Source organism: Dermacentor variabilis, chromosome 9, assembly GCF_050947875.1.
Source record: "Dermacentor variabilis isolate Ectoservices chromosome 9, ASM5094787v1, whole genome shotgun sequence".
NCBI lineage: Eukaryota > Metazoa > Arthropoda > Arachnida > Ixodida > Ixodidae > Dermacentor > Dermacentor variabilis.
Window position 1 is genome coordinate 97,717,372 of NC_134576.1, and position 144,179 is coordinate 97,861,550.

A 144,179-nucleotide genomic window follows, 5' to 3' on the forward strand; every position below is an offset into this window, starting at 1 on the left:
ACATACAGACCAGATCGAACACCAAGGATTAGCTCGTGCGCGTTCACGTGGGAGGGATGATGATGGTCATTATTATTGTTGTTATGACGATGATATCAATGATGACATCATGGTGCGTACACGCTAAGGATGACTGGCCAAGAATCAAGTGGCGTAGCCAAAGAAAGATAGAGAGAGAATGAAGGAAAGAAAGGCAGGGAGGTTACTAGACTTTGTTCAGTTTTCAACCCCACACGTGGGGAGGGCGAATGGGGGAGTGAAAGGGGGCGCAATAATTGGAGTGTACGACGTTGGTCAACGTGACGTCGACGATAGATAACGATGAACGCGCAGCACTTCCGCGTCCGAAAATGTTTCTGATCCACAATCCAAAAGCGTGACCTCGCACCAGCCCTTTCTTGTTCAGCTAAAACAACGGCAAAGTAACTGTTACCAATAAAGTGTGCTCGAGATCTAAGCGTGTCTTCTTCCGATAAAACGTCAACCTCGAAAGCATGACCCATTGTCTAGTCTCAGGAACGGCGGTAATTAGGTGACATGAGCATATCATACAGACACGACTTCATTCTCCGTTCTTGTCCCGAAAATCAGGCCACTGATTGCACTCTGCCTATAGAGGCTTTGAACTGGGCTGGTCCGAAGAGCACCAGTAGTTAGCCGAATGCCAATATGGTATATGGGGTCAAAAATCTTTGACGTTGTTTTAGAGGCAGACTGAAATACTACGCTGCCATAGTTTATTTGGGACCTTATAAGACTATTGAATAGTCGCAGCAGATACTACGTGTCAGCTCCCCAGGAATAATGGACAAGCATATTTGACATTGATCAAGTTTAGGCACTTTATTTTTAAATTCTTGGTGTGTGGAATAAATGTAGGTTTGCTATCGAAAATGAAGCCGCGAAACTTATCTTGGCTTTTGCTCGTACGTCACTTGGCGTCTATTTAATTCAATAGACGGATAAGGGCGCATACCTTTCTTTCTTGTAAATGGTATACATGTTCTTTTTTTTCATATTAAACCGGAAACCATTCTCATTTGCCCATTTCGACAGTTTATTTACAATAAGCTGAACTTGATGCTCACAAATGAATAAATTGCAAGGTTTAAAGCTCACTTGCAGATCACCTACATAGACCGAGTAGGCAATTGTTGCCAATAAAGAAGAGAATTCATTTACACAATAAACAGCATACTAAGTACACCTCCCGGGGAACACACTTTTCCTACAGAAAGGTTCGAGACAGATTGCTTCCTATTCTCATTCGGAACTTTAGATCGGAGAGGTAGCTCTGTATGACATGGTAGCTCTGTATGACATGTTTCCGCTTATTCCATATCCGGTCAAGCCTTGCACTGTGCCACACCGCCATGATGTGTTGTATGCGCTTTCGCGATCGAAGAATACAGAAAGGCCATACCGATCAAGGATAAATGCATCTTGTATGTGCGATTCAAGGAGGACCATGTTACCGGTTGGTATGAATGAATGTATGTTGTTTAGTGGCGCAAGGGCCAGGTATGGCCAAAGAGCTCCAAGACAGTGTTGGTGATATCGTGGTGGAATGATGAGTTCTGTGAAGATGTGACTTGGTTGTAAAGGGGCCTAAAAATAGTCGCTGTAAAGTGCGTAAAATCTACGTGCTATAAGATTATGGCGATGTCTAATGACGAATACTGTGAGCCTTACACTACATTGCGGAAGAATGATATGATATGCAGAACATGTAAGATGCAAAAATTAGCTACAGCACAACTCTCACCAGAGCAATTGAAACACAAGGGCTTTGAGGCATGTGCTATACAGTACAACTATCCCAGCGGCATCCTCTAAAGAGAGGCAGCGCTACGTACGAATGTATGCGACTAATAACATGTAAGACTACATCCCCGAGGAAGCCTAGGACTGTGTCTGTATTAAAAAGCGATTCTGGACTGAGAAACATTGCAGGATGAAAAGAAATGTGCTGCCGGTATGCTAAGGAAAAATGTCTCTTTCTCTCAGATTCGGCTTCCCGACACTCCAGGAGGACGTGGAGTACGGTCAGCCTCTTCCTGCATCTACCACAGGTTGGAGGCTCACTTCCGGTGAGTAGAAAATTATAGGTGCCAAATGTGTGTCCTGTTCTGAGAGGACAGAATATAGGACATCTGTTCGGCGTGATTTTGTTGCAGAGGGCCAGAATCCTAACCGTGGCTTTATCACGTGGAGCTTATTATTTGTTTGCGCGTCCCACGTGCACTGCCAGTGGTTCCGCAGTTTCTTTCGTAAGAAAATCCTCAGATCTGTGACAGGCACCTCAGCGGTAGGGTTAACAGCTAGCGATGCGAGTGACGTGGCCATGTCGTCCGCCAGAACGTTACCCTCGATGCTGTTATGGCCAGGCACCCAGCATATAATGATATGCTGGTTATATATGTACGCTTTACACAAGACGGAATAGAGTTCATAAAGTACTGGATTTTTGTGTGTATAGAGTGACATCAAGGCCTTCACGACGCTTAGGGAGTCTGTATATATTTTTTGAAGTTTTGATTTTCTTATATGCTTCGCAGCAGACAGTATTGCGTAGGCCTCGGCCGTAAAGATACTTGTTTCCGGATGCAGTACATCGGATTCTGAGAAGGATGGGCTAACGGCAGCATAGGACACGTCGGCATTTGACTTCGAAGCGTCTGTGTAGAACTCTGCGCAGGAGTGCTTGTGCTGGAGTTCTAGGAAATGCGTTCCGATTTCGATCTCTGGTGCGCGTTTTGTTACTCCTAAAAAGGATATGTCACATTCTACGACATGCCACTCCCAAGGTGGTAACAACTGGGTTTGATGCATTAGGCGAAGCTTGAGGAGCGGGACATGCATTTCATCGCTAAGCTCCCTCACACGAAGCGAGAAAGGCTGTCTTACAGAGGGACGATTATAGAAAACTGTAGTACACGTCATATCGTTAACGGTGCTAAAACATGGATGTTGATGATTGGAATGCATATTCAGGAAATATGTAAGGCTAATGCAAGTTCTCTGTAGACGGAGTGACCATTCGTTTGATTCCGCGTATAACCTTTCAATCGGGCTTGTTCTGAAAGCGCCAGTGGCTAAGCGGATACGTAGATGGTGAACAGGATCTAGCATCTTTAGCGCGCTCGGGGCGGCAGAGTTATATACTACAGCACCATAATCCAATCGAGACCGAATTAGGCTCTTGTATGGATTCATTAAACCCTTCCTGTCACTATACAATGTTGTCTGGAATAGAAGTTTCATTAAGTTCATTGTTTTTAGACATTTTTCTTTCAGATATTTAATGTGTGGAATGAAAGTGAGTCTATAGTCAAGTATAATACCAAGGAATTTGTGCTCTTTGTTAGTAGGTATTTGTTGTCCACACAGTTCTATGCAGGAATCCGGGACCAGCCCTCTCTTTCTTGTAAAAAGAACACAAGAACGTTTGTTAGGATTGATTTTAAATCAATTTTTCTCTGCCCATTTTGATACTTTGTTCAAGCCATGCTGTACCTTTCTCTCGCACACTGCGAGGTTACAGGATTTGAAAGCTATTTGAATGTCGTCCACATAGACAGAAAAAATGGCCGGTGGTAATGAGGCACGAAGCGTATTCATCTTCACGATAAAGAGCGTGCAGCTGAGCACGCCTCCCTGTGGTGCACCAGTTTCTTGTGTAAAAGGCCGTGACAGTACTTTGCCGACTTTTACCCGGAAGGTACGATTGGACAAATAGCTTTCTATTAGGTTTAGCATATTACCATGAATGCCCATTTCTGACATGTCTCTCAAGATTCCGTAGCGCCACGTTGTGTCGTGCGCCTTCTCCATATCGAGGAATATGGACAGGAAAAACTGTTTGTGCACAAATGTGTCACGGATGTTTGCTTCAACACGTACAAGATGATCAGTTGTGGAGCGCCCTTCCCTGAAGCCACGCTGATAAGGATCAAGCATTTTGCTCAGTTCAAGGAAATGAAAGAGTCGCCGATTAATCTTTTTTTTTTCAAATACCTTACAAAGGCAACTTGTGAGGGCTATCGGGCGGTAACTTGCCACTGAGGAAGGGTCTTTGCCTTGTTTCAAAACAGGGACCACAATGTCTTCTTTCCATGCGGTTGGAAGGTACCATCCCAGATGGTGTTGAAAAGTGCGAGCAGTGTAACTTGGGTGTCATTGTGTAAGTTTTTGATCATTTCATACACGATTCTGTCAGATCCCGATGCAGAGCTCTTGCATGCGCTCAAGGCAGCTTTCAACTCGGCAATACTTAAAGGACGGTTGTATGGTTCATTCTGTCAACATTTTCTGATGAATGGCTTACATTCTTCTATTTGTTTGTATTTGAGAAAGGATTGTGAATAATTTGTTGAACTTGGCACGCTCTGAAAATGCTCCCCAAGTGAGTCTGCCTGGTCTTGCAGGGTATCGCCTTGTGTATTTACCAAAGGGAGTGAATATGTTTGTCGCCCTCTTATCCTATTAACCCTGTTCCAGACTTCGGCCTCATCTGTATACGAGTTGATACTCGGTAAAAACTTCTGCCAACTCTCTCGTCTGGCCTGTCGGCGCGTGCTCCTCCCTTGGGACTTTACTTTCTTAAAGTTGATAAGATTATCTGCAGTGGGAGACGCACGTAGCAACCCCCACGCTTTATGTTTTTTACGAGCGATCCTACATTCGTCGTTCCACCACGAGACACGCAGTTTGCATGCCAAGCGATTTACTTCTGATATGCATTTAGATGCGGTATCTGTAATGAAGGCTGTAAAATACTGCACAACAGCATCAATTCCTAAAGAAGACACGTCATTCCATTAGATACTAGTGAGAGCTCGGAATTTCTCCCAGTCGGCTGTATCAACTTTCCACTTAGGACCCTGTGGTGGATACTCGTTTCCTTTATGTTCTTAGCCTTCTGGGGAAGCGGTCGCTCCCGTAAGGATAGCTGGTAACTTCCCATTCAAGTTCAGGCAGTATAGACGGGGAAACTATGCTGAGGTCAATTGAAGAAAATGTTCTGTTTGAAATACAGTAATATATGTGGGTTCCTTATTATTCAGAAGGGTGCACGCACCAGAAAAGGAACTGTTCAACAAGACGACCCCGCGCATCTATACGAGAGTCGCTCCACAGGCAGCTGTGCGCATTGAAATTGCCAAGAACAACATAACGTTCTGGCAATTCATCTATAAAGGACTGAAATTCATGTTTATTTAACTTGTAATGGGGAGGGGGTGTATGTAAAGCGAGCAAAGAGTGATAAGTTTGTTTTGAACAACTCGAACCGCCACTGCTTCAAGGGCCGTTCGTAGCTGTAAACGTTGACAGGCAATGCTTTTTTGTATTACAATGGCAACACCACCCGATGATGAGATAGCATCATCCCGATCTTTGCGAAAAGTAACATACTGTCGAAGAAAGTTTGTGTGTTTTGATTTTAAGTGTGTTTCCTGTAAACACAGCACTCTTGGATTGTTTGTGGATAAGTTCTTGCACATCATCAAGATTTCTAAGAAGACCTCTGACATTCCATTGAATGATTTTTGTATCCATATTTAAAGTAAATTGGTGCTGTGTGTACGAAAGCGGAAGTGATGCCTTAGATTACAGAGCTCTTTCCAGGCCCTGTAACGAGGATTTTGCCCTTTTTGGAGCGTTCGAGGGAGCCTCGCCGCCCCTTAGGCGTTTGGTGCGCCTTGAGGACAGGTGTAGTGTCCAGTGCCTCTTGTGAAGCGCCGGACACGCGCTCTTGCGAGCGAGAAGTTTCCTGAGAGAGTCCTGCCTCTGATGGCAAAGCCCCTGCGCCCACCAGCCCGGAGGTCGATGGGGCTTCCTGAGGGATTTGGCTGTGCCGGCTGTTGCCAGCGCTGGAAGGGGCCGGGGAGGTTGAGGCAGCCTTGGCTGCGCCCACCTTCGGGTCGGTGCTCCCCTCTGCTGGGTTGGCGGAGCAGCGCTAGCTGCAACCACCGCGGGGGCAGATGGCATAACTGCCGACTCACTGCTTGTGGGTCGGACAACCGCCGGAGGCTGTTGTGACGCTGCCCCCTGACGCGCCACATCGGCAAAGCTGCTCTTAGACAGGCATAACACCCGCCTACGTGCCTGCTTGAAAGATATGTTTTCTTTTACTTTGATTGTCCCAATTTATTTTTTTCTTTTCCAAGGCGGGCAAGACCGCGAGTATGCGGCATGCTCGCCATCACAGTTGACACAATGTGGAGTGTTCTGGCCCGTTTCGGAGGAATGTTCATTGTCACTGCACTTGGCGCATGTCAGCCGGCCTCGACAGTTCTGTGAACTGTGGCCGAACCTTTGGCACTTAAAGCATCTAAGAGGATTGGGCAGGTATAGCCTAACACGAAGTTTGATATAACCGGCCTCCATGAACTCGGGAAGGACACTTGAGCCGAAGGTGAGTATCACGTGCTTCGTCTTGATCTCTTTACCATGTCGCCTCATCTTAGTTCGTTTAACGTTTATGACATTCTGTTCACTGAAGCCCTCCAAGAGTTCAGCTTTAGTGAGCTCTAGCAAGTCATCGTCCGAGACAACGCCGCGGGTGGTACCCGCCGTGGTTGCTCAGTGGCTATGGTGTTGGGCTGCTGAGCACGAGGTCGCGGGATCGAATCCAGGCCACGGCGGCCGCATTTCGATGGGGGCGAAATGCGAAAACACCCGTGTGCTTAGATTTAGGTGCACATTAAAGAACCCCAGGTGGTCAAAATTTCCGGAGTCCTCCACTACAGCGTGCCTCATAATCAGAATGTGGTTGTGGCACGTAAAACCCCATAATTTATTTTTTTTTTATTTTTAACGCCGCGGGTGGTGTTCATAGTACGGTGCGGGGTTACTGTTACTTGGGTCTGCCCAAATGACACAAGTTTCGGCAGTTTCTCATACTGCTTCTGATTTTGGAGCTCCAAAAGGAGATCACCGCTTGACATTCTCGACACCTTATATCCTGTACCAAAAAATTCAGTCAAAGACTTGGAAACAAGGAACGGTGAAATGGTTCGCACTAGTTTGTCTGGTTTTTCTGAGTGTATTACGTGGAATCGAGGGAAGTTGTGGACTTGTCGTCCGAAAAACTGAAAGAGGTCTTCGGTGCGCCCTCGTTTCCGAGGGCGATCAGGTAGTTTAGGAAAAGCATTTTCCATAAGTATAGTTGGGTTTTCGGCCGCGATGCCAACCACCCACCATGGAGCCCAACAGGGCGACGTGACAGAAGTTCCTGCAAGAGAAACCCTGCCAACGCCAGCCGTACATCGCTGCTATAACCAAATACAGCATAACCAAAGCTGGCTAGCCACACTCGGTTAACTATTGCCGCCGGGAAACTAGGAAGTGAGGAGAAGACCGGAAAGACGGAAAAGTGGGAGAGAAAGACGAAGATTGGAGAGGAGGACAGGAAAAGGCGACTGCCGATTTCCTCCATGTGAGTCATTCTGGAGGTGCCGTCTATGTGAAGCCGAGGCCGAAGAGGTGTGTTGCCTCCGCCGAGGGGCCTTAAAGGTCCAAACACCCGGCATCGGCTCAACCCCGAGGATCCCCCTTTCCCCAGACACGGCTAAGCCACGCACGGCTACACGCGGGAGGGTCCAAGCCTCATGTGCTCGGGTACGTGGTGTCGCAACACACCAAACGTCCGCTGACGCAGACGCCCCTGCGGGGGTTACCGGTTGGTAATTTACCTGCAAGGTGCGTATATAGTGTACCACTGTTTTCCAGAACGTGTATAATGCGGCGATCCAGGATATCTTCAAACACTTTGTATAAGCAAATTTCTAAAGCTACCGGCCGATAACTTGTAACCATGGATAAATCTTTGCCTTGTTTGATGATTGGTATAATGATTGCCTCTTTCCAACTGTCAGGCAAACAGCCAGCATGAAAAACTTTATTTAAAAGGCCAACCAAGCATTCAGGCGTCTCCTTAGGCAGCTCCTTTGGCATGCCGCAACTGATCTGGTCCTTGCCCGGAGCTGAACTTCGCAACTGATTACAGCGATGTTTAGTTCGTGTATTGTTATAGAGCTGTTATAGCACTCGGTACTTCGTTTGTGGGAAAAAGTGATCTGCGTTCAGACTTTTCTTTTTGTGCGCTAAAATCTCATTCGTACAGTCAAGTGAAGTAGAGATGTTTTCAAGACGCTCACCTAGTGTGTCAGCTTGTTATATTGTGTCTCCTAGATTATTTACCGTAGGGAGTGGGCTAAGAGCTTGCCCCTTAAGCCTTCGCACCCTCGCATAGAGCTTTTTATCTTCATGAAGCTATGTCCGGCACACTTTCTCCAGCTCTCACTCTTGGCCTCACGTCGAGTGTGCCTTTCAATCTCCAATGTGCGCTCGAAAGCGAAAGCTTACCCCACGCTTTGTTTTGTCTTTCTTTAGCTAGCTCACATTCGCGGTTCCACCACTGCTTCATATTGACACAAGTGCGTCCCGTTTGCACGAGGGACTCAAGGGCCGCATTTAGTATATGTTTCGTGAGAAATGCATTCATTTCCCCTATATTTGTAGGTGTCTGATTGAATCATATGAGAGAAGAGAGAGTCGTCTAAATTTCTCCCAATCGGCAGTATTAAATTTCCATTTTCTTTTTTTCGGTAGGCAATAGGATCAAGCGTATCTGCAGTAGTCAGAACTAGCGGAAAATGGACACTTCCGTAAGGATTTTTTTACGACACTGCATCCCAGATATGGTAGTAGTGATGATGAACCTATAGCAAGATCAACTCAAGAAAGCTTATCGTGCGCTGGACTATAAAGTGTAGGTTATTTTTTGTTAGAAAGACACGCACCAGTTGAGATAAGAAAATTTTCTATGAGTCGTCCTCTCTAGTCGCAGCGTGGGTCGCCCCAAAGTGGACTGTGGGCGTTCAGGTCTCCGAGTATGATGTTATAAGTTCTTTAAATTGGTCTACTCAGGTTTTCAAACTCAAACCTGGTTAGATGATGATTAGGATTAATGTACGAAGAGCAAACCGTTACCGACTTGTTAAAGAGTATGGCACCGATTTCTACGGCTTCAAGAGATGCCTGAAGGTCTAGGTACTGGCAAGCAACTGATCTATCGGCAATTATAGCCACTCCACCTGAGGGGGCAAGACAGTTATCGTATTCTTTCGAAACACTGAGAGCTGTAGTGGAAAACCTTTTGTGGCATGGTCTTAAGCGTGTTTTCTGAACACAGAATACTTTTGGTTCGAATTCAGACAAGAGCTCTTTTACATCATCTAGGTTATGAATACATCCTCTGACATTCCATTGTAATATTTGCGCAGTTGCAGCAAGAATAAGTGGTTCTGTGTTCAAGATAGCACAGCTGTGCTACTCGGCCTTTCACAGTCGCAGTCACTCTTGCGAGTTTTCCTGTCCTGACACGCTCTAACGAGGCACGCCGATCCTTCGGCGCCGTTGACGCCGAAGGATTCGTGGTTGCCTCCATGGCCTCCTGCGAGGCGCTAGCCGCCCGCGCGGGCGGTAGTGGGACGGGCCTCGACTTGAGTTTGGGGAGTCACTCCCTCAGCAGCTAGCTTCCCACTTCTCGGGTTCTCTCGCTTAAACGCGAACTAAGCGGAGAGAACCCAACGCACACGAAGCTATCAGCTCTCGGTGCGCCTAGACTGTTCGCACCGCAGATTGCTTTCAAGATAGTGCCCACGTGGCCAAGCTCAGACTCGTCATTCGCAGCGCCGCCAGAGTAGAACGACCCCACTCCCCCTGCTGTCTTGCGTGCGATGGAAGACGGTGCGCTTCTTCCTCGCCTTCCTTCCTTGCGCGCGCAAGATCGATCCACCATCCCTCTCGACCCACCCTCGCAAGCTCTCTCGCCCCCACAGCAAAAGGCGCGCGGCCGCTATGTTATCACACTACGATTTTATGCGGACCATCACGGCGATGGCGGAAATAACACGCTCGAAAAAACACTTTTATTTAGCACGGATTGAGCAACAGAAAGCTGTATCGGAAGTTTATCATGTTGCTCTGCAATTTTCTCATTGATACTTTTCATCTAATTATAACTGTGAAGATCATTGAGTCATTAAGACTTGTTATATAATTAGGCAGAATATAAAAAATAATGTGCAAGCGACAGCAAACGTTACCTTGGTTCGGTCCAGCTACGTGACATGTGCATATTTTTAATGTTTCGCTTAAGTTACGTGTAACACTCTGTAGTCTGACCCTGACGAGTCTGTGGGGTGTCCCAGCCAACGTCAGCCAAGCTGTTCAGGGAAAGAACATATTTATATTTGAGAAATATTGTGCAATATACGATTTTAAGACCTACGGTGTTCGATCGTCATACCACTGACGACCTAACACCGCGTTTATATATATATATATATATATATATATATATATATATATATATATATATATGTGTGTGTGTGTGTGTGTGTGTGTGTGTGTGTGTTCTTTGAACGGCTTGGCCAACGTGAGCTGGGACACACGGTATATACTCGATAGGCAAATATACCAGTCAACCTCAAAAAGCACTGTGTGACGCTGCACAAGCAGACTGCCCAACCTTAAAACTTGAAAGGTACTAGTTGAAACCAAAAATGTGTTAAACATTGGCAAAAGATCTTAAACATCGCTTGATTGCTGAGCTATGTGCGGTTTATTAAAGATTTGCTGACTGTCTCGTATGACCACCCATGAGAAGACTCTGATATACACTACAAAAAAAATCGCGGTTGCGCCCGAAAGGCGAAGCATCGATTGCGATAGCAAATTAGTAGATCTATACGAAGCAAGGGTAGCAGTTTTATCAGCCGTATAAGCTTACTAACATTATTTTACTAACTAAATTAACAAGAATGGTGTCACGCGCGCACAAGCAAATATGCACACATCTCACCCGATGACCGCTGAAACTCCCTGTCAGAACGCTGGAGTGAGGAAGCGCGGCAGCAGCAGCGAGCGAACTGGCTTTCGAGCTGCCTCTCGCTTCAACGTGAACTAAGCGGCGAAAACACATCGCATACGAAGCTATCAGCACTCGGCGCTGTCCCCATCGCAGATCGCTTTCAAAACGGGCCGCACCATATGCCGCAGTCGCCAGAGTAGAATGCTCCACCCCCACCTCTCTCCTATGCCGCAGTCGCCATAGTATAACGCCCCACCCCCACGTTCTGCCGGAGCCTTACGCGCGACGGAAGGCGGCGCGTTTCCTCCCAGATTTCCTCCATTGCTCGCGCGAGGTTGAGCCACCATCGTCGGCTCACCATCCCACGCTTTCACTCGCACCACAGCCTACAGCGCGCGGCGAGGTTATTAACGCCCTTGGACTTTCTACAAATCAGGGCGGCGGCAGAAATGCGCCTGCAGCGTCCACATAATTGCTATCGCAATAAAAATTTTCGCAATGTACGCTCTTAAAATGTTCACGTAGCGGCACCAAAAATACCGGTTGCGGTTGTACGTACGAAGGTTCCACATGTTGATGCCGCTGCAGGATGGGTAGCTCTGACGTGTAAACTATGGTCCGAAAGACGTAGTTTCGCCCGAAAGGCGAATCATTAATAATGATAGCTAATTATTGGATACTTAAACGAAGGTTCGTGACTTCATTGGCGGCATACATTACAGAAAACATTTAATTGACAAGCGTGGTGCCCCGCGCGCGCACCCAACCATGAACACATCTCACTCGATGACCGCAAGTACTCGCTAGCTGTCGTAACACTGGCGTGAAGAGCGCCGGCAGCGGGGAGCAAACGCTTCGTGCAGCCGCTAGCTTCACCACCTCTCCCAAGACGTGGAGTGCGCCTATTACGCGACCTCCAACACTAGGCGCGGGGAAAGACGGCGCGCATGAAGCTATCGGCCGTCTCGGCTCACTCTTGCATTCTCGCCGTTGGCAGTGGCACCCGCCGCAGATTACCTACAGCATAAAGCACTCGGAATGCGTATGCGCTCAACCGCGCGTACAGCCATGCGCACTCACGAGTGGGCTAGAGGCGGAGATCCGTCTCTCACCTCCCCTAGCGCGCTCCTCATCTCGTAGACATCTAACATCGTAGACATTGGCGTGCAGGCACGCGGCGAGCGTTAAGCCACAGCCCTCGGCTCACATTCGCGCACTCTCACTCGCCGCCGCAGCATATGGTGCGAGCGCCGCTCATTCTTATTGCACTTGTGCTGCTTGTACTTTATACGACGACGACGAAAATTTGCCTGGTGTGGTCCATAAAAAGTTGCCATGGCAATAAAATGCGGGCTATGAAAAATCATTCGGCGACTGCATTGCTTTTTTTCTTTTTCAAGTGGTCCTGAAGCACCCCTCTGGCTTGGTGAAATAACTCAGTCCACGGATAGCAAACGTGCTGTGAACATATAAGCCAAGTTTTGCTGTCATAAGTGGTCCGTGAGGCTCGCAAGCAGAGCATGAAGTCACCTTTCTCACAGACTCTCGCTATTCAACAGAAGCCTGTGCCCCAGTTTTTTCTGGACATTTTATTCCGCAATAAAGAACATTTCATAATAAAGTGGCTGCTATTGATAGCTGCGGTCAGCTACGTAGTGTAGATACTGCGGCCGCCATGGGGTGCCGTAACGAGTCCACTGGCTAAGCGCACTCCGGCTCGCCAAGGACAACCGCGTTTGGCTTGCATTTAGCGCGTCGTGGACACCGAAATCGATAGTGCCGTCTCCATTAAAATCCAAAATTAAATTTGAACTGCACGCCACGGTGAAATTTAGAAGGCGAAGCGCTGTGGGCATGCCTCGCTCCGCCGTAGCCTTCACAGTGCAAGACATTGAAGGAGCGGAAGCACCGCGAAGGCAGTGTTTGATTGCCAATAACCCCTCTTCTGCTGGTGAGCACACTGAAGTACTTTTGTGCAGCAGAGTATTTCTGAAACAGCCTATTTTAAACTGAAACCCATTTCTTCTCTTCGATAAAAAGTGGCTCAGGGTGCCTTTAAATTAGTTTCTGCTCTTAAATTAAAAATAAAATATTTGGTGTCACTGCGACAATCATAAACAAACTCTATAAATTGGGCACTTTATAATTACGATAAAAACATAGAAGTTGGCAGGTATATGCGACAAGCATTCCGCCGCAGGCTCAACAAGAAAATAACGCTTCTGAGATTTGCTGTTGCAAACGGGAATGTATCAGTAGCCCTAACGTGAATTTATCCCCTAGCCCTTTGGGCATGCCTGTCTGCCATGAGCCAACTGTCCAAATAATGCGCTATCATTGAGACCTGCCACGAGATGCTTCATGCAACTTTGCAACATGTGCTAAGAATAGCATCTGTGATTTCGCTTTGAATCGTTTTTACACGGTGCTGTTTCCAAGTGAAATAATTGCCAAGATTTCCTACCAAGTTAGTTAGTAATAAAAGTAGAGATTAGTAATGACTTTTTGATGGGTTACTGCATCATGGATTAACTATTATAAGAGCAGCACGCCCACATATACCGTGTGTCCCAGCTACCATTAGCCAATATGTTCAACAAAAAGAAAATTATTTAATATGCATCACAGTGCAAGGTACAATTATGAAACTTGCGCTGTGCGGTCACCAGGTCTGATGACCAAACACCACCAGTCTTAAAATCGTATCTAGCAGTGTTTTTCTATTCTTTTTTTTCTGCTGTTGAACAGCTTGGCTAACGTTAGCTGGGACATGCTATATCAAGCTTTGCAGACAAATACTTCTACATTAAGGAATAACATTTCTATGGTTCCTTGCTTGGAAGACAATTTTAATGTTTTGTACATGCTTAAAGCTGCGAAAAATTATTTTGCAATTTTTTAAATGGAATGTTTTCCTTCAAAAGCGTTAAATTTCCTTCTAGCATTAACATGCCATACCTTACAAATTTCTACATCCCATAATACTTATATCTCATAAGTGTGCGGGCAATTACCTGTAAAAGACCAAACATGTGCAAAAGAACGAGGCTCTTTACAAGGCTACGTCGAGATAGCTTCAGAAAAAAGATGGTGTATTTCAATGATCCGAGGTCCATTGCATGCTGTCATAACCAAGAATTTAAATCAGCCTGAAAATTTCAAGAGGAAATCTTCATTGAGTGGCGCTGCAGAAGAAAAAAATTTATATTTTTAGAACAAAAAAGATTGAAGTTTCAATACACACGAAAATCCAGAATGTGGAGGGGATAAAATGCTTCAAACATGTAGTAGTGCCCTCTTGAGCTTTTTATGTGATTGGCATTCTTGGAATACATCATGCACTTTCTGGTGTCTGCCTATCTATCTATCTATCTATCTATCTATCTATCTATCTATCTATCTATCTATCTATCTATCTATCTATCTATCTATCTATCTGTCTATCTATCTATCTATCTATGTATCTATCTAAACGTTTCCCTCCAATTTCAGTCAATAGTAGTCCCAAGGTCTAATGGGCACAGCACATCTGGCAGAGTTCGAAACCCAACCGCTGGACCAACTTGGATCACGAGGAACATGACACTGGGTACGTACCGCTATTCAACGAGAAGAAAAGGTCCTATAAAGTTTTTCTGGTGTTGGGCCAAATCAAATTAGACCACATTTTGTAAACAATATCACACAGGCACCCCGAATTGGCTTCGTGGTGGCACCACCAGGTGGCAGGACATGTTCAGAGAGAAGCGTCAGGAGCCCCATTTGCATATGCGCTTCATTCCTGACATGCTTTGGTTGGTGTCAATACGGCCTCACAACATTGCTTCAGTGCTAATCGCATTAACGTCAACATTTATTGCGAGATATTTTTTTCTGTCTTCTACTTCTTCATACTGCTAATCGTTGATATACTAGAGCTGAGATTTCTGTGTCTACATGCACGCGCTTTCACTTGCCTTGCATTTGTGGCATGCTAACCATTGCTCCAGCCCCTTTTGCACGTGAAGCTGTGCCACGAGGCTGGTAGTAACGGAAAAGTGAATGTACGTAATAGCAAAGTTGACAGAAATGCATAACGAATAAAGCAAGGCGTTGCTCTTCGAGCGTTGATACTCAGTATAATATAGTTAAAGAATGCATCAGGCTATTTTGCTGCAGTGTTTGTGAGAATTTAGATAATTTATATCAGAACACAGTGTATTATATATGTATCAGAAATGCATTTATGCAAACAAAAGTCAAAGAGTAAATTGACGTATCACTAAAGTAGGAAATAAAATTTATGAGAATGTGAAAACAAAATTCTTAGCTTCGGTTTCATACAGCATGGCAAATGCTACAAATTATGAATTTTTTAATATGGCACAAAAGCATAATTACCCTTGCAATAAAGGACTACACGATGTTATCTCAGAAAATAAAAATGAAAAATGCCTTTTGAAGAAAATTTATATTTAAACCTAACATTCGGAAGCCACAAGCATTAAATTCTCTATTTATTAGCAATGAAACGATATTCAACTCATACAAAGTAGCAAATAATTGCATTACAATTACCTACTTGCATAAGGACTTATTCAAAGGAAAGTTATTGCATGAGACAACTGTTAGGTACACAGAAAAAGAAACATAATGGAGGGATAACACTTATGCAACATGGATTCCCAAATGTATTGTCTATGCCCTCTAGTGTTCTGCTTTCCCCCGAGTAGCGTGCCAGGCTGTCAACCAGGCAAACATCTCCAGCTTTTATTACAGACAGTGCCTCTCTCACATGAGTAGTAACACCGCAAAGTGTCCCTTCATTGACCAATGACAGCATGTAAAAATGGCAAAATTTAAATTTATTCGCTTAAAGAGGCTACAGCAGAGTAAAGAAATAAGGGGAGGGGGAGGGAAAGAAAGGACAGCATATATCTGTGTTAAGAAACAGATGTTATAGCTACAGTTTGGAAGAGGCAATGACTAGTCATTCATTGTTCACTACTTGAAGGTCAACCAGAAACCACTGCAGACAGGGCTCATACAGCTACATGTCCTGTTTGCGCGTAGGCTTGGGGAGTATACACAATATATTTATATATATATAGATACACATATTTGTATATATTTATATATACTATTGGTAGTATGTGACAAGCCTGTCCACTTGTCACTAATACCAGGATTTCACTTTGGGACGCAGACATACAGTTCAGAATGTGGGCGGCGGGGGAGAGTAGAGAAATTGTTTTTTGCATTTTTTTTCTTGTGCCACTACACGTCTCCTGTTCAGAATTGCGTCCGAAGAGACAGGAACTGGGCAAATGACACAAGGCATTGTGAATTCTCATTGATAGTGTCGTAATACCGTTCAGTCGTTAGCACCCTCGAACCTGGAACATTGCATGCTCCTAATTCCAACCAACACTTACTGGCACACCTCGACACAATACAATCTCAACAGCTTCACAGTGTCAAAACGTAAAGAAATGTTTACATTAGCACCACCGGGGGGGAATCTTTTATGATGTGTGCGGTTGTTGACAATGTCCATCAATAGTTTGCCCACAATCTCAAACATTGATCTGACAAGCAGAAAGCAATGTACTACACTGATTTATATTTGTGATGCAAGTCTAAAAAATACCAATTGACTTGCCAATGAAACTAAGTAGGAGACTCTCAAGGTAAAAAAGAAAAGGAAATATTCTGCAAGACAACAAAATATTTAGTGAAGCACTTTATAATAATGAAATAATGGCAAATATAAACCTCTTAGAGCACAATAATTACGTGAGAAGAGAGGAAATGCTTTAGGAAAATTTGGATAAGTCGCTACCTTCACTCTGGCACAAGCAAACATGGTCACAGAGAATTTGGTAGACACCATGTGATAATATTGTTATACTGAAATTACATCAAAACAGAATATTTTTTTTTTACTAACAGAATAGGAAGCTAAAAATCAAGCAAATTATGGCTTTTCATTGCCCTTTCTCCCACAATTTCTCTACTTAAAGCTTGTCCCTTATCCTGACCTATTTTACGCAATGCTGCGTGGGAATCTTGGAACCTCATTTATCGTCGAACTGTTTCGAAACACCTTTAGCATTAAGCACTCTAGTATTTTCCTACATGATCAATGTAGGTGAGCTTTCAACCTTTGGCATGTGAGAATTAATTTTCAAATCTGGAAATAGGTTCCTCTGCTCTACCCCGCCCAGAAAGCTTTTTATGCACTGGTTCAAAGGCTAGGCTTATTACAATTCTTTTTTTTGCTTTGTTTAAAGCCCGCATAGACCAACAAGAAGATCTGAGGTATGAAATACTAACACGCATAGTGACATTGCGTTTTGATATGCTGGAAAGTTTAGCACTGTGGTAAAACTTTGGGGATACCCTGCCTCGCAGAAAGCTCACACTGGCTGGCACAATTCGTACAGTAGAAGCATACCTTTCAAAAACATTTTCTCGAGTCAAAAAACTAAAAACATGGGCAAAACATCATGAAAGCATTCGATGTGGTTGGCATCCAGGCAACCTTCTTTTTAATCCGTAGATTATAATGCACATTTACAGTGCAGAAAACATGAACCAGAAAGACACATGAAAAACACAAGCACATATATGACAAATTTTCAATTAAACAATAAAAATGGTGTGGTTTTGACATGCTAATGGAGGTTTCGAAACACTTTCAATTTGCTTTTGTTTTTCTCTCTCAAGGTCAGCAGTCGTGTTGTCTTTTCTTCTCATACGTGTTGTCTTCTGCAGTGTAAAAGTATGCCGTGGATGACCAACAAAGACCTCTTGACAAGATTTAGCAGTCCGGCACACACTCTCACACACAAAGTTATGTACATACAATCTTTACTGCACATGTGCAAGTTGTGACATTCCCACACATCAGCACATAACAGCAAGACACAATATTTCAATCCACTCATTATTACTCATAAAGTGCTTCAAGAGCTCGAAATACAGAGCAGAGCAGTAAGAGTGAACAGAGAGTAATGGCTACACTTAATGTGATGTGCTTGAAAATGTGGAGATTAATGAGGCACTCAGATGAGCCCCAGCCATCACGTGAACACAAAAATATTTTATGTACCAGCTCGTCAATTTCTAAAAATAAAGAACACCGGAGAGCAACTCCTTATAAGATACAACAACAAAAAAAAGAATTCCTTTCATCTAACTAAACACACTGTGGTTGTTTTTCTTCCTCCCTCTGCCACAGCGCACGCCCACAAGTGTTATCAGCACCGTGTAGAAACGAATGGCAAAGTGCCCGCTCTTAACACTTACAAAGGCAGGTTGCTCAGTAGTGTTAAAATGGCATGCTTTTCAGGCACGCCACTTCATGCCATAATTAAAGGGGCCCTGCAACGGTCATTTCAACACAATCAGTAAACTGCACCATACATAATAATGTTACTGCATGAAGCAGAAGTGGCCACATGGCTGCTCTTATCAACAAACAATGTCTTACACAGCCTTAACCAATGGCCAAACAGGGAAAGCCTCAGGCTATAGCCAACATTTCAACAAGCAGACCTGTCTGCATCAGTTCCTGATGAAGACAAGTCCTGATGAACCTCTTGCTGCGTAGCCATGTGCGCCCAATGGTCAGACAATCGAAGGGAACCAACGTGGAAGAAAGGGGAGGCAAGAGACTTCAAGAAAGAGCAGTGATTACTTCTGGCAAAGGCTTTTACGTACCTGGCAAGGGGCACGGCACAATCCAAGGCAACCACGCATGCATGACACTGTTGCTTAACTATGAAATTAACATTCCACACATGCATGATATTGTTACTAGACTAAGACGGTGGCATTAGCTATTAATTGTTGGCATACTGCACACAAGTAACAATGTGTGTTTACAATACACAAAGCCAAAGGGTGTAATATAAAACCCCTTTTCTTTATGGCCTGATGAAGTCCCTTTTTCGAAAGAATAGCTTCGGCCTGAGGTTTCCTCATTCGTCCACAGCCGATCATTTCATCTTCATCACCCGTGACCATGCCTTGGATGCATTTCCTATGTACTTTTTGAAGTTGTCCCCATCATGCTGACAAGGCTATCAGCTGTGCCACGTGATCAGAGAGGGGTTAAAGTGTAGTTGTACAGTGGAACCCTGCTCAGCATTGTCAAGTTTTCCTGGTTGCTACATCAAGTTATCCTGGTCCCTGTGCCGAGTGTCAGTCTTTCTGCAGCCGGCTTTCTCACTAATTACATTTTCAAAGCTCTTACAGCCGTTCTGTGCAGCTCCCTGAATGACATAATGTGGTTCTACTGTAAGGTGGTTTATTGCAGCAAGGCAATCCCCTCATGAAACAGGATAGGCTAGCATGCTAATTAAAACTGCACCGGATCATCATGGGGCACTGAGGTGACCACTAGGGACCATGTTTTCAACATGTTTTGAATGACTGGTGCCACAGTGTGCATAGAAGCGCAGGAAACAAACAACTGTTGAGCAAGAATAAAAGGCGGGAGCAGTGGAGAAGTCAAATCAAACAAGCATAAAAGACTGCATGTCAAAAATCCAATATGTAGAAAAAATAACAGGAGAGAAAGCACAGTGTAGCGACCTATGATTGCGTGATCATCAGTGGTTGAATAGGGGATGTCTCGGGTAGCTATATCCAGCGCTTCGACAAAGAAGCATGTCTCCTACGTCAGGGCAACAATTCCTCGCAGTGTGAAGCTGTTGTTGCCCCAATAAAGACAAGTCCCTTTGGCTAAACGTTGGCTCCAGGTACCTGAGACTTCACCTGTTCGACCACTCGATCGCAAGTCACCGTCTACCTGCGAACCTGTTTTGTTTGAACTACTCAGCAGAGTGTTTCCTGCACAAACGTCTCCACCATATCACAAATGCCAAGAAGCAATGAATGGTGCGAGACAGGACTTGTTGGCATAGAGCCTTTAATGCAAACAGCGCACTTCCAGAACTACAGAAAGGAACTAAACACCTTCAAGGAAATGCTTTCGGGTAGTGAAGAGGGCAAATTTAATTACAATAACCTTATTCCTTGTCCCACAAATAACATCATGAGGCATGCTGTAGTGGGGGCACTGGATAAATTTCGACCACCTAGGGTTTTCTAATGTGCACCCCATGCACAGTCCACAAGCGTTTTTGCACTACACACCCAATCAGAATGCAGCGGCCACGGCCAGGATCAACCCCACAATCCCGATCCCAGCAGCGTGGGCAACACCATGGTCACTGGGCTACCACAGTGAGCTCGGGTTTCTTAGTGATGTTATTCCTGCAAAGCACCTCCGGCAAGTTTTTTGCAAAAGGGAGTCTTCGTGAGGCAGTGCACTTTCATGTGAGAGGTAACTAGAAATTTAGTTAACCAGTCACAGGGCCCCTTTATGGTATGGCAGTATTTCAAGGAAACCATACAGAGAGTTTCACTGCTGAAGGGCACAAGCGAACACCCCTCTGTGGCAAGCACAAATGATCCAGTGTATTCACCAGACGACCTGCAGCAGACAACATCAGTTCCTTAACCACGCGTGGGGCATGTCAGTACACCTGCCGACCTCTAGCTACACAAGCCCGATGATGGGGGTGGATTACTGCACGTTCCCTTCAACAATGAACTAGACTGTAGATACACATGGATGACTCTCTCCGGCACTTTGAACCGTGCTTGAAACACGTTGGCAAGCAACGAGTCATGCTCCTATATGAGCCCCAGTCTTCTTAAAGGACATGCGAGAACTGTGCCGGAATGATAACAGTAACGAGGCTTATGGGAGAGAGGGCTCAAGGAAGGGTGGTTAAAAGTTGATCAAGTTTCTTGACACAAAGTTGCACATCTGTCATGCACACTTTTCTTGTCCAGCAAACAAAGAAAGAAAAAAGGAGGCAATGGCGATGCCATAAGGACAGTGCTACTTGCCCTTTGGAACATCGTACACAATGTGAACCCGTGACTAGTGAACCAAAACACACGTGCCTCGCTAGTGTTGTGCGTCACCCTCGCAACAAGAAAATGCAACTTTCGATTAAAACATAAAGTGAACACTTCGAGGAGGGTTAGACCCTCAATGCAGGCTATGCTTTGTGACCAAATTTGAACGTGAGATTTGCACAGCTGACATACACATTGCAGAACTGAACAGGGCATTCAGTTATTTCGCAAATGAGGTTACCAGAAAAGCATGGGCTTGATGAGGAACACATTGAAAATATTTTCTCAGTGTACAGCAGAGAAGAATATGTAATGGGGAGCACTTGATCATAGGTCCTTGTGAAAAACCAAGAAAAAAAAACACATTGGGGCAAGCTTCTTCCAACAAGATTGCTAGCGCTTCAGCAGTTGTGGGGTCAAAACTTATACAAGTGAGACACTAATCATTGCTTGAGTATAGATCAAGTGTTCCCTTTCCATATTCAAACAACTGGCGTGCTAGCATACAAAATCATCGTCTATGAGAAAAACTGCTTTGAAATAAAAAATTTATAGGAAAAGGAAACAGACAATGAAAGCCTCGGTAAGAAATGTCCAAGCAAAAATGGGCATGTCATCATGTTTGAGCAGGACAAGCATTAATACCATTTTATGTACAGCATGTTTCCATTGTGTGCTGCATCATCATCTGCACAATACATGTCATACTTTTTCTCATTTTGGGGCATTCGGCTACAACATTATAAGCATATGTAACATGCAAAGCCTATGTCAGTTACATGGTGCACACTTATTGCTTCGCTAGGGGATTTCCTCAGCAACGAGCAATGCTAAGCAAGGGCCAGCTATCAATAATGTGCGTACAGTAACGCACAAAATGAACAAACACGCAACAGTTGTCTCTGCCATCTAGTTAATTATTATGCTGTGCTACAAAAAAAAAATACAAAGGAGAGAGAAAAAAATAGGTGAAGGCTTTATGCGACAAGCAATGGGTCCTATCAAAGGTAACTTCAAAGCGCTTATCAAAGCATGGTATTGAACATGTACAAAATAAGAAGAAACAGAAACAAAGTTATTTACATCATCGCACAGATGTATGGTACAATGTGGGAACAAAGGGAAGGGGGTTGTCGTACGCCTCACCTGCTGGGCAATTGCTGTACAATTCTCTGCAAAGCAGTACATGCCACTTTCTGTTTAGTCATTATTATTATTCTGAAAGCAAGCACCCACAAACATACAAATACACGCAAAAGTGAAGGAAACACTACGTGAATCGTTTCTCGCCAATTTGAAATGGCCCGGGTAATGCAGTGAATTTACGGTAAGAACTGAAACGTACTTTGCAGCAACACAGGCATACAAATAATCAGAAGCAAGCAAGGAAATCTAGATTCAGGATAATCCAGTTTTGCGTTCAATTCGACTGAAACGCACCGAAACTTAAGGAAATCGTGCATAGTGGCAATGGTTTGTACGCTCGGTAGAATATACTATACTTCAAGGGAAGTAAGCCAACACTTTCAAGGTGCCAACACAGGCTAGGATTTCCCAACCCACATCTATGTTCGTTATTTGCGAGGCATTATGCGTTATTTTAATATGTACTATAACCACAATGATCAAGCACCTTGCAACTGGTGGAAAGCTTTCATCTGCCCGGAGGACAGGAAACCTGTTTAGTTACAAAAAATAACTAAGCAACTAGTTACGTATAGTAACTAAGCAATTGGTCGTTATTTTGGCCGCCGTTTATTCACCATTATTAAGTAAGCTTCCGGAATGTCGGCAAGCTGTCTCTTACGAGCTTCTGCTAGCCTTTCTGAGCAAAAAAAAAAAAACAATTCCTATTAATTGCATATGAATGTAATTGCCTTCAAATGCAAAAAAAAAAAACAAGGGTCTGAGGAACAAATGTATTCATTACTGGCAAAAATGTTTTGCTAAACATTTTTTCACATCTATTTGTCATCCTCAACAATATCCCTTTCGAATTAGTTACCTTCGACTATTAAAAACACACTTCTCCCTATCTCATTGCAATTGAGAAATTATTTTATGTCAAAATATATGTACTTTTTTTTTTACAAATTCTCAGCTTTTCTTTTTAGATTTCTGATGCTAACCTTCTCTCCACTGTACTTAACATCTGAACTCGGGCCAAAAGCTTTCTCCATATGTTTTCCATGTGTTCCTCGTTAACCTACCCTCCATGAATTCTTTTTCACGGTGTTGCATTGAGCTCAGGACAGTTCTTACGCAGCGCAATTCAACTATGTCATAACTACGAAACTTTACTCAATGCACGCCAGGCATCACATGTCTGCCGAATTATTCATGCACTCCATTTGTCTATTTACTTCTCAAAGCCCCCCTCCCTCAGATGATTTAATTTTGAGACATTCTCTTCTGCCCCAAACGTTATGTAGTACTGTATTGCTAGTTACCAACCTACTGAGCTTGTTCCAGCGGCAGTTATGCCCGACTCGCTTTGTTTAAAACGCCTTAAGTGCAAGGTAGTATGTAAAAGCAGTGCCGACACATGCAAGAACAGCCAGTTTTGCTGCACTGTTCAGAGTTCATAATACAACTTGAAGCCTGCTTGATTTGGAAGCCGGATATCGTATGCAGACAGCATACAGCTAACAGGGCATTTTAAAGACAAAGGATGCAACCAGTTTTCTTTTTTTCCTTTTTTGAGTTGGCAGTATTGGCACCCCCAAAGTGTTCACTAGGGTCATTCACGCATATGCGCGTGGTGTCAGGTGTTTTGACGACAAGAATGGGCTGCATAAAAAGATCGGCATGCCGCTTGCGTTTTGCCAGGGGCTTACGTGAGCGCTCCCCGAGGTTGTGTGATCGACACTGTTTCCTTTCTTGCTCCGCCGCTGCAAACACCTGCGGCATTATGGAACAAGAAAGGACTTGTGGGCTACCCAATGGGTGGCAACACTAAAGAAAGAAAAAAAGCCTGCCACCAGAACAAAAGAGCCACCCAGAGCATCTAGACAAAAATGCTTTCAGAACAAGCGCCTAAGAAAGCTTAGCCTCGACGAAGCGGATAGAGAAATGAAACCGCACTTCAAGCAAAAGAAAGGAAGAAAGAAAATTCCAAAGCTGACCTTTCCTTTTCTTTCTTCTTTTCGTGTTTAGAAAATTAAACACGGCCATTGGTTACTCCGACACCAAATTTCTTATGAGGGCTCCAAGACAAGGGCGCAGAGTCCTATCCGCTTCTGTAAAACACTGCTGAAACACATGCGAGGGAAAAAGAGTGAACCCTCCTCCTGAAGCGCACACCAGTTTTCGGAGTGTTCTTTATACGCGTGCAAGAAACGCGTGAAGAAACGGGACACCATCAGTGACACACACGAAGGTGAAATCATCGGAACATGCTTTGCAGAGTGTGCTAGAGATGCAAGTGAAGCGTAATCAGAATATACATTGGAAAAAGAAGAAAAGAAGAAATACAGAATGTCGCGCAAATGTGCGTAAGAAAACCGCGAGCGTGGGACGAAAAGCTCCTCCTCCTTCTCGACGTTTTCTTAGAAACCTGCAAAGACTAGCATCCAAGCCCTCTGTCGACTCCGTCCGCTTGTCCGTCCAAGGAACACGGCTGTGTGAACACGTATGCCACACTGCGCGTGCTTCCTGTTTGGCACATATCACATTGTTGCCAACCTAGACTCCCTATTTCTCTTAGAGAAACGACGGCCACCTCTCCACTCGCAAGAAGAAAAAGTTCAGATGAGTGTCAATATGACGAGGCAATGATGATGTTGGCAAACACTCACTTCGGCAAGGGAACATTCTCGCACCAACAAGAAAGGCTGTGTGTAACTGCACCAAAGAGAAGTGGATGGCTGATGCATAAATTAAAAGGAACTCGATGAGGAAGAAAAGGCATGCTTCTCCCTTGGAGAAATGCAACTGTGCATCCACCTGCCTTTGTCGAGGTGGGGGAAAGGGGGAGGGAGGTGCTGTAAACCTTCATCGCACGTAATGGGCAGTCATGGATTGCCATTAAAGTACCGAGCATGGCAATTTAGTTCTGCAGAATCCCACGAGGGCGAGAAAGTTTCACGGATGGAAAGATTTGTCATCAGCCCAACACTAGCATGAAGCTACAAAGGAAACCCACACAGATTTCTAAGAAAAAAGGTGTTGCAACTTAAGAAAAATTCATCCTGATCTGGGAATCGAATCCAGGACCAACGCCTTTCCAGCGCATTTGCTCTACCATCTGAACTAAACAGGAGGTTAGCAGATTGCAGAGTGAGGCTAAATCTACTGACAACTCGAATGGAGAAACTTAATACACGAACTCGTTCTGCATAAATCTGCATGCTGGAGGAGATTTTGTGAAAGGAAAGAGACTGTCATTTACCCAGTGGCAGCACATGCCTACAAAGGATATCCAATATGAGTTTCAAAGAAAATCCTTACAGATCTCCTTTCTAGCTACGTGCTACTGTCACGTGGACGACAATGTTTCCCTTTTAGGCTAAGTGCTGTACTAATGTACAGCAACTAACATACGCTGATAGGCATCCGTAAGCCATTTGATTGTTCTTTATTTTCCTTGCTTAGCTTTTGCCCAAAGCCTATGAGTGGTGCTACCAAACAGAGAAATCAGAGCCCCTAACAATCTTTCTAAGAGGGACTCCAGCCCACCGGAAAGCCACCCATGACAGCTTGCCGTTACAGTTGAAACTAGGTACTATAACGAAGAGCTGAACCAAGTAAGCTTAATCAAGTGCCACATGATCTTATACTGCAAACAGTACAAACCGCAAACGAAAAAGGGGGTAAGGTAAGTGTTAATGTCTTTCCCCCTTCAACAACTATGAATGACACACCATCCACCCGTGGCCACAAGACAGGTCATCGTGGTTGGACAGCATGACACAAGTGGTGACATGACAGTGTGCACCGCAGATAAGGGGAGCCGAAAAGAGTCCGCATGGCATAAAAATGATGAAAGGGGAGCCTCCAAAAAAAGAAAAAAAATATACGAACAAGGCTCCAAGACTCGATGACACAGATAAATTTCATTTCAAAGCATCGGACCTCCACATGTTGCTCCTGCAGTTATGTCAAAGGCCATTTTACAAATGCTACATTTGGCTGTGGCACAACAATGTTCACAGAATTTCCAAATGCCTTGTGTGCCCTCGAGCGCCATACTAAGGCCAGCATCGAGTTTTCTACAAAAGTTACTAAGGGGAAGCCGGGCAGTAGTGTCTCTCACAGCTACAATTATGGTGGTTCAGCCAGCAAGGCAGTACACAAATTTGCCTTAACTTCACCCCTCTAGCTTCAAATGGCCTGTGATACTGCAATTTTGTCGTTTTCAACAAGATGTCTTACACAAGCAACAAGCTATTGTTAATGCACTTGCACAGAAACTTACTGCATTCACACATTTAGAAAAATATAGTTCCTTGGAGCTTTAGAAAAGCGTGGTAAATAACACCACAAGTATGTCTGAAGCCACAAGAAGACTAGACAAATTTATGCACTACCCAACTTTTCCAAGGTAGCTGAAACATCCCGGTGCCACAGCTCTCTCTATTAACTTCTGCAGGAAACTTTATGCGTGTGCGTGCTCTGTATAATTGCAAAAGCCTGACCAAAGTTGTGGGACAATTCCGAAGGACTTTCAACCGCGCCTGAAGGTGACCAGCTGCGGCACAGTCAAGTTGCCTCGTGAGAAAGCCACACCCAACACGAAAATACCTTCGTCATATCAATAGTTGTTATAAGCACATATTCATTACATGCTGACATTAGCAAGAAAACGTCAGATTTACTATATTATATCTAACAATTTGTTATATATCTGGGTTCATTATATCGAGGTTCAACTGTAATGGTTTTGGCTTTTTCTTCGATTCAGCACATGCCTGACAGCACTGCTTGGGTCAGGTTCTTTAATTACCATGGCTCACTAGTTGCCACAAAAATGCTCAAACCATGCTGAATCAGACAATGCACATGAATCAAGGAGAGAGCCGTACACTGTCTAAAAAACAAAACAAGCATGCAGCAAGGCATGATAGCACAGATGTAGGGAACGGCTCATTTGGCAAGAGAAGGAGGGAAAGCAACGGTCGACTCCCTAATACATTTGCTCACATCATTTTCATTCCAGATAACTTTTCATTCCAGATAATGCACCCTGGACGGTGCACCCCAACTAACACTGCTGCATATTTTACACCCGCTGACAAGGCATTTCAGGGCACCTTTCCAATAGCGTCTAAAGAAAAGATGACACAGGCAGGATGCGCATAACATCATGATGGTGATGTGAGTGCACACAGGTGTGAGGTAGATTACAAAGAAATCTGATACTTGAGCGTTCTAGAGCAATAAGAAACAAGCATTCACAAGCAACATACAAACCATAGATGCCTAAACTGTGGTGTTATCCCGGTTAACTTTTTCAGCTTCATTCTTTCTATGCGACAAATAATGATACAATTTGCTTCAAGAGTGGTTCAACATCTCTCGCTGGGGTGTATCACAAACTTCCAAATAGACGGGGGGGTAATGGTATGTGCATACGAAACCATCCCAGCACGACAATGATTCAAGATGTTAACTCAGACTACTGAAATGTCAAGAAATTGTGTACCTTACAGCATTCAGGGCCACAACTTCTGTGCACAGTGTTTTTAACCAGTAATTCATAATTTTAGTTTCTCACGTTACATTATGCCAGCTCCACATTGGAGGTCAGGTAATAATTTGTATGGCTTTAGCGGTGAAAGCTGTCGCACTGACATCGCAACGCAATCTTCATGAGATCTGTCATTAAGAACAGCCAGCCACAATCGTGCTTGAACACAGGAACAACTGCCGATACATTCAAGCCTGGCCGAAGGCACGCAGGCACGCAAACACACCCCTAATATTTCCGAACACAGCTTCACCGACTTTGATGCACCAGTAGTCAGATTGGCATACAACTGTGAAAGATTTTTTTGCTCTAATTTCTCTCTTAGCAGGCGACCCGTCACGGTAAGGCTTACTTGCCTACTTGCAGCTTCAAAAACGTATGGTAAAATCTAGTTCAACGTAGCATTTCTCTTTTTAAGCAACAAGTGAGTTGTCAGCTGATGGGGGCATCACAGTTCAAGGCGCACATGAAAAAGAAAACACTATGCTTTGAAAAGGTGGACAACAGAAGAGGTTCACAATGAAGTGCGTATATAGTATGTACAGTCGACGTCGAAAGCCTACGGACTGTGAAACATAAAGAAAGCTGAACATTTCCGCTGCTTGGTACGCAGTTTCCTAGCCCGCACTAGTACGTGCAACACAGTATTGAACGGTTTTGCTGGCTACAGTCGCAAACCACTCGGAAATTCACTGTTTTCTCAGATCCAGTGGTCTGTAACCTTTAGACTGTAAAGCGAGGAACCTATGTGAAAGGCAACACACATCTGTGTTCATGACTGCCTCCTTCTCTCGGTTTTTACCCTAGAATTTAAAAAGTAACACTTTACAGAATGTTCGCTGGGAGAAATACTTAGCAAGTATCAGCAAACAAGGCATGAGCAGATACCGGTGCAGTAATGGTCGATTAAATATCAATCAGTAGTTTTATTTTATACTGAACCACCCTGTACTTAAAGGGGCCCTCCAATGCATTGCGCTTGCCCTTCCCCTACATTTAAGTTCTTCGCTACTATCTTTCGTCAACACGTCACTTGCGCAGGTGGACAGCTGAGAAAAAATCCACCAATGTAGAGTCTCGCTCTTCAATGGAGACTGCCGCACATTTGTGGCTGTGCCGTCGAAAAAGGTTAGGAGACAGCCAAGATGATGCAGCAAGTATCGTAGGCATAGCAACTGGCACGCCAAGCCTAATTTGATGCACTTTTGAAGCAACAAGAGCAGGAGAAGGGCTAAATATGCAAGGAAGCAGCTGCTTCAGTGAATTGCAGGGCCCCTTTAGGGTTAAACACCACTGGTCAACTTCTGCAAAGGTTGATGCAATGCAAGAACAATCCACGTGACAAGAACACATGCGTGACAATTATCAACCAAGAGCAGCATTCACTCAACTTCTTGTATGCCCACACACGTGAGATGCGAAGAAAACACAGTCAAATGCAGCAAAGAACACAACAGGAACCATGAAGTGGGAAAGGGCTGACGAGAGTGAACGTGAGATGGCGACAGCAGTCTGGAATGAGAGAGAGAGAGTGTGGCCGGTGGAGAGGAGGAGACTCATTCGGAGTTAGCGGGCACTGCGGCTGTGGACGATGCCGCCGCCAGGGGCCGTCCGCTAGTGGACGCATCCGTGGGGGCACCGCCATCTTGGGACGACCCCGTGCTGCTCATGGCGAGCTTCCGCATCTGCCGGATTACCGCTGTTGCGTTGTAAGCTTGCTGCAAGGTGTAATGCAATGCAAATTAGTTAACGAGGTTCTGCCACTTTGCTTCTGCTGAGGCATTATTAAAAGGGAGGCATAAAGTAACGCACACACAATCCACTTGTTGAAACTTGCGACATGAATCTGAAAAATCATTCATCAATTATTTTCTGTTTCTTTCACTTCTATTCTTGTAGTTCTGTGTACTGTTACCACGGTAGTGTGTTTCACAGTGTTGGTCACATAGTTCAGCTTATGGTGAGCCTTCATAAAACCATCTAGGTGCCTGGCGCAAGCTTCAAATGACGACTGCCTTGGAATCAACAATAAGAGGTGCAGTCGAAGAACTATCACAAAACTTGACTGCCACAATCAGTTTAACTATATTTAGGCTACATTATAATGCTTTAAGCTGTGTTAATATTTGGGTGCTTTCTGTTGACTAAGCAATGCAATTCCAGACACTTGCAATTCCTATGGATGGAGAGAAGGTAACCTGGAGCTTTTTCACCTCGAAAAAAAAAAGAGACGCAATCCAAAATGAGATTTCCTAAAAACAAAATAATAATCTTGGCTCACTGTAAATAGACATTTGCACTGTAACCAATCGCAGTTCCTAAATGCTTGGCCAATATAAAGGTTCGCATGTTTACTATACAACACCTTCAAAGTAAAACTATCAGTAATTTTAATAAAGACTGTGTGCTACATATGAAATTACTGCTTGCGCAGATAGTTTTTGCACACTGACGGACACAATTTTTTAATATGAGTAAGCAAATATGTAATTAACGGGTTCGTTAATTACCCTCTGTCATTTCACAATTATGATATATGCTTAAGCATATATTATAACATACTGAACATATACTTGAGAAAAACTGTATTCGAAGGCCCCAGCATTTTCTTTGATACAACTTGTATGCTACTTATTGGCTTGAACTTCCTTGACAGAGCCTTGTAACTAGCTGCGAGGTTCCATAAACACTTAAGGTACACAAAAAAAACTCGGCGCCCTTCCACTCTGTGAAGAAGGATGACCAGTGATGCGGTGTATGTGGGCCCCTTAATGGCAAACTGCACCTCCGCCGCGGGTCAGCCCGGCTTTGAAGTATCTTCGCGATTGGCGCACATATGGGGAGTGCTTAACGCCTGCTTCCCCTTCGCCGATGGTCGGCCTGGCATTGCACTATCTTCGGGATCGGACACTTATGGTGAGTGCTTAATGCCTGCTTCACCTCCGCCGCGGGTTAGCCAGGCATTGCACTATCTTTGGGATTGGCTCATGTATGGGGAGTGCTTAACGCCTGCTTCACCTTCTCCACGGGTCGGCCCAGCATTGCGCTATCTTTGGGATTTCGCGTCTAATCACGGACACGACACTGGGCAAACTAGTCCTTAACAGCTTCGCTGTAAAACCTCAAAGAAAGCAAGTGTGCACAAGAGAAGAGCAAGCCAATGGCTTTCAATAAGAATGCACATGGGAGGCAATGCAGTACATCATGATGCTCAGCTGATGTGTCATAAAGCGCCCTCTTCATCAACATTTCTGTGCTCAGAGGCAAAGCATGTGGACAGTTTTATTTAGAATTCAGGCCTACTGTTGCAAGTGAAGCTTGCCTTATAATTTTGCAGCTTAAGGTGCTTTGTTTTCTTTAAACGCTCCGTTAGCTGGGCGTTGAAATTTGTCAGGTGTGGCTGCAGCTGCAGGACTCACTTCAACACTCTTACTGCTAGACACGGTCTTTGTGGTGTAGAGAGTACACAACTGTGTGCAGAAGACAGTTTGTGTCATTGAGCCTTTAAGTATCAATTTGGAACACAGTGAAACCTCATTAAACCGTAGTTGGCTGGAGCTCGGGAAAAGTATGTACTAAACGGTAGTACTGCTTTACCGAAATAGCATGAGGTCACCCACTTACCTGTCAAAAACGGAACTCAGAAAGAGTGCGATGAAAGGGGAAAATACATGCAGTATTTATTCACTTTGCGCGGCAAAAGTGTATTTTTGTTTGATGCCATGGCGACCTAACAGCGACGGCCGCGGCCTCAAAACTTACAAAAGCTGCGAGCCAGCTTTTCAGCCAGTCTCTTCTTCTCGGCAAGCACTCGTGTAGTGGATTCCTCTTTGACGTTGCATATTCTCTGTGCACAGGCACGGTGGTAGCACTGCAGATGTCGCGGGGCACCTTTTTCAATGCGGTGTGCTGTTCTCGTACAGACAATTGCATTCATGAGGCGCAGCTTCTGCCACTGTCGGGCCTGAATCGCCCGTGCTGTCGCTTTCTGTGTCATCCTCATTACTGTCGATAGGCAACACTTTGGCAACAATAAAGGCAACAATGGCGAAAAGTCGAACCTCGTAGCCAACATCTCTTCGCGGTCGCAGCAGTGCTGCTGAGGAACTGTTTCGCATCCCAAATGCCACACACCGTATTCAACAGTAGATCCCTGTCGCATGCCAGCGCTGACTCCGTGTCACGTTCGACAGGACGAACGATGTCTATTTTTCTTCTATGCTGAGCACCCCGCGCCTTTTTTTTATCCAAGCTTTGTCATGACAGGAGCGACGCGAGTCCTTGTTCCCACGACGCCACAACGCTCTCTGGCACGGTGCCGAAATGATGTTGATGTCGATGCAGCTTTACGCGCAAACGCAAAGGGTGCTTGGAGGCCGTTTTTTCTTATCTATGGTTCCAATCTCTGAGGCTTGTTGTTCTGCTGTACGACCCGATGGACATGACGCACTGCCGTGTTTGTGCGACAAAAAGTGGAAACACTACGTGTTAACCGATACGTACACAATAAGCTGGTACGGTTTATGCAGATACAAAACACATTATGTTCAATGACCACAGAGTCGGGCATCTGACTTTACTACCTTTAAAACGAAACTACTGTTTAAGCGGGTACGGTTTAACGAGGTTTTACTGTATTTAAAAATTACCAGAATATTATTCATCATAGTTTAATGCGAGAAAATTCAAAGATTTGATTAGTGAGATGGAGGCTGACCAAGCTACCGAAAACTTCATCAGAAGCAGCACACCAATGCGCTCGGCCAAGACGAAGAAAAGTAACTATGGGCGCGCACAGTATGCATGACACTTAAAGAAGATACCAATTTCATACTTTGTCACATGGTTTCGAGAAGGCAGTTCAACACACGAATACTGGCAGCCCATAAGATGTACTAGGTAGATATGACATGATAAATGATCCTTGCAGACACTTTCTTATTTAATCTGAGTAGTAATAGAAATTGTACTCTAATTAGATGTTCCTTTTAACAGTAGACAATACTGAACCTACATGAACAGTGCATAGCACTTACAATAGTAAAATTATTCACAATTAAGCTATTATTTATCTCAGATGTACACACATTGTTCTACCCAACTATATCACCGCTTTTGCCAATTTGGCCCAGCAGCCGACTCAAAAAGCAGCGGCCAACCTTAGGCCCCTAAATTTGGGTAGACTTGCATGAATGATTCACTTTGGCTTGAATCTCATTATTTGAAAGTTTCCGACATTATCAAAACAAACGAATCTTCGTATTTTTACATGTACTATAGACGTACACCCACAATTACAACATCCCGGAAAAAAAACACTAACCAAAAAGCCACGTGTATAAACCGCGTAAGTAGCAATATAAGACGCCCAAATCTTTGCAAATACTATCTATATTTGCGGACGCATGAATCGAAGATGTCATATCTTTGGCCAGCTACTCTGTTCCCTACCTCTCCAGCAATGCTGAAGGCAGAGAATTTTTTTCCTGAAGGTGGTTCCACAGTAGGACGAGTCTCGCTGCCATGAAACCACACTTCAAAGCGAAATTTGCACAGCGAAGACACCACACCTGAAGTCGAAATTCACAATAGCCCGCACCACAATTTCACTGCTAAATTTTTAAAAATATTTTCGTTTGTGTGCTTGCAGAATGGAACACATTAGCCTTGTGTGTGGACAAAAATAATCAAGCGGAATTTGCACAACACAGCATAAACTGCCGGCGCCGCGCAGACAAGGTCCCATTTCACACCACTGGGACGATACACGAGGGGCGAATTCAAAACGTGCCCACAGCCTCAACCACAACATCTTGAGTAGACTGCAGTACAGCAGTCAGTTTAATTTTGCCTGTAAACAAATTTTCTGTGCAGTTGGAGTTGTAAGAAATGCTGAACTTGCATTTTTGCATGAAAATATTTGAATAACGTCACTTCAAACATAAGCCAACTCGAGAGCTGCACCTGTTTCCATTTTTGCAAGCAAAGAAAAAAAAGCTTTTCTTAGATTTGCCGACATCTGGCTCTTACGTAAAGGGCTTATGCAAATCCCACAGCTACTTGAAACCATTCATTTCGAAATTATTCGGCACTAATTACTATTCACATGAAACCAAGAAACTGATATTCATACGAGCCTAATTTTAAGCAATGTAAAATTGAAAAACATGGTAGTCTACAATTACGTGTGCAACGGAGTCATCGATTCACATATTTCACAAAACGAGTTGAAATGCAGAAATTCTACAAAATTCGCCCTCACCCTCCATTTGGTCTTGGCGAAGTTCTTCTTCAGTTGCTCACTGACGGAGCCATGGATGTTCTTGTCACTGGCCGTGTTACCAGATATCCTAGGTAATGCCACAAGGTGTGCAAATTAACAACTTCTGCCACCACTGTCCACGTACAGTAACCCCTCATTAGCTCGAACTCGGATATCTCGAAATATAAGTAAACCTTTTAAGTTTTTCTAACTCCACGTACCTTTGACCTCTTATATCAAAATGCCCTTTTGTGCCGCACTGCAGATATCTCAAAATCTCAACTGCGAGAAGGTTGGGAAATGGCCGCTACCCTAAAGTATCGATACTTTGTGCACCACTGCGATACTGCCAAAAAGTCACAGGGCCGTGAGTTTGTAGTGAATGCCGCTTGATTCTACGCCACTCTTACCACCCCCTGTTCATGGCTGGCTGCGATATCACCGATAATAGTTTCAGTTGAGCGGCCCTCATGTTGCACTCCGCTCATATCTCACGCACCGAGACACTGCAGAGACCGCAGAGACCAGCGTAGAGTTCACATTTGATGAGTGCATCCGGCCGAGACACGAGTTGTGCGCTATTAGCTATGCTGCAAAACGACCGAAAAGCCAACTTGACGCGCTCTCACCCTCCATCCAATCGGCTTTGTAAGCACTGCAAGGGAAGTGATCTTGCGCTTTCGGCACGAGTGTCGTGCACAAGCGCACTCAAGTTCCCTAAAGTTATGCACAACTAAAACAGTTGTGCATAAATGGCTAGCATATGCCAGTCTGACTGGAATAGGGACCGTAAACGCTCAACTAAAACACTCTGATGCGGGACGAGCGTCACTATGATCTGACCGAGCGACTTTCACGGTATACTGCGTGACTAGGCTTTGGACACTTTGATGCCCACGTGCCACGGCGCTGGCTTGGCTCTGTGCAAGGATCCCCTGTTAAGCGTAGACATACATCGGGTGCCCAGTCGCACAATATCTTGCAATGGCAATCTATCGAAAAATATTACTCCTGGTGTATGGCGGCTACTGGCGCTTATTTCAAAAGGCTCTATACTTTTGCGAATTTAACTTATTTTTCACCTATCTCAAAATATTCCCCAGCTTCTACCACTTCGAGTCAACGGGACTTTACTGTATGTTTAAACAAGAACAGCACACAGTGTATTTACACTAACTGCAACTATGCAATCATCCATCAAACAAACCATGCTCTTAAAGGGGCCCTGAACACTTCTATATCTAATCACAGAATGGCCTCACTGTGAAAGGGCATTGCCTCACGAATCGCCTGCCGCAAAAGTTTTTAGGCTCCTTCAAGTACACGCAGAGTTAGGCGTAGTTTATCGCACTGATGAATGGCGTTCTCTCTCCTTTCGTCTCCACTAGCATGGTGGTCCTGCTCAGAAAGCCCCGCCCCAAAAAATTAGCATTTCGCCAGTGAGAGGGCTCCTTGTGAAACCTCGTGACGGCTGCGGTATCTACGCTACGCATCATGTTGCTGCTATCTTCGAGGCCACGTGCATATAAAATGATTTTTATGTCTTTTTCAGATCATAGACGTATCCATTTTTCGCTTATTTAACTCAAAATTAACAAATGGTATGATCCTGAGAATGTTCTCGCAGTCACAAAATCAGAGTTAATATAACTGCTGGTGGGCTAGGCCGCATGTGATGACACTGCATGACAACACTGCAGAGGAGAACAAGCGATTTTTCAGTTTTGGACACGAGGTTGTAAATTCCCTGCTGCACACAGTGCAATAATATTTGGTTCATATGCTCCCAGAAGCCTCGTTTACAGATGGGCAATGTTTTCTTATTATGTTCAAAAAGTGTTTCAGGGCCCCTTTAAGAGGACGCAGCAGCTAAATAAATACATGGGAACAGTGAAATAATTTTTCTCAGCAACCACTGCACCAAGTTTGAATAGGTTTGCTTCAATTAAAAGAAAAAGATATGATCTAGGGGCAGTAGGAAGCTGAGTTTTTATAAAGGCTATTAAATATTTATTTTTGGCAAGATTCGGTGAAAATTGCAACATTTAAGAAAAACGAGAGTACATCCCAAGTTTACAATTCTGTAACTCAGCAATGAAAAACAGTACCACAATTCTGTGAGCAACACCTAATAATGCATCCAAAGTGGACAAAATTAATGTATTATACACCATGCTGAAATGCACTAATTTGCGAGTACTTTTGCAAAATGCTCATAAACATTGTAACAATTTCACTTAAGGCCTAAATTCACAAGTCAAGTTTGTCCACTTTAGATGCTCAAAACAGATGAAGTTTAGAGAACCGCAATATATTTTTCTGGTACAGAGTTCTAATTTGGAAACTCTATGCTTCAAAATTTGTTTTTAGCTTCTCATTTTCAGCAATTTTTGTGAAAATTTCCAGGCCCTAAACTAAAATTTTGCCTCTTAGAGTCACTAAGATTTAATGTCCTCTCTCGAATGCAACCACTTGGCATTCTTTAAATGTGCGCCCAAAGCTGAGTATATACTGAAGCATTTTTGTATTTGCAAAATGCAGAATCAGAATTTCAGAATCAGAATTTTATTATTAGAAGTTGGGACACATTACAAGTATTTAGTATGCAGAAGGAGGTCCCATAGTCAAAGACTGTATCGGGACCTCCAGTTGCCACAATGAAGAATCGAGCCTGCATCTTCATGCTAAGCAGCATAATGCCACAGTCCCTGATTGATCGCAGTAGGTCTCGCTCAGTCCAACGAAATTCCATATAGAGCTGTAATTTCGTATTCAAGCAAATAATTTTGTTTACCCCCTTTCCTCGTCATGTTTCATCCCTTTTCTGTAGGAAGCAAATGATACAACATATTTAGTTCGAACTTCAAGGCCTTATTCTGGAAGTATTCATACTTAATTTACAAATGATGCTACTTGAACACTGTTACCTGTAACAAAGTAATTATCCCTTTCTCGTATCGTTTTTTTTTATCCCAAAATCCAATGTATGTGCTAGTCTTAACCCCTTTGAGCACGAAAGGCAGGGGGAGGCATGGCTCCCCTTCTGTACGCGCCGGTGGCCTTGTGCGAACTTCACTCACTGATTTGCGTCTCCTAAAGCCTTTTCTTTTTAGCTACGAAGGTGATCTGATTTTTCTCAGTCACTACGTCTTAGAGAAAGCTACTCACCAAGGGTGGGCAAGTGCCTGTCTGCAGGTGTATCTTCGCTCCACATCCACGCAGATTAGATGCCTGATGAAGTCCTTCGCTGCAGGACAGACATCAAGTTGTACAGATCCATCAGTTGTACAGATCCAGTTGTACATCATCATTGTACAGATCCATTGCAACAAAGGGAATGAAAAAATTGCAGCTGGGGCAAGCAAGGAAGCAACTGATGAAGAGCGAGCCTTACCTTAGACAGAAATTACAGAATGTAAAAACAGAAGCAATATCCTCGCTCGATTACTATTTGGGGATAACATGTGTAGACGCAGACTGGCTAAGCCAACCAGCACAATGCTAGGCATCGTGCCAGATGCCATGTCACACAAAAGTGATGGTATTCATGAAAGTGATCAACTAAGAATGTGGTCCCTGGACCGAACAAACAGACAGACACGAATGCTGACTAGCAAATGAACTTTATTGCACTGCTGCAATAAGTACGAGGAATGCAAACATAAGGTGAAAACAAAGCCTTCATATGAATAACTTCACTGCCTTATCATAACACAGGTTGTGCCATAATCACTGTCACGCACTTTGATTGGTAATTTTGCCTCTTGTTTTTTAACGTTTCTCCACATCCCTTCTTCAACCACTTCTTTAATCTTTCTTATGTAGTTTGACAGTGTTTCATGCTGTTTCCTTATCTTTTGGAAATTGGCTGGCCTTAAATCATGTCACCCTGCAATCTTGTGACAGAACAAGGCCGGACGCCCTCCTTCAGAGGTTGCCAAAATTCTAAAAATTATTCTGAAGATTGTCCACTGTGCTCCCAAATGTGCACATTTAAGGACTTAGCTCGCAGTGGTCGTCCTGTCTTCGTGGTCACTTGTGACCTTAACGAAATTGTGAGGAACAGAATCCAATGCCAGCCCCAGAGGGGCTGAATGTGTCGGCTACAACAATGAGAACAGCCGAGTAAAGCACCTCAAGGTGTTCTTCTACATGTTCCTGGGAAGGCATGAACTGACAAAGGTGCTAGCAAAGAGAAAATTGGAAAACTGCCGGCTGCTGTTAGCACAGGCCACAAATGGCGAACACTTGGCAACTGTCTTCACTGATAAGAAAATTTTCATGGTAGAGACCTGTCACAACACTCAGAACGCTTGTGTGCTTGCGCCGACGTGGGATATTGCTGATGCAGCAAGTTGGACAACAATGCAAAACTCATGCAGTGTCTGTCATAGATTAAGCTGGGGTAACCACCATGGGCTGCACTGCTTCTGTTCTTGTGACAGAAGGCACCAAAGTCGACACTCACGTATACCTCAAAGCTTCGCTACAGCCTACGAGATTTTTTTTCTTCTCATGAGTACATTACATGCATTGAAACAGTTTGTTCCGCATCAGTAATGAATAATATCGTTAATGTCGGCAAGTTTGCGGCAATAACGTAGCCATGTCCACTTTGAGGGGACAGAAATGGAGATGGGCGAGCTTAGCTGCCAGTGACATTGAAACACATGGCAGGTATGCTGCGAAAACTGAGGCATTTGTCTTCACTACTATCCTAATACGGCATGTTTCCGCTAAGGGTGAGCGAATATCTTAGCTGTGTTACAAGCATTGGCATATGAATAGGGTACACTTCTAACATATCAATGTAAACGTGGCTACTATCGTTTCCGCTCAAGATTTGTTGCTTGCCCACGAGTGCAGATGATAGGAATCGAAAAGCGCATTTTTTGTTGTTGTTGTTGACCACAACCATTATAAAGCCTACAAATAGTAAAGCCAAGGAAAGTTTGGTCGAAGAATTTTTTTTTTCATGAAGGTGTGGAAAGTAATGGAAGAAATGAAATAGGGAATCTGCTTAAGAATCTGTTCGGTGCGTGCAGACAGTTTTGTATGCCTTGAAGATTCGTTCGCGTAGCATTCGACAGCATTCAACAGATGGTAAGTGCAGTCATCATTAGCTAGATTTGGCACACAACATATCGCTGCGGCAAGTTCGAGGTACGATCATTATGCGGGAAAGAAAAAGAAATTGAATTCTGACGACAAAGTTCAGAGGTGCAATCATTACGCGAGTGCGATCATTATGCAAGTAAATACGGTAGATCCTTCAGCTGCTAGCCGGTATTCTCGTCTATCTTTTTGTTCAGTTCTGCCTTCCCATATTGCTATTTGTGTCTAATGCATCAGACCAACTATGTTCAATCAGCATTCTGCTTTCCTTTAAATAGATTTTTTTTTTCACTAGCATGCTTTCTTGCAGCCACGAGAAAGTGCTTGCTTACCTGAGTCCGAGATTTCATCCCAGTAAGGTGAATCGAACTCAAACTCTCCTTTCAATATCTGAGCAAACAAGTTGGCGTCACTTTCGTCATAGAATGGCGGGTAGCCACAAAGCCTGCATTGAAAGGCAAAAGAACATTAGAACAGGGAGCCCACAAGGCCAACCACATACAACTCTCGTTGTAACTTAAGATACCACCGAAACAAGGTGCAAGCATTTGCATTATGCACTGGTAAATGCATATTTGCTAAAAGCAAGCTATAATAATGTGTTTTGCATCTGCCACCACGTCAACAAATATACAAAGCATAAGTTCGCATACTCACTCACGAGCACACTGACTCATAGTGTAATGTTCATATGATCAATGATCATATCATATTCAATGATCATATTGAATAATAATATTCATAATGATCAATGAGAATAATATTCAATAATCATACTCAATGATCAATGATCATATGAATATTATGATCATGGACGGCGACTACACAGTCATGAAGGCACACAGCCGAAGTGCACACAGAGTCAACATGAAACTACTGCCGCAACCGCAGCCGCTATTGATGTAATCATGGATGGCGACAGCGCAGTCATGAAGGCACGCGGCCAATGCGGTGATATGCGTGGTGGACGCGCATATCCCTGCACAAATAGGCACGAAGCGTTCTGGCATTGCTGTCAATCACGTACATTTCCGCTGACAACTATAGTGATGTGAACTCAGCTGCTTCGTTTACGTGAATATCACTTTTGCTGTTTTGCGTGACACATTTGTGGCGCACCGTGCTTGCCGAGCTTCAAGAGTTGTCCAAATTAACCGACGTGAGGCCAAACACGTCCAAATTAATGAGAGTTTCATTGCATTAAATAATGCCTACACCTGCCGGGACTAAAGGACGAGTTTGAATCATCCAATTTAACGAGAGTCGAATTAACGAGGTTTTGCTGTAACATGGCTGTATAGGCACCGGGCGCGGAAGCATTTTCATATAGCGGTGGTAGCAATGGCGCCTTCATGCAGCGGCCTCACGAAAGTAATGGCTTGTGACGGCCAGGTCAGGCGCAGCAGGCACAGCTACTAGCTAGGCTGGTTCATTTGTTCCATCGTTTCTTATCTGTTTTGTGTTGATGAAATTCCAAGTGGAACCAAATCTGAACAAAGATTGCATTTTGTGTGCACAAACAGTCATTCAAAGATGACTAAAGCTGGTTAGGCCATGCAGTTCCATTGGTATTCATTGCAACCTCAAGAGGTGGAATGATCAAAAGTCTAGATACATACCGTTGCCTGGTAGGCCATGGAACGAACATTTCCAATGCTACTTTGCTTTTGTCTAGTTGTTCTATGTACAGCCAATGCCAGTTGCGACAAGTGGACCAATGCCAATAGCACATGATAAATCAGAGTCATGGAACAAGTACAGGCCTGTAGGGACCATTTGGTCCCTACAGGCATCAACAATAAGTCGATCGATCGATGTTACATGGTGGCCCAAACTTATTCATTTGTGACCAGTGCAAAAGCAGTGACACTAGCTGTATTCATGTGCGAGGCGCTCATACGTCGCATGGAACGCTACAGCCAGCCCCACCCACCAGAGCGATGCTATACGCCATCGGACAGCTGCGCTTTTCTATGAAGATGATGAGATTACAGAGCTATCTTCGGACAACTTGGACAACTGCACATTTTTTAGCTTCATTTATCAGCTTCCCGTTGTTCCCCGCATATGTAGTTTGTTACTCGCACTCTCTTGGGGGTAGGGGGAATGTGGAATAGTGTACGATGGACAGTGGACAGAAGGCAAGGAAGATGAAGAATAAAGGCAGCGTTTGAGTGACTATGTTTTCCTACGTCCACAACCTCCTGCTCACGTCACATACCGTAAAAACCGGCATACAATACAAACCCGCAAAAAGTACGAGGTGAAGTTTTTGGGACACGAAATGGAAAAAAAAAGTTTTATCCGCATTTAATACGAGTTAGGAAAACTCGAGGAAAACATTTATTTAAATTGCACTCCGTACTTTAATTGCTGTCTTCCTCAGCTGCGCTCTCTTCGGATAGTTCCTTGTCGGACATATCATCCCAGAGGTACTCATCCTCTGTGCCATCGAGAGCGTTCGAGATGCCGCACTTCTTGAATGCGCAACACACAAGGTCCTCTGGTATGCTAGCCCATGCGTCCACAATCAACTTGCATAGCGTGGCTGGCGAAGCCCACTTCAGCTGCCCGGTCGGCGTCATTGCAGGCTCACCTGAGCGCATCCAATCTGCATAACACCACTTGACTCTGTCCTTGAACGGCTTGTTCACGCAAACATCTAAAGGCTGCAGCTGAGACATCATCCCAACCAGGATAGCGACAAGTTCAGTGCCGGATTCGCACAACAGCCTCTTCACTGAGTCGGCCAAATGGCAACGAAATGCATGCAGCATGAGGATGGACGGGAACGACAACAGTGCGCTGGGCCACCTACACCAGATGGACTTTATCCAGTCGAGCACAAGATTCTCGTTCATCCAGCTTTTCTCATGGCATCTCACGGCTACATTTCTTAGCAGCTCCTCACCATTAGGCACTGCCTTGTGCTTGAAGATGACATAGGGCGGGAGCTTGCGTCCGTCTGCCGTACACGACAACATGACGGTAACTCACGCTTTCTCGTTGCCAGTGGGCCGGACATAAACATGTTTAGAGCCCTTTTCGTGCACAGTGAGGGGCGATGGCATGTCCAGATAAACCAGCGTTTGGTCAGCATTGCCGATTTGCCCTAGCTGGAAGTTCTGGGACTTGCACAGCAAAATAACCTGGCGCTGGAAAGCCACAAGCAGCTCTTCGAACGATTTGGGCAGCTTTTGCGGAATCGAAGTTCGGTGGCGTAAGGAAAATCCAGCATGGCACATGTAGCGATAAATCCAGTGCTTGCTCGCTTTGAAGGCGGAGCTCGGTAGCCCTTTTTCTCTTGCAAGCTCCTTAGCTTTTGCCTGCATAAGCTCCACGCTCACAGCTAGATGCGCGGCTCGCTGTTGGCGTACAAACTCCGTCAGTCAGGACGAGTCGATTTCCGGGAATGTCCCACTCTTTGGGCTGCGAAAGCTTCTTCGCATTCTGCTGCACGCGAAAAGGGCTTCCTTCTGTCGACAGCACCCACGAATGCTTCCCTCGTCGAAGTTAAGCTGGCTCCCAGCCGCATTGTTGCCGGTGTCCTGTGCGGCTAAAATAACCTTTCTCTTGAAAGCAGCTGAGTACCGTTTTCGTGGTCCGGACATCTTTGGTCCTTCAATGTGGAATAAAAAAGATGCACTTTGCGAAGCGCGGTTTGCACTTGTGCTGCAAAGGCGCACACTCAACAATAAAGAAACAATGCTGTAGTCACGCAGCAAAAACGAAACCAAGCCGTAGCCATGCAGCAATAAGGAGGCCAAGTCACAACCATGCAGCAATAATCAAATCAAGCCATAGCCATACAACAATAACGAAATCAAAACTTCTAGCCGAAATTTCTGACTGAAATTTTTGTCCAGATCCGCATGTAGTATGAGGCGAAAATTTGGGACGCTAATAATAGGAATAAAAGCTTGTATTATACGCGGGTTTTTAGGGTAAATAAAGGAGCCGTTCATTCGAATGAGCTTCATGTTCCAAGTAAATTGTGGGTCAACGCACCTGCAAGTGTGACAGATCCAGGTGCGACTTTGGTGGCTAGTAGTATTCGCACTTCATCTTGCTCATACCCACACGTGCAAGCTTTAGATTCTGTATTGTAACACGGGCTGTTTCTACTTGTGGGTGTAGGAAAAACTGATTTCTATCTCGTTCCTAATATCTCAAACTGTTACCACGAGATGCCTGCCCACACGTTCATCTCATAAGCGCACAATTGCTATGTGTAAAGGCAGGTACATGCAAACAAGTGGTACCGTTTTGCATATAGTACATTACATAATTTTTGACGGCATGGTTTACCATATGGCATATTATGATTATGTGTCGTGTACGCATGTAAATTATTTTCAGACATGCGAAAACTGACATCTCATTCAGCAATCTGACAAACAATTACCACGAAGTTCTCACTCATTTGCGTTTTCTGACTGGCACACAGCCGGTTAATTTTACAGTAAGCTTTCACACATACAGCTTATTTTTGCTGTGGCAGCAGGTGCTGGCCTTTTCAAAGCTATATTGAAGATAAAAATTATTTGTTTAAACAGTACTATACAGTAGAATCTCGGTGAACAGAACAACAGTCTTATGAAAGGTTGGTTTTGCATTAAGGCAATGCGAGAAAAAGCTTGGTAAGTGCAAACACATTTTTTCGAACTGAAGGTAAATGGAACTAAAAATATTACCAAAAATGAAATTGAGTGGCTGATTTGAGCAGCATTGCAACAGGCATTGCTGTTGATGTTTTTTTTCTTTTCAGGTTTTCTCGCCTGTTCTCTATGTTACCACTGAGGAAGCTTCTGCAGGCTTTTGTTGGTTTTGTAATTAGTGTGTCTCTATCGTGTTCATGGCTTGCTGTGGTTGCTTTGTGCTGGCAACGTTGATGAGCTGGGAGTTGGCTCATCATTTCCTAGGGCTGCACAGAAACGCTTGCCCGATCCGCTCACAAAGGAGACGGAGATCAAAGTTATCAATGACTTCGAGAGTGGTTGTTGCATTAAAGTGGCAATTTTTGTATTAAATGACTTTTTCTTTTTTTTTTTTTGTAAATGTGTTATGTGCTGCTAGCTCTAGTCAGCCTGTTCATGCAGGTAAAAACTTAGAAAAACCCTTTTGGCATACTACTATACTTCGTCTGAGAAAAATGGGCGATTAGATGGGCAAGCAAAAAGCAAATTCCCTCTATACTCAATCTGTAACAAAAGTTCCAAATATAACTCAGGAAAATGAAAGGATGAAGTTAATAGTCTAAGAAAGCATGCACACACGCGGCTTGCATGCACGCATCCCAATATTGCCATATGCTGCAGGCACAAAAATGAATATGAACAAAGTGAGATTTCACACTGTTTAGCTAGCTTCCTTCCTTAATATTCAAGCAAAATGTTATCCCTAAAGTTAGAAACTGTCACACTGACGCTGAAAGCCAAAAATTCACAGAGAGCACATGACGGCATGAACAGTTATTGCTTGTTGGTATCATGCTATCTACATTCAGTAATATGGCACCACTGCACAAGAAGTGTGTCTCCTATACATACTAAAATAGCAACATATGCACTGTAGTTACTCACAAAATGTAGGCGATAACTCCTATAGACCAGACATCGACAGCTTTTCCGTAAGGTTTCTGAGCTAGAACCTCTGGAGCTGTAAAGAACAAGAAGCAGCACAGGCAATTAAATACATGCTTTCAAAGCCTCGCAAAATACACCGTTGTGAATGGATAAGTAGACAAATGTGTGCATGCGCAGATTAATCACAACTCTTGAGACAAGCAGCAGTCAAACAACTTAATTTCTCATTGATATAACAGAATCGATGTACGATAGACTTCTGTTAGTTCGACTCCGGTTATTTCAATTTTTCGCTTGATTCGATCCTGAATGAAGGTCCTGGCAGGTGCCCACACATTTCTACGTGCCCAAGCTTTCATTATTTCGATCCTAAAATTTTCCTTCACTGGATAATTCGAACTTAAAAAGTCAGCACATATGCGCCTGATCCCTGCAACACCTGCAATAACGACTCCATTAGTTGTAGTGGCATCTCAACTAGGGATGTGCAAATAGCAAATTTTGAGACCAAATCGAATATGAATTGAATAACGCCAGAAGCAAATCAAACTTAATTTTGAATAGCCTTCGAATAATGAACAGCCACTCTCACAATTAAAATAACATTATGTTCACCTCCTAGTATTTTTGAAGTTAGCATGTTTTCGTCACTACATATTATATCTTATGAAGCGTTTATTAAAAGAACAAATGGTGTATTAGGCATAGTTTGATGATGTATGGGGTTGAATTGCGTAAGGGCCAATAACAGCCAAAGAGCGCCATGAAATGGTATGAGGTATTCGATGGCGCATTCAATGACAAATGGTCCAACAGTAGTTCCTCTGTATGCACAGGACTCTTCAGAGAGTGGAAATCATCACGGAATAGCCCGTAAAGTATGGCTACCAAAGCAACACAGCCTGCTCCATTAGGCAAGTTCCTATGTGTTATGTCTATACTATGCCTGCTGGAGTGAAAATGTACCGCACATTTGCTCCAATTTTATGTTTAATTCGACACAGTTGACATTTTGAAATATTAAAAAAGCATTTGAAAAATATTTGCATTTACGAACAGTGGCCATTCTATTTCGTTATTCAAAAGTTTCGAACATTTGCACACCCCTATTGCCAACGGAGTTTAGGAGGAGCACACATCATCTCCCATCGAAAATTCCCATTTCCGGCCTGCCCTAGGGCAACCTCCAAGCAATAACAGTAGATCACAATGTCCGATGATGATATTTAGCTAATTGTAACATGTGCTTTTTTTTTTCGAAGAAAGTTGTGCAAGAAATTGCCTGCGCGATGAAATCAGATACAATACCAAAATTGCCTCTGCAGATTTCGTATGATTTAGCAAATAATGCGAATGTAATGGAGCAAAGCTGACTTTAGAAAATCCGGCCATCAGAGTGCAACACACAGCAGGCCCTTGCCCATTTTTCTTGCTAAAAAATCAGGTGTGCATTAAATTTTTACTTAGTTTATGAGCTTTAATGTCATTTCCATGTTAATTTTATACTTTGGCCACATGGAAAGTGGGCGAGCATTTCATTCGAGGACGTGTTATAATCAGGCAAATACTGCCAAGTGAATCAGTCTTGTGTTTCAGTTTCTTCTGCACCTTGTTTTTTTTTACCTCCTCGATAATTAAATCAACTTTGCCAGTCCTGTCAGGGTCGAATCAATGAAAGTCGACTACTGTATATGCTTTATGCAGCTAGATTGTTTCTTTCTTGTATGGTGCACTCCCATTAATTAGCAGGCGTACTGACTTTCGCTTCTTTAGAAAACATGGCAAAATTAGGAAAAATGTGCCACAGGAGCAAAGTATCGAATTCCCCTTATGTGTAGCAAGTCCTACGTCAGACAGATCAAGCACTGTACAAGTAAACCAGCCCAGAAACATGACCTAAATCTAAAGAAAAGTGCTGTGCCATATTTGTCCAAGCATCACAAGGCCTGCACACATGAACCAAGTTAAGCAAGATACAGATTCTCGGCAAAAGCAAGAACCAGATTGCATGCGAGCTTATGAAATCGTACTATATCAGAAAGAAGAACTCTTGTTGTATAAGTGATGCATCACTTCTGTTATATCGATTAGAGACAAGAGTGTTTGACCACTGGTTGCCTCAAGAGTTTTGATTAGTCTTCACATGCATATACTTGCCTAATCATGAATTCGCACCCACAATTTATCAGCTGGAATTGTCTCCACTGTATTGTCACTGTGTCTTCATTTTTGTGTGTGTCCTCTTAGCGGCAAATAGGTCTATCAGCAAATTGCTACGGACAAGGTATACAAGCTCAGAATAATTTGCAGCCAAAACAAGTTCCCCTACCCCATGCATAAATGTGACACAGCAAGACGAAAAAAAGGAAAAAGGTCGCAGTCATCACCAAAACAATGGAAAAGACAAGGACATGGAAATGCACAGTTGCAGTTTAACACAAGCAAAGGTGTCTTTATGCTGTTTCCATTGTAACTGGAGTCACGAATTAGCTGGCCCAAACCAGCATTATAGTCAATAACAAAAAAGAAGAAGACGAAGAAGAGCTGCACTTTGAACCATTTGAAGAGAAACTATGCAGTCATAGCTGAAAATCATAGTCCAAGGCAAGCCCATGCTTTGTCTTATACTTAGTGCGGTGATGGTTGATGTGACGTCTGTTACCTGGAGTTTGTACTTCACGCACATGGTCTTTAATGGCACTTTGGAGGCACTTTGGCACAAACCACTTTGAAAGGAAATGTTTTAAGTACAATTTATGGCTCTTTTCCTGGCCCTGATGTTTTCCAGCTCACTACATTGGTTGCTTCAATGCTGTCCTGCTTTCCAGACACTGTATGAGCTATCAATGTATGTTTAAATTTGCCTGACCACTGAATTATGCTGTTTGGTTCTACAGCAAGTGCTTCAGTTTTGCTACTCTGTAACAAACAAAGAGGAGCTGTCATGGTGCAGCGAAAAGAACATCGAGCTTGCAACTGAAAACTTGAGTTTGAACACCACCTGGAGATGAGGAGCTCTTTCTTTTTTTCCTGCTCAATGGCATTTTCTGGTGACCCACCAACCGAATCCCTACCAAAGGAAGGCATTATTCAAAGACCCGTTCGTGGTCTGTATAATGGCTGTGAGCATTGAACGAGCTGCAAAACAAACAGACAAGTGAGCAAACAGAAAGAATATGAAGAGAGGTGGCACACCGACGTATCCGGGGGTTCCGCATGCCGTCGCCATGATTCCAGAGTCTTCCATCTTGGAAAGCCCGAAATCGCTGATCATTATCTTGGACTCCTCATCCGGACTATAGTACAGCAGGTTTTCGGGCTGCACAATACCAAAGGCAGTGCACGTCAATACAGTTGAACCTCACAATAATGAAATCGGAGGGGAATGCGAAAAAATTTGCTTTCACAAGAATTTCGTTGCTGTGAAACGAGACAACACAGACAGGTAATGCATCGGAGAAGGGAAGTTTACTGCCAAATTCCTTTAGCCTACTTTGGCAAGCTTGCTCGAAGATATAGGACCGCATTGCCAACAGTACAAAGTGCACCGCATGCATCTATCAGCAGTGGCGGCACTACTGTCGAGCAGTATTCTCGGTCAGTTGCTTACAGAAGTTCGATCGCTTTTGCGAGATTTTGCGTAACTCAGGCCCGGATGCAGAGCAACAGCGCTTCATGCATGCAGCAGCATTTCTACAGTGCCCACTGTCACCCGGAGGCGCCGACGCGTCCAGTGCCGAATGTGAAAGTGATCGTATCTCGTATAGCCGAAGGCAATCGATTGAGATTATGGACCCTTCACAGAAATCTCCGGCACCGAATCCACACACAATGCCTTCAGGTGGCACCAAAACGAGCGTTGTCGAAGCAAGGCATTCGTATTCAATCACGGCCCGATGCTGCGACTGCCATCTCAAGTGCCATAAACAATTCCCTGTCCGTGGGATGTGGATTTCCTTGTTTTTTGCTGCAATTTTCTCACAAAGACACGCATTACGCACTGCATAAGATGTGCAAAAATCGTCGTCACATGCCGGTAGCAACATGCATGTCACTTTGAACGGGCAATCATCAAACAAGACGGCAGCCATGACGTGTTTCCAGTGCACGCAATTGCTTCCTGTGCTTGGTTGGTTTTGCAAAAAAAAATGGCGCAACCCACGCAAGTGTAATGTGGTAGTACTTTACGTAATTTTAGTGCAAAGCAATCATACTTGTGCCCATTTTGCAACCTGCTAGCCTTGTGCGAGTAAGCAATATGTGCGTGGGGTTACATTCCCGCAAATATCGTTGATGCAGTACTGTAGTACAGTGACATTTCATTGTCAAGAGGTACGAAATGCACTGAATCCTATGGGCGTTCACCGGGGATACAAAAATAATTCGTTGTCATGAGAATTTCGTTGTCGCGGGATTTCATTATCACGCATTTTGACTGTACTACCACAAACAGCAGCGCAGCCTTCAGATGCACGAAGGTGGCATGTAAAGGTAAGAACACTGTCACCCAAGATTGAGCCACCCTATATCACAAAATCTGTCAATCTGGTAAGATAGCTGTGGGTAAGCCTATTATTACATTGTCACAAAAGCAAGTGACTCTACCTGATATGAATAAATGCCCTTTTTTTTGCTTGCATCTTAACCATTCTTTGTTTTGCAACAATTATGGCATAGTTCTGTATGCACATACTTGTGCATGTATGAACAAAGGCTAGTTAATAGCCAGCATGTTGCTGTGTCACTATTCTTCTTGCATTCCTTTCATTGCACCTTCCCTTGTGGTAGTACAATTATAGTGTACGTCGCAAACAAGCTACCGAGTACTAAAGCAATACTGTGGCTGATCAGCTGATTGATGCAAACAGGCTAAAAATGCTGCATCATTTGCAAGAGAAAGCATCACTTTGATCAAGACAAACAATTCAGCCTACTTAATTACAGTACCAGCATGTTTCAGAATGAGCACACTGCGTGTCAAATACATGAACCCTACATGGCTGCAATGCACACATTGGTTGCACCAAAGGAATTAGATCGTGGCGCACTGCTTCAAACCTGGAAGCCACAGCGTAAGTACAAAAAAAAAAAAGGCAGGTCGAAAGGCAAAGGCAAAACATCGAAAGCGACAGCAAGGTTTATATTTATGTTGAAGCTCATCAGAGGCTTTTCCCAATATATGTAGGGGCAACATAGCACAATGCAGCCCATAGAACAAGTGCTGCTAAGCATCAGGAACAGAAAATTTGGGTAAGCAAGTTATCACAAAGGCAAGTTCAATGTTGAGTGAAAATCTTACATCAGCCAATTTCTGTGATGCAATGGCCCTGAGACTTGCCAATAATTCATCCTGTGACATAGTGCCATGTCATTTCAGGATGCCCTAGTAAAGTAACAAAGTTACCAAACTAGAAAGTCAAGAACAGTAAAGTCAGTAAATGTGAACAGATTCACGCGCACAGAGAAACATTAACAGAGAGATGAACTCTTTCTGTCAATTTTCTTTACTATGTTCAAGTTCCTGTGTGCACTGAATGACGTGAAGGGCTACAACTTCATCTAGGCACTAGCAATGATGTGCATATGGGTATATATATAAGGTACTCTTTGGTTCCTGCTTCTTGCTCCCAAATGCAAGACCATACTCCAGCACACATTAATTTTTGCTAGTTCATACGCAGTGCTACAGTCACTGTTCCAACTATTCAGACATTGTCTGCTGTTGAAAAACAGCTGTTTCCATGCGTGACTGCCCTTATATTAACAGGGAGAGTACCACTCAGAGGAGTGGCCACTTGCCTCAGCCAAACCCGTCAAGCCCTCACGTGAAGCCAACACCCAGTGTCCAACTTGGCGGAGCAAACCGAGCCGGATGGCTCTGCCAGGTTTGCGTAAACGCTGCTGGTAACACAACACCAAATACGCACAGACACAACATGCAAAAGGAAAGTACCTTCAGGTCTCTATGGACAACCCCTTGTGAATGCATGTAGTCTACAGCTTCAAGAATCTGCCGTATCAAGTCGCTGGCGTCCTTCTCTGTGTAGCTCCCCTTCTCGACAATGCGGTCAAAAAGCTCGCCCCCTGTAACACTGCGAGAAGAATTATAGAATTAGTGCCTTTTAAACATCATCATCAACAGCAGCAGCAGCCTATTTTATGTTCACTGCAGGACAAAGACCTGCAATCTGCAATCAACCCTGTGCTGTGCCAACCGATTCTAACTTGAACTTGCGAATTTCCTAATTTCACCAGCCCACCTAGTTTTCTGCTGCCCTTGACTGCGCTTCCCTTCTCTTGGCACCCATTCTGTAACCGTAATGGTCCACCGGTTATCTATCCTATGCATTACATGGCCTGCCCAGCTCCATTTTTTTCTCTTAATGTCAATTAGAATATAGAATATTCCCGTTTGCTCTTTGATCCACACTGCTCTCTTCCTGTCTCTTAGCGTTACGCCTAACATCCTTCGTTCCATCGCTCTTTGCACGGTCCTTAAAGAGACTCTGAAACGATTTTGACGATTTTCTACAAACGTACTAAGTCATTACAGTAGGTCCTTCTGATCATTAATTGACGCATCTAAGTGCTCCGCATAAAGCGCGTAATTTATTATAAGGTTTTAAATATGTACATCGCTGCCAATCGCAGCACATTGCTCGGCAGAATTTTCAGTTGCCCCTACCCATATGACGCAAATCACCCAATTGACGTCATGTGGGCGAGCTATCCGATTGGCTGCCCAGGGCGCGTCCGATAATTTTTCTGCCTTTATGGTGAACAAATGATGTTCGTATTAGTTGGAATGTTAGTTAATTTGTTTCTATAAAAAGAAAGTGACAGAAAGAGAATGCACAAGAACAATTTTTCACTACACATAAGCACTTCCAGCACACAGCAAGTGTCGTCTGCTTGTGTCACAAGTGCTCCATTTTGACGAGAGCTCAGCGGTCAGAGTTGGTCTCAGTCTTTTCACGAGCACTATGATTCCATGTTGTTGCGTTGTGGACTACGAAGTAGCGACTGGCAATATTTCAAGCTGCGACATCATGTCCCTCTGCAAGGCAGCAGATGAGCGGACTGGCTACAGCACATCGGACTGCCACTATCCAATCAGCGCCAGGATTTGCGCGTTTGCAACCATCCCTTTACACCGGAAGATTACGAACACAATAGCGTATCGTGAGTACGGTATTAGGGTAAACGCAAGCGCAAGGGGACAGGGCCTAGCCGTGTCCGCTTGTGTGTCGTTTCACAGGATGGGTAGAAGTAGAAATGTGAATGGTCTGCACAGTGCAGCCACCTGGTGGCACAGAGCTCAACCATACACAGCAGCAGTAACAAAATGTATTCTTCTTTGCTGCTGGTGTAAATTTTTCACAGTAGTGTAATCATTAACATGTTTTATAAACATTTAAAATGTTTTACACTTCGTTAGAGCAGTATTAGCTCTTTGTTTGGCTGGTTAAGCTCTGCGCCAACAGCTCTACGGTGGCAGGATCGTAGAGACCGATCAGACATACGTCTACGCTAAAGTTCCTTCATCAGCTCATGAGTTTATGCCTCCACCGTTTTGTCAAGACGCCCAGCTAGCCTGTGGTTACCGGAATACCAGACATGTTCAGCGCTGCGACAGAATGCTTGCAATGCACGCTGTTTCGATAGCTCTCGCTTGGGGTCGGCTGCCAAGCAGCAGGTGGAGAGTTTGGAGAGGCTTTGCGCGCTCGCTCCCAAAGAAACAGAAGTCGACGACACGACATGCCATCATGACGCAGAGCCAGTGAAGGCGGAGCTTGGCCCCGATCAGTCGGCGAACGAGTTGAAGGGAAAATGCATGACTATGGAGGAGGGTAACTAATAATCGTCTGTAGCTCTCCTAATATGAGACGTTTCACACAAATTGTGGTGCAAATGATTAACTTTAGCTGTACCCTATGCACTTACAAAATTTGCCGGAATCGTTTCAGGGGCCCTTTAACTTGTTCTCGAGCTTCTTTGTCAATTGACCTAGACAAATGTACTTCTTCACAGGCTCTAGAGGCTGACTGGCAATCCTGAACACTTGTTCCCTTGCCAGGCTACGGAGCATTATCGTTGTATTCTGCATATTAATCTTCAAACCTCCTCTTACACTTTCTCTGCTAAGGTTCTCAATCATTTGTTCCAATTTGTCCCCAGTGATGCTGAACAGGACAATGTCATCTGCAAACCGAAGGCTGTTGAGATATTCGCCACTGATTTTCATTCTTAAGCCTTCCCAGTTTAATAGCTTGAATACTTCTTCCAAGCACACAGTGGATAGCATTGAAGAGATTGTGTCTCCTTGCCTGACCCCTTTCTTTATAAGTATCTTTCTACTTATTGCGTGGAGGACCAAGGTAGCTGTAGAATCGTTGTACATATTTCCCAAGATTTCACATATGCCTCCTGTACTCCTTGATAATGTAATGTCTCTATGACTGCTGGTATTTCTACTGAATTAAATGCCTTTTCATAATCTGTGAAAGTCACATAGAGAGGTTGATTTTAGTCTGCAGAGTTCCCAATTACCTGATTGATGACATGGATGTGATCCATTTTAGAGTATTCCTTCCTGAAGCCTGCCTGCTTTCTTGGTTGACTGAAATCAAGTGTTGCCCTAACTCTATTGAAAATTATCTTGGTGAATATTTTATACAATACTGAAAGTAAGCTAATGGGCCTATAATTTTTCAATTCTTTAACGTCTCCCTTTTTGTGAATTAGTAAAATGTTGGCATTCTTCGTGTTCTCTGGAACCCTCAAAGTTGTGAGACATATTGTATAAAGGGCCACAAGCTTTTCAAGCATGATATCTCCTCCATCTCTGATTAAATCGACTGTTAATCCATCTTCTCTTGCCGTTTTTCCCCAGTTCACATCTTGCAAGGCCCTTCTGTCATAGTCCACTTATTATACAAGACCTTTCCCTCCCCTAATTCCCCCAAAAAGGAAGCATCAGAAATTAATTGCAAATTGTTACAAGGATTCGGCCGAGTGTCCTAACAGTTTGCTCCCTAAGCAAGCCTGGACAAACTTTTTAAATTAAATTACAATATAACAGAGTCTGAGGAAAGCTTCTCCTTGTAAAATAGGTATTTAAAACAAATGAAGAAGCAAAGATTTACAGCACGATGTATGTAGTAGCAAAAGTATGACATGAGATAGGGATAGCGCTAACTTCCAACTAAGGTTTACCGTGAAAACATGGTGATTTATCTAGGTTATCAGAAAGTAGTGCAGCAGGAAGGCCAGATTTTAAAAAAATTCGCTGCGTACAGGTATGTTAGTGCTCATCCCAGTCTGACGCCATTCTGTTGTTACTACTTTGCTCTGTTACACCAGTATAACACAATAAAATACCAACAAGCCAAAACTGCCACCAACTGAAGTAAATGAAGAGCGAAGTTACAGGTACATCAAGCAATAGAAGTCTGTGCCTCATTTTTGCTGCTCAACCTCAATCTGCCACACAAGTGAAGTATATGAACCCATTAGCCACAGTTAAGCTTAATCTCAAATACTGTCTAACACAGTCATGCTAGGCAACAGAGAAAAGTAAATACTGAGTATAGATGCAGTTAACTAGATAAACAAAATATGTATGGTCAGGTTCTTGTATAACATCTTGAAATTGCAATACACAGTAACTGAGGCCCAGCTTAAGTGTTATTAGCACGTCTGTGTAACTAGAACGCAAACCGTTGCATGTCATCAAGGTGAAGTGGTTTGCAGCATCAGATCTCAACATGCCAGTGGCAGCCACTTCTATGCTATCTAAAAGCCAAGTCACCATTCCTAGCTGTGGGAGTTTCGCCTGCTGACATCACCTCTGATAATTTTTTTAAACCAGTGGCAGCAGTGCACTTAAAGCTGACACCATGACACCCCTCAAACATCACAGTGTCAATCAATTTGGTCAGCATCTTTGCTGACTTCTAGGTGGCTTTTTATTTGTCGGAGGAAGCACATTTATAATCGATGCAGCGCAAACAATGTTGTTTATACCATGCACCGAAACGCCCTTTCCTTGTCAAGAAGAAAGACGGAAAGGGTGCTCACAGATTGCTCCCCAAATGTAGTAATCAAATCTATTTCAATTATTTCTCTTGTAGTTTGTTTCTAAGCTTCTTTAACAACACAACATCGTTAAAGTGTTTCCCTGTTGTTAAAAAAAAGAACGATGAAAAAGACTATACGAGAAAAATTACCTTGACTGACAGACTTGGTGAGCAACATGTGAGCACCCCTTTTATCTTTCTTCTTGACCAAAAAGAAATGTGTTTTAGCACAATGTGCAAACTGCATTGTTTGTGGTGTGTTAACTATACACATGTGCCTTCTGAAGAATAAAAAGCAACTTGGAAGTCAGTGCCATGCATCTCCTTCTATGTTTGTCCCTCGTTTTACACAGTGTCATTAGATGATCTTGAGTAAACAACCGGCCTGAATTTCCACTCCAGTAAGCCTGCAATTTTATTTTCATTTCCAGCTTTTCTGCTATGCATAGGACAGTTAATTACAACGAATGATTACAGCTGCCCATTTACTCGAAACATTTAAACTTGCTTAGGAATCTTCAGAAAGTTTCCAGTAACCATAACTATTTTGAAGAAGTGTGGAGCAAACCACGAATGGCACAGTAAGAGCACTTTGTGCAACATAAGTCTGTTAGGCACAGTGACAAATGAATAGTACAAAAGTACATTAACTGGAAGGAATTTTTTAACTAGTATACGAAACGAGCTAACAGATGCGCTTGAACAAACGAAAACATAAAGGAACACAAGAAAAACATATTGCATTAAAAGCTGCATGACCCAAAACACATAATTTGAACACGATATTTCAGTGTTCACTGACTCAAGCCACAAATCATGAAAATATATGAATAAGATATCTAACAAGCTTATACTGTTCACTAAACAAAAGAACAAAATCGAAGTCACAACAAGTCAATCATTAGTACATTATTTAATGTCATACAGTGATTCAGTGCTCATGCAAGAACATCAATGCCTGAATGACTGAAAAGAATTAACACTTACAGTTCCATAACGAGGTAGACTTTGTTTTTGTCCTCATACGTTTCCAGAAGCTGTACTATATTTGGATGCTTCAACCTGTAAGAACAAAGGCGCACAAGTTGAGGCAGCAACCCATCTCCCTGCAGCAAGAGCTGCATATGTCATAACTGTACCACTCTCTTTCAGAGACATGATACAACATGCAAAAGTTATAAGGACACAGTGTAAGGACGGTGAAGAATTAGCAAAAGCTATTTGGATGAAAGTGATCCCCAACAAAAAAACCTCATGAGCCATTCCACTCTGTGAAAGTGGATGACCAGCGAAGCTGTGCAGCAAACAACAAAGAGGTAACAAAGAATTTTGAACAAGGATACATACTAACAAATTTATTGTCTTGATTGGTGGTCATCGTGATGAAAGGTACGCATGCACATTAATTTGTATACATTCACGTTCATTCTTGTTATACATTTATTACATACATTCGTGTTTTCATTTCGCGATGTATTGAGGCAAAGAATTTGAGACCGAAATCACCGCACCGAATGGCAACGGGCCAGTGACGTCAGCGCCTTCGCAGAAGGACGGGCAGTACGGGTACACTGGCACGAACAGATCAACATTTGGGATCCACTCGTATAGCAAACTGTAAAAAGTTAGTGGGGCTTCGTATACCTCCTGGTTCTAACCAGCAAACAGTAGAGAACATTCTTACAGTAATAAGATTGGCAAATTGGTTTAAGCTAAAAAGAAAGTAAGAAGAAATTATGTGGATCCCATGCTCTGTAGGAAGGGATATAAGCAAAGCTTGCTGTGCAATTCGCGCTGATTGATGATAACTAACGGTGATATTTATGACGAACGCTCAGGTTCTTAAGCGCTTAGCGCTATACGAGAGTGGTGAGTCGATGTTACACATTACCTTGCATACACCACTCGTGTGTCTACGTAATACACAGAACACACAGCGAGACGTATTAGCTTGAGGCATTCTTGTGTGCCAATGTTCGGTTAGCACTGTGATTGCCTCACACAGTGCACCGCATCGTGGCAAGTGTTTAACTTTTAATTAAATTATGGGGCTTTATGTGCCACATGGGGCTTTACGTGCACGAGCTAATGGAGGCTCTGGGTTAATTTTGACCACCTGGTATTCTTAAACGTGCTCCTAAATCTAAGCCACAAGCGATTTTGCATTTTGCCCCTGATGAAATGCGGCTGCTGCAGTCGGGATCAAATCCACAACCTCGAACAACACCATAGACACAAAGCTACTGTAGCAGGTACAGAAGTGTTGATTTGTTGGGCGGCCATGTCGTCTGCTCCAGAACTCCGGAAAAACCGTAACTGAACCATAACTTTTTGTCCATCTTGAAATTGAACCCAAACCAGAACCTAACAGAGGAACTGCTCCGAACCGGTTCAACAAATGATTCAGAAGGCCTTAAGGGTGCTCTGGTAGGGCATGTGAGAGCATAACAATGGAACAAGGCTCAAGGCTTCGCTTAGCCTATCACAAACAATATCGTGACTCAGTATCTCTACTTGAATTTCCTCGACTCAGTTCTGACACTTCTTATGCTGTTTTATGCTGTAAATTTTTGTGCAACCAAGGTTTTCCTTTATACGAGGAGAAATGCAGGCCCTTCATGCATGTTTGCACGTCTTATCGCAGCCAAGGGACTAGAACAATTCTTTTCAACTTGCTGTTCTATTTTAATATCTTAAGGTCCTAGAAAATCCATCTGCCAGATCTGAACAATTCTTGGTACCCAATGACATTTTCACACTGCACCTAGGTATTAGGTAAATTTAATGAATAATGCTTTATTCTCTCAAGAGCTACAGTGACGTACCTTACGAAGCACACTGGGCCTTTATGGTAGCAAAACCCAATGCAGGTCCCCAAACATATGTTAAATTTTGGAATGTCTTTAAAGAAAATTCTTACAAGCAACAGTCACACCAAACTTTAAGGAGGTATACTTAGCCTTCTCATGGCAAAATGAGTATTATAGTGGTAATTAATTTGCGTCTCGCTCGTGTTTTTACCATTCCAGTGTCTATAGCACAGACACACAGGCAGGTAACAGGGAAGGATTTTCGTGTTTTTTTACGAGACGCATGCAGCACTAATAAATTTATTTAATACAGATTACGATGTTATAATTTATAATGGATGCAGACATTAAGAGGAAGCTTTAGCTCGGGGGCTCCTATATAAATGCATGGGAAAGGAGAAATCGTTTTTCTAGGCAACCACTGCACCAAATTTATCTGGCCCATCATAAGATGAACCCGCCACTGATTCCGAGTGAGGCTAACCCAACCTTTATCATTCACCTCATCTCGTTTACGGAGGAATATACATTGTTTTGTCGTTTTGCTTTTGCTCTCACTTACTTTGCAATTTGTAACAAAATTCTGCACAAAGGACCTCTTTTCATCAAAATATATAATTTGTTTTTGACTTGCCTAAATTTGCTGTAACGTTGCACACTGTTTTAGTGACTGTAAATAGTGTCAACATTGTCAGCGGAAAGAAAAAAGGCAGCAGGAATAATTCTGTGATATATTTCGCCGAAACGGATGCAAAAAAAAAACATCATATGTCTTTGAGAACTAGCAAGCCCTTCTATAATACACAAAAGCCCAGTCTACATCTTAACGAACACCTGCATTCATTTTCTTGTAATATTATAAAAATCTATAGTATATGCAACATAGCGTTTTCATTATTTACAGCATTCTTTTCTAAAACTTACACATGAAAATCAGATTCCAGGAACAAATACTTGGAATGATAAAAAATAATTTGGCTGCATGTGTAGCAGTGCCTGCTGTGTCCATTATTGCACTAAGTTTGGCTATGGATTCATCAACAACATCAAAACAGACAAGACACTACAATGTGGTCAACTGGCAAGACCCTTTATAGCAAAATAGCGTTTAAGAAGTAAAACAGTATGCTCTTGTTTTATTTATTTCAAAATTAAAGTATTCCTGTACTTTCGGCAGCACAGGGAGCTAACGGGATAATGCTTTACGCGGCTGATTGGCTGCAGTTGAAATTGAGCTAGGCACAAGAAATCTATAAAGTGTTGAAGCTGCTGACAGGGTTCTTTCCAGTTTTGTTTGCCGTCATGTGTGACATGGCAATGCTTCATGTGACAATGACTGTAAAAGAGTGTTTATCTCTCAGAAATAGTAGGAATGTACCGTACAGCACTTTGAATTAAAATTTATCCAATTTGTCCACAACTGCTGCCGTGTCTAGCAGTAGCGTTTCTTTGCCTTTTTACATCACTCTTTCCCTCTCTGACGCTCCCCCATTGTATGAGAGCTGCCACGAGCAAACGGGGGCAAGGTTGTTAATTATTCATTTCGTGACTGAACCAGTTATACTACCCAACCTCCACCATTCTGGCTACCTCCCCTCTGGACTGTTGCATGCTACTACAAAGGTAAGCACTGAAGTTTCTGCAATACTTTTGCAGAGGGCACGTGGATAATTGCAGCAGTCTAGAGGATATCGTGGTGACACTCAGGGAGCACCTGAGGCCATTTTGGCAATGCGGTGGAAAGGTCCAAAGGAGTCTCTCACGTTGCCTTCACTCTATTGCACTCCTGCCATGTATATACACACTCTGAACAACCCCCAACACGCATTCCAGACAGCAGCAGCAGCAGCAGTAGAAAAGTCGAGGGAAGAGATGAAGAAAGCTTCGCTTTAAGAGATGTCCTTGCACATCTTTGTTCTTAAATATCCTCCCATCACTCTACCCCGCAACTGCAAGTGTAATGCAGCATGACCACAGTTCATGCACATGATCATAATCATTAGGATAAATAGAATTCATAGACTACTTCATTTTCATTTCAAAGGGCTACAGGGCTACTTCAATTTCGAAAAATTTTTTTTTTTACTGTTGCAGTGTTTTGATCTATCAGTACTCAAATAACTGTCTCATTGTCTCATGCAACGCACAATAGTACATTTATCATTTTCATCTTTGAAGAAAGAAATGCTCACAAATATCTTCCCTCATATCTTTTTTTTTCTTAATCAACATCGTAAAAGCAGAAGCCTAATTCTAGCCTGTACGACATGATTTACAGTTTTGTGCAACTTGGCCCTGCGCACCTAAGCCACAGATAACAAATGTTGTTCCATATCTTCTGCTGATCTTAATCATATTCCGTAAAGCTGACTCTTAACAGCAAAAATTGTTCATGCATATTCACATCAATGTTAAGAGGAAGCTTTAGCTCAGGTGCTCCTGTCTAAATACATGTAAAAGGAGAATTCATTTTTCTCAGCAAATATTGCAAGAAATTTGACAAGGTTTCTTGCATATTAATGAAAAACTTAAAATCTAGTGACTGTAGGTTTCGGATTTTCTGTTTTGGTCATCAATTTTTTATAATAAATGGGCAAAAATTGAACATTTGCAAAAAGCAAAACTATCAAGTTTACTACTCTAACTCAGCAACAAAAATTGATAATACAATTCTGTGAATTGCATGTAATAGTACATCTAAAGCGGACAAAATTGATGTTTCACATGAATCTCAAAAAAAATTAATATGGAAATACAGCTTCTGCAGAACCCTCGTAAACAACGTAACAAATTCACGTAAGATTTAAAATGACGGATCGAATTTGTCTGCTTTCAATGATCTAATGGATTCCGTTTACAGAACCGCCATATCTGCTTTTTATGCAGAGCTATAAATCTGTAAACTTCGTGCTTCTATTTTTTTTCATACTTCCAGATTTTTGAAAATCTTTTTAACGAAATTCAAGACCTAAATCGAAATTCTGCTACCAACAGTCACTAGAATTTAACTTTCTCTCTCAAATGCAACAAATTTCATTAAAATCGGTCCAGGGGTTATCTCAGAAAAACGTTTTCGTGTTTTACATGTATTTGAATAGGCTGCAGCGGAGTTGGACCCGAGCTAAAGCTTCCTCTTAATTCCAGATGGATTTGTTTTCCATCTCAGACTGCATAGAGAAACAACCCAGTGACAACAATGTCCTATGGATATCCTAGGGATGTGTCGAATACATCCTGCAGACGTCCCTCACATGACCATTTGGCCATACTTTCCATGTCCTGCGGACATCCCTTGCACGTCCGCTAGGGACATTATGGGGACACGCTGCGTACCTCATGGGGACATATGGATATGCCAGGGAATTTGGCACAGTGTCTCCCATAATGTCAATTACGGTCACAGCACACAATGTGTGACAGATGTAACGGGCAGAACGCCCACGCGTTAAGAGGAGACTCTCCTCAAAGCAACTTTTTTTTATTACTTGTATTAATGTTTTCAAAATTCAGTCAAGTATAGAGTTTTCTATGCAGATTTCAAGTATGACACTACTTTTTGTGTAGCTGTTATAGTTTTAGAGTTATGTGATGCACAATGCCAAAATATAGTCATTCTATGGGCACTTCTTTATGTGATAAATTTTCCCAAAAGCATCGTGCTGTAGCTTGTTTAGCTCTTTGTAGATCGCAAAGTGGCGATATCTAGCCGTGTACAATTACTGAAACTCTGCAAAAAAATTAGAACATTTGAACTAATTTTTTTTTCTAGATTCTCTTAATTGTAACCATGTACTTTTGCAACTTACTGCTTAGAGACATTGCAATTTCGAATAGATATTAGCACTGTATGTATCTTCAAGGTATGTATGCCAAATTTCACTCCTATAAGGCAATTGTAAGTGTACAAGGTTATTTTCATGTGATTGTGAAAAAAATTAGTTGAGGTGTCGTAATTCATTTTTTATAGTTCCAGTAATCTTACATGCTGTCCGAATAGATATTGGCAGTTTGCGGTCTACAAAGAGCTAAATAAGCTACAGCACAAAGCGTTTTGCAAAAATTTATTACGCAATACAGTGCCTGCAAGGACTTAAGAACTGTAGCAGCTACGCAGAAATTAATGACATATTTGAAATCTACTTGAAATGCTATATAAGTGGGTGGATTTTCACATCTTTAGTACAAATATTAAAGAAATGTTTTTTTGAGGAGCGTCTCCCCTTAAGAACAGATACATTGCGTACACACATTAGGCATGCACGTATATGTGCGCAAGTGCGGCATGCTCCTCACAAGGCTTCCTGTCAAGCTCCAATGCCTTATTTCACTAATTGAAGTTTTCAAAGTAAACCGCATCAGAAAATTTGTAAATGGCAACGTACAAACGAGCTTGACATGATAGCGTTGGATTGTAATTTGAACATGCGAGAGAACATAATTCTGTTACAAGGACACTCAAAGATGAGGCCTCAGTTAGAGGGCAAATATTCATGTGTATGTCCAAAAAGGTCCGCGTGGGATAACCTCGGGGCATTCATGGCAGGATGTCCGAAATATAACCATGTGCAATATCCTTGGGACATCGGTAATGGGATACACTAAACTGGACATCCCGCGGATGTCCCATTTGTATCCGAAATGGCGCATGGATGTGCGGACATAATTCGGATGTCGTACGGGTGGAGTGTTTTCAATGGGGTACTAGTGCTTGACAAAAACCCACCTTGCTAGCACAGAACAAAACTGAAATAAACAGACACCAAATAAAATAAAATATGAATTGTGACATTTTGACGCCCATATGGGTCTCTTGTTCACAATGTCGATAAGTCACTGCTGTGCCTATGGCTGTGTAACAAAGGACCTGTATGGTCCCCAGAAATGTCATAGTCAATATTTTATTTGATTTGTTGAGTGTAATTTTACTTCAATTAATTAGTGCATAGGGCTCTTATATGCTCTCAACATCTGATGTTGTATTTCAAGGAATTCTGTACATCTGCTTCTAATGACTTATCACCTTATCCCGTGGCACAAGAACAGGTGCTCCTCTATAAAGTACAACTCAACAATTGCTGCTTTCTGCTCACCAGGGTCTGATACATAATATCATTTCAGTGTTTTGTATTACTGCAAGAAATCTGTAGAAACTGCAAGGAATCGGTCATTTCTACCACTTCTGCAAGAAGGAGCAGCTGCGCGTTTTGAACAGTTTAAAAACGCATTTTATTTGGCAACCATTAGCTTAAAAGTAAAGAAACGCCAGGAGAATTTCAATGTCTTCATAACCCTGACATCAATGGTCGTCTACACAACACCACAAAGAGTGCTGCTGCGAGATAGTTAGATATATCAAAGAAGAAACTCAATGTGTTTCACTGAATAGCACATCTACAGGTAGCACGCTCTTTGTAAAACCACGCAGCTGCTAGCTGCTAGCTGCTTCCTTTTTGTTTTCCAGGCAATCACAGAGGCGGCCATGAAATGCTTCATTAAAGAATGGGTTCAAGAATAACTTTACGACACCTCAATGGCATTTTTAAAAGCCTGAAAAAGGCGCACAGAATGAGAGTGGTAAAACGAAGCAATGCTGCTATGAATAAGAAAGCTCATCAGCTAATAATGAAAAATGTCAGCATCTACTGCTGAGCCTGCTTCCACAGAACTCTGAGGTCTAGTATAGCTATGTTGAGGTGTGGCAACATAGAGAAATCGTAAGAAACAAAAGCAAAAGTCACACATAAGAGTATGTGAGCATTGTGTCCCTAAGCTACAGCTCCAAGAATAGTTGATAAATGAAAATGATGTCGTGCACCATGTCTGCAATTTCTTTTTGGGGGGGGGGAGAGGGGGGGTTAAGGGGGCACTTCCATCTTACTGGCAGAGAACTGCAACAACTTTTTATGTGCACACATCCATGTCGGATTCCTGGCCTTTGTATTCAGGCTTATCGCTGCAAAGAGCGACAGACAAAAGTTCTGCACTGTGACAGAAGCACGACACACAGTTCAAGTGCAATTTATTTCCAGCATAAATATATACCGGGCAATGACATGCTCAGTGGACAAAAAGCCTTGTAGTGAGGCGTAAAAATATGAGCTGACCATCACATTTGGCAAGAAGCGCTGCACCTCTGTATAAAATGCAGCTGTATTACAAGAAGATACAACTTAGTAGGCCACACTTAAAAATTAGGAACAACTTTCCAAATAATGTAAGTATCTTTCATGCCTACTGCACTCTTCTTCCACACAGGTCCACCCAGCTTTACCTCATTCCGTACCACGCCGATTGTGCAACGGACGGCTTGAAACACCAATTTTGAGACCTTCCGCGCTGCTCACAGACACACTGTGCTATCTGGTGTGAAGGAGGAGAACTATATTTTGTTTTTCTAAGCAGTTTGCTTTTTTTTCCCACAGACAGTGATTTTTGAACTAATTCCCAAGTTTCATGATCATCAAAGTAAGAAGCAAGAATGGCTGCCTCCGGGAGCGGCGCGCATGCTTCGAAAGATCGCAGGTCTCGTGATTCCGCTTCATCCACGGCTCATTTTATCAATGGATCGAGCAGCAGCTAGTCTGAGAATGCTGCATTTTTGTGAGACTTAAGACTCTGAAAGTGATGACGATGCAAATCAGCCTGTAGTGCTTGCAGTTAAATTTTTGTAGTGGAATGCCTGTTCAATGAAAATCTTCATTTTATTCGGAGCCAGTGCCTATGAGATGGCAATACATTTTGCATATTTCATAATTTTTGTTACATACTTTTCTTAGTAGATACAAACGTGTCTTTACAAACTTTGTTCACTGTTATTTCACAATCTCAATTCTGGCAGTTTACACCTTTTTATGACATGTATCTCATTAATAAAGCTTTTATGAGTAAAAAGTGCCTTCATTCTGCTTTTTGTTTAGGTATTGCATAAAATATTCAGTGCAGTAGTTCCTTCAGAAAAAGATATCTAGCGTAATCTACAAAAAAGCTAGCAATAGTTGTACGTGTGCATGCATACAAACGTCATGCCGCACAAATGTCTAGGTAGCTAGCCAAAGTCAAATTTAAATTCAAGCCATTTGTGTGTTGACGGCGCAGGCCTAACTCAGATCACCTCAGATCGAGGCATCCATTAAGGAGTGTATGGGAAGCAAAGGTGTATTACGCAATGCATTATGGCCGGTTCCTTTAGGTAAGCTTCGGCTCTACACAGTCGTGTTCTGCGGTGAACCATATTCAGAGCAAAAAGGGGCCACTGTCAAGGGACGTAGCATGCGTTCCTTAACTATACATGCACGTGCCTTCTCCAGTCACAGTACAAGTACCGAGATGTCTAACTATGCTGGCAGCCATTCAAAGCTGTTTCTGACATTGCTGCAGCCCAGAAGAGCATTTTTGTTTCCTTTTCTCACTCCTGATTCTATCGCCCATTCCAATGAGCAATGATTAGGCATTTGCACAGATCAGACTACATGCACAGTAGCTTTGAAACATTTGATGAAGAGTGTAATGCTTGTGATGCGCCACTGATGACTTTAGACGCTGCATCGGTACGTGCACATAGTCAATAGTAAATTGCCATCATGTTCAGGCACATGCCCAACTGATGCCTTGCGCCATTCCATGGAAAACGTTTACATGCACTGACCTTCTGAGAACCTTAATTTCGTTTTCGAGGGAGTCCTCCTTTCCCTTGAGGGCCTTTTTGTCAATGCACTTGATGGCGTGCATGACTCCTGGCGTGTCCTTGCTCTCCGCAAGCACAACCTGGGAGAATGCCCCACTGAAACAGACAATGACGACGGAACTGAGCAGGATACTGGTTTGGAGTGTTCGATGCAGTATAAGAAAAGTCTTCAGATGAAAAGCAGCAAAACAAGAGACACAAACACTCTCACACATATCCAATTTTTTTGTCATTAGGTCGGTCATAACGTAAAACTATTTCACTCTGAGCTGATCCCAGATCTACCATTAGCCCAGCATTTAGCAATACGTTTGCGGGCCGCGCCCATCTGACCCGTCGTTGCTTGACAGACAGGCACAACAGCCGTGTCCCAAAATACTTTTGATGAATCACTCAGAGTGGAACAGTTTATCGCGACTTAGGTGTTCATCATATAAAGTATTAACAGAGTAAGCTCAGTGCAGCGCTGCTTTAACGTTTGACACAACATGCATATGTCAAGTCATCTGAGCAACCAAAAGAAGAGAGGCAATGAGACAAGAAGCAAAACATTATAAACAGTAAATGCAGATGTGCTGCCAAATATACCGGTGCACCATTGTTGAAGTAAGCTGCTTAAATGCACAAGACTTTCTAAAACCTGTGGTATCAAAACTGCTCATACTTGCACACTCGTTTAATGATCTATAGACCTTAAACTGTAGTTAAGTCAACAGAGTTAAACGTTCAGTTCAATGCTAAAAGTTGTTTGCTGTGGGCAATTTATACATCAACTGTGAACAGCCATGTTGTAAAGGAATAGAGGCTTTATATCAATCAGATGTTGCAACCAACATATCAGTAAGGACAATGGTAAGGGCATGCAGCTGTAAAAAAAAAAAGTATTTTATAGCATTCACAATATACTCAAAGCTTTGATGAACACGCTACATCATTTCTGGCCCATGACCTGCATGCATTCACCAGCCAGCCAGATAGTGTGCGAGTGCGTGCACGTATGTATGTGCATTTATCTTTCATCGGACACCAGCTGAACAATTCCAAAACAGCAGAAACATTCAGTTTCAGTAATGTCTCCTACTCTCACAACAAATGGAGAAGGGATGGGGCTAATACCACAAGCAAAGTCACAAACAAGGCCGACGCAAATCATCATTCAAGTCTTTCCACAGCTCCGCGCATACACTAGTAATTTAAACAGCTTTCTAATATTTTTGCAAGAGCACTTGTAGTTAGTCAATGCTAGTGACATTGCATAATGAACAGCACAAGAAAGACAAGGGCTAAAAAGAGAAACTGACATGACAGCACCTGTCACGTCTATTTCATTTCTTAGTCGCTGTCTGTCTTGCGATGTTCATTATGAAATTTTACCAACCTGCACAACTTGCCCCAATTGCTAGTGCTCTGTCTTCCTGAGCTCACTCTGACATGTTTTAATTGCTGCAGCCAGAAATGGGTCCTTAATGACTATCGCCATAGGGTGTATAGGATTTGGGCCGAGTTTCTGCAGCTTTGCTCGAAGATCTCTAAAAGGCCAATGGCAATGCATTTTCAATTAGGCTAAACTGGTAGTAAATTAGCAATATACTACTGAAGCAATCTTGATAAAGTTACAGGACTAGGAATTGTCTCATTTTCTTATTATTGATTACTGAGCCTTTAAAATGCACTTGAGCAGACGACGCACACAACTAGGTGTTTAGCACATATGACAGCCTCCAGCACGTTTCCGAGAGCTTTCAGTGCACCTCTAGCAGACATGAGCTGTGCCTGATTTTGGAGGTCATGCAGAGTTATGCGCATTCTGAGTTGTGCATAACTTCTGGTAAACGGTAATGGTGGCATTTATTGTTTTTTTTTCTATTTTGTCTACAACTGCATGTCTTTTGTGACATCCTCTCATGATTAACACATCAAATTTCACACAGAAGCAGCACTACAGATACGCTATCTGAAGCTAGGCTTTCTACAAAGCCAAAATTTTCGTGCGCAGTTGGCCTTTACGCAATTCTAATCAAAAATGTCACTTTCACAGCAATCCCAAGGCACTGCTAAGGGAGCATTTGCCCACAGAAACTTCTGACATGAGTCCTGCAACAGCAAAGCTACAAGTGAGGCAGCAAAAGCCTACACCTTACTTCAGATCAGTTCGGCACAAGTCCAAAAGGTGGGGGAAGTTTGTAGTTCCATGCTACTCTTAGGCAAATGATAATTTTTCCTTCCATAAAACCCTGCTCATTGTTTTTTGGCACTGGGCCAGGGCATGATAAAATGTGATCCTCGAAAAGGTTGCTGCATCTTCTGCCACACACCAAAAAGCTTTGAGCAGAGGACACACTTCCATGTGCCATTCAACAGGTGTTACGCACACCTTGCCGGTCATGTTAAACTGTGAATATCATCAAGTGCCTGGGATGCTGGCGTGCATGTTTCCCTTTGCCTTAGATGCATGTGAGCAGTGCAGATTCAGGCATCCTCAATAGGGAATATGCGAAATGTTGCAAGTCCACTTCCCCGCACATGCCGTTTGAACCCCACATGATGAGGGACGTCACCACAGAAATGGTTGTATAGCACAAGCGCACGAGCTGTTGCTGCTATCCTAGCCAACACCTCTCTCATACTATGTCCTCGTTGATTGCAAGCCTACCCTCGGCTCAATGCTGCAGTAAGCATGAGGCCAGCCATGCTGGGTAAGGTAGCCCAGTGGTGTGGAAAAGCCTACTTCTAGCATTTTGTCTATTCCATATTGCATGTACTGATCGCCGACCACAGTGAAAAAAGAACTTCATTTTCAGTCGTTGACCTCATTGAAACTGTACTGGAGTGACTGAGGGGGCAGTTTTAGTAATCTTGAGACACCAAACACACAGCTTGAGTAGTGTAGCATCAGATAGCTTTATATTCATACTGCTTTTCATTTATTATCATCATCAATCACTCCTTTCTTTTTTTCTTCATCCTTCCCCTGTGCATGCACTGTAGCAAGGCAGGGCCCAAAAACCAGCTGCTTATTTTCTAGATTGTTTTTATCGAGTACTTTGTTGCGTATCAATTATTGAACATTGTAAACAAGCTGTCACGTACCACTCTGTGATGTCAACATTGTCACCCGGATAGAGTGAGTCAACTCAAGTGATATCCTAATGGCATTCAGGTACATGTCAGCCACAAATGAGCACGAATGAGTTGTTCATAGGGAGTTCAACAATTGCCTTTTTCTCTACTGCTCCTCAGAACAGAACAAATGCTCTGCAAACTCACAACCTTGCAACTACTAAATAAACCACAGCCCATGCAACCACCCCATCACTCAGGGATCATTAACAATTCTACAGGTTCCAATTTCTGGACCTGTATATATTAAGGAGAAAGAAAGAAATCAACACATTCTATGGATACTGGCTTTCACTCAGATATGAACTTCTAGTTTCACGTAAATTCCACATATCTGCATGTAACTCATATTTTACACCAACTAGTGAGATGTAGTCTGAGTAAGTCAATCACACACGTCAACTGCAATATGCTAGAAGGCACCAAGTTTATACTTTCTCCGGCTAAAGAATTATTGTCTTCAGCTACGCTAACCAATGCACAAATAAATTCATGACAACTAATGAAGAAGGCAGGCGCATAGAAGGAAGTGTTGCTTTCAAAACGAGCGAGGTAGGCTTGCACATTCAAGGCAACAGAGTTGTGAGATCACATGTGCTCGTTACCTCCAAGACAGCTCTACTGTCCAAATACAAATTACAACAGTCCCACTGTCTCGACTTGGAACATATGGACATCTCATACAAGTAGAGCCATGATAAGTGGGCGGAACTCAAATTCACCAAGATAATCGTCCATTCATGAATATCATGGCCCTAAATGCTGCAATTATTAGGCTCACTTGAAGGGACATAAAAGCAAGCATTCAATGAACCTAGATGTTAGGCACCACAGTCAGAAACCTCCCATCGTTTGTGTATATGAACAGATGAATTAGTTACAGCGAAATAATGACTGAACAGAGCTGCACAATTCTTCTGCAATTCAAATCGCCCAAGGCAAACATACTGCCCCAAGAAGCTGTACCAGTGATTGTGGAGGTCATACTCCGCTGCATGCTACTGGCTTCTTTGGGTCAAGGGCATCAACAAAGCGGGGTGCCGCAATCCCACAGAAACAACCGTAAAAGCCAAGTGACGTGTGGCATCTTGCATAGAAAAATTATTGACTAAAACTGTACAAGCTGCACTTTATCTCCTGTCAAAACACAATAGCCTTTTTCGATCACGAGTGGCTGACAACAATTTAAGAGTTTTAATTTAGACTTGTCACTGCCCCAGTATCCGTTATCGTACTCTTACAATAGTAGCACCTACCTAGTCCGACATTTAGGCTGTTTTCTCATTTGCAAATTTTTTCTCATGGTGAAAAGGAAGCTTTGCATGGAAACTTTGACATAATAAGCTACCGCTTTAACTTTACTTAAAAGTGCTTATATCATCCCTCTAACCTAAGAGCTCACACAGCTCTGCAGTTTCATATATCTCGGTGGCAATGCAACAGCACGCACCAGGTATCAAAATAATGTGACATTACACTTCTTTTTTGACGTCTTTCATGCGAATAAATTCTGCAAGAATGTACTATCGTGGTCAATTGAAACACAAAGGCGAAATTGTAAAGTAGAACATCTCTTATAATACTAAAAAGGACACTCGTACAACACCAATGTTACGGTCGTCAAAGACAAGACAGTACCCAGACCTTTAAGCTTACAAGCCTAAATAATGCCAACATTACATGAAGTTCTAAATGTGTAAACAAAGGAAAGTGCTACAGTTGGCCTTGTTTGCATTTTACTTATCCACAAGAGTACATCGTGCATAAACTCTGCGCGTTTTACCGTCCTGCAATGGTTAGGATGGAGCATGCAACTAAAGCATTGCTCTTGCGGTATTACATGAAGACAAACTTTGTCTTCTACCCGGAGACATGAAATTTACATTTCCTTTCAAGTAAGGCAAGTTCAAATCGAACATACAATGAAAGTGACAAACATAATGAAAATATACCTGTTTACACACAAATGAACATTACGAGCTACACAAGAACAGGAACTTTATATTTCACTGAAACTACTGATCAGAATCCAAATATCTTAAAAAATGTAGAGTCATGACATCAACAATAATGCAGCTACAGTATTTCGAATCAGGATTTTGGATTGATGATTTGTAATTCTGAAACTATACTACTATACCAAAGTTGAAGAGCAACAAGTGCCATTATAACTTTAGATATAATGGCTATACAGTATTAGCACAAATATGCGAGGTAGAATCAAGTTAAGATGAGAAGCTTGAGAGGAAAAGTATCATCTATTCTACAATACCAGAGAACAAGTTAAATGGTAATGTGTTTTTGTGGCATCTAGTGCAAGCAGTGTAAAATAGGTAATATTGAATCCCTGCAATAGTACATTCCAAACAGGATCACACGAAGGGAAATGTACAAAGTGCAAGAGTCCGTTGTTTCATCACACCTGTATTAGTAGGGCCAGGACTGATGTAGCACTTACTGAAGGAAGTATTAAAAATTAAAAAAAATAAAATTATGGATTTTTACGTGTCAGAACCATGATCTAATTACGAGGCACGGCATAGTGGGGGACTCCGGAAATTTGGACCACCCGGGTTTTTTTAATGTGCACCTAAATCTAAGTATGTGGGTGTTTTCGCATTTCACCCCTATTAAAATGGGGCCACCGCAGCCAGGATTCGATCCCACGACCTCGTGCTTAGCAGCCCAACACCAGAGTCCATAAGCAACCATGGCTGGTCAGAAACAATATCTCAAAGAGGATAATGTTTGCAGCGTTATGATATAGTAATAACTTTGGCTCTGATGATGCAATAGATTCCATTAAGTCCTTGATAGATTCTCTGCTTCACCAAACAGTCATACTGGAGTAATCTGAAGTATATTAGGAACATAACAGAAGAACATTACTACATGCAACTGCTATTTTTCGTGCCAGTATACAGAAAAGAAATATATTTGCATGTCAAGATCTTGTGAAACTGGCTCAGATTTTACTGGTGACATTTAGAAATGAAGTACTTTTTTTTAGTTTGTTATTTCAATCAAGCTTGTCAAGCAATGCAGCACAACTAGATACCAACTCAAAGATTCACTTAGTTCCTCAGTGTTTCTATTTTCTCAAGCATTGAGACACAACTACACTTTTGGAAACAAACTGGAGAGATAGATATTTTAGTGATGAACTGAATATAAATCTGACATTTACAGGGAATTACAGTGCTTAAACAAACTTACACACAGCAAATTCAAAAGGAATAGAAAAATTGTTTGATATATCAATACTATATTTAGTTTAATAATTAAAGTTATCACAACAGATTGTTGAAAGCGTTACCAATCTGATGATTTCCCTCATTTGCACCATACTCTGTGTTTACACATAACAATTAAGCAAACCAAATACCAAAATTTTGAGTCACAGAAGTCGTACGCAGTGGCGCAATGCTTGTTGATGAAGGCTCTTCAGGCAAGTGAAGCATGCATACCACTGATCACAGCTCATGAATGAGAGCACCTCAAGCAAGGGTCTTGTATATGCAATTTGCAGAGCTGTCAGAGTGCTTTAGCTCGTCCATATAAGTATTACCTATCACAGAATGAAAGGCTACTGCAGATGTGGAAGGCAGTAACAACTTCGGCAGCAATATCTTGTGACTTTGCCCAATCACGCATTCAAAACATTTTTGCGCTACATGGGTGTTTTGGTCGAAGAAAACATTTTTAAAAAGAAGTGCGCACTGATGATTACATCACCGCTGACCCTTTACACCGGCAGCTAAGTGAAATATTGTCAATTGCTGCATCAATAGTTCGGTGTCTTTTCTGGTTAAACGCTAAGCCACAAGATGCCACCACCAACGCAGCTGCTGCCATTTACATCTCTCGTCACCCAGCATACTGTGAAAGGTATGACATATACAGACAAACTGGAACTCTCCCCTACTATCCACAACCCACATGGGCCTCGTAAGTGTTCACTCCACTCCACCTTGGCTTCAGAAAGCCATCTCACCCTCAGACAAATATCTCCCAAAGAGGCCTGGGGGAAGCCATGTGCCATGCAAGCTACTGGATGCATAACACTAGTTTGAGACCTCGATTACAGGGGAACACAGTAGCAATGCCATCAAATCCAGTTATTGTGTGGGAAGATGACCTAACAAGTTATCACCGAAGCTGCACTTTGAAAGCAGTAATCATTTACACAATAGGCCACATGAAAGACAGGGTTGCTATCATATCCCACATAAAGGGTGTCTCAGCTAAGTCATGTACATTTTTCAGATACCACCTGCTTTATACAAAGCATGAAAAAACGAAAATCCCAACAGCTATTTGTTCACGGAAGGATATCATTTGGATATTGCTCAATACAGTCTGCAACTTCTGTTTCACATGTAAGGACTTTAAAAGTTGGCTAATTCATCTTTTGATATTTAATGACGACCTCGTAGTAGAATGCATTTTTTTGCTCAAGAGGACAGGGAACAATACTAGCTCAGTTGCATTCGTGTGACGCACACCCGGACATTTTATAGCTCCACACAAGTTGGCAAAAAAATGTTTGCTGAAACTCCCTGCATACTGCATTCAAAGGCGACAAAAAAGATTGACATTGCATATGCATATTTTGAAAAATAAATCAACAAGCACATTTATCACGAAACTGTGAGAAGTGAACATATGCCCCTGCAGTATTCGACAGAAGCTTAGTGCTTCACTAGCTTATTCCGATATGCACAGGAACACAAGTTTAGCACGCTGCTAAGGGAGACAGTGAGATACCAGCCTTTACCCTGGTTACTTATCTGCGGGATCCGTAAGCATTAAAGGGGCACTACAACATCTCAAAACGCCAAATGGTGCACCATCATACTTTGCTCAATCGGCTGTGATGGAAGTACAGTATGTGTGCTGCGCAAACGCATTTGCATAACCTAGACAATCATCGCAGATGGTTCTGCTGCCAATTTTGTCACACAGAAAACATTGAGGATCTGTAGATAATACTGCTATGAACATGTAAGTCAAACTGCACATAGCAGGGAGCCTACAATCTTGCATAAAAGATCGCCTGTTCTCTCCTGCAGCTTTCGAAGCACCCTCCGTGGTGCATCGCCGAGGACATCACAGACCCTTTCAATAGCTGATGGACTAGTGCTGCAATGCGAGCTTGTTGGTATGCCACCTAGTAATACTAGTGTACCACAAACAAGACGCAAATAACAGGAGGGTACTGCGTGTTACGTGCATATGAACGCACAAATGCAGGGAGGCGCTGCATCTGTGTGTTCACCTACCCTTCTACTGCCCGTGTCTTGCTTGCGCTGCGCTGGCTTTCCAAGCCCATAGGTGGCCAGCCATTGGGGCTGGCCACCTATGGCCAGCCCCAATCGATTACAGGTGCACGCAAGCGTGCACACCCACCCAATCTTCTGGCGAACTGGAGGCAGCAGTCATTAACGCATCCCGCCTGTCCTGTTACTGCTCCTTCATCACGTTCCGGCACCTCTGTCAGGTGCCAACAATGAAGGGTTGTTACCAGTGCACCCCATAAATAACACGCATAAAAAAAAAAGGTGATAAAGGAACAATGTGCAAGGCATTGCTAGGGGCACCATCCTAGTTGAGAAAAAAACGCTGCATTTAGGAGGCTTAAGAGGCAGATATTTGTGCAATTTATAGGAAGTTTAAGTTGGCCAGAAGTGAATAGAATATAGAGAACAGGACAAACGCTGACACACAGGAATGCCTTTATGTGTCCATCTATGGAACCCAGAATAGAATAAATTACCCGCTTGCGAAGCTAAAGATAACACTGCAAAGTAGATGCGTCTCACAAAAGTTGCATCGTGCACTCTAAAATACACTCAGCATTGATATAAAAGTGATATGGCAATTACCAGATAAAATGAAGTAAAAAAAATAATACATGGTTGGACATGTTCTCTTTCACTGAGAATCTTCTTGTTATACAACTAAACTGAAGCCCAGGACAGTAGTGAGATATGTTACAGCAAAGGAAATTTCATGTGAAGGAGAACTTAAGAGTAAGCATTACGCCATAAGCTCTTATCTATATATATGGGAACAGAGAAATCATTCTTTTCTGTATCCAGTGCATTGCACTAGAAAAGTTTGATAGAATTGAAAACAGAAGTTTAGGATCCACCAACCGTAGGGAGCAAATTATTCATTTAGGCCATCAATCTTTTTTCACAGAAACTGACGTTTCAAAATTTAAATAAAAGTGACACCATCATGTTTACAATTCTGTAACTTATCAATAAAAAATATCATAATTTTATAAATTGCACCTACCGAGACATCTAAAGCATACAAAATTCATATATTATACATCTCTTCAAAATATATACCACTAACTTATGAGTAGGCCTTCTGCGAAACCAGTGTAAGCAACATAACAATTTCACCTAGGCTGTAAACTCACATATAGGACTTTTTTCATTTTGGATATTTTGTTTACAGAACTGCAATATCTGTATTGCAGTTCTCAACAAACTCCTCAACAAACTTCTTTGAAGCCAACTTGAGTCAAAGGCATGTGTCACTGGGGGAGTGTAAATGGGTATGCACTGCTTTCTATAACAATCATCATGTAAAGCATATCGCCAACCATTAAGCACCCATCATAAGATACCCTAGTAACTGCTTTAACATCACAAATCATCTCCAAAAGATACATGCACAGCCAACTCTTTTAGTAGAGATATTGAAGTTTGGCTTGAGTTAAATAGCCTCCTCTTAATAATGGAAAGGTGGAGAGGTTAGCCTAAACATATGCCTCATTTATTACCCTCCTCTGAGGAAAGGAAAAGTAGGGAAAGATAGAGACAGAAGAGATAGATGATTGTAAGAGGGTAGCACTTTCTGAGCCAGGGATTCCTGCAGAAATCAATGCCTAGCAGAAAATATTCCCCGCTAAGAAAAACAAACAACAAAATTTTTTTCATAAATGTGTCATCAATGCCAATCACATAATTTGTTGACTTTGCACCGCAGATAGATATGGCTCTCTCTGAAACTTCACAGATGTCCATGCATCACATTACGCTGCACCATTTAGCCTCTGAACTCTATTTTTGGAGCTTAAAGCCTAATGTAAGGAAGCTGCCTTGGGTGGCAGAAAAATTGTATTGAAATAATCTGCAGTCATATTTCACACCGTTATGACAGTGAATTAAGTTTGAATAATCACACACTGCTTACATGACGTTTGAGTTTTTGGCAGCTCATAAGAAAAACCTTTGGTTCATTGCCAAAACCTTCAGTAGGAATTTTTCGTCATCTTTGCCCGACTTTCGTTGTTTGGATGCATATAACATAAAATATTCACTTCATTAAAAAAATTCGGATCAGAAACGGGTCACGGAAAAAATGCATGATGCTGCACAGATTCGCTAGCAATGTTCCTGGCTAATAGAGAGAAGCCAGCATTGCCTGGCTACCCCATTTGCCACGGACCAGAACACAATCATCATCAACGTATGTACTTTAACAAGAATATTACAAAGTAAGTCATTAGAGCTTTAGCTTGTCTGTATATGTATTACCCTTTACGGAATAGGGTGCTACCGAAGATATGAACAGCAGCATCAACACTAGTAGCTACATTTTGTGATGATTTGTCCACACTCAATGCGTTAGACATATTTTTGTGTTGCACAGGTGCTTCTGTCGAAGAAAAATTTTACGATGGGTGCACAATGATGATTATGTCAATGCCGAAACAATACACCAGCAGCAAAGGGGTACTACGTGGTTGGTCACTAGCATAGTAGCTCTGTGTCATTTCTGGTTAAGCTGTGCATCACAATATGGCACAACCAGCGTTGCGTATGCAATTAATTTATGGACAAGCAAAAGCTCCACATGTCATTTAAAAAGAGACACGGGTCTAAGATAGAACCTTGGGGTACAAGGAATATTAACAGCACAACAGACGATTAGTAAGACTTGACGTTCAGACTGATTCAAACCCTGAAAGAATGGGTATGACTACACACAGCCTGTGCTTGTGTAGTCACGAACGAACTATTGCCCTGATCACAATTTTGTTATATTGTGGTTTGACAAGCAGTATTGTGGTCTGCTTGGTCAATACATATTACTTTAGAAAATTTGTTAGACCAGTCACCTCTCAATAATCTCGCAGTTCATATATATATATATTTATATATATATATTACTCAGCTTCTAGCTGTAGAAGCTGAATTATTTTGGTGCTGTTGTGCGTCAAGACACCAGTTATTATTATTTTTAGTGAAATCTCCTCCTAAGATACAACCAGTTAGCTTTCATACGCTGTGAATATGTATTGGGTCAAAAAAATTATCTGAGATATGTTTGAAATAAGTGCAATTACAAATTCTCAGTTTTATAATCTGGAGTAAACTGTAGTGAGCACACTGCTCCTAAGATAGCTACTGAACCTAAGCTCTACTCTCCAGAAAATGTACCAGCTGTTTCACACAAGTTTTACAGCTGCACTGGCCTTTGCAAAGGTGATTCACAAACATTTGTTGACTGTCATAGAGCACAAACAGCAATTGTGAAGCAATTTGTCAATAGAAATGTGACCTTTAAATCAGTATTTCAGGCCTAATGAACTTGGGGGGCAGAATAGCATCAGCACTCAAACTCAACAGCTGGAGCTGTTGCGAGCGAACTTCAGAAAATTTCCAAGGCACAGATTATTTAATAGTCTTTTGTGATACCTTTATTCCTACATGATGAAACCAACATCTCGCAGCTGCAATAGGCATTTGTGGATATCTAGTGCCCTATCCTGTCATTACTCTCCATGGCAATACAATGCAAAACTAATGCCGGAGGGAAGTCTGCCCAATATGATAAGTTTCTCTCATGTAATGCACTTTTTGTCATTTCTTGTTTCTTTTTTTACATTTGGTCTTCTTTTATTTTTACTTTTTTTCCATTGGGCAGCTGTTGAGCTTGTGCTTACAATACAAAACCTCAATTTCTCATGTGAGCAACACATCATTATTAATATCCATTTTTAACGCAATCAAGCTGAAAACGCACATGCCATGTGAAGCATGCATACAGCTTCGTATGTGAAGCCGAAAGATGGCCACATCACGAAATCTGAAGGTAGTAGTCGCAAGGCAATGGTCCAACCTGCGACCACCAACCACCGACGCCAAAAATGGGCAAAAGGGCCAAAGAAGGCTATTCACTGTAAACGAAAGAAAGGAGCAATATAGGCTGGGCATTGTTATCAATACTGCACCAGCAGAGTTCAACTGGAATGGAAAAAGTATACACTGCACTCTTTGTGTACGTTTGTTCACATCAGGTCCTTTTCAAAGACTTCGTCGGGGATATGTTTCTCGAAAGACCTCGCACTATCCCAACATGTTACTCAGATTTCAAGAAAAGAAGTTTCACGGCTTCTTTTTGACAGCAAAAGAAAAAACATTACCGGCAGAGATGAAGCCCTTTGTACATGAACTGCACCTTTCAAGCTTACATCTCAAATGCAGTGTAAAGGTAACGCTTTGTAAAGTAAACCCGGGGCTCGAACTCGACAGCTGCTATTGCCATTTAGCGAGCACTCCGAGCTGCATTGACGCACAAAACATAGCGGAGGTAATAGGCAGCATAAATAAGAATGTCTTTGATAAAATATTTTTACTTAGCTCCCTGCATGAAGCCCTAATTACACAGAGTACAGCATGATTGCGTGCGTCAAGGAACGTAAGACAGATGCCATTATCCTTTGTGCTGGTGCGGTGAGCCAAGAAGGGAGAAACCAGCAGGAGCGTGTTTAATTCCACGGCCGATCCACATTTGCAGTGTAATAAAATGCATCAATTTAGGTCCTTTCTAACTGACCACCGAAGTAGAGCCACTTAAACACTATATGAGACACAGAAATTATGAACTACTGATCAAGATTAAACGCACAAAGAGGTTTTGTTCATTCGAGTGAGGCAGAAAAAAGGTAACTTATTTATCTAAAACTCTTGACAATTATGTGTTGATGCGAATTCAGGGCCTTCATGCTGACTGGTTTGCTAGCCCTTCTTTGACAATTGGTACCAAGCACACTACCACGGGAAAGCTGTTGTGGAAGTCCCCTTAACAGCTTTGCTGTGAACACATTCAGGGGTACACAAGGGCTTCAAAAACCATGAAAGGATATACTTATATCCCGTATAAGTATCTGGATACAGCAATTATAGAGTGCAGTAAAATTTGTAGTCCTTGTTCAGACAGCACATTTCGCAAACCATGCGAAGAAAATAACTTCTCTGGTTCACTAGCTCTTTCAGCCTTTTACCTCCTCCTCACAAGCTCTTCAAGTTCAGCTTTCACCATCTGCCAAAAGCTTTTTGGCTTCTCAACCTGTGTAACATCATTGAATATTCATGCTCTCTGAGCATATGCATTCATCTGGAGCAGCTGAACCAGCAATAATTCATTCCTTTTTGTTCTTTACGGCAACAACTGTATGAGGGACATTTTCGAAGCTTAGAATGACCGTGGCTACCATGACATTGAAACCGAAGCCCTGAGGCCCCAGCGAGATAACTAACATCACAAAACTGTGTTCTTGTTTGCCACAACAAAAGTAGTGGCAGTGACTCATTAACGCTATAGCAAATGTTAGGTCACAGTTAAAGTTAGGTCAAAGAAGTCTTCATTGAGCGCATTTTCCATAGACCACACATAAAAATTATTTTATGGCAAAGGAATTTTCCAAAAATGTGCATGGATGTGAGTTTCCCAAAAGGAAAATGCTGACACACACCCAAAAGCAGCATAAATCCGCACAAGGCTTTCTTTCTGAGGAACCCTTGTGTACGTGTTTCTTTTGCGGCTTGGTGCGCCTTGGGGTGGAAGACAATACTTCCCTTCCTCGAAAGATCATTTTCGAACAAAAAAAAGCAAGCTAGTAGAAGACCACGACAGAGAAAGAAAGTGGAATTGAGGATGAAACAATGGCACAACGCAGCGCTTCGACAGCTATTCTAAAACAATCAAACAAAACAAGAGGAAAAGGAAGAGCAACACAGAGTAATCCTCCACAGTTCCACAATCTATCACTCTCACTGCTTTATCCGAAAAACAAGCCTTTTTTTTTCCTCTTTTCACGGTATACAGCTTCTTCTCAATGCTACATCTGCCTGACCTCCTTGACTCACTTCATCCTACAGCTCTCTTCCTAAGCTTCTGAGATGTACTGAATTTCTGCCTCGCCGGTGATGCAGCAATCCTGACTTCATGCCCTGTTTGTGCCCTCCTCTCGCCCTTGCCCAGGTGCAATGCCAGTATCAGCTAGCCACTGGTCTAGAGTTTGCTATTTGTACAGCGATGTGGAGAATGTGCCACATCCTTGTCTGAAATGGACACTGAAGAGAAACACGACATAAGCTTAGACCGATAAAGTATTTGTTCAAGACACTATTGATTTCAAAGTGATAGGCCAAATACTGGAAGACCAACTGAAGGTCAAATTTTTAGCTTTTCAATTTTGAGCACAATACCACTGCCAAGTAGAGTCACAGACTGCCTAAGCTGAAACAAAATAACAGCAGACAACAGAGACTGTAGGCGCAAGAACGGAAAGCCGTTCAGTAGCGTAGCAGAAGAAACTAGCTGATTCGCATGGCAGCAGCAAAGGGCACTCTCGAACACGTTTTACCTCGTCGCAGCTTTGCGTTCTCGTGGCTCGGCCCTGCCGCTAGTATCTGTTGTTTGCTGTTATTTTGTTTCAGCTTAGGCTGGTCCATGACTCTATGTCTGTGTGATCTCGCAGATTTCAAAATACTCTCGCTCATATTTGTGTCATTGTGGCACAGTCAGAATTCTCAAAACTTGCAAAGTTCAGTCACTGTCTTTTTTAGAATACGCTGCGGCAGAGCTTTACTGATAAAAACTTTACTAGGCATCAGAACTTATGACGTCATGAAGGGTTGGTGCAATAACTTCAAGGCAGTGCCACGAGCTGTGTTTTGTTTCTGTCTATTTTCTAGCTTATGATTTCATGGCTCTCCCCAAATTAGGAGCAGCTTTCTTGCTACTCTATAACAACAATTTACTAGCAGAGACGAAATATTTATTTCGTTTTTAGCGTCTGTTCGAAAATTGTCCAGGAAAAACACCGATCCATGAAATGAAATTTGTTCACTACCTGCAAAACTGCCCACTCAAATTCTTACGTCAAGGCACCCAAAGAAATGGCACAAAGGACTGCGATGCAAAAACGTGTATATGATGGTGGTCTTACTGTCAATATCATTTCTGCACTGTGTGATTAGCAAAAGCTTGCTCAACGTGAAGACAAGCTTAAATTTTTTTCTTGAGTATCCCTCACAACAGAGAAAGAGAGTCAAGAAAGTCAAAAGCAAGAACCTTGAGGCATTAGTACTGCCAATCTTTTTTTTAAAAGAAAGATTATCACTTTAAACAAGCCTTTAAGCAGGAAGGCTTTCCTGTGTATCAGTCACTATGTTGCAGTGTTGAGCAAAACAAGAACAAGGCAAAAGCAGGAGCCAATGTTTTGACAAGTGGACTTGTCTTTTTCAAGGCAACATATATTCCCCTCGGCACAGTATATATAGACACGGTTCTTCTAAAGAGGAGATGGGGTAAGGCGGGTGGGCGAGGCAATGACCGAGAGTGTGCTGGCGATGGGGGTGTAGAATTGAAAATAAAGGTGCGCTATGCAATGTCGGCGAAGGAACGTGAGCTTCAAGGCACTCATCGTCTTGAATTTCCATCTCCCGCCTTCCCTATGTTTCCCCATATTGCAGTGTTGGCATTGTTCCCCTTCAGTCTCATAATGGAACACTCCTAAAATTCTCCAGTGCTATGTCTAATCCTACATGTGGGATGTGTCCACTGTAGCTGAAACTAAATCTCAGCACACAATTCAAAGTGAGTGTGCCCACTTAATACTTTTCAGCTAAGAAGGAGACAAGCATACAGCTGCTCAACCGGGGCATGAAAAAAAGGAAGAGCATAAGTAATCGAGAGCTTTAGCACATCTGGTATTTTGGTACATACAATAGTGTTTGCAGATTATTGGGTTACTGCAGTTGCAATTAATTGTGAGTGGCCAGTCAGTGGTGTTACCTGATGGCACAAAGCGCCACCAGACAAACAAACAGCTATCGTTGCAGTAACCAAGTGTATTCTACCTTACTGCTGTCTAAATTTCCAGCAGCAGCATATTTGTGAACATGTTGCCTTCTTATATGTTCTTCAACAGAACACTAATGGTAAAAGAAAATGTGTCTATAAGGCATTGCGGTTAGATGAAGCATAACCAGATGCTGCTACCAGTGCCTGGTAACACGGTATTATGCAAACGCCATTGTGTATACCGGAATACAGTACACGGTGAAACATTAATACCAGCCTTTCACAAATTCATACATTATTTGTGGGATGAGAGTGATCAGATCAATTTCTAAGCAGACAGGCACCCGAGAACCAACCAAGAACAAGCGCACGTAAGTATAAAGGCCAATGCAAAAATAGCCCATAATATATGCTACACAATTCATCCCAACATTACATTAAAATCCCAGCTGTCTCATGATGGTAAAGTAGATAGACTGTGTGATGTGTTGACATTTTTTGAAATATGCATGAACTTCTCAAGAAGAAATGAGGAAATGCTGTTAAGAAATAGATCATGCTTATTGAATGCAAAACTACCTTATGTTAAGTAATGACTGCAATAACTTTTAGGCTGGTCCTGAAATTATTGCCCCCACAACCCCAGGCCACACTGAAATTCGACCCCATGAAAGAACACGGAAATGAGGGAATCTACCTTTAAGCAGATACAATGGCTCAACGAAATGCAAATGCCAAAAAGCCTGAACATGATGTGCTGTAGCGTGAACGATACAAATCAAAATTAAGATAAAACACAGATGCTTGTCTAACATGTCATATGTATTCTATATCACATCTTTCACATGTGACATTTGGTCAATACCAACCAATCCCACTTTCCATTCTGCTAACCCAAAAGAACAGCAATAAGAGGATGAAGAAATTTGCAAGACATGCAGTGAAAAGAACAAGCCCAGAGTAATTTATATCACTTATAATAAGTGGAACTGGCAAGCATGTTCGTGGTGTAAGTAAATAGGAAGTGCTTCTTTTGAAACTTCAGAGCAGTGGAGACAAGCTCCATAAAGCACAAGCACCAAAACACGAGATCACTTGATTGAACACTTGAACCAGATTGAACTTGATTGAACACCTGATCACTTGATTGATCACTTGAACACAGAACACTTGAATGCGATGTTATGTGTGCAGAAATACATAGCACGGTACTGCACAAATTAATGCTTTTATCACCCACCAAATCTTCCCACTGGTAGCTTTGGGCGCATACTGGGGAAGGACCTATTGAAGAATCTTGCACAAGGCTCATAACCAAGTGCCCTGTGCAGACTTTTCACTTCCTATCAGCTACAAGCACGGTATTTAATTATCCTGCGCACCAATTATAAGACAATTACCTAGCACATTGTGAACATCATCTTAGTTTCGTTTGATGCTAAATAAGTTTTGCTGAGTATTATGCTGAAATGTACGACATACATTATGTATCTCTTTTACAGTACAGTGAATTTTTCTTTAGAAGAAACGCTGCGAAGCATCGCTAAATCAACATACACTGCTAAAGTATACTTTCAAACGATCTACCATCAATCATTTGGCAGGAAAATGCTTGAGTATTACTGGAGAAAATTTAGACCATACTTTCCATACTTGAGTTCAGCGACAGTACCTCAGTGCCAGCACACTGGTGTGATGTCATGGATTTCAAAGTATTTTCTCACTTTTCAGTCAATTATAGGCGCAGCAGGGCTCTGATAACTAGCAAGGTAGAGTATTTGGTTCTTTCAGAGTGCTACACAGTCCTTAAATGGTAAGCAATAAAAAATAATCCAGACTCTCACAGACACAGTCAAAATCCACGACGCTGCTTCAAGCAGTAGCAAGAAATTCAGGGCGGCGTCATCACAAGTCTCTTGTTCTTGCATCTTTTCTGATTTGCCAACACTCCTCTAATGCTAATCGTCACCATTTTGATGCCACAGAATTACGATTTACTAATTCAGCTAAACATAATGTTCGACTTCAAGGTCCCTTTAAAAATGATACTGCGAATGAGAAATGAGGTGTCTTCTTTATTGTTTTTGTGAATATGCAAAAGCTATGCACCCCTTATCATAGAAGGGATGTCATTCAGTGCTGTGTCAGTATTGATGACCACAGACCCAGCAACCCTTGCACAGAACTCTTCAGCCACTTCAAGCTGCGAACGGCGTTGGTAGCACTAGGGCCAGAGTAACGAAGGGCTTCCTTTGAGGCGGACATGAGCGAAAACCCCTCACCGTTCTCCATATGTGCGAAAGCGATCTTCGGGGATCAAGCGACTGACAGAAAGTTTTCTATTGCTTGTCTTCCAATTTATCCATACAAGGCTGGACTTTCTTTTATATGCGTCGTGAATCCCTCAGATCCAAAACGAAAGCGAGCAAATGAATGCTCGCATTTCTTCTGCGACTGCATCCTCAATATTGAGTGAAAGGCTTTCCCAACATGCGTCATCCATATGCTTCTTAAACCTTGACCAATCAACTGTACGCAAGACAGTAGAGGAGCATTGCGTAACTCCACTAATCTTTATGTATGTTGGAATATGGTCGCTTCAACGTGTCTCTATGTCCATAAACCATAGGACGCTTGAGCCAAAGTGCCGTGAGATCAAAGTTTAGCCCAAGAAGCTACTATAGGTCGTGCCTCGCAAAAAAGAAGGGCTGCCATCATTCATATAGCACATATCATGATCAGCAGCAAAGGCGGCAAGACTGTTGCCTCTGGAATCAATTTTAGTGCTCCCACATAGCTGAAGAGGCGTGTTAGGGTAACCTGTGATAACCCAGGGCCATTCATCATTAGTAATATTTTCTTAAGTCTTTTGACGTCAAAGTGACAAGCTGGGGATATGTAGGCTCCAATTAGTGTAGATGACGCAGCCTTCTTTTTGACATGCAGGCAGACATATTGGTTGTCGCCATGAGGCTCTACTGCGTTAGCGACATATGTAAAGTCCGTGCAGATGAAGATGATTACTTTGGTGCTTGCATCGCATGTGGACGAGACGAAAGATTCGTAACAAGACAGTCTGAGCGGAGTTCATGTATTTGGTTCGCAAATGGCCAGTATGGGGAAGCGATTTGTAAAAACAAATTGGCGAAAGTCTGCTATACGGGTCCCGAGAGCGCTGGCATTCCATTGAAAGATCGACGTGTCTTTAACTTCAGTGCGGAAGGGGACTATTGGTCGAGCCATGGTGCTTACACGATGCCAGCAAACACTGGATTTAGTGCTTACAATATTTGCAGAGCACTTCGAGCCGCTAGTGTTTGCAGCTTGTTCAGTACCATGCGGATTGTATTAATTAGCAATTGCAGTATGATAAAAGTTATACTGCGAATGAGAAATGGGGTGTCTTTTTTATTGTTTTTGTGAATATGCAAGCTATGCACCCCTTGTTGCATATTAAGGGCCTCCCACTTTTAGCTTCACCCCTTTAATTTCTCTACTCTGTGTAGAAACGAAAAGACAATCCACTGTAATTGCCACTGCAAGCCATAACCACACTGAAGGGTAACTAAGCTCACTAATGTACAAAGGCCATCAACACAGTACTGGCATGCAATTCCTACTCTTAGCATGCCTACACTCTACGCTACCGCAATGATATGCCACACCACAGTGTATTCTATAAAACTGCATTGTTCAAAGAGAATTCTTAGCACTGTAAAACTGATGTTATAGGCAATTACAAGAAGCATCACGCACAATACAACTGCATGCCACCATTCCAAAACATAACCTTAACCCTGCAATGAGCTGAGAACTGCCTTTTTTTTTAATTGGTCCAAAAAGAACAGGCGCAAATGCTAACACATCTTGGCTGAAGGCTACTGTAAGCACATCCATTAACACATTCAATAAGCATAAATTTGAAGTTCTGTATTTTTGCATGGTGCGTATATGCCCGTGTAGCCATGCACAATTTCAATTTTCATTGAAGTCAAACTACATTAGACTTTACAGATATGAGTGAAACAGAGCATGCAAAGGTATGGCAGCATATCAGAGTGAAGTACAGTTGAAAATAATATGTAGCAATGATGTCAATCGAGTTTGACTTGGCAACATTGGCTCAAGCACCATGACAGGTATACAATGAAGCATGGCGCGGCTCACAGGTATGATCACCAACACCAGATCTCATCTTCAGTCGCACATATCTGGGCCATGGCCAACATGCCCGTGAGCTCAGTCACAAAAGCATCGGCGCGAGGGTTGTTTTGGGTGCCGGCACAACACGCGGCCTGCCAAGATTTCTCGCGCCCCCCCGGCTGGTGGTGTCAAGACCCCACGTTCTCTCCCCTGCTATTTTCTGCCACCACGCTCTGATTGCGTCGGTCGCAACACGGGAAGCCCATATCCACAAATACAGCGACGCAAATGACAACACATTCGGTCACGTTCAGTGTCTCATGTCCGTACCTGCCAAAGGAAACAAAACAGGTTGGTGTGGCTGACGCGCGCCGCCGCCGCCGCGGGTGTAAAGATTTGCCCAAATGTCAAAAGCTACGACGATAAGATCAAGGCCAACTCTGTTATACTTCTGGCAATGCCCAAGCCCAGAAAATCCCACAAGAATCGTACATTACGTGTGTGCGCATATATATATATATATATATATATATATATATATATATATATATATATATATATATATATATATATATATATATATATATATATATTACTCCTACAGGAACTCGTACACGGAAACAACCGCGAGAGCAGTCCTTTGCGACGGGAAAAACCGAGTACATGCAATATCAAGTAGCCTGAAAACAAAACGTCACGACTTCCTGATGTCATCGTGATGATACGCGCAATGAGGGCGGCAGATTTCTCGTGCAACCACGCTCACCTAACTATGCGCGTCACAGTGCCTTTTCCCGATTCGCGTAGGCATGCTTTCCACTCCAGGACTGGACGTGATCGCTGCGCCGCTGACGGGATGCGAGTAGCATATATGATAAGGATGGATCACGGATAGCGGCGAAATATGTTACATAAACCGGCCCGCGTGCAGCTTTCCCGTAGGCGCATTAAAAGAGTAGACGCGCCTCGCGTTCTTGCTTTTATCGCCTTTATTTTTTTCTCTCTCGCTCTCTCTCTCTCTGTGTCTCTCGGGGCAAACCCGATTAGCAGATCCGCGCGCAGCTCCTTTCTTTTTCAAAGCCGCCGAAGCGGCAATTCCGTGCAGCCAGCCGTCTTTCTCATCCATCCCACGCGCGCCACTACTTCGTCGGGTTACAAAATAGGTGCGCGTGTCTCAGACCCAACGCCCGCCTAAATTCATCTGCGAGGAATGGGGCATTGAGAACATTACGGGTACAAAACGAATAGCACACGGGCCACATTTTATTTGACAGAGCAGCGCATCCAGTGAGCGCGCGCCGCACCGACGATGAAACCACACGGCTGCAGCACGGAGACTGCCGTACCCGCATAGACGCGCCGATGCGCGCACCCGTGCGTTTCGGAAGGATTCAAAAGGAGAGCGCCCGTACGAACGAAATCGACTCGTACAAAAGCCGCCACGGTCCGCCCTGCGGTGGCAGGACGCAAGGACACGGTGTGTTTTTTTTTTCGCGAAAGACGACCCCGTCACTCGAGTTCACCAATTTCGCGAGGCTCTCGAAAACGCGGCTTTCGAACCGCAGCGCGGGTCGGCCAAGCAGCTAGAGGAGACGCATCAGAGGTGGGGAAACGTCGCTCCGCGCGTGTGTGCAGGATCCGGTGAAAGCGAAAGTTTCCTGTGCGCGATATATTTCGTCTCCTTTTCCGCTTGCCGCACAGGGTGCAGGGAGAGAAGACACGCGGACAACAGCACATTGCGCGTGAGGCAGCGAAAATTAAAATGCGCCGAGAAAATAAAGCACACATGCGAGAGAGGCAAGCAAGCGCCGACCGGAGCGACGGGAAAAAAGCCGAGAGAGAAGAGCGAGACACTCACGTTCCGAGCAGATCCTTGAACTCATATTTATCCTCGACACTGACACTGTCTTTGTCCTTCTTTCGTTGCGAATCCTTTTTGCCGAACAGCGGCATGTCGACAGCACGGGGACGCCGCGTCGAATTACACCGAAAAACGAATCCGTACTCCTAAATAAAAGCCGCCGCTAAACACGCTACACCGGACGCCATGAGTACACTTTCCTAAAAGAGCGAGCGCCATTAGCCGTGACGTTGCGCGGAGCGCCCCCGGCGACGTCACGGTAAAGCGTTGGTGACGTCGCCAGGCGCAGCGGCTGCGGCTCGATACTTTGCGTTTTGTTTTTGTTTTCTCCTGCCGCTATGCCGACGGAGCGCGCCGCGAGCAGCGCTGAGCGGCAAGTCGCAGTCCTGGCTGCTGTGCTCTCCTCGGGGTCTTTCTTGGTCGGCCGCCTCGGTTTTTGTTCGGTGCAGGAAGACGAACAGGCAAAGGCGGACCAGGCACGAAAGAAACAGAAGGGGCTGCAGGCCGCGAGCGCTGACGGATTTCGCTCCGTCGAGGCGCATACAAAAGGAGGACTTATCGCGAGGAAATAGCAAAGCCCGCTCCAGTCGAGACGTGGTGTGTCCTGTATTTCCGGCTGAATGGGCGTGGTTTTTTGCGGCACGTGTCATTCCCCTTTTCCCCTCGGGCGTGGCGTAGAGAAGAGAAATAATTTGAATATAATGGACTGGCGAAAAGTGCGCGCGCACCACTGCGCCTAGGAGATGGTTGGATACACAGTGCGTCACTGCATGCGGGCACTGTACGGCATACAGCACGCGGCAATGAGCTCGAGCTCCCACATTCTCTTCGCCTTACCCTCGGGATCTGTGTCATGGGTCCGAAATGAAATGCGAACGGAGGGCATGATGAAAGACCGACTCACATTATGTGTATCACTACTGTGGTCCCGGTATACTGCATTTTATGCATGAACCTTCATCTGAGGGGTGTTTGAATTTCAACAAGACTAAGGCGTAGGAAAGGGAAATATATATTGCACCGTTCTGTCTCGCATACTCTGTCTCTGTTGTTCGTCTTGGGGTTCATATATGTGTCAGCACGCAGCGTTTTGTTTGCGTTGGCGTTAGATGTTGGCCACAATTTAGCAAATGCCACGCTCGCAGGGGCACCAAAGCAGAGATCACAGCCGTCGTCATCGAGACAAAAATTGTTGCGTCATGCACGACATATGCCACCTGTTGTTGCATAGGTGGCGTCGTTAGTTACTGAAGTAGCCCAAATTAGATATCAAAGCAAATTAGGAAAGTTTCGAGCACCATGCGCTATTTCAATGAAACGCGCACGTGCTTCAGTTAGAGATGCCGACGAGCGGACATCATATGAACAGGTTTTATTCGCGAATTAGTGCTTGATTACGCAATCTGTAAAACTGTCGGCATTACAGAGGTGGCAACTTCAACTTATGCACCTGAGTGGATACAGCCGCGCGAGTGGGCATGTCATGAAAGCATTTTTTGAAGTTAATCGAAGTTAATTTCCAGGATGACACCATGCAGTTTCGAGATATTATTTCCCAAAGTGTGCGACGGAATACAAGGGCGTTCCGGTTACTTTTGCGCTTCACTGCATAAAAGAGCGTTTTGTTAAAAGCGTAAGTGGAACAACAGTCCATTTCTGAGGGTGAGTCTGCATGATGGTGCACATCTCCAAACCGGTGTCATTCTGAAAAATCATTCTAAGTGTACGCCTGACAAACTCACCGGCTAAAATTCGTAAATTACAGTATTTGCACGCCGTAACGTAATTCATTCAGAAGTTAATTAGTAAATTTTTGGTAATTTCATTTGAATATGTGTTTCCATTTTTCGTGCAAGTAATGCCCTCCTCTCTGAACAGTCCAGCGCCAGGACTGGAGTATGCTATCGGCAACAGGCGATCTTTAAAAATGATATGAATCTCAGAAATGAATCCCCAGTATACTATACATGGCATTGTTGCCAACAAAACCAGCGCATTCGCCTGTCAAAACCAGGCAGGCTGAAAAACAAGCTCACGCGTCCGTAAGGAACCGGGACGAAGGAACGCGACCACTGGCGAAAGAATTCTTCTTCGCATATAGGAACAAGAGCTCATCTCAGAAAACAGAAAGGAGCTCGAAAGAAGCCACTTCAGGGCTGTACTTGCCAGACTGCTAAGCTGACAGACAGCGACCATCTTAAGCCTCGTTCCAGTTCTGACAAAGCTGTTGAAGAATACAGCTTCACGAAGAGAGCGTCGAAGCCAGAAACGATGCCGGCTACGTTGTTGTCCAAACAAGATGGCGGCTGAGCGGGACGCTTGGTAACTCGACGGGAAGATCGCCCACGCAGACGAAAACGTAGTCACACTTTCCCGTGCGCTTAATCTAAACTACGTTGTGTTTTGCATTGGTTCGCATGCACAAAGAGTTAAAGTACAGAGATAATATCTGCATATTCCCTACCTTTTTCTTCACGCTACGTGGCGTCACGTCGCAGTGACGTCTTCCAGACGGTTATCGACGCGTTCTGTTACCTACGTTCGAAGCTGTTTTACTAGAGGACCACGTAGACTGTCTCTGATGCTGGCCAGAATTACAAGACACTCTAAGATGGAAAAGAGCGCGGAGACAACGGCCTGCAGCAGCCTCCTCGCAGCGGTGGCGTTACGGGCAGAAGGCACAGGCAATGAGAAGCCGCGTGACGCGGCACCGCGAGCGATGTCCAAAAGAAATCAAACGATTTGTTCTGAGGCCACGAAACCTGAAATGCGCGTCCCTTCAGGAGACACGAGTGACGACACATTGCCTTAGGCCATGCCGATACGTATCCTGAAATGGGGAAGTTCGGAAACGCTTCCGAGTGGACCGTTCCCCACTGCTCCAGGCGGCCAACAGTTAGGAGTACCCCCACCTGAGCCGCCACATGAAGTCAAAGGGACGACCGCAGGTAGGAAAGATGCCGTTAGCGTTCCCCGTGACTAGGGCTGCGTGTTTTCGGATAAATCCGAAAAAATCAGATGAACACTCGCCGGTAAAATTTCTGACAATTCGGATTTATCCGATAAACTCCGATTTTAACGGCCAATATGGCCCTGTTCCATACTTTATCGAAAGCTTTTCGATAAAGGGCATGTTCTAAGCGGTCATTGAGACATTGGCCGGTTTGGCCGATATAATATTTACGTCACGTCAACAGTATCTGGTTGACTGCACCAATTGCACATCTAACAAAGGGCTTGTCACCCCCCGGGAGCGCAAGACATCTTGGTGTACGGTCCCCTGGCGGCACTCGAGCGCGGAAAGCCTGCTGGCAGAAAGCATGGCACGCTCACGTGACGCATTTCTGTAGCGCGTGAACAGAAATTTTAGGCAAGCAAAATGGGAAGGAAACGAAAGCTTTCCAGCGACTACGTAAAGGAGTTTAGTGATTTTCATGAGTCATCGTCATCTGAAGGAGTCATTGTTTGCAAGTTTTGTCATGTGACAGCATTGCCAATGGCAAGGGTGCCTTGAGAATTGCTTCTATCAAGGACAGAAACCCCGTAAAGTGTGCTTGCGTCTATTGCAACAAGCTTTAAGGTTGTAATACGCACAAACGTAGGTGTTTTGTATTCAAGTATTTGTGCTTGCGTGTATTTGTGTTTGTGCGCTCAAACCTTCCAGACAACTAAAATACGTTTCGTGTATTCTGATGCTTTCGTTTTCAGATATCGTTTCGTCTAAGAATTTGGAGTATTGAGAACAATGCAAAATTAAACTCCGAATTTCGGATAATTGGGGTTTTTTCGAGAGATCTACTCCGATAAACACCCTCCGAATTTCAAGAAAAATAAACTCCGAAAACACGGAGCCGTACCCATGACTCGTGACTGGAGTGCGCGTGGCGTGCCGGAGGATGTTACGTTTCGCCTACGACGCGCGGTTTAGCCGGCGCGACTGCAACAAAGCGGCAGACATTTTGGCCCGTTCGGCGTCGCCGCTACGCTCCCCGCCAAGCGCGTCCGGGCATGTTCCGATGCCACGTGTCTTCATGTGCGTGTGTGAGTGTATGTGCCATTGTGCCCGACCGGAGGCGCTACGAGAGTAGAAGTCACCTTCTCCTCCCAGCCATTGTGCCCGACCGAAGGCGCTACGAGAGTAGGAGTTACCTTCTCCTCCCAGTCTTTGTGCCCGTCCGGCGGCGCTACGACAGTATGCGTCACCTTATCTCATTGTACAATCACGTGCTCGTCTATTGAGGGGTTCCTTCTTGCCCTCAACAGCGAGAGTATAAAAGCAGCTGCCCCCGGACGCCAAAGGAGGGCTCCGATTTCTTCTGTTGAGTAAAGTGCTCTCCCGTCTCTCTACTTCGGTCAACCTGACCGCCAACTCTTTGCGATGTTAAAATAAACAAGTTGTTTTGTTGTTACCAGTCGACTCATGCTTTGCCGGGACCTTCGGATGCTTCCAGTTGTACCCCAGGCCGCCAGGCCAACGCTACCCTTGGGGCTTGCGACCCAGGTGCAACAACGGGCGTCAGCGCCGAGTTCCCAACAGGTCGTACCATCGGTGCGACCACAACAACCGTTGCCATCGGTGGGATTCAAACAACTGTCTGCCAGCGGTGAGATCGCGACAACGGAGGCCAGCAGCGAAGATATGCAGTTGACTGTATGCTGAGCAGCTCAACAACGATCCGGGAGCAGTGCAACGAGCCCTGTGTGATGACTGGTTGCCTGCAGCGGAACGACTGCGCTGAACTCTTGGCTGCGAGGTTTGGTGAGTGCGGGACTTTCTTCTTCTGAGCTTTGCCAGGCTTTTGTTAGTGTCAGAAACAGAGCTGGTAATTGTGGTTGTCGTTGCTGCCGGGTTAGTTTGCGGCAAGACAATAGTAAGCAGTAGAGAAAGCAGCATTCAGAGCAGCCATGGATTTGAAGTCGTTGCGCAAACCGAAATTGCTGGAGCTTGCAAGAGAGTTGGGTCTGGATGTCTCAGACAAACTCAGAAAACCTGAACTGCTAAAGGCTATTCTTGAGTTAGAAGCTGAGGATGACGAGCTGTCGGAATGCCTTGAGACCATTGAGGAGAGGGAGACTGCAAAAAGACAGGAGCGCGAACTTAAAGAACAGAAAGAAAAAGAAGAGCGTGAACGTAAAGAACAGAAAGAGCGAGAGCAACAAGAGCGTGACCGTCAACACGCTTTGGAAATGAAGCGTCTCGAGATAGAGATGGAACGCGCTCGTAATGGAAGTCAGGCACACGGTGCAGGAGAACGCGTATTGTTCAAAATGACTGACCTGATGCGGCCGTTTAAGCTTGGAGAGGACATTGGTTTGTTCCTGGTTAACTTTGAGCGAACGTGCGAGAAGCAGGGGTTCTCTCGGGAAACGTGGCCACAGCGCTTGCTCACTTTGTTACCCGGCGAGGCGGCCGACGTAGTCGCTCGCTTGGATAGAGAGGAGGCAGAGGATTTCGACAAAGTGAAATCGAGTCTGCTAAAAAAGTACCGGCTGTCTGCGGAGGCGTTCCGTCGGAAGTTTCGGGAAAATGAGAAAGGCAGAAGTGAGTCATACACAGAGTTTGCGTACAGGCTTATGTCAAACATGCAGGAGTGGCTCAAAGAAGAGAAAGCGTTTGGTGACCACGATAAAGTTCTGCAGTGCTTCGGGCTGGAACAGTTTTATAGTCGGTTACCTGAGAACGTGCGGTACTGGGTCTTGGATAGGCCAGACGTTTGTACGGTGGCTAAAGCCGCTGAGCTAGCCGAGGAGTTTGTGACGCGTCGGGCTCGCGGAGCTAAGGACGGTCAAAAGGGTGAATTTGGCTCGAAGTTTGAGAGGCCGAGGTTCACGCCCATGAGATTAAAGGGGGACACGCGTAGTGCGGATGCGAGTGAAAGCAGTCCGACCAAACGTAAGGAGACGGCGGCAGCCGAAGCCGAACGCAGAAAGCGGTTCGAGATGAGGCAAGCGCGCGTGTGTTACACGTGCCAGAAGCCGGGTCACTTTTCGGCGCAGTGTCCGGACAGAAAGCGGTTCGAGATGAGGCAAGCGCGCGTGTGTTATACGTGCCAGAAGCCGGGTCACTTTTCGGCGCAGTGTCCGGAAACAACACCAAAAGTTGTGTTTTTTTCATTATGCAGCACTCACGAGAACATGAAGCTTCTCGAGCCTTACATGCGAGACCTCCTCGTGAACGGGAAAGAGTGCCGAGTGCTTCGCGATTCCGCAGCTACGATGGATGTAGTTCACCCGTCTTACGTAGAACCCCATATGTTCACGGGCGAGTGCGCATGGATCAAGCAAGCCGTGGAAGCTCATAGCGTGTGTCTGCCAGTAGCAAAGGTGCTTATTGAAGGACCTTTCGGAGCGCTTGAGACGGAGGCGGCAGTGTCATCTATGCTGCCCCCCCCAGTACCCGTACCTATTTTCAAACAGGTCCGATCACCTCCTGCGCGAGAAGGGGCTTTTGTTTGGTGAGGCTAGCGTTCAGGCCTTAACCAGATCGAAGGTTCGGGAGCTCGCTGCAAAGGCGGTAGTTGCGGGGCCGACGTTATCGAACAATGAAAACAGGTCAGAGGCGCAGCAAGCCGATATTCAGAGCACGCCCGAACTGAATAAACTTGAGTCTGTAACGTTAAAGGCGCCAGATACTGGAGAGGAAACGCCCGACACGGGAAAGTTAGAAGAGCTATCTACTGATTTGCTCATCGCGCCTACGTCAGACGGACTTGATAGGTTGCTAAAAGTCAGCCGGTCGGCTTTGATAGCCGAGCAAAAGAAGGATGGTAGCCTAGAAAACATACGCTGCAATGTCAAGGAAGGTATCGCCCGGAAAAATGCGCGTTTTGTGGAAAGAGGTGGAGTCCTGTACCGGAAGTATCTAGACCGCAGAGGAGTGGAGTTCGATCAGCTGATCGTGCCTCAATGCTATTGTCAGGATCTGTTGCGCTTGACGCACGGGGGTTCGTGGTCCGGACACCTAGGAGTTAAGAAAACTAAGGACCGTCTCTTGCAAGAGTACTATTGGCCAGGGTGTTTTCGGGACGCAGACCACTTCGTGAGGTCATGTGACACCTGTCAGCTGGTGGGCAAACCAGGGGATAAATCGAGGGCGCCGTTGAAATTGGTACCTATCATTACGGAGCCTTTTAGACGGCTCGTTATTGATACAGTGGGACCTCTGCCGGTAACAGCCACGGGGTACAGACACATTTTGACTGTGATCTGCCCAGCGACAAAGTTCCCTGAAGCAGTGCCGCTTAAAGAACTCAGCTCAGTTGAGATAGTCAATGCACTACTGTCCATATTTGCGCGAGTTGGTTTCCCTGCGGAAATCCAATCAGATCAGGGCACAGTGTTTACTAGCGCTTTGACGACAACTTTTCTCGAAAGGTGTGGGGTAAAGCTGTTACACAGCTCAGTGTACCACCCACAGTCGAATTCCGTTGAGAAGCTCCACTCCGTCATGAAGCGCGTGTTGAGAGCATTGTGTTTTGAACATCGAACTGACTGGGAGCTGTGTCTGCCTGGGGTGATGTTTGCTTTAAGGACCGCGCCGCATGCGGCTACGGGGTTTTCGCCAGCTGAGCTGGTGTACGGTCGCTCGCTTCGGTCTCCGCTTCGCATGCTTCGAGAATCGTGGGAAGGTAGGGGCGACGACCCAGTCGTGGTGGAGTACGTGCTTAAGCTCCTCGAACGCTTAAGAAGGGCACAGGAGTTGTCAGGTGAAGCAATGGCAAAGGCCCAGCAGAGGGCCAAGGTTTATTATGATCGGACAGCCAGGGCCCGTCGTTTTGAGGTGGGCGATGAGGTCATGATATTGCGCACATCGCTAAACAACAAACTAGACGTGCAGTGGGAGGGCCCAGCACGAATTGTTCAGAAACTGTCGGACGTTAACTACGTGGTAAGTCTGCCAGGAAAGCGGAAAGCACAGCAAGTTTACCACTGTAATCTGCTCAAACCTTATAGACAAAGGGAAGCAGTGGTGTGCATGATGGTAAACGTTCCTGAAGAGCTTCCGGTCGACCTTCCGGGACTAGGCTCAGTGACGAACAGGGAAGACACCGGTCAAGTCATTAGTGACTTAGTCAGTGGAGCATCGCTGTCGCCTGAGCAGAAAACCGAACTACACCAGCTATTACAAGAGTTTCAAGGTCTGTTCTCTGAGAGGGCTGGTAGAACTTCTGTACTTACTCATGACATAGAACTTACCTCCCCAGAGCCAGTACGATCCAAGGCGTATCGGGTGTCACCCCGCCAGAACGATATTATGGAGGCTGAGGTAAAGAAAATGCTACAGCTCGGTGTTATTGAGGCAGGTGAGAGTGATTATACCTCCCCTTTGATTTTAGTTGAGGTACCGGGCAAGGAACCTCGTCCTTGCGTCGACTACCGCAGGCTTAATTCCATCACTAAGGATCAAATTGATCCGATCCCTAACATCGAGGAGCGCCTTGAGAAAGTTAGTAGCGCTCAGTTTATTTCTACCCTAGATCTTGTCAGGGGTTATTGGCAGGTTCCACTTACAGAAGAGGCTAGTAGGTATGCGGCGTTCATTTCACCAATGGGAACATTCCGTCCTAAAGTATTGAGTTTTGGTTTGAAGAACGCGCCATACTGTTTTTCAAGCCTCATGGATAAAGTGTTGCGGGGACAGCAAGAATTCGCTTTACCGTATCTAGACGACGTAGCGATATTCTCCGCATCCTGGTCTGAGCATATGGCACACTTGCGGGCAGTGCTAACCCGCCTGCGCGAAGCGGGCTTGACAGTCAAGGCTCCTAAGTGCCAGTTAGCACAGGCCGAGGTTGTCTACCTCGGTCACGTGATTGGTCAGGGTCGTCGCCGCCCCTCTGAAATAAAAGTGGCCGCTGTGCGAGACTTCCCGCAACCGCGCACGAAGACCGATATTCGGTCGTTCTTAGGTGTCGCCGGCTACTATCAGAGGTACATTCCCAGGTACTCTGATATCGCGGCTCCCCTGACGTATGCTCTAATAAAGACAGAGCCTCAAACAGTCGTCTGGGACGAGACAAAGGAAAGAGCTTTTAGCGCCCTAAAGAGTGCCCTAACAAGCCAGCCTGTGCTACGATCGCCAGACTATACAAAAGGGTTCGTTGTTCAGTGCGATGCTAGTGAGCGAGGCATGGGCGTTGTACTGTGCCAACGGGAAAATGGAGAAGTAGAACACCCCGTCCTGTATGCTAGTCGTAAGCTGACCAGTCGTGAGCAGGCGTATAGCGCCACCGAGAAAGAGTGTGCATGTCTCGTGTGGGCCGTTCAGAAATTGTCATGCTATCTAGCCGGCTCGAGGTTTATCATTGAGACGGATCACTGCCCTCTCCAATGGCTGCAGACCATCTCTCCCAAAAATGGCCGCCTCCTGCGCTGGAGCCTCGCTTTGCAACAATATTCCTTTGAGGTGCGTTACAAAAAGGGGAGTCTCAACGGTAACGCCGATGGCTTAAGTCGAAGCCCCTAACGTAGGAATCAGCCTCAAAATTGTTTGTTACTGATGTTTTTCTTCCTGAGGCAGGATTTTTTTTAACATATTGCTTTTGTTTAGTGTTTCAAAGTGATGATATGCTTTCTAGTGCAATTTTCCAATTTGTGGACGCGTTCTGAGTGATGCTAGACTACTGTAAGGAACTAGGCAGTGGTATAAAAGGGGAAAGAGCCTGGCAGGGCTTAGTGAGGGTTGTGCCGTGCTTGCTGACTGAGCGGTTGAGTTTCAGCGTAGTTCTAACGCTTGCCGGGAACGAGAACAAAAATGTGAACTCTCCCGAAGTCACTTTGCAGTGTCCCGTGCGAACCTGAACGAGAGAACGAGGCCTTCTCTGTGCGCTGCGCTCAAGAAACGTCGAGGGACACCCGACTTCGGTTATGAGCATCATCGAGCGACATCCCTCCGGACAGCGGATGCAGTCCCCTGTCCATCGGGATCTCCTTCCCCCGGCGGGGCGGTCTGTTACGTTTCGCCTACGACGCGCGGTTTAGCCGGCGCGACTGCAACAAAGCGGCAGACATTTTGGCCCGTTCGGCGTCGCCGCTACGCTCCCCGCCAAGCGCGTCCGGGCATGTTCCGATGCCACGTGTCTTCATGTGCGTGTGTGAGTGTATGTGCCATTGTGCCCGACCGGAGGCGCTACGAGAGTAGAAGTCACCTTCTCCTCCCAGCCATTGTGCCCGACCGAAGGCGCTACGAGAGTAGGAGTTACCTTCTCCTCCCAGTCTTTGTGCCCGTCCGGCGGCGCTACGACAGTATGCGTCACCTTATCTCATTGTACAATCACGTGCTCGTCTATTGAGGGGTTCCTTCTTGCCCTCAACAGCGAGAGTATAAAAGCAGCTGCCCCCGGACGCCAAAGGAGGGCTCCGATTTCTTCTGTTGAGTAAAGTGCTATCCCGTCTCTCTACTTCGGTCAACCTGACCGCCAACTCTTTGCGATGTTAAAATAAACAAGTTGTTTTGTTGTTACCAGTCGACTCATGCTTTGCCGGGACCTTCGGATGCTTCCAGTTGTACCCCAGGCCGCCAGGCCAACGCTACCCTTGGGGCTTGCGACCCAGGTGCAACAACGGGCGTCAGCGCCGAGTTCCCAACAGGTCGTACCATCGGTGCGACCACAACAACCGTTGCCATCGGTGGGATTCAAACAAGGAGCTAATGGTAGAAATAAGTCAGTTTGAGTTGCAGCAACAATGGAATAGGTGAGCACGTCTACTTCTGGACAAGGGGTCATTCTGTAAGTGTCTACCTATATAGTGGACCTGCCCATTCCGTCTGCTGCTGAAGGGTTGATTGGCTGGGGTGCTTGTCTCCCTTCTGACGCGCAACCCAACCGAGCCAATCAGACCTTCAGCAGCAGACTAAATGGGCATGTCAACTATAGGTGGAGATTTGCAGAATATCCCCTCAGGTCAATTGGACATGGCCAAAAAAAAAAAATGCGACAGCTGTTACATAGAATGCCCAGAGCGTTAACGATTGCGGACCCCTGTTGAGTTGCACATTAAGCACCAGCTGCTGAAAATGGGTACCCATTCAAGATACTCCTACACGGCGCAGAAAAAAAAAAAAAGAACCTATTGCAGTTAGCAGAACTCGTTGCTGGACCAGTTGGTGTATCTTAACAGTCTGAAGGGCGCAAGCACATGCACATGCAATTTGTAGCTAAGAAAAGAAAATGAAAGATCCATTTGTCTGTGTCCTATTTGCCTTTGCTGTACATTGCATGTGCGCATTAAAAAAAATTAATTTCTTGCAGCGACCAATTACTGCCCCACGAAAGTAACTGTGCAAATACTAAAGTATAATCGAATAGGATAGGATAGGAATAAACTTTATTTGTCCGACGGTTATTGATGTTGGTGCCCGGGGCTAGGCTGCCAGGGGTCCATCGCCCGAGGAAAATCTTTCGAGATCTTCGGCAACGGCCCTGGCCCGCACCGAATAGTTTTGCGTTACTTTCCACCCAAAACTTATGAACAATGCACAACTACTGTAAATAGGATGGGCTGGCCTGGCTCCTTCGCACGTTATTCTAAACGAAAAACAAGTGAAATAAATTGGAGCTTTCCTTGCAAACCCTACCTGACTTTCCTGACCTTGGGTGCTGGGTTCTACTGCTGTACTGCAAAATAGCTCACTCGCGCGGCAGCGCTACACCATCTTTTCCGTGCTGACGGGTGTCATGGCTGCTTGCTGGCACACGAATTGGTGACACAGCTATGCGGACCCCTGCCAGCTTGTGCCATCGTACCATCTCTCGGGAAGACTTTGTCTTTCATAGACTTCAACTGGAGGTTAAGCCGCCTTCAACTTTTTTTGTTTATGACGTACACTACATACTAATTGCTCTTGAATTACGTACGCACGTACGTAATGATCTTAACTACACAGGATAGTGTAAGCTTGTTTCCTAAACGTATCCCTTGAATGTAATTGATTATTTGGTTTTCTAGCTAGAAACCTGAAACAAGCATTAGGCAATTCGTTACTTGCGGATTATCTGTGTCTCTGGCTAGAACAGCGTTTTCGTATATTCCTAACTTATCTTGGAGCTTGCTTATATAGGAATGCTCTAAAGGTGGTACTGTACGTTGCCTAGATATTGCGCTTATATAACTGACCACGACTACCCGTTTTCAAATGTTAACAGTGTTCTCTACTGCAGCCTCTGTAAGTGGCGCCTATAATAATAAATCTAAAGCGGGTGAAATATATGCAGTGCACACCGCTTTCAAATCAACCACTAATTTGTGAGTGGGACTTTTACAAAACTCTCGTAACCATCGTGACGACTTAACGTAATCTGTAAGTTCATAAATCAACATTTGCCGCCTTGGATGCTCTAATACATGCTGTTTGATGATACGATATGTTTTTTTTTTTTTTTGGCAAAAAGGTTATGCAAACCTGTAAATTCCGAGCTTCTGTTTTTTTTTTTCTAATCTTCCGATTTTCGGCAATTTTAATTCAGATCTTGAATTAAGGTTCCTATTGCTATAAGTATTAGACTTTAAACTTCTCGCTAACATGCGACAAATTTCGTTCGAAGTGGTCCAGAAGCCAAACTCGCAAAAGCCCGCGAAAAGCGACGCGCGAATAGCCGCGCGTCACCTTTCGCGGGCTTTCTTGCGGGGGCTTCTTTACGGCTTGAATAAATTTACGTAGCACGCATTGAGCGACTGAAAACTGCCGCGTTAAACGCTGTCGTTTTCAAGAACGCTTGCAACGGTTCGACCGCAAATTAGAACCGCACGAACAGCCGAGTTCGACGAAAGCATGGCGAAATGACAACGAACATGACTGCATGCAGCATTTAAAAGGCGAGCAACACCTTTAGAGAGAGTAAAAAGAAACGAAAACAAAACAATCTTAGTTGCTTTCGCCACGAAGCGACGAGGTCTTTCAAAATTGATCGGAATTTTTCGTCACCGACGTGCTGCATTTGCTCGATTCGCAGCCCTATCGATTCTCAGGGACGCACGCGCGAGCTTAAAAGGTGCACATGACCACTGAAGCGCGCAGTCTGTCCTTTCCGTGGGCGGTTCTATATTGGTAAAATTAACGCGCTAAGGAAAAAATAGAGCCCCAGACAGCAGGCACGAATTCCAGACACATACTGCAGCGGTGCGGGTAATAATAGCGTCAGTTACGAAGCTAAACGCGGATGGACGCGGGTGAAAGGGGCCGGCAAAAGTCGAGGAACAGAGAAACGCGAAAGTTGATTAAGCGGAGCAGAAGGCTCTGGAACGTTTCATCGTCCAGACGGATATAACGAAGGAGCGGAGGATAAGCAAGCTTTGTGTGGGGCACGCGCGAAGGCGCAGTGGTTATAGGGGGCGCTTGGATCCGCTGCGACCCGTATTCGATGGCTAATTGTCGGCGATAGTAATTTAAGCTACTTGCGGTCCAGCTGCGCCAGCTGTCATAAAATTCTGCCATATATGTGAAAGAGAGAAAGTCATCGGAAAGCTCGCTTTGCGTTTTGTTTCTTGCCGTTGCCAGCCCCACCACTTCTGTGGCGGGGCTGGCACGAATAAAGTACGAGTAAAAGCAGATATGCGAGCAACTTTCCCAACACACTCCAATAATCCAATGTTTCCCGTACCTTTTTTTTAAAGGAGTTGAAAAAGATTGCTGCGTCATTCTTTCCGTATAACCGCACGGATAGCATGCAGCACGTAATACTCGATTGCTCACGGAACATTTAAGTAGTGAGCCTAAGGCTTACCACTGTAATTGTTGTAATAATTTCAACTGTAATATTAATATTTGGGGTTTTACGTGCCAAAACCACTTTCTGATTATGAGGCACGCCGTAGTGGAGGACTCCGGAAATTTTGACCACCTGGGGTTCTTTAACGTGCACCTAAATCTAAGCACACGGGTGTTTTCGCATTTCGCCCCCATCGAAATGCAGCCGCCGTGGCCGGGATTCGATCCCGCGACCTCGTGCTCAGCAGCCCAACACCATAGCCACTGAGCAACCACGGCGGGTGATTTCAACTGTGTAAAAAGATAAACAGAGTTATGGTAATGTCCCTACGTCAGCATGGTTTTGTCAAGCGAACTGATAACAGTATAATAGTAGCGCCGTTTCTCCCGAAAGGTGAAGCAGTGATTGCGATAGCAAATTACCAGACAGCTATAAGTATATTGAGCAGTTGTACGTGTTATCACCAGTGTAAATTATAGTAAACATTCGCTTACTTATTAAACTAACAACCTTGGTGTCGTGCGCAAAGCCAAACATGAACGCATCCTACTCGATGACGGCCCGGGGAAACTCGCTGTCGGAACGCTGTCGTGCTGAAGCGAAGCAGCAGCGACAAGTGATCGTTTTCTTGCTGCTTACAACCACTACGCGTTTCCAGAGCTTGCGGAGCTAAGTTATGCTATGCTATGCTAGTTATGCTATGCTTCCAGTGTAACTATGTATTACCAGCCAGCCCAAGCCTATGCTCTTCTTAATTGACACTACAGCTGCGCCTGAACGGTGTTCACGAAGCAGCAACCCTCCGCTGCGCACGTACCCTGCGTATGCCGCATCAGCGGAATTTCGCCTGGAGTGTCCCTAGAATTTCTATCACAATAACAATTAAAAAAAGTCAGGCGTATGTCGACCATAGCTTGACTAAGTATATAATGACAATGTGGGGAGGGAACAACCTCGCCATCTTGTACAATACGTCGCGCACACAGGTCAGAAGATACGCTGGGTCAAATGATAGCAAATGCGAGAGGAAAGGAAACTGAAGCAGCTCGGTTGGTCAACCACCGTGTGTGAGAGGTGCTGACATTCAGATACAAATGTCTACAATAGTTCCGTCATTCGAACCTTAGGCGGTTTTGCGATTACTCTCGCAAACGCGGTTGCGAAAAGAAAACGCAAACGGCAGACGAAGCTTAAGCGACACGATTGATTGCGGAAAGCGCGTGACAAATTTAATTAACGGTCAACTGGGACAAACGTTCCCGACTACTAAAAATACATCATGCGAACGAGCGATTGATAGCCGAATAAGTAGCGTAAACGTTTTGATCGCTACAGACAGCTTACAGGTAAGTATGAGCTCATCATCATACTAGCATGCATCCAACAACGTGTAAACAAGTAGCAGTTTAACAAGACGCCGCCCAGAAGTTTCGTTATTCCGATAAGTGCACATGCACAGCATTTCTTTGGCACGAGCAATATGCCAGCTTAAAACGCATGGCAAAATTCGGCAGCGCGACCAGCCAACCATCCCGTCCAGGAAGTGCTCCGATCGTGATACAAATGCCTACAAAAGTTTAGTCAACCCACCCTTACGCTGTTTTGCGACTGCTGCCGCAATCGCGGTTATGCTCAAATAAAAAGTAAACGGCAGAAGACGCTTAAGCGACTAGGTTAATCAGTGAGGGCGGGTGCGTGACACAAGTTTAGCGGTCAACAGGGACAAACGTTCCCCATAAATAAACAGTACGATCACGTGAGAACGAGCACTAATCTGAGTAGCGGAATGTTTCTATCATCACAAGAAGCTGACACGCAAGCTTGATCTTACCATTATAATGGCATGTATCCGACCACGTAAAAATAGGCAGCAGTCTAACGTGTCGCCCAAACGTTTTGTTATTCCGAGAAACTTGCACCGAACTTTTTGACACGGATGTACCTGCCGTAAGGACAAGCGTGGCAAAATTCAGCAGCGCGTTCTGTCAGTTAACCATCACGTGCAGCAGGTGCTCCGATTGGGATACAGATGCCTACATCTGTATTCAACGTCCCAAATTCGCGTACAAACATGCAGTCATATTCCTTCATTCCTATTACAGCGACCAGCTGTTCCATCATACTTTGAAACCGCGATTTCCACGTATTGTAAGAATCCTAGTCCTCCCCGTAACGCCCTATACAGGCATTCAGATCATTGAAATGAATGAACAAATAAACAAATAAATAAATAAAACAAGTTGAGTTACTCCATCCTTATGCAGTTTTACTATTGCTATCGAGACCGTTACGCAAACAAAACACCACTGGCGGACGAAGCTGAAGCGACGCTGTTAATCACTACGAGCGCGCGACAGAAAGAGCCCAACTCAGGCAAACTTTAATAATAAAGAATGCGACCACGTGCGAACGAGCTAATCGACGCAAACGTTTGGAGCGTTACCAAGCTGAGACGTGAAGTTGACCTCAACACCATACTAGCAAGCATCCGTTCACGTGTAAATAAGCAGAAGTCTAGCAAGTCGTTCAAAGGCTCCGTTATTCCGACAACGTGCACGACGCCGTTTAACAAAAGCAAAATACCAGCCCTTAGAGACGCGCCGTTAAATTCATCAGTGAGATAGGCCATCACGCGCGGTAAGTTCTCCGATCGCGATACAAACGCCACCAAAAGTTCCGTTATTCCAAACGTACACAGTTTTGCGATTACTTTCCCAATCGCGGTTACCGAAACAAAAGGCCGACAGCACAGGTACGAAGTTTAAGCGACACGGTTAACATTGCGAGCGCACGACAGCACACTAAGAACAAAGACCGGACAAGGCGCCTTGTCCTGTCTTTGTTCTTTCTTTGTGTGCTCTCTCTGTTGGCGCTTCGTCTTTTGAAAGCTATGAACCAACTAGCCCCACGACGTGTTCTATACTGCAGCAAGAGCTCCGACCGTGATACAAACGCCTACAAAAGCTCAGTTATACCAAGCTTACGCAGTTATACAATTGCTATCGCATTCGCGGTTACGCAAAGAAAACGCAAGCGAAGCTCAAACGAGGCTATTCCGGAAAATGCGCGTCGGGAATAATTATTACTTCATTATAATTCGCCACTATTCACAAAAGACACAACGGAAACTCTTGCGGACCCATCCTGTGGGCGCGTCATTGTAAGAGTTTGCGCTTCTAAAGTTTCGCATTCAGAAATTTTTTTCGGCGGATCTCAGTGCTGCACAGAAACAATGTAGCACTTAGTAAGCTCAGAAGTTTGCAGAAAAGCAGTACGATGCGACCAAACGCAGTATTGCGTAAGCACAACGGATGGTCAATCGCTGATTGATGTTACCCTGGCCGCAAACCATGGGGATGTACATGGTATTCGATTATGCGCGGACACGACGACACGCTAGTCTACAAGGTTTCAGGGCTGCTAAGAGAAAAAAACATTGACTCCAGGAAATGTCCCTTACCTCTTGATAGGCCTAAGACATGCAGGCGCCGCTGAGATGGAGCTCCAAACCGCGCGACAAAAGTGTTACCTGGAACTGACAAATGCTCACGCTGGAACTGAAGGGCACGTGACACAACCACCACGTTTAGGCAAAACGCGTACGTGGAGCGCACCAAACATGACCACAAGAAGGGCGAAGCGATCCAATAAAACGGCGGCGTTAAGTCACGTGACCGACTACGCGCAAATCAGCGCAAAGCATACATGCAGCAGACAGTGGTAATTCGACTAGGTAAAGATAGTCACTGCTCTGCTCTGCGGCAGTGGCTGCAGTCGGAGTTGCAGTATACTCGGCTTTCTCTGCATATTCGGAGAGCTGGACACGATTCAGTTACTCCTTGAGGTAGGTGGCAACGCGCATTTGTTCCGGTGTTCTGCCTACCGCTTTCGGACGTTCCCTCTCAATGTGCTTGTGCTGTTTCGGTTGTTCATTGCAACTCCCTCATTTATCGTCTTCATTGGAAGTTTGATCCTGAGTGTGGAAGCTTCATGTTCCTGGCAGACATGTTGTCCTTTCGGAAGAGCGAGCGCTGAAGGCAGTCGTGGAAGAGGCTTTACACTCCGCTATATGATCACGTAGTACATCATGGATAGTGTGTGTTGGTCCCACATATCTCATGGTGTGGGACAACCCGTTGAAAAGATCCTTCGGACAACCACAGGATTAAATTTTGGGATTTGCTTAGAACCCAGAAATTCAATCCTGCGGGTGTCTGAAGGATGTCTTGAACAGGACGACCCGAAATTAATGCCCTCATGTCATGCACTGGACATCATTACCGGGACTTGGACGTTCGGATTTATTCGGGACGCCCAGAGGACATTCGTGGTCCAATGGTGAGCGCACAGCGGCCATCAGTGGTGCGTCCGTCGCCGCGCACTACATGCATATCTTTCCTTTCCAGACGCTTCACTACTATATCCGAGCTCAGTACTTTTATAATAACAATAATATGTTGCATATATGTATCTTGCACATTTATATAGTTATATGCATAATAAGCTGGGAAAGCACTTAAAATACTCGTATTGCGTCTCTCCAGACAGTTCAGAACTGAACCACAAGAATAATTCCTTGCAGTCCACGCTTTTCGAATGCCAATTCCCTACTACACGAGAATAACATCCTCGCCATTTCTGGACTCACTAAATTCAACCTAGCTACATGAGCTACCATTGATCACATTTTCACCATCTAACCTGATGATTCATAGTAGCACCAGATTTGCGTTGAATAACAATTCTCTTTTACCAAGAATCCGCACTAACTATGGTAAACAGACTGCAGAATTCACTACCACATCAATATGAAACACTCTTCCATTCATAGTGAAAAACTCAAGATCTTTACAGAAATTTAAAAGAGAAATAAAAATGCATTTATTATTGACTGATTCTGCTTCTAGAGATTCAGCTCATCTAGTGTGTTGAGCTGTGCATTTTCTTGGAGAGCCACGATCGGAGTGATGCGGGGAAGGCAAGTGATGACCCTCATTGCCTCGCGATTAACAGCCTCAAGGCGATCCCATCGTGCCCTCGTCAAATGCTGGAATTGCGCTTGATAAACAAGGCGTGGTTACACTACCGCCTTCACCAATTGTCGCGCAACATATGAGCTGGCGCCGCCCTTTTTAGGAGCAATGCGCCTAATCAGACCCAACGTTTGAATTGCCTGCTTTTTAGCTCTGGAGAGCCAAGCAGTTCCGGTTCCCGACTCGTGTACAATCAGACCCAGAATTTTTATAGTTGAACATTGTTGAAGAGGGGTTCCGGATAGATGAAGACGTATGGGTATTGCAGAGAGTATTTGCCACAGGAAAGCCGATGAGCCACAGCAAAGCCGACAGCTTTGTTGTAATAATGAATTTTCTGAGAGGGTACACTCAACCGGTATAATAATTGATACCGAACCAAACAGAAATTTAGGCCTAAGCATTTTGAAAAACAAACAATCTGAGTATTCCACGGGCTATGGGAATCTGTTAAAGCGAAAATTTCGTTGGTGCTTGTTGGGGATAACGATTACGGGATGACGGCGCTGGACTGCCGACAACGTGATGCCAATGGTATGACGACGAAGGAATCACAAAGATCTGTAAGAAAAAGCATCTCTCAGTCAAATAGTCCCGAATCCATTGCTCAACTCCACTAATCTTTATGTATGTTGGAATATGGTCACCTCCATCTGTATCTATGTGCGTGAACCATTGGACGCTCGAGGCAAAGCGCCGTGACACCAAAGTTAAATCCAAGCAGCTACTATAGGTCGTGCCTCGCAGAAAAGAAGGGCTGCCGTCATTCACATAGCACATATCATGATCAGCAGCGAAGGAGGCAAGACTGCTGCCTCTGGAGTCAATTTTACTGCTTCCTTATAGCTGGTGATGCGCGTTAGTGTAACCTGTGATAACCCAGGACCATTGGTCATTAGTAATATTTTCGTAAGTCTTTTTCCGTCAAAGTGACGCGCTGGAAATATGCAGGTTTCAGTTAGTGTAAATGACGCAGCCTTCTTTTTGACACGCAGGCAAACATATTCGTTGTCGTGAAGAGGCTCTATCACGATAGCGACATATGTAATGTCCGCGCGTATGTAGAAGTGTGTGCACCGCGTGCGGACAAGACGAAATATTCGTAACCAGACAGTCTCTGATTGGAGTTGATGTTTTCGGTTCGCCAATGACCAGTATGGGGAAGCGATTTGCATAAATGAAGTGGCGAAAGTCTGGTATACGTGTCCTGAGGCCTCTGGCATTCCAGTGAAAGGTCGACGCACCTTTAACTTCAGTGCTCAAGGGGATTATTGGTCGAGCCATGGTGCTTAAACGATGCTAGCAAGCAATGTATTTAGTGCATCCAGTATTTGCAGAGCACTTCGAGCTGCTGGTGCTTGCAGCTTGTTCAATATCATGCGAATTGTATTAATTAGCGATTGCAGCATTACAGCATGTCCCACCTGTCCTGGTCGCACCGATCACCGACAGTATGCGCCGGGGGTTGTCCATCAAAAGTTTGCTGTGATTCTGTTGGTGATTGCTGTCGTTTTGGCAGGGCCGGCCAAGATTCGGCAGGTGTGGTCTTCTCAGTGGCCTTGTTCTTCGTTGTCCTTTCCATAGTACTTGGCCTAGGTGGCAGAGGAGGAGGTGGTGTTGTAAGAAGAGGCGTGCGCGTCGCCGAGGCCTTCCTTCAGGAACGTCGGGCGGCGGGAACGTCGCTTCCTGGTTTTATCGGCGGCTTCGCAATGAGATGAATGATCTCTCACCATGTTTTACAAGATGGCAGTTTCCTTCTAAATATGCGGGCAATTCTTCGATGAAGCTTCATATGACCCGCCTCAATTCGAACAGTTCATTACAGTCGCGCCACATTTATCTGCAGCCTGGGGCTCGGCGCAACGGGGGCATGCTGCCTGGTTTTCTTAGTCACTGTTCACGTGTCCAAGATTCATGCGTTTGCGGCATTAAAGAGGTCTCTGAATGAAAGGTCGCACAACATATCTGAAGGGTCCCACCTTAACATGCGAGGGTATATATTTACCTTTGAATGCAATCTTCACGGCGTGTGAATGGCCTAACCGAGTAGCATCGACAATGTCCTCATCATTTGCTGCCTTTACAAGAATCGGCAAGTCGTTATTAAGGATGGCCACGCCTACGTCGTAGATAACGCCGGTGACTACATCATATCCCAGAGGGATGTAAGAGCGCTCCTGAATGCCATCGAGGTTCGTTACGCTTCGTAGAGTGGTCATAGCGCCCGCATGCTGCACATCAAGCGCCAGTAGATTTTTTCGGGTGTTCACTCGAATGTCCGATATTTCGTTTGGCACCAGGGATTCCAGTGACATCGACACAGATTGCTTGTTAAGTAGCTTCATGTTGAGGTTAGGAAGCACGGGCACAAATATAATGTTATTGGCGTCCAGCCTCTGCGTGTGCCCTAATGATTGAGCGCTTGATGATGAAAAACGTCCTGGTGTTACTTCTCCTCGCTCTGCGGCTCTGTACAAGCTGTAAGCCTTCATCGAAAGGGTCCTCACTGCTGAGTAAGTAAACATAGATGGCCTCGCTGTCACTCTGTTGACCGATTCGCTTCATGGAAGACCAGCGGATTCACTTAGATTTTCGCAGAAATAAACCGTGGCTAGAGAGAGCAGCACCGATTTCACAAAATAGCTTGCTGTTTACATATACGTTATTCTAAACTCTCAGAACATCCTGTCAGTACACATAGGTGTATTAAAAGATAGCTGTCTATTTGCTTCATTCCTCAAAAAGGTGTGTTCAACTCTTGAATGGAAGCATGGCACACTACAGCTACCTTTGCATATCAAGATCAGTTGATGGGATAGCATCTACTTGCGTTACAATTCTGCCATCTGCTTGTAGAGAGATGGTGACTCTGCCCACGTTTTCTGTCCGCGTGTTTACTGCATTCAAAGTCACTCATACAAAATAACGTGACTCGCAGGCTTTCACTACAGCTTCGCACCACCATGTAAAAATAAGGCAAAGCTTTATTCGCCAATGAACAAACATCCTCGTCACATTGCTCTTGTGGCAGCGTCTCTAGCACATCGATTGTGCAACGTATGCATCTTCGTTAATCTGAACACTTTCCGTTTATACTGCCGCCTCGGTATATCCGTCGCAACTTAGTTTCGTAAGTTACGCTTTCCTCGTTACTCACGTTATTCTGCACACAGGCGTGTCCAACTAACGGACAGAAGCATGACATACTTATAGGCGGCTGTGACAACTGGGGCGTGCGTCGCCATGTCGCGACGCGCCGCTGCGAGAAGAAAAATAACGCGGTGTGATGTGCCGGCGCCCCCCCCCCCCCTTCCCTCCCTCGGAATCGATTAAATCGAGCAAGAGCGTAGGCAACGCTCTTCTTGCTTTCCGACGTGCGCGTAGGCCGGTGTCGGATTGCCGCAACAAACGTGGGCGCATTAAGCAATCCGCTGAGCAACTTTTGCAGGTTTAGCAGCTCGTATTAAAGTATCGCTTCTCTACTTTGTTATACGCGTATATGCACTAAACATTGCAATCAGGATGGCAATCAGGAGGACCTTGTGAATGATTCAAGTGATTACTGCCAATCGCTTCGCGATGTGCCTCCCACCGAAGCTTCGACCCTACCGCCAATGGAAGTTTGGGCCTATGAAATGCTCCAGCACTTTGTAAATATATAGGCAATCGCTTAAGCAATCAACCTGTATAACTAGCTAACGTCAGCATGCATCCGTTAAATTGACTTAGCCAATCTCTGCGTGTGAGACGTTGCGACCAGAGTAGTGGGACGACAGTATTGGCTGACTGTCGAATAGAGGTGTTGTTTTTGTACTGTGGGGCGAAGCTCTATTAAAAGTGTGGGCATCACGTAAATCACTTCGTGCAGGCGACCTTGCGTGCACATGCGCGGAAGGGGAACGTGGGCTTGAGCGCGCACCACCGGCAAACAGAAAAAGGAATAGCGGAGTTCAAAGAAAAAAAAAACAACTAACAAACTTAAATGCTATCGCATGAAGTAAACTCGCTATGCAAATGAGCTGCAGTTAGAGTTGCTAAAGAACGGCAGATCCTTTTTATTCATGCACAGTATGTATCAGTGAGCGGGAGCAAATGCTCGTGGAATCAGTTTGAAGAGGGAGACAGCGAAATGCTTCTATATTACGTAACAACATCTAGTTGACGCTGATGCAGCAATGCCCTCTAAGCTTACTATTCCGAACTCTGTTATTTGCACATGGCACATTTGTTGATGTCGTGTTGGATTTTCCGTCTTGCGATATCTTCCCTTGCCGGTCCCTCAGTCACAGCTACAGATTCAACGTTGTTAGTGCCCCGTGCTGGCCTCGTGTTGCTGAGTCTACATATTCCCAGCTTTCCGAGTGATGATTCCGCATACTTTTTGAATGCTAGACTCTTCTGTGATCGCGAAAGTGTGGCACCTGCGCTAATATATATATATATATATATATATATATATATATATATATATATATATATATATATATATATATATATATATATATATAGAAAGCAAGAAGAGAAAAGGCGGGGAGGTCAACCAGACCAACACCCGGTTTGCTACTCTACACTGGGGATGAGGGAAAGGGGAATGGAAAGCGGAAAAGAGGAGAACTGAGTGCCCGTGGGACTTGTATAGCACAGCGACGCAGTAGTCATTAGCGCACGTATTAATGCCTCACGTGAAACGTCCGTGCCCGTCGAGGGAACGCCAAGCTCGAAGCAATGATGACTGAACACGCGCATAAAAGCAGTTCAGGACGAAAGCCCATGATGGTCTGTCGCTCTACGAGTTCGCGTGCGTTTCACAAGACTCCACTTCTGTTCTTCCCTGTTCTTCCCTTCGCTGGTTAGCTGTCACGTGACTGCGACAGATAAGACAGTTGGGCAGCGGAAAGGCCGGCGCCGTAACAGCGGAGTGCGCCGCCGGAAGTTGCCGAACGCGACCATAGTGGCGATGGCGATGCGCGTTGCGTCAGAAAACGAAATGCGCCCGCCTCGCCAGCGATTTAGCGCGCCCTAGTACCTGTACCTCGTTCCGTGGTCGCGATTATATATACGTCCCGCTCCCCGAACCAGCCCAGACGTCGTTATCAACGTGCCAGCCCTGGCCGTGCTTTAGTCACGGATGTACTGCTTCTCTCGCTCACGCTTTGTTTCGCGGAAGCACCGAAACTCCGCAAGAGTTAATCACTCTCCTCTCTCTCTTCCTCTCTCTCCCGCCGTGTCTCTTTATAGCCCCTCTCTTGATGTATATTTTTCTCTCTCTCCCTCCCTCTCCCCACGCCCTGGGCGCTTCTCCTTGCCTGCCGACTGTGTTTCTGACTCGCAGTGGCCAAAAGCACTGCAGCGCGAGTCATATGTCCTGCTTTTCTTCCGCTCCAGCTGTTATTCTTTGTCTCGCTGCTTAGCGGCTAAGGTACTAAGCACCCAGCGGCCACAATCGATTCTTCTCTTCCATTTTTTTCTTTCTTTTCTTTCATTCTGTCTTCTTTTGTGTCGTCTGGCTCTCGTCCTTTCTCGCGTCTCGTTCTCGCCATCCCCTCGGTGACAGGTATTCCGCTGCCATAAATTATCTGCGCCCATATCGCCGGCAGCGTCGCTCTGCTTTTCGCTATCTCGCTATTTTGTTTCATTGCTTTTTTTAAACCACCCACAAAAGCGGTCTGTCTTCTTTTTATTTTTCAGTGTACCTCAATATAATGGACCTCCTTTTTATTTCGTAGCTCTTCTTATAATCGGGGCCTTTGTTTTATCATCTATCGCTCGTGATAAATTGCTGGAGTATCGGGAGAATCGCAACGCCATTATCCCGTCTTTCGATAAAACTTAATAAAAGGGGATAACTTGGACTCTTTCGCGACTCGCGCTGAAAGGAAGCGGTGTTTGGCGTGTTTATAAACGACATCATTGCTTTTGAAAGGTGGCTGCTAACCCAGATCGGTGACGCATCTTCCTATGTCGCGTTGGATGCTGCAAAAGCGGCAGAATGAATTACTTCGGCCTTACACGTTCAGGAAATATGTATTTTGACAGTAAGGAGGCAGCCCTCCTTGTTGGAGGATGTCGGCAGCTTCGGAAGAAAGGGTTGATGACGTCCATAAATTAGCTTTTAACGTGCAATGCAGCTTTCACTGCCCAGTAATCAGGATTTGTTATGATGTACACCATAAAGGTAGAAGGATAAATGAAAGGCACGGTGGTTAATCAAGACTTGGCCCAGTTGGCTGGGGAAAACGCAGCAAAAGATCAAGAGAAAAAGATAAAGTCGTGTTCATCTGACGCAAAGAAAATTCTGACCGCTACACTACAGGCGGCAGCCCAGTCCGGTTGCCCTTAGAAAGCAGATCAGCGCTTTTGTGGGTTGCTGCAGCTGGTATATGTGAGGCCATGGTCCTAACGTCTCATAAAACGAGAAAGGTCTTCCGTCTAGCTGGTTAAGAGCGATGTGGAGGACAAGCATTTCATTTTCGGAGGACAGGCAATAGTAGAGAAGGTGTTCTGCATCTCCGCCCCGACCGATGTTGCATTCAGGGCTATTGATCATTTCAATCAAGAAGGACTATGCATTGGTGAATGTAACGTCCAGGTGAAAGCGGCAATGTACTATTTGTTCACGTCGGTGAACATCAGGTAACAGGCGCATTTGCTTAAATGGGTTGAGTGAATGCAACCGGTGGGGAGTAAAGTCAGCTGTGTGCCACTTCTGTAATGTCACGTGATGCGCCATAGCGTGCTCAGGTGCTTTGCGTGCTTCAGTTCTCGATTAGGGCACCTAAACAAAAAGTGTTCCTTCGTGTGCTATTTCGAGCTGCTTCGTTGGCGAAATCGTTGTCGAACATACCGCAGTGACCTGGCAGCCACTGAAACACGACGTTGTGTAGAAACACGACGTTGTATCCTTTCGCGGTCACGTGGTAGTGTAGTTCTCGTACCTCGCAGGCGAGTTGTTGACAGGACCCGCGACGAATAACTGACGCGGTAGTGTTGCCTGGGATTCGCAGAATATTGCCCGCCGATTAGCCATAGAACTGCACAATCAACTCTGTAGTCGGGTGTAAAATTAAAAATTACATTATGGGGTTTTACGTGCCAAAACGACTTTCTGATTATGAGGCACGCCGTAGTGGAGGACTCCGGAAATTTCGACCACCTGGGGTTCTTTAACGTGCACCTAAATCTAAGTACACGGGTGTTTTCGCATTTCGCCCCCATCGAAATGCGGCCGCCGTGGCCGGGATTCGATCCCGCGACCTCGTGCTCAGCAGCCCGACGCCATAGCCACTGAGCAACCACGGCGGGTGTAGTCGGGTGTAGTCAAGGCTTTGATAGAGAACCGTCTGGCGAGGTAAAGCCACGATATCACTTAGACATATTGTCGCAAACTAAATAACGAGCCTCTTGGCCACATACCGAAATGTGTCATCACGGCTTCGTCTGGAATCGCTCATCATTCATAACTGTACTGACAACAAATCTAACAGGACGGTTAGCAATCTTTACGAAATCAGTTCGTCACGTATTCAAGCACGCGGGGGTAGACCAGCCGCTATGGTGTTGCACTGCTGAGCTCGATGTCGCGGGTTCGATCCCAGCCGTTGCGACCACGTTTAAATGTAGGCGAAGGGCGAAATCCCTTGTGCATTTATTTATTTATTTATTAATACTGCGGTCTTCTACAAGACCTTAGCAGGGTGGGTATACAATATTCAAGTAAACATTTAGATTCAAGGGCACGTTAAATAATCCCAGATGGTCAAAATTAATCCGGAGTTCCCCAATACGGCGTGCCTCGTAGTCACATCGTGGTTTTGGGATGTAAAATTGCAGAATTTACGTCATTTTTTTTAATTACCAACCATTCGAGAGCTTTTTTAAAGCTGTTTCAGCGGAGAACTTCTTGCAGACCTATTTCCGTTCTGCGCATGATGAAGGGTGCTTAAGACGAGACGTGTATGTCTCAGCTGCTGCGAGGCTATCGCAGGCAGGCAGCAATATTTTTCAACCTTCTGCAGCCCTTGCGCACGAAGTTATTGCAAGTGCGCGAATAGTGTGGGCGACGACTGTGAATATGACGTTCCCTCTGGCACCAGCACTTTTCAAGTGTTTCGCCGCTTGCGGCGAAAGGGGGCACAATTCGGTGGCGGCTACGCCCCTCATGGAAAATACTGCGGCAAAGCATCGACAGTTTCTTGTTGTGGTTCGTGCGAGAACTGCGCATCTACGGGAGAGCCTTCTAAGCGAGCTTCTCGTGCAAGCTCCTACGTAAGAAGTGCGTGAGTTGAGGACAGAGAATCCAAATGCTTCAAAGGAACCTCGCGCAATGCACCGAGGTGACGCGTACTTTTTGTGTGTGTGTGTGCGACGCGGAAGAAACGGCAATGAGGCGTCTTCATCGGCGGCGTCGGATGGTTTCTATGCGGGTGTGATTTCTGCGACTCGGCAAGCCAAGTCGTTCAGCTATCTTGAACTCGGCGGGTTTGAGCAGGGTCTGTCGTACGGAGGTGCACAACGTGTGGTGCCGTCTGCAACAGTTTCTGCAAACCTCGGCGGACCACGACGACTTCAAGTGCTGCGGGTAAGTGATGCCTTGCGATGCCGTGCGCAGTGCCCTTCAGGATGAAGGCTTCATTGTTTATCAGCGACAGAGACGGCGCTCAGCAGCAAAATGACCGCGTCGGACGACAGCCCCCGTAAGCGTAAGGCGCTTTTACGTGTCTCGGTTGAAGTCCTACTCCTGAGGACATTATGGCAGCGATGAGTCACTTTTTCTCGTGTAAGACCCTTAGATGCACGCAGATGGCGACAAAACACGGCCGTACACCAGCTCTTTTCATGTGACAGTTCTGGAAGCAGATTTTTGAGAAATTGAACGATGTCAATGTATGGGCCACGAGGATCGATGTTTTCTGCCAGTTTCTTGCCGCGCAGAAGGCAGAGGAAGCTGAGCAACCACCGGCCTCACCCAAATGATTTGTAGTGTTTACTACCAGAATGAGCGGTGCCTTCGACGAAAAGGAAATGATTTCCTTCCAAATGTAGCCACAAGTAACTGTGGCGTCACATGTGTTGCCGAAGCTTGGCTTAATGAACGCCTCACAACAAGTGAATACATTCCGCGAAACTTCCGCCGTTTTTCGTACAGGTCGAAACTACTCCGCTTTAGTGTAGCTTTCTTGGTGGTGTCTTAATAGCTGTGAAGGATAGTTTCAAAGCAAGGCAAAGATGCTGCCTTGAAGTGTCTACCGGAAGCATCTTGGTTTATATGTATTCAAGCGAAAAATTGAATATTGCGGTTGGATGCTCTTATTTTGCTCCTAGCATACCATCTCGCACTTTCGCTGACCAGATGAATTCGCTCGCAATGGTTCTTAATACCGTGAAACACCAACGGCAACGTCTTGATGATTTTAATGTCCCAGATGTTAAATGGAGTAAGCTACCCTGTGTCTGCATCGGAACACGCTAAATCGAAAGAAGATGCCCCAGTCTCATTTGCTTCGTCCTTGTCCTTAGTGCAAATGAACAATTTTGTTGGTGCTGCTGGCAACATTTTAGACCTTGCTATTGTTAATTTTAACACTGATGGCATTGCTCCGATTAGTGATTCCCTTGTTAAATATAATATGTGGTATCCGACATTGCAAGTCATCTTAGCACTGTCTGCGCCACTACGTTTTATTTTGTGTGTCACGATGTTTTATTAATTTTCAATGGGTGACTACTTCGGTATGTTTGCACGGAAACACTATGCTGTGCAGTCCTCATCATATTCTCCATACCACCACCCTCCTTCTTCTTCACATCCTATCTCTCTTATTCCACAAACCCCCTCCCCAGCGTGGAGTAGCAGGCTAGAGGCACTTCCCTCAGGCCAACCTCACCACCTTTCTGCCATTAAATATTATATATCTCACTCGTAAACACTTTCAAAGCCATGATTGATCTCCAATTTACCATACGACAGATGGTAAACGCTACGAAACCTTTAATTTGTGCCGCAAAGAATGGCATTGATCTGAACATACCAAAATAGGCGAGGAAAGAAACAGCAATATCTTTCTGGTTTTCATTTGAATTACGACGCATGCTCCGTAAAAATGCTGAGGTTTCATGGTTGGGACAAATAATCGCGTGGCCAGAAATTGCGTCAGCAGCTCATTTACCTAGGAACGCAGTGCAAATATATTTACCGTCGTTATAAAGATAAGTACTTGGAATATGCGCAATTCAGCCTGTCAAGGTGACGAGAAGAACTTCGGAAATGCGCGAAGGAATATAAATGAGCCCATGTGCCCGTCGGAAGCGTCACGAGGTGACGTCTCCGGACGTCAAATGAGGTGACGTCACATTTGGCTCTGTCTCTCCTGATGCTGTCGCTCAGGCGTTCGCCAAGCATTCTCCTTCTCTGTCGTGGCAATTTGGGCCGGTTGGTATGCATAGTAAAGGTTCTGGATAGGGCAACAGCGTCAGAATAATACAGGAAAGACGCTCCTCGTCGACTCCAGACGTGACGGACATGTGCGATGACACATTTTCTTTTCGGTGAAAAAATAGCCGTCTATACGGTGACGTCATCGGATGTGGCGGCTGCTATGCGGTCACAGAAGTCTAACACTTTTTTTTTTTTTAGCGTTCCATGGTGTCCCGCCTTTGTAGGGAAACGGCGTGCGTGTTCATTTATATGGAGCCTCTTGCGTAAATTGTGAACTTATCGTTAGAGCAAAGATTGCTTCCAAATATATGGAACATTTTTATTGTCTTTTCCGTGCATAAGTATGGTGACAGTGGGGAAGTTGTTGTAACAAAGAATTTGTCCTTTAGCTTCAAACGCAAAATTTTGCTGCGACAAAATGGCTTCATGCTTGGGGGATCTACAGAAATCACCTTGTGTTTTTAGTAAATGATGCTGCGCCGATTGCTGTGGGCGGAGGTCCTGTGTTTATTTTGACTTTTAAAACCATTTTTTTCTTGACGATTCATAACATTTTAGTGCACACGTTAAACGCGTATGGCGTGGGGGATTATCCTTATTTGCTCCTTGATAACTATTTGCATCAACGCAAAAGTTTTGTTCGTGTTCAGGAAGTTTATCAGAACCATTCGTATATCGCGAGCTATGGACGCGTATCCCAGGGTTGAATTCTTGGGCCTACGTTTTTTTAATGTGTTAATAAAATGATCTCGACCCCTGCATTACAAACGTCAGACTACTACTGTATGCTGACGATATAAAACTGTTATCTCATTTTTAAGAGTTTAAAGACCACCATGCTTTACTAAGCGATGTTAATTAAGCGGTGAAGTGGTGCCGTTCTAACGGCGTACTTACAAGTTTAAAAAAGAACACGTTTTTAACGTATTTTTCTTGAACAAAACGGCCCTGTCTATATCGCATACACTTTGAAGGGCACACTGTTGAACAAGAAGTATGTAACTAAAAAAAATCCGTATGTTAATTTTGATCGTAACCTAAAATTCGGTGAACACGTTAACCACATCAATAAGTGCATCTTCTAGCGTTTTTAGTTGTGTATCGCGGATAACTCGTGGTTTTATTGATCATCATTGTTTCATTAGATTGTTCCAATCTTTGGTTGTTAGTAAACTTGAACGTTGTTGAGTAGTATGGAATAGCATCGCGTTGGTCTTCCGGATAAAATTGAAAAAAAAGTGCAACGTATATTTGTTATTGCACTTCTCATTAGGTGCGTATGTCATTCCTATTATTACGGTTACAACGTGAGAGCTCGTGACAGGTACAACATGAAAACATCGAATTGGGGGCGTAAAGTTCGGGGCTGCGTATTTTTTGAAAAGGTGTATTCATTCACTTGGGTGTACTGAATGTCCATGTTTGCTTCCATCTGTTTGTTTTTATTTCCCGCAAATGCGGTTACGGCGGAATCATGCGTTTGGACAATAAAACTAGTAAACAGAGCTTCGTAATTCGTTTGTAATGTTTGTTTAACATTGTGAGTAACGATGGCAGTGCTGACATTTTCATAAACGATTCCTCTATTTTTAAAAATGCTATACAATTATTATTATTCTAATATGTATTTTGTGCACGCTATAGATTTTGGTTTGCATTTTGTTTATGATCTCTTTGTTGTGTTTCTCGTATATAAGCATGGTAGCGCGTTTCATGCGGGTACTGCAAAAGTGAGTTATAAAACGCGTTGTCCATGAGCAGTCGTTCATAGTCTTCAGGTAGGTCGCTTTCAAATTTACACCCCCCGCACACCTTCGCGCTCTTCATTTTATCCCAGGGCACGTCCAAGAAAGATGTCGGCCATCTGTTGCAGGCGCAGCAATGGAGAACTGCGGACGCTCGACATTGCTCTCATATAGTTGTTCCTATAGGTACAAGTCGTGGCTGGGGTAAGGGCCATTCTCCGGATCTAGATTTCCTCCACCCGAGAAGAACTTGTATTCGTCCTTAGTTTACTGCTCCATTCGTCTTGTTTATGACCATTGCGAGGTCCTTTGTGGTGTTGGCATGGCTCGATAAAAATATATCAGGGTGAATATAGGAGATGGAAAGGCGGCTGTTGTTTTTTTCGTCCAGATATTTTTCTTTTTTTCTCCTCATTTGTGACACACGAGCGGATTGCATGACAGGAAGAGGGTAACGACAAGAAAACGACTTGCATCTGTCTGCCCCGGGCCTTAATTTCATTGATTATATTTATTCATTTATTCGTTCATTCATTGTCAGTCAGTCAGTAGTTGTCTCACTCACTCACTCACTCACTCACTCACTCACTCACTCACTCACTCACTCACTCACTCACTCACTCACTCACTCACTCACTCACTCACTCACTCACTCACTCACTCACTCACTCACTCACTCACTCACTCACTCACTCACTCACTGTAAACACTACGTAAATCACTTGAAGACTCCCTCTCCCGTCTCCCTGTATCCTTTATTAGGCGCATTGCCATTGTCAGTGCCTCTTGGTAAACACAGTAGCATGCTGGCTGTCGCTCACTCCGAAAACATCTGTTTTGGAAAGCTCACCTGTTTTTCGAACACGACATTTTGCGCCGGTGGAACAGCGAGTCGTCCATGGTGGTGCGGTCGAGGTTCCTTTTAATAAAATGTAAATTCGGCATCGACTACTAAGCAGGTGAATGCTACGAAACAGCTTTCAGTTGTATGCCAGCTTCTTGTCACGAGTCTCACACCGCCTCAGAACTTTCCGCAGAGCGGTCTCGGTTTAAGAACTACTTCTTTGCGCGCGCTGTGTATAGATAGTGGCGTCTTCCGCACACCGCTCGCAGCGCAGCCTGTGAGGTCCGATGCAACGAAACGTTGGCATTAAATATTTGACCTTTCCCGCGTCGCCCACAAGCGTGGGGAGCGCCGCATTATGCGCCGCCTCGTAAGAATATCCGTCAGCTTTGTTTGGCGTAGGGATTATAGGCTGGTACGCGAGAACCAAAGTAAATAAATAAATAAATAGAGCCATTTTATTTCATTTCACGAAAGTTTACGCGCATAGGCCAGAGTCCAAGTCGTCTCGGGCAACAAGGGAAAAGGCATGCATGGCATAATTGGAAGAACGGTCAATTCCTTCATTCGTTTTTTTTCTTTCCTTACTTCTTATGTATATATCTTTCTATTTTTCTTTTGTAGATTTCAGGACTTTGTCTTGACATTTATCTCACTTGTTTGACGCTCTCTGTCACTTTTTTTTTTATATCAAAGCATTTAATATCGTTCACAAATAAAATGCGAACAGCGGAGCGCGGTACCGTAGCATAGCAGAAATATACTACACAATGCGCGCACCGTTGTATACACGCGCATGTGCAATTTCCGCGCCATAGTTGCAAGGCTGATCGCTCTCCTGCGATAATGTTGCTTAAATATTGTTTGTTTGTTTGTTTGTTTTCTCAGCTCGGTGGCCGCAGCGCCGTTCCAACTTGCCGGTATACCGTTATGATGGCTGTAGCGCCGTCGCCGCTCGCTCAGCGCGATATTAATATGCTGGCATGCTCTTTGTCTCCCGACCAGCATCACTTTGCTTTTGCCTCCACCGTAGAATGTTTGACAGTGTATCATCCAATTTTGAGCAACTAGAAACAGTGACACATTATCGCGCAAGCGGTAGTGACACTGTATTTCTGCAGTGCATATGAATTTGAGGAAGTCCGCGTTGAAAAATAGTTCGACGTTTCTTGGTAAAGGCCCATCCCCGCCCATCCCCTACCGAAAGGTCGAAGGCCCATCCCCGACCGCAAGGTCGAAATTCAAAATTAACTCGTTCTTGGTGTTTCTTTTTTGTCAACGTGGCTTTCCTCAAACGTGTGTGTTGTGCGTATGCGTGTGTTTGGTGTTCATTGCCTCGCGTTACCAATGTAAAAATGTGCAGTTATTTGTTTTTATCAGTGCAGTTATTTGCTGTTTATCTATGCATCGCTGCTGCTACGAAATGCCTGCATCGTTCTTCTTGGCCCAGTCAAGCTGCAAGCGCGGTAAACCTCGAGCGGCCGGTCGCGCGGCAATTTTGCATGCAAACGTGGGCTTCTTTCACGTTCGAGAAAAAAAAAACACTTTCATGCAGCACGCATTGAGCAACAGAAAGCTGTATCGAAAGTTTTTCATGTTGCCCTGAAATTTTCTCATCGACACTTTTCATCTAATTATAATAATTGAAAAGTTGATTGAATAATTAAGACGAATAATGTAATTAGGCGGAACGCAAAAAGTAATCTGAGTATATATCCAAGCGACGGCAAAAAAAAAAATTGCCTTTGTTCTTTCCAGCCACGTGGCATTTGCATATTTTTAAGTCTTGGTAAATGATAGTTGGGGACACCCTGTGTATATACGCCCGAAATCAGAAGGACGAAGAGAGAGGACACGCTGTCGTCTCGTCTCACTGCTGTTTTAGTAGTTTTCGGTGTCGTTTCGTTGCTGCTACTTTTAGTGCACCACGCAATGAGGAACAGCGAATTTATACAACGATGGGAAGGCAACGAACACTGACGTTAGCGGCAAGGGCTGGCGCGGTAAAGAAGAGCTGATGCGTCAAGCCATTAATGAGGAATATTTAAAAGTAATAAGGTTTGGAGCATGCATGTGGGTATAAATGACAGAACAATGTTAAAAACTTGTCACCGCGTAAAATTCGCCCCATAAATAGGGCACCCAGTGGAAGAAAGCAGATAAATACTTTCCAAGTGACCAGAAAGTATCTCTATGGGCAGTTGTCTGTTAAAAAAAAAAGAGATTAGGGAAAGAATTTAAGAAATGGCGCATCCAGTCAGTGCTTTGGAACCTATACGTGAACTTCGGATAAGTCACAGAAAAGCCCTCTCTCTCTCTCTCTCTCTCTCTCTCTCTCTCTCTCTCTATATATATATATATATATATATATATATATATATATATATATATATATGTATATATATATATATATATATATATATATATATATATATATATATATATATATATATATGTGTGTGTGTGTGTGTGTGTGTGTGTGTGTGTGTGTGTGTGTGTGTGTGTGTGTGTGTGTGCATATATACTGCAACCAAATCTATAAATCTTCTATGTGGGATGTCTGTATAGCAGCGCTTAAAACTTTGCCTAACTGCGCCGCATCCAATACCCCATTGCTGAGGTGTGCTTTTATATACAAGCACTCAGGACAGAACCAGCTCATTAGCCAGAGAAAGAATGACGTCATCGTTCCGCAGATTGCCGTTGCTTAGATCAGTGCACAATTTACGACGTTCTTAGCTGAAGCAAATGTTAAGAAATTTGCCCTCGCTTCGCCGCCCTCGCCCTCATTTCTGTCGGCAGCACTAAGTGTCATCGACGGGATCGAGAAAATGGACACTGCACTTCGTAATTAGCTCCCCGACTATCGGTACTTGGGGCTGTCAAGAGTAAGTATTTTTCCGTGTAACTGATCAAACCGTCTTTGCCTCGCACCGGCTGGTATGGCCATTGAAGTACATTTAACGTAGCGCAGCTTGCAGGAAACCGCGAATTGCAGCTTAAAGACAGTTAACACCGAGTATGCCGTCGTCACCTCTGCTGGACAATGCGGCTTCTGTATTACCTTGGTATGAAATCGTCAATAGTTTAACATGTCGTCTGGTCCTGAAGTAAAAATCCTTTTTAATAAAAGGAAAGAACCTTTACCGACCAAAATGGGGTGCACAGAGGGGGTCAGCAGACGGTTAGACTTTCACAAGGAGGCCTTATTCACTCAAATGTGAACGCGTCACGAAATGTGTGCGTAAGTTGTGCACACGCTTTGCACTCATTTTCGCAAGTATGCATCACCAGTTGTAGTATGTTCAGCTGGTTATTTTCGAGTATTCCCCAAGACATTTGACATGCGTTGCCGCATTCGGCTGGTTGCGAAAGATACTATCGAACGCATTTCGGCTAGTTTCTTCGTCAGCGATGACAATGCGTTCTGAGGCCATGAGACCCTGAGAAATGCCAGTGGCACTGTGTGGATTAAAATAAAACAGGAACGGCTGATATTCAACTTCAGATTAACGGGAGGAAACGTGAGTTAAGCAGGTTAGGCAATAGTCGTAAGGGCAGATAACTGGTGGTCTGTCTGAGTAACGGAAATAGTGAAAAGGGGAAAAAGAAACGGATTTGGGCGTGGTGGCAGGTTTAGTCAGGTTTGAGGTGAATGGGAAAATTAGGGATAAGAGTAGGCTCACGAAGGAAATTGGTAACTGTGGGATCGATGGGAGAGGCTTTTATATTTTATCGGACATATGTATAGGATCGTAATGATGATGTTGACGTCGGTCGCAATCGTCGTTGGCGTGAAGGCACAAGTGCAGTGGTGAAGCTGCTGCGGAGATCTCGCAGAACTTATCTGTCAGCGTCCATTTCCCGGTTTGTGTGTGCTATGAAAACCTGATAATCGTTTAGGTAAGGTGCTCTGGCCACCAAGTTTGATCTAAAGTGAGTTCCGGTTGAGCTATTCCAATACAAAAAAACAAGCTTAAGTTGTTAGCTGAAGACACCAGCGACATCGTTGTCGAGTACCTTGGGCAAAGTAAAAGGAAAAGCTACCGAGGATCGAATGCAGCCTTTAGGGGCGAGATAGCGGACTTAACCGGTGGCTACACGCCAGCTACAGCCACTCCAAATATATAAGACACAACGAGATGTAAAATTGGGCGAGTCGCGTTGTAGCTACCACGTATAAGACAGCTCAAATGTTTTTCGCATCGTAGGCTTTCTCCATGCTTTAGCGAGTTCACATCTTTATTTAAATTGAAGTATACTGATGCAACTTCTACAAAGGCATTTCTGTGACGCCACGGAGCTGCTTGTAATGAAACTGACTCAATAAGCTTTATTTAAACCAGCAAGAGGTGGTGGCTAGGCCTAGGCCTCCTACGTGGGGACGTCGAGGTGTTGCTTCTTCGCCGCCTTGCTTGGTCACCCAGAGTTGGTCAACAAGGTTGGAGCTACGCAGGGCAGCGTGCCATCTCGACGAGAGGGTTGTGGGGTTAGTGTCGGGGCATTGTTCTGTACAGTCCCAAAGCATGTGTTGGTGTGTGGCTGGCTGTGTCTTGCAGATATGGCACTTGGGATTGGGGTAAATGTCTGGGTAACGTTGTAAAGGGAGATAAGTGTTGGTTTGCAGCACGCGGAAAGTTGTAGCCTGCGCTCGGGATAGTTTATTGTGTGGGCCTGGGAAGGTTCTACGCTCTAAGTAGAAGGATTTCCCAAGAAAAGGACCAATATTTCATCTGTTGCCACGAACTCGGCGTTGACACGGTACTATTTAACGTCATCAAAACATGCGCCACACGGAAACAATACGTGCAGCTTCTCTCCGCGTCGCACCGCCTCCGACATTGGCGTCGCTATTAAAGACGCTAGGGACATTCTAGGCAGCTATAGGAGGAGAAGGGGACAGTGGGTCACGCGTCCGCGAAGCATTCCCGGCGCCGCGTGCTGAAGTCTTCACTCTACCCATTCATTTCTGTCACCGTTATGAGCCCGACGTCATTATTCATAATCACCAGCTTGCAAAAACTTCGGAACTAGGGCGAGCTGGTTGGTTGTGCATGGTACGGCCTGTCCGGGAAAATTAATTGCTAGCTTGGCAGCTATGGATTAATAGGCACCTGTTAAAAGAAACAGAAAACAAACAAAGAAAAAACGGGAAGGGTGATGGCAGGGGGGAAGGCTATGCGTGAGGTTTATCTCAGAACGCTTTAAACGTAGCCTGTCGCAAAAGCGTAAGGACCTTAGCATACTCTATTGGACTGTGGTCGGTCCTGAACGTTTCAAGTGCGGTCTGCGGTCTTCGTTGACAGCGAGATTAAAGCCTATCCTCGCTGGGGACATGTGCCGGAAATTTCGGCGCCAGCACAGCAATTCCAGCTCTTGAGCAAGGCGGTGCCCGTTTTACTTTTACAACGAAACGTGCATTAATATTTTGACATTACTATTTCAGTTAGCCCTTCGTTCTCCGGCTTTAGCAGCCCGTTTCTTCTATCTTTATTTGTTTGTTTGTTGATTAACTATTACTCCCGTTCTCACGTCACAAGATTCGCGGGATGCAAGTACTGCGCAAAAAACCTTTTGCTGGCTTTATTAGCAGTGATCAGTTGCGATTTCTGCTGCCTGGAAAATTTGAGTCCGAAATGTCACCACAACACGGCGTCACAACACGCTACGGGATCTGCCAACGCCTCCTTCATAGGACAAGGCCGGTGCATGCACTTCGATCCGTCACGTCATGCTACCTTGTCGGACTGCCATAGAACCTAATGGCGACGCTCCCGACTAAAAGCCGGGGTGATTTTTGACGTCACAGCTTTCGTCACGCCGGGCTTGGCAATGGAAACTTCGGTCCAAGTAGCATGATGCCATAAAGAAGGCTGAGTGCACAGGCCCGCCATCTACACTCTAAGAAAAGTTTGCACCCTTTGGAGTGTATGTCTGCCACACAACAATAATCGTCGTCTGCCTTGATGAGTTTCCTTTCTTGAAAACGCTGCGGCCGCTACTTTCCTGTCGGAAATGCTATGTCATGCTGATAACGCGCATGCCGTTCGGTACTGGAAAGTACCGGGCTCGCAGCGTTAAAGAAAGGAAACGCGTCAAGGCAGACGACGATTATTGTTGTGTGGCACATATACACCCCAAAGGGTGCAAAGTTTCTTTAGAGTGTAGGAGGCTTTCGATCTGCCACCCCGTCTCCGAACTGCGCAATTCTGTGCGTCATCATTTCAAGGTGCGGTTCTGTGCAGCTGGCCGGCCTCCCCCAGGGCCGGATCCAGGGTATCGGCAAGAGTGTGGACGGACAGGGGGGAGGATCTGCGGTCGCCAGGTCCTGCAATCGAACCCCCTACCTCTCACATCCCGCAGAAACACATAGCCGCTGTGTCACCGCGGCGGTTGTTTTTGTACGTTTCTTTGACTTTGTTCCACGCTCAGGGCTTCTTTCTTATATTACAAGTTGGGAAATAGGAACAGCCAACGCCTCTAAAAGGCCCCAACAAACGTCCTGACAAGCATTTCTGAAGTAATAATCACAACAAAACCGTTAGGAACAAAGCAGAGTAGTCGCACACATTGCTAGACAAAAGCTAAAATGACGGCTCTATAAGGAATAACTAATTATATAGAGGAAGCCGTACTCCCAACGGGTCACACGAGCCTTGAAGCACTTCTATTCTGTCGTTCCCCACCGACCGTCTATGAAAGAGTGGCTTGCATAGTTTTCAGCACGAAAACAAAAACTCAACCCTAACGACGCGTGCAAAAACTGCGAACAAAAGCGTATCGGAAAGTTCGCCAGGGTGTAAAGAACGCCAAGCGAAAATAAAGAAAGAAAGGAAGAAAGAAAAAAAAAAGCGGATGACACGGGGCAACCAAGGTTCGCCTCCTTAATGCAAGCGCGGCGCCTACGAAGAGGCTGCAGGATTGATTACCCTCGAACAAGAGCAGCGGCTTGCCCGAGAGCTAAAAGAAGGAGAACGGAGCGTAAACACGAGGTGCACCCTTCCCCGGAATACTTTGTCGACGTTGTTTTCTTCCCTATTATTCTTGATGTCGTCGCTCGCGTGCTTGCTTGATGACAAGCGACAAAGGGAGGAAGGACCGCGAGCAAGCGAGCGAAGCTTACCTTGAAGGAGGATCGCCAGGCAAGGGGCTATTAGTCGCAGCAGGGACCCAGAGGACGCATCCTTCTAATCAAGATTCTCTTTCTTTTGTAACCTTGTTATCTTATTTTTTTTTTCGAGCGCTCAGGCGACGGGGTTATCGCGAGGAAAGCAAATATACAGGCAGTGCGGAGTTTGTGAACGAGCACCAAGCCCGTGTGCTCGTCGGCGGTGTGTGGCGCTCTTAAACCACGCCTACGCTATACGCATCACGCTATAAGCCTCCGCAGTACGAGAGGGAGCTGCGTCGTCGGGGCGAAGGGATTTGCGCCGTAAAGTGACAGGGATGCTGGGCTTCGGAGGGGCGCAGTTCCGGGAAGCACCGTGCCTCGAGGACGTCTCCCGTCGTAGGTGGTAGTTGTGATTCTGCGACATCGGAGGTTTCATTTGTTTAATTCGTTTGTTCGCAAAAAAAGGCAGAGAGATGCCTTGGTGCACCGAACAGGCTCTCGCAACCGAACTATAAAGATGTTCACGACGCGCGTATCTAGCGTATACCGCAGAAATATTGCCACGAGTCTTCAGAAGAACTCTAGGCGGTTCGATAAACCGCAGAGCAGCTGGCTCCTGGAAAACACCTCCGCCGGTCTTGTCTTGTCTTGTATCCTAAACAGTGGCGCATGCCCATTATGGGGGATTGGCCAAGAAGCAGGCGGTTTTCCGTATGCTTAGAAGCAAAGCGAAAATAGATTTGAATAGTGGAGCGTGGGATGTTGGCTCACGAGCAAGGAAGAGACGCGCGGTCTTCTTTGTTCGTTTGGGCTCGACCCACTCTTGCCCTCGACCCACTGCTTACGTGTGGCAATATGTCTGAATAGGCTATAAATTCTCGTCCACCTCATTACGCTCCAGTAAAATAAACAAATATCAATCAATCAATCAATCAATCAATCAATCAATCAATCAATCAATCAATCAATCAATCAATCAATCAATCAATCAATCAATCAATTAATCAATCGAGTGCGTACTGACGACTCAAGCCCATTGCACTAGGCCCTTGTTCGGTACGACCAGCCGAGCTCCTGTTGTTGCTGCTGCTTCTTACCAGGAATTAGCCGCCGTCGCAACAGCATTCTCAGCTATTCGACACGGTCAGCCGAGCGACAGTCGGGCGCCTGGTGCCACTGCCTGGTCACAGGATTGATTGATTGAAAACTTTATTGTTCCACCGAGCTGGGGTGCCCGCCTCTTAACCTACACGTAGGTAAGGGGGGAGGACGAAGCAGTCCCCGCGTGTTGAGGACGGTGAGTCTTCATGGCCTCAACGGCCAGGCGGATTGCTCGACGCTGGTCGTCTTCAGCCTCGCTCTGGAGCAAGGCCTCCCAGGCTTCTCTTGGGAAGCCAGCACACTCCCATTTTATATGGTCTAGCGTACCTTTTTGCTTAAATTTTGCAGAGGGCGTCGTTATAGTCCCTCGTCTAAGTAGATCCAATGTGGTGATGTATAATTGTTTCCCTGGAGGCGTCGCCAAATGCGAGCGTCCTCCAGAGAGAGAGACCGATGCGGAGGCGGAAAGATTCTTCTTTCGGCTTTGTAGTGATCGATTTCCCTGTACGTGATCATGCTACCTTTTATCCCTGGAACTGGCTGCTCTAGAGTTGCCCGGTGGTAGAGTGCTCGGGCGAGCTCGTGAGCCGCTTCGTTGCCTGGGACCTTCATAGGCCGGTACCCAAATAAAAGTTATGTCCCTCATGGGAGGGTTTTTGAGTAGAATGTGGAGGGCTTCTTCCGAGATTCTCTCTTTGTTAAAATTTCGGATAGCTAATTTGTTATCGCATAATATTACTCCCGCTTTAGTACCCGCACAAGCGAGCGCTACTGCAACCTCCTCGGCTGTACAGGCGTCCCTCGTGCACGTGGAGCACGCTATCTTAACGCACCCGTCGCCATCAACCACCGTCGATACCGCAGCTCCGTCTCTGCCGCAAGCGGCGTCCACGTACGCTACGTTATGCGCCGGTGTGTTTTTAAGTTTATTTACTAGAGCCTTAGCCCTGTGAGCTCTTCTCTCTTTGTTGTAGATAGGATGCATATTTTTAGGTAGGGGGGCGATTCGGAAGCGTTTACGCACGTCCAACGGAATGTCTTTCTTGTCAGTCGGGGCACCCCTGTCGTATTCAATTCCTACCCATTCCATGATGACTTTTCTTCCTGTTTTAGACTGGCCTAATCTTTCCAACTGAGACACTCGTACTGCCTCAGTGAATTCGAATGACTCGACGTCGCAACCACTGTTCGTAAGCAACCTGTGCACATGAGGTTTGTCAGGTTCCCGTCCTCCTAAGTGCGCGTGCCCTTGAATAACTGGCCCGAACGTTGACGCCACTCCGCTGATCGCCTTCCAAGAACCACACAGAAAGCAGGAGGCCACCGTGACTGCTGGGCTGACGTCACGTGTGGGAAAGTGGAGAACCCGAAGAGGAAAAGCCCCTTCTCCCTCCGGTGGAAGAACAGGGCGTAAAAAATTAGCTTCGAGAGTCCGTATAATTGCTATGGCAATAAAATCTTAGGCGTAACGTAAATACAGGAAGAGAGCGGTGTGGATGAGAGAGCAAATGATTATAGCTCACCACATTAAGAGAAAAAAAAAATAGAGATGGGCAGGCCATGTACTGCGTAGGGTAGATTGCTGAACAATTCTAATCAGAATAGTTGCGGAGGTAAGGGAAGCGCTGTCGAGGATGGCAGAAAAGTAGCTGGGATGAGGAAATCAGGGAATATGCAGGCGCAGGTTGCGCAAGGCAGGGTTAATTCAAGATCGCCGACAGAGGCATTCCCCTTGCAGTGGACATAAAGATAGGCTGAAAGGATACCGCTATAGGAGTTTGAAAAGACAGAAGGGTCAGCACGATTACGTCGGCAATGATGTGATGGCAGTGACGATAATTCAACAGTGCTTTAAAAAAGATTACAGTGACGGTCTTATTAAAGCGCTGATGGTGGTTCCTTAGAAACTGTTTTTCTGGACCCGTTCTACATGATGCTAGTGTTGGAGTTAGAAGTGCCACCTCAAAGGATCGATGCCTATTCAAGTTGAGCAAGACATATTGTTGTGTGCAACCTGTGGAACGTCGTTGCATAAAAAAAGGAATCGCGGTTTCGTCCAAAGGCGAAGCACTGAAAGCGATAGCAAGCTTAAGCGCTGCGCGGAAAGCGTCTCAGGGCACGGGCGTTGCATGCGTCGCACCTCTGTGATGCCCGAGATGAGACGGCGCGAATGCCGTCGTCGTTTGTCAGAGACCACAGAAAGGATTACGTCGGTTTAGCTTGACGTTAACTGTGCGTTCTGCGATAACCAGTGAAGGCAGCGCTACCTGTCACGCCACGGCGTTTTGGTCGGGCGGCCGTGGTTATGCGCACATCTGCAAAGCAGGAATGCTAATTGTTTACCGCTCAACGCTTTTGCCAGCAGCGGAAGCCAGAACGCTGCCCTGGCGCTGGCGGAGCCAATCGAGCGAAGTGTGACGTCACATCCACTTGGATTTGTTTTTTGTTTTCGCAGGTGAACGCATGGTGCGTCTGTGGCTGTCTCCTAACCCTACAGGCACGAATTGCGCATGCGTCGTCGACTACGGCTACGTTGCGCGGATGCGTCTCAAGCGGCCATATAATTCTTATCGCTCTAATGCTACTAGCATGCAAAGAAGTTTTCCGAAATTTCAGAAAGCCAGTTGTTTAGGGACAAGCTAGATCGATAGGTTTTTTTCGTCTAGAAGTCCATCAATGTTTTCCGTCGGTGAAAGTGTCCCTTTGTTGCACTGAAAATTGCCGCGCAAGGCCCCGCTCCTGTTCTTTAATTTTAAACGCCTGCTACGAATCGATCGCCACGTGACATCTTTCTGTGTCGCTCATTGTGAATCAGCCAGTGCTCACGTCACAGGAGAGGTGCCATAGTCCACAACAGGTGACGCAACTCAATAAACCTCTTTAATCAACTCAACAAGATTTCTTAAATTTTCTTCGTTTTCTAGTTTAAAAAATTGATTTTCCCGCTACTAATTCATATTTGTTGTTACAGAAACCTAATCTTTCAATCTAGTTCGTCTTTTTCCTTTAGTGTCCATATAAAAAGACAAAAATTGTGACAGTTTCATAACACAATAAAAACACATAAACACATAAAAACTACAAACGCATAAAGTGGAACTTAGAAGGAGTGCTTAATATATAGTGGTAACTATTAGGCTTCAAGCAGATTTCGCTACCTCTTTCCAAATCTTTCAAATAAACTTCGGTGCGTAATTGCAAATAAAGTCTCTTGGCTTTTAAGAATAAGATATAGTTGCAGTTTGGATGGCTCGGTTCAAGAAGACTTTTGGAAAAACCTTGTGCCACCGTTGATGCTGAAATGAGAGAGATGTACATTGACAAGGCGCAGAGCATCGGCTCCAAAGAGACAGCGGTGGAGAGGACACGCTGAAGTGTCTCTGTCATATCATCATCGTAAACATTGTATATATGGAACATCATTTTATACATGTGACAGTTAGTTTATGTTTAAGTGTGCTTTTTATTGGGTCTATGTTGTTATATTTTAGTGAGTGAGGACTCGGGCACTACTTTGAGGACGTGCTGTGCATACAATCCTACGTTTTTTGTATATGTTGTCGTCCTGGTGGAATTGTGCCGTGATTGTGACTCAGTGTTCGTATCGTCTCTTGTCGAAATAAACTGTTTCAAAACACATCCGACCCTGAACGTGAGAGGCTCCCGAGAAAAAAAACAAACAGCGTTACATATTACGTTTTGCGGAGAACGAAGCCATAGACACTCTCAGATGTGGATGCAGCAGCGGCTCTTGCAAGATTCCTTTATTGCGCAAAAAAACAAGGGTTTATGTAGGCACGGTGCATCGCTTATCGGCACACGTGCGAAGGGTTTAAACACGGAAGACATGCGCACAAGATAGCCAACTCAGTCACGTCGCTCTGTTATCACATCCCTTCCCACCTAGTAGTCAATGCCATAACGAAGCACTGGTCGTCGTACACGAGTAGACCTACGGCATGCTCGCGTAACTTCTGGGCTAGGCGATCTCGGCATTGCAGTTTGCGTCGCTGGAAGGATAGGTGATCTCTGCACTGCAGCTTCAGTCGTTGGTAGCTTGAAGCTGGGGTTAGCGTGAGAGACTTTCGGTACAGCATCCCATGCTCTTCGCACGTGGTTGCCATGACGTCGGCGTACTGAAGCATCCGAAGTCTGTACTTTGTACATGGCGTGGCCCAAGCGACGCAGTGCGGCCAGCCATTTCGGACCACGAGAGAAGTTCCGCACACACACACGGAGTCACCCTGTAGAAACTCCCTCGACGATGGCGGCTTGGTACATCCCGGGCCTTTCACGTCAGGGCGCAGTCTCGACAAGACAGAGCGGAAGCTCCTGCCCAGCATGACTTCTGCTGGCATCTTCCCTGTTTCCGGGTGGGGCATGGAGTGCTGCTTGAATAAAAAAACGAGATACCTTACACGCCACTGTGCACTGGCTCTGCTGTCGGAGTGCACACTTAAGCTCGCGGACCATGCGCTCAGCCCTTCCGTTACTTTCGGGATGGCATGGTACTCTGTGCATGTAGCGCACGCCATTTTTGTTCAAGAAAGATTGCATTTCGTTGCTCGAGAAGGCTGTGCCGTTATCAGAAACAACTAACTCCGGCAATCCATATGAAGCAAACATTCTTCACAGTTTTTCGATCACAGCTGAGGAGTGAAGCGATGGCATTATCTCGATCTCTGCCCAGTTTGATAGCGCGTCCACGACAACAAAAAATAAAACGCCCTTAACCGGCCCTGAAAAATTCATGTGAATTCTGCTCCATGGGCTTTCGGGTTTCGTCCAGAAATGCACAAGCGTTTTAGGTTCGCTTTGCCTGTTCTCTTGACAGCGTTTGCAATGACGCACGAAATCTTCAATCTGAGCATCGATCTTCGGCCACCACACATATGACCTTGCCAGAGATTTCATGGCCGTTATGCCAGGGTGATTTGCATGCAGAATGGCGTGGACATTTTCTCTCAGTTCTTCTGGCAGTATGACCCTATTACTCCGCAGGAGGCAGTCAGGGTGAAATGACAGCTCTCCGCGCCTTACCTGATAGGCGGCATATTCTGGGGGCACACCTTTTTCTGGCCAGCCAGTTGCGACCCATTTCTTCATCCGCGGCAGGCAAGGATCACGCAGAGGGGCTGATGCGACGTCTGCTGCGCTCACAGGGGGAGGGGGGGGAGGGTGTACTCCACTGCTTCCAACAAAAGGACGTCGCCAGGAGGCTCGATGTCCCTCCTGTCGCCGGGTATCGGTAGCCTGCTTAGAGAGTCGGCGTTTGCATGATCTTGTCTTTCTATACTCCAGTTTGTATTCGTAAGCAGATAACAACAATGACCACCGCAACATGCATGGTGACAAAACAATGCGAATCTGCTTGTCTCGTTGAAAGATACCAAGTAGTGGCTTATGATCGGTCAAGATGAAGAATTCTCGCCCACAGAGGTACTGGTGAAATTGACGGACGCCATAGACAATAGCTAGAGCCTCGCGGTCAATCTGGGCGTAATTACGTTCCGCCTTAGTCAGTGTTCTTGACGCATAAGCAACAGGTTACTCGCGTCCTTGAGCATCGCTGTGAGCTAATACAGCTCCCACACCCACGGGTGATGCATCACAAGACAGAATTAAGGGTGCATCAGGGTTGAAATGCACTAAAACTGACTCGGACGTCAGCAACGTCTTCAGTCTTTAGAAAGCTAGTTGCTTGCTCTTCACTCCATTTCCACGTACTGTCGCTGTCCAGTAGGCGGTAGAACACTTCTGCAACTTCATACCGACCGTTTAGGAAGCGATTGTAAAAATTCACCATACCTAGAAAAGCTTGGAGCTCCTTGTTCTTTGGTGCAGGTGCTTTGTGAATCGCCTCGACTTTAGCCTTTGACGGGTAGATACCAGTTGAGTCTATCCTGCGTCCCAAGTACTCCAGGCTCTCTTTGAAGAACGGACACTTTGCGCCATGTATACGCAGTCCCGCTTTTGACAGATGGTGAGAACCTCCATGAGGACTTCGTGGTGCTCCTCTGTCGTTTCGCTGGCCACAAGGATGTCGTCGAGGTATGCCGCTACCTGGCATAGACCTGCAAGCACTGCATCAATTGCTTTTTGAAATAATCCGGGTGCCACCGACACACCAAACGGCAAACGTCGCACTTTGTACAGGCCCTTTACTGTATTTATCGTGAGCACTTCTGCTGAAGCGTCATCAACTGCAAGCTACTGATACACTTGCGGCAAGTCAATTTTAGAAAAAATACGGCCTTTTCCCAACTTTGCGAAAGAGTCATTGCTAGTAGGTAAAGGATAAACGTTGTTCCTTACCGCTTGGTTGACTGTACTGCGATAGTCGCCGCGTATTCTTAATGACCCATCCTTTTTATGGACGATGACCACAGGTGGGGCCCATTCGGAGTACTGCGTCGGTTGCAGAACACCTTGACGTTCCAGTTTCTCCAGTTCTGTGATGGCGTCATCCTTGAGTGCGAACGGAATGCTGCGGCATTTTAGAAACTTGGACCGGCCGTCCTCCTTCAGCTCGATGTGTAATGGTGGCAGAGCAGCGCCTGGAAATGTTCCACCAAAAACATCCGGGAACTTTCTGATAAGGGCTTCTGCGTTTTGTTCGATGCTGTGAAGCCTAGTGACATCAATGTTCAAGACGTTGAACCAATCACGACCCAATAGCGTGCTACCATCGTTTCTTACAACGAGTATCGGCAGCTGGAAGTCTTATTTGAATTTCACCGGAAGTGTGGCTTTTCCGACGACGTCCAATCCTTCCTTAGTCCAAGTTACGAGCTTGGTGTCCGATTCTTCAAGCTTTATGTGCCTTGCCACTTTCAGTTTGCTGAACGTATTTTGACTAATAATCGATCTAGCTGCTCCTGAGTCGACTTCCATGGGCACTATTTCAACGCCTATACTTACGGCCACCATAAACTTGGGACAACCGCTAGTCACTTGACTAATATTTAGCATGTCATCATACTCAGTTTGCACCGAGTTTGGCATATACTCCTAGTGGTGGCTAACCTCACCTCTTTGTTTCTTTCGGCATGCTTTGGCCAAGTGTCCTTTAACGGAACATTTGAAGCACACTGCGGTTTTAAACCTACAACGGTATGCAGCGTGGTTGGCCAAACACCGGAAACACGGCTGTTTCAAATGCTCGCTTGAAGTTCTTTCGTCTTGCCCATTTTTATGCTGCTTCATTTGTTGCCTGTCCTCTTTGGCTGTCAAATCTGGGACCCCCTGACGCGGGCCGCCCATAACCCTTTGATGTTTTGCAGCAGCCTTTGCCGTCACTGCTAGATCGTAGGCCGTCTTAAAAGTTAGGTCTTTCTCGGCCAACAAACGTTGCTGCACAATGCTGCGGCAGATTCCAAAAACCAAGCCTTCCCTCAGCATTACGTCAAGAGGAAGCTGGTTGTCGTTGAACCCGCAGTTCTCGGCTAGCTTACGTAAAGCTGTAACGTAGTCTGCGACAGATTCGGCGTCGTGCTGATCTCGCTTCGAGAATGCGCACCTTGAATATAGCTCGGACGGCTTCGGGTTGATGTGGTTCTTCACGGCTTTTACGATGGACTGGTATTCAGCGTTCGGTGGTCGGAGATGCTTGACGAGGGTAGTTATCAGGGAGTATGTATCCTCCCCACAGCAGCTCAGCAATACTGCCCTCCTGTCTGCGTCTTCCTTGAGCTTGTTTGCAGTGCAGCATAGCTCTATACGCTCGATGTAATCCTCCCATGAAGGGTTACCATTTAAGTGAAAGTCGCCGATACGAACGCCCTCCCCGCACGGGCACAACCGTGCCTTGTCGCCAGTGTAATAACCGATGTGGATGCAGCAGCAGCTTTCGCAAGGTTCCTTTATTGCACAAAAAAAAACAAGGGTTTATGTAGGCGCGGTGCATCGCTTATCGGCACACGCGCGATGGGTTTAAATTCGGAAGACATACGCACAAGATAGCCAACTCAGTCACGTCGCTCTGTCATCACATATGTTATATGTTAGTGAGTGAGGACTCGGACACTACTTTGAGGACGTGCCGTGTATACAATCCTACGTTTCTTGTATATGTTGTCGTCCTGGTGGAATTGTGCCGTGATTGTGACTCAGTATTCGTATCGTCTCTTGTCGAAATAAACTTTTTCTAAACACATCCGACCCTGAACGTCAGAGGCTTCCGAGGAAGAAATAAACAGCGTGGCATATTACGGTTTGCGGAGAACGAAGCCACAGACGTACTCTTTATGCGGCGTCGGTGTAATTTTTGTGACAGGGAGGTTCAGGGAAAAAGCACATTGTCTTTTTTTTTTCGTTCGAATGGGCGGACATTGATCGTAGATATCTGTATAGATGGCAAGAAAACCCGTTTCGTTAACATTTATGCTCCAGCAAAGCGATCGGACACAAATGCCTTCTGTAAAGCTCTTCATCCCTTACTACTGGAACCGATCCTACACATCTTGTTAGGACACTTTAACTGCGTACTGGACTCGCACAAGGACATCAGGAGTCCCGGACAGGGAGGCTCCACGTATAATTAAAAGGAACTCTCCAAGATCCTGCAACATGTATATTTAACTGACGCATGGGTATCGCTACACGATGACAACTTTGAGCCTACGCGCACTTCTACAAAGACCGCCAATAGTATAGATAGGATATACCTCTCAGATGTCTTTGTGCCTATGCTTCAGTCTTGCAATGTAGTAAAGCTTCCGGCGCCACTAAGAAAGCAAACAGACCACCTACCAGTGGTAGGCATGGTCAGGGGCTGCTCAGGCGCTCTAGTGAGCACCGAAATCTGGAGATTAGACCCTGCTCTCCTCAAAGATAACATCAGCCCCAAAAAAATGAAAAAAAAAATCGGCTTAGCAGTCGAAGGAATCACAACAATGAGCCCGGAAGTATGGAAAGGACTTAAAGAGCGGTGGACAAAAGCCCTACAGGAAGAAGGCAAGGCTCGAAACAGACGCTATATCGCCGAAGTGAATGAATTGCTGAGGAGAATGCAGATTATCAGAAGAGCAGACACAATGACTTCCTGCACAAGTGCGTACTTGGAGATACTCCATCTAAAATATAACCGGCTGCTGGAAGAAGGAACGCAAAATGCAGGACAAAAAGCAAACACGCCACAATGTTTACGCAAGAAGACACAAATGACATCAATGGAAACGGTTCAAGGAAGATAACGGAAACCACACGACCAGATGGAACGACCACGACAGACCCAAAAGAAATAGAAGGTATATTTTTAGCATATTTCCAAAGTCCATTCGAAGCTGGAAATAACAAAGATTTCGGCGCAGACATGGAACTGGTGGGAATGCTATGAGAAAGATCGCGTCTTCCCGAACCCGAAGAAGCGTCCGGTATATGTGATGACGTCACCATCGAAGAACTAGAAGGCACTATCAAATGTATGACACAAAAGTCGACCCCAGGTTGCGGCGCAATACCAACAGGGTTTTACACAACTTTCTTTGATACTGTGGGCGAAGCTCTGTTAGAAATGATTAACATGGTCATACGAAAACAAAGGAAGCCACCCTCTTTTGGAAAGGGACGGATCGTACTCCTGCTTAAAGATGGCGCCTCACAGAGTGATTCAGAATCATGGCGCCCAATAACATTGCTGAACACAGATTATAAGATTACAGCCGCAATCCCTAACTCCAGAATGAAACCCATCTTACTGAAAGTCATATTACCGTACCAGACATGTGCAGTACTTGGAAAGTCTCTTTTTTGTGAACCTAACGGCAATACGTGACGTCTTTGAATTTGCAATGAAAAAAAGAAGATAAATGGCGCTTTCTGTTCACTGGATCAGGGGAAAGCCTTTGATAGGATAAACCATACTTTTCATACTTCCAGGCTCATTGTTGGGATTCCTTCGACTGCTACGCGGATGCATTTTTCTTCATTTTTCGGTGCTGTTCACGTTATTCGAACGTTTCCTATTTCCGGAAGAGTTTGTCTACTTGGTGAAACTACTTTACAGCGATATAGACTGCAATATAGACATTAATAATACAACCACCAAGTGCTTTAGTTATAAAAGGGGAATTGGACAAAGGTGCCCCCTAGGGCCTACGCTTTTCATAATGTCAATGGAACCTTTCATAACAAGCTTACTGGGAGCAACACACGTACGTGGTTTTCCAATGATGGGCCAATAGGAGATCAAGGTGATGGCATATGGTGATCACGTCTCTCTCTTCGTAAGGAATCAAACTAGCTTACGTGCTTTCCAGAGAATTTTTACTGAATACGCAGAGTTATGTGGAGCGGCAATGAACGAGCGAAAAGCAGGGTCCTCCTGTTTGGTTCCTATCCGCCGAGCGCCATTGGAAACATACGGAAGGTTGATACGGTGAAAATCTTGGGCTTCTATTTTACGAACGAAGAATTGGCACAAGCCACTTGGCAGATAGCTCTTCAAAAGCCAGTCAGGCCATTTTTAGTATCCAGCAATTAGATCTCACGCTAAGAGAGAAAGCCTTGGCAATTAGAACTACGATATGTCCCTTCAGCAATTACGCAAGTCTAATCGCCATTATGCCTAGCAAGGCAACAAACCAATTTAATAAACTCATTACCGCCTTCTTATGGGACAACAAGCCCCTCACCTTCAAACGAAACCTTTTACAGTTATCGGACGCAAGTGGAGGCCCCAGCCTCCTGCACGTCGAAACGACCTCTAGACTTTTAACCCTCAAGACAGATCGCTGCATAAACAGATCAATGGAGTACATTGGGAAATGGCTCATGCTTTACTGGTGTAGGTCTAATCGCCAGTTCCTGGACAGTACTAGGCACTCAGGCCCACAGGCAGACTCCCCCTCTGCCTTTCATAAGGCAGCATCAAGCACAAAAAGTATGATTGACAAGGAAGCTCCTGTGAGCGACATCGACAAAAATTAACCAGCCCGCATTACTGAAATCATCACACAAAAACAATTAACGCCCGAAGATAAGGAAAAGATTAATGCATTAAAGCAGAGAGAGCTAAGGCATCTGAAGCATCCACGGGAGGTACAAGATTTCGACTTCAAGATGAAATGACAGGTACTCCCAACAAGACAGCGCTTACACAGACTGGGCATCGTGCCGAATGCCCGATGCCCGAATTGTAGTGCAATAGAATCAGCTACCCAAGCCTTCTTTGAGTGCGCCGCACACTCAAAATTGTTTGTCGCCTCGTGTCGAAAACATTTGGAATGCAAGGCCACCTGACACAGAGGAAAAAATAAAGGTGCTTTCGCCAACCTAGCTTTAATATGCATCATGTGTACAATATGGAAAAGAAGATGTCTCGCGGAGATAAGAAGGAAGCCAGTCAGGGCGGCATGTCCAACGATACAAAAGATATGGATGCTCCTCAGGAATTACCTGGCAGAAGAGGTCGAAGCAAGTGGAGAAGAAACTTTTCTCCGGCGTTGGCACGCCAAATTCTTTACTCTTAGAGATGGGAAACTGACCTACCCCATCATTCCTTACCAAATACCCTCCCCAAATTAGCATCCTAACTGTAGACACATGTCATCTCTTGTGTAGTGCAGTGTAGTTTAATATATTGTATAAATTGAAAAAAGAAAAAAAAACGCTGTTAAACACGTGCGAAGCTGCACAGCCACAAAGCATCTTGTGTACATAAGTGCGCTGTAAGATTGATGTAAGTTTCGTGTTGAATAAACCTTCACTTTGTGCAGTGTTCATTCTTTTGCGAACGTCGTCGGGTTTCGTGACCATTGGATCTGCGCGGCTCTTCTATCGCCGAATAGGCCAACCACTTATAGCACACTAAGCGCCCGTCACCGCCGCTGGGTTCCTTGCATCACCACCAGATGGCTCTGATCTCCGCGTATCCGCGCAGCAAGCGTATGTGTTTGCTGCGGTAAAGCTAGGGAAACGACGGAACATGTTTTATTAGAATGTGAACACGTCTACCCAGCGGTCGATTTAGGCACCACTGGCCTCCTTGAAGCCCTTGGGTTCAGCGGGAACAGTAGTAAAGCAAACATGTCCGCAATAGACATTAGTAAGAAGCGATTGGAGGATTAATGGAAGGAAAGTAGCGAAACGACAAAAGGCGGAGACGTACAAAAGCACAGTGCGCAATAGGGGATCAGAAAATTTGGGCGTGGTTGTTCATAGTGTTTTTTTTTCTTTAGTCATTGTTTAACCTAGGTAGGATATTATGCAGTATAGTAGCAAGAGCTTGATGGCGCAACCCACCGCCCTGTTCCAAAAGGGACGTTCATAACATCCATCCATACATCCATCCATCCACCCATCCACAGCAGGGTCGGCGCCGGTCGTGCGGGAGAACCCGAAACAGAAAAGTCCTTTTCCCTCTGGCGGGAGAAAAGTGCATGAAAATCCGCTGCGCGGGGATGTGAGGAAGCACTTGCCGAGACTTTTCAAGCCAGCGCTCGTTTTGCTGACGTCTCAGGCTTTTCATATTTATTTTTGTTCTTCGCCTAATGCCGGAAAAAATGCGAAATAAACAAAGTTAATTGTTCCTCCTCCAAGTGCCAGTACTCTTCATCACGCAACAACGTATCTGGTCGGAGAGTGTTGGAGGTCTCCGGACACTGACGCGGCAGAAGGAGCTACGGGGCGCCCCGGAGGAAACTTCCAACCTCGGAAATCCGATAACTTGTGGCAGCGCTGAGGGCAAACTTCGCAACCTCGGAGCTTCCAAGCAACTAGGGACAGCAGAGAGGCGAACCGAGCAACGTGGCGCTGTACCTGCGGGTAGAACATGTTAACGGCGCGAAGTCCATTTCCACACTTCAGTTAGAGGGTACTGTCAGGTACCCATGTCAGAAAGTGCCAATCACTACGCGGCTTTTGTTTCCCCGATTGGTGCCTTTCGAACCCTCGTGCTACGGTTCGGATTGAAGGGCGCACCGTTATGCCTTTCGCAGCCAATGGATATCGTTCTCCAAGATATGTAAATTTACGTCATCCCCCCTTTAGACGAAGTGGCGATCTTCTCGGCAAGCTGGGACGAGCACATTGTCCGCATAAGAACTGGTCATAGAACGTTTGCGTGAAGCAGGTCTCACGATAAAGGCCGAGAAGTGCACCTTCGGGTGCAAGCAGGTTACCTGTCTTGGGCATGTCGTGGGTCAGGGAACGCGGCGGCCCTCCGAAATAAGTTAGGACATATCGCTAACTTTCCTCAACCGTGAGCAAAGACAGGCGTCAGAGCGTTTCTGGGGTTTGTGGGGCATCACTATCCGTACATCCTTAATTAATCTAAGGCTTCGAGCTCCGAAAGGGAGAGCCCGAACAGGTTCGTTGGGATGAGTTGAAAGAAAGAGCGTTTCAGGACTTGAAAAGTGTTCTGATCTCACGACCGGTGCTTCGGGTCCCAGACCATTCTAAAGAGGCATGACTGTAATTATATCTATAGGCTTGGGCAGGCACGCGTCCTTCGACGGTGCGACGCCTGTTGTGCTACAGGGAAAGCGAAAGTGCTAGACGCGCAAAGAAACGCCGCGAACGTGCGCAGCGTAGAAGCACTAACGGACAGGGTGCGAACGCGGTTACTACATTGATATCGACGTTGCGACACTTGTTGCATTCCGGAACCTCTCCAGTGAAGCAGTTCGAAGGGCGATATCCGCGGGGTAGTCAGGCGCCGCTTGGCGACGACGGCTCAAAGCCTCCCGCTCACGCGCAATGCTCAGAGAAGACGGCCCGGCCTCGCTCTCATCCATTGCCAAGCTCGCACTGACTGGGCCAGCGCGGCGTTCCTTTTAGCCAGATGCGAGAGTCACGTGGTCAGGCGGCGACCCAGCTGCGGAGAGCGCATGCGCCAAGCCGGCCGGCGTTAAAGCTCGGCGCGGCGAGTCACGTGATGCGTCGCCAAGGCTACGGCGCAGCTGCCGTCAAATAAAGGTCAAACTCGTGGCGACGGCGAAACTCGGCTCTACGCCGTTAGTAAAGCTGTCGCTTTAAAGACATTTGCAGTTTCGCTCGAAGGGGAAGCATTGAAAGCGACAGCAAGCTTTAGCGTTGCGCGGAAGGCGTCTCAGAACACTAGCGTTGCAGGCGTCGCACCTGTGTGGTGGCCGAGATCAGACCGAATACCGTCGGCGTTAGTCAGCTACTAAAGAAACGATTACATCAGTTTAGCTTGGCGTTAACTGTGCGTTCTGAAGACCATTGAATGCAGCGCGACATGTTACGCCACGGCGTTTTGATCGAGCGGCCGCGGTTATGCGCACATCTGCAAAAGCAGGCATGCTAATGCGTTAGCGCTCAACGCTTAGGCTAGCAGTGGAAGGCAGAACGCTACCCTGGCGCCGGCGGAACCAATCGAGCGGAGTGTGACGGTGCATCCACTTGGACTTGTCTTTTTCGCAGGCGAACGCACGATGCCTCTGTGGCTGTCTTCTAACCCTACCGGCACGGACTGCGCATGTGTCGTCGATTGTGGAGCAGCACGAGGTCTACGTTGCGTGAATGCGATTCAAGCGGCCACATAACTGTTATCGCTCTAATACTACTTGTATCCGACAAAGTTTTCGGAAATTTCAGAAAGCCAATTGTTCAAGGACAAGCTAGATCGATAGATTTTTTTCGTCTAGAAGTCTATCATATTTTTCCGTGGGTGAAAGTGTCCTTTTGTTGCATAGAAAATTGCCGCGGAAGGCCCCGCTGCTGCTTTTTAATTTCAATCGCCCGCTCGGAATCGATCTCCACGTGACATCTTTCTGTGTCGCTCACTGTGAATCAGCCAGTGCTGACGTTACAGGAGCGGTACCATAGTCCACGAAAGGTGACGCGACTCAGATTTTTTAGGTTTCGTCATTTTCTAGTTTACAAAATCTATGTTCCCGCTACGAATTACATATTCGTTGCTACAGAAACCTAATCTTTCAATCTAGGTAGTCATTTTCCTTTAGTGCCCATTGAAAATGGCATAAATGCGAGAGAGTCTCAGAAACATGTAAAAACTACAAACACATAAAGTGGAACTTGCAATGAATGCTTATGTATATAGGGGTAATTATTAGACTTCAAGTAGATCTTGCTAGATATCTTCAAATCTTTAAAATGTACTTCGGTGCGTAATTGCAAATGAAGACCCTTCGTTTTAAGAATAAGATATAGTTACATTTTAGATGGCTCGGTTAAAGAAAACTTACAGAGAAGCCTTGTGCCACTGTTGAGGCTGAAATGAGAGAGATCTACATTGAAAAGCCTATAGCATTGGCTCCAACGACAGTGAGAGAAGACCATATGGGCTGCTGTTCTAGTGCTCTTACTGCGAACGTCCGCGGATTTTGTGACCGTGTGAGCTGCGTGGCTCTTGTATCAACGAACCAATTACATTACACTAAGCGCGCGTCACCGCCGCTGGGTTCCTTGCATTCGCGCCTGTGGCGGCGCCGGCCGTGCAGGGGATAGCCCCCCAAAAAATATTGAGGAGCCATTCCACTTTGTAAGGGTGGAGGTCGAGCGAAGCTCTTGCATACCACACAGGGTTGGAAAAGTTTGGATGTGATTTATATGTCTTCATGTTCTTTCTGTGAGAAACAACGTAAGGTGAAACGGGGACAGTCAATGAACGTCAGATTAAACGGACATCGCGCGGGCACAGCTAAAGATCTTCCCAAAGCCATTGCCGAGCATTTCAACCAACTACGTCATAACTTTGATGAACTGAAACTCTACGTCTTAGTCGAATTTCCGTTCTGAACGAGAAAGGCAATGCAGAGAATCACACCTTATCCATAAGTTCAAGACATTGCAACGAACAGGCCTAAACGGTTTGAACGGAGCTTTAGAATCGATTAGCTATGCTAAATTTGAAGCTATAGGCAACAAAACTTCGTTTGGTTGCTTAGTGGTTTATACAGCGAAGCTGTTTTGGCTAGGTTCTGGCGGATCTGGTCTCCGGGGACTTAGACCAACTATTTTTCGCACATGCGCCGATCCCGAAGATACTGCGATACCGGGCCGACCCATGGCGGAGGTAGAGCAGGTGTTAAGCACTCCCCGTACGTGGGCCGATCCCGAAGTAATGCAATGACGGGCAGATCCGCGGCGGAGGTGAATCATGCGTTAAGCACTCTCCGTACGTGGGCCGATCCCGAAGATAATGAAGTACCAGGCCGACCCGCGGCGGAAGTGAAGCAGGCGTTAAGCACTCCCCGTACGTGGGCCGATCCCGAAGATAGTGAAAGACTGGGCCAGCACGTGGTAGAGATGACGCAGGCTTTATGCACTCCCCGTACGCGAGCTGATCCCGAAGTAATGCAATGAAGGGCAGACCTGCGGCGGAGGTGAAGCATGCGTTAAGCACTCCCGATACGGTGGCCAATTTCCATCTCCAGCCTACCCCTTCTTTTCCCAGGGTTAGACAAGGGAAGACGTATTTATTTTCATAATTTGGTAATGACAGTGACAATAGCTTCGTGAGTACTGTGGTATACACTGATTGGTCTTTGTCGCAGTTACATCTATACACTACCGTAGTTGAGTGACTTGGATTGGTGCGGCACTTCAAACAAAATTCTTCTAGCCCAAGCTGACTGAACCATGCCTTGTTTGGTTTTGAAATGTCCACAGTGTAGTCTCCAACGATGATCACAGGGGTCCTGTGATCACAGCTAACCTATGCAAAGTGCGTAGTCCTGAACTTCTCGATACCACACTTGGGTGTGCCTGGAGACGTATATACAGAGTGGACATCACAGTTCCGACTGTCGTTTGTATGGCACAGGCATCCCCATATTCTGTGGCATTGTGCTTTTGCGAGTCATTGGTGTATACTATTGCGACAGCAACTGTATGGGCACTCCAAGCGCATTTGCGCCGTCGGTGTCGCCATCGTCGAGAGGTTCCGTATTACTTACAAGGGCGCCCATGCGCTGCGTGTGCGAGTGGCGGCGTGCGAGGGGAGACGACGAC

General features: G+C 44.9%; 1 protein-coding gene across 1 annotated transcript; it reads right to left on the reverse strand.

Moving 5' to 3' along the window:
• Nucleotides 1-15,705: 15,705 nt before the first annotated feature.
• Nucleotides 15,706-87,481, reverse strand: CaMKI (Calcium/calmodulin-dependent protein kinase I). Its single transcript, XM_075668832.1, has 10 exons — nucleotides 87,261-87,481; nucleotides 64,985-65,119; nucleotides 55,517-55,591; nucleotides 50,404-50,542; nucleotides 47,646-47,769; nucleotides 44,448-44,523; nucleotides 39,198-39,310; nucleotides 36,919-36,997; nucleotides 33,751-33,838; nucleotides 15,706-29,206 (listed from the first exon to the last, which is right to left on the reverse strand). The coding sequence occupies exons 1-10, from the start codon at nucleotides 87,353-87,355 to the stop codon at nucleotides 29,045-29,047; spliced, it is 1,086 nt and encodes a 361-aa protein (XP_075524947.1). The 5' UTR covers nucleotides 87,356-87,481; the 3' UTR covers nucleotides 15,706-29,044.
• Nucleotides 87,482-144,179: the final 56,698 nt, after the last annotated feature.

Bases quoted from the DNA above. Each gene is read 5' to 3' on its own strand.
- CaMKI (XM_075668832.1), bottom strand. From the start codon at position 87,355: ATGCCGCTGTTCGGCAAAAAGGATTCGCAACGAAAGAAGGACAAAGAC. The intron at 65,120-87,260 runs GTGAGTGTCTCG...TGTCTGTTTCAG, and splicing joins TTCAAGGATCTGCTCGGAAC to TGGGGCATTCTCCCAGGTTG. The intron at 33,839-36,918 runs GTGAGTAGCTTT...GGCATTACCTAG, and splicing joins CAGGCACTTGCCCACCCTTG to GATATCTGGTAACACGGCCA.